At 41.7% G+C, this 144179-nt stretch overlaps 6 protein-coding genes across 7 annotated transcripts in view; 5 read left to right on the forward strand and 1 right to left on the reverse strand.

Moving 5' to 3' along the window:
- onecutl (one cut domain, family member, like) overlaps positions 1-2718 on the forward strand; it is a 7327-nt gene extending 4609 nt beyond the window's left edge. The window contains exon 2 of the mRNA XM_061675719.1: positions 2408-2718. Coding sequence (XP_061531703.1) covers positions 2408-2718 — 311 coding nt within the window. The remainder of the gene's footprint in view (positions 1-2407) is intronic.
- Positions 2719-12514: 9796 nt separating this feature from the next.
- ctsk (cathepsin K) lies at positions 12515-20221 on the reverse strand. The gene is made up of 8 exons (XM_061674706.1): positions 20100-20221; positions 18661-18787; positions 15944-16066; positions 15717-15869; positions 14395-14613; positions 14092-14257; positions 13634-13742; positions 12515-13538 (listed from the first exon to the last, which is right to left on the reverse strand). The coding sequence occupies exons 2-8, from the start codon at positions 18784-18786 to the stop codon at positions 13439-13441; spliced, it is 996 nt and encodes a 331-aa protein (XP_061530690.1). The 5' UTR covers position 18787; positions 20100-20221; the 3' UTR covers positions 12515-13438.
- A 12646-nt stretch (positions 20222-32867) lies between these two features.
- Positions 32868-50240, forward strand: lingo4b (leucine rich repeat and Ig domain containing 4b). The gene is given in 4 exon segments (XM_061674711.1): positions 32868-33031; positions 46926-47025; positions 47103-48317; positions 48319-50240. Coding segments are annotated over 2 exon segments (1812 nt in total). The 5' UTR covers positions 32868-33031; positions 46926-47025; positions 47103-47114; the 3' UTR covers positions 48928-50240.
- Positions 50241-55441: 5201 nt separating this feature from the next.
- Positions 55442-93418, forward strand: si:ch211-113g11.6 (uncharacterized protein LOC559008 homolog). Of its 2 annotated transcripts, XM_061674710.1 has the most exons (15): positions 55442-55766; positions 60988-61127; positions 64834-64896; positions 66168-66263; positions 67559-67664; positions 71955-72062; positions 73836-73975; positions 74319-74497; positions 74583-74691; positions 75253-75460; positions 81983-82098; positions 82334-82506; positions 84354-84409; positions 85792-86158; positions 88980-93418. In XM_061674710.1, the coding sequence occupies exons 1-14, from the start codon at positions 55655-55657 to the stop codon at positions 86136-86138; spliced, it is 1953 nt and encodes a 650-aa protein (XP_061530694.1). In that variant the 5' UTR covers positions 55442-55654; the 3' UTR covers positions 86139-86158; positions 88980-93418. The 2 variants fall into 2 exon arrangements, with proteins under 2 accessions (XP_061530694.1, XP_061530693.1); XM_061674709.1 differs by having other exon boundaries at positions 85792-93418.
- Positions 93419-97417: 3999 nt separating this feature from the next.
- tlr18 (toll-like receptor 18) lies at positions 97418-110375 on the forward strand. Its single transcript, XM_061674707.1, is given in 5 exon segments — positions 97418-97549; positions 105119-106120; positions 106823-107708; positions 107710-108006; positions 108885-110375. Coding segments are annotated over 5 exon segments (2634 nt in total). The 5' UTR covers positions 97418-97511; the 3' UTR covers positions 109296-110375.
- Positions 110376-113903: 3528 nt separating this feature from the next.
- Positions 113904-116270, forward strand: s100a1 (S100 calcium binding protein A1). Its single transcript, XM_061674712.1, has 3 exons — positions 113904-113995; positions 115647-115807; positions 116121-116270. The coding sequence occupies exons 1-3, from the start codon at positions 113965-113967 to the stop codon at positions 116268-116270; spliced, it is 342 nt and encodes a 113-aa protein (XP_061530696.1). The 5' UTR covers positions 113904-113964.
- Positions 116271-144179: the final 27909 nt, after the last annotated feature.

Below are 144179 nucleotides of genomic sequence, written 5' to 3' on the forward strand. Positions count from 1 at the left end.
TAAAATCAAAACTGTACTTAATGATTCAATTCAAATGTATTGCACATAAATGGTAACTAAGAATGTAAGTTAATACATTTCAACAAATAACAAGCGGTTTTTTAAGATTAAATGCAAACGTTTTAACATAAAAGTTCAATATAACTGAACTGTTCATAGGGAGTGATTCTTTCACATACCAGTAAAGGGAGGCTGCGTACCACCAGTAGTACTTGTACCACACTTGGAGAATCACTGTTTTATGGTAAGAATTAAATGGAGTGAATGTGAAATACTTATTGCACTGAATGCGTTATTACAGTAGTATTAGTATTGACGAGGAGCTCTCGTAACGCACGTGGGAAAAAAGTATTGATTCCAAACAAGACAATTGTGACATCTTTGTCCTGTTAATATGATTGTTATCCTGTCATAATATTATGGTAGTGAACATAAGCGAGCATCACATCGTGGAGAGTGCGTCAGATTGTCTCTTCATCGGTAGCGCATCGGATAGTCCCGACGTCGAGACGAGCTTTAAAATGTCCGAAGGTTGTTGTAGTGACGCCGGGGAGGGAGAAAGAATAAAAGTGAAGGAGGAAGATGGAGAACGAGGCTGCGCTGAGGTCACGCTCGTTTCCCGGCTAATGATCAAGAAACCTGGAATGAGACGTTTGGGGATGACGAAATGGGAGCGGATCAATTCAGGGTGTTTCATCTATTTAATGTAGCGCTTGTGTGCTGTGTGTGTGTGTGTGTGTGTGTGTGTGTGTCTGCACGTGTGTGTGTGTGCGAGCAAGTGCGTGTGTTTGTGTGTGTTTGAAGGTCACACTGAGCTGATATCTCCAGCCAATCAGCTGAGGCATGCACTGACATTCCTCAAGAATGAAATATTTTCACTTGTTCATCACCAAGACATGCTGAACATTTTTTTAAACAATACAGTTACGATATTTATTATATTGTTTCAAAGAAGGAAGCACTGTGATGAAAACGTGTCATCAAAGCGAATGTGGATAACTGTTTTATTGTCGTGATTATGATAATGCAGTGAAAGTGGTATAGTAGTGAATGTCAGAGCAGAAAATGTTAACGTAGTGAAAGGGTTACTGTAGTGAGTGAGTTATTATAATTATATCGCTGTGAATGTGTTAGTGACTGTGTTATCATTGTGTTCTTATTGTAAGTCTGTTTTTTTTTTTTTTTGCAGTGAATGTGTAATGGATGTGTTATTGTCGTGAATGAGTATTGAATATGTTAATGTGGTGAACATGCGAATGCACTTATTGTAGCGAATGTATAACTAACATGTTGATGTAGTGAACGTTATTCCAGTGAATGTGTTGCGTGAATATGACAGCTAAGTCTACAGTCTGATGCAAATCAGACTGTCACTCACCAGACCAGGCTCTGCCTTTTAAAGCCACACACATTCAAAGTCACAGATACTACAGTGTACAATGTGAGGATGGTGACGCTAAGTGGACAAAAATAATACCTCCACCTCACATGCACTTTATTATGTTTAAAACTTATGAATACATCTTTAGCCGATTAATCGATGGGATATTTGGTAGAACACTTGATTCTAAAAATATTCGATAGTTGCAGCCAGGTAAATCTTTCATTGCAGTGACTGTGTAATGAATACATTATCATAGGGAAAATGTTAGAGGTCACATATTTTACCAAACAAACTTTTTCTAGTATTCGGGAGTTATATCGGCTCTATGGTACCTCAGTAAACATGTGAAATATGAGTTCAAATCGTCCACGCATTCCTGAGTTTCAGAGGTTTTTCTACCGAGAGGCCTGAAATCACGTCATTCGAATTTCTCGAGCTTTTCTACGTCACTAGCAAAGATCTCTGCCTTCCCTCTCTGCTCCCGAGCTAGCGCTGTCAACAAAGCAAACACGTATGCACTCACAAGTTGGTCTTCTACACGGGGACAACCAATCAGAGGAAAGGGGGCGGTCTTAGCCCAGTATGGACAAAGCAGATACAAAAGTGGGTCAAACAGAAGTAGCTGTCGGAGGGGCCTTTTTCTGTTAGAGAGTCACTCTATTGAGGTTTAAATAGCCAACATAAGAGACCTTTAATGCAGTGAACGTGTTATTGTAGCGAATGTATTATTTAATGTATTATTGCTGTGAAGTTGTTACTGCAATGGAATTTTCTGATCAGTTAACGTGTCCGTGAAGGCATCAGCACGCCCGTCAGAATCTTCTCGAAGCTGCCAGACGTGCACGGCGATGCCTTCACTGATAAGTTGCTGATTCGTCTCTTTCAAGGCGTCCGTTTTGCCGAGCTCAGCGCTTTCACCTTTGGACAAATCCACTTTCCCCGCACTTAATCCATTTGTGCTCGTTAGCTGACTGCACCTTTTGTTTTAATTTGTCTCGCCTTTGTGTTACCCTCCCCCCGTAGCTTGCAAACGAAAGGAGCAGGAGCAGAGCAAACTGGAGCGGAACCAGGGGCCCAAGCGGACCCGGCTGGTGTTCACCGATCTCCAACGCCGCACACTGTTGGCCATCTTCCGGGAGAACCACCGGCCCACCAAGGACCTGCAGGTGACCATCTCGCAGCAGCTGGGCTTGGAGCTCTCCACCGTCAGCAACTTCTTCATGAACGCACGCCGCCGCAACCTCAACAAGTGGAGCGACGAGGGCCGCCCGTCTTCCACCGGGTCTTCGGGATCCAGCGCCTCGTCCTCGGCGGTATCCTGCAGCACGGCGTGAGGGCGACGCCGAGGGGACACGGAGCCGAGTCTGAGCAGAGACCGGCCGGCGTAAAATGTCCTCCTGGAGGCACGGAAGCAGCCGTGAGCCGTGATTTCAAACCAAAGCGTGGGTCGTGTGCCCCGGAGTGGGGTGAAGGGGGCGGCGTGGTGATACGAGCGCGGGGCGGGCGGTCCCGCTTGTACAGTGGCACCTTGACTTACGAGTGACCCAACTTACGAGTAAATTGTGTTACAAGCTTGGTCACGGAATGGAGTCAACTTGTAAGTCAAGGTACCACTGTACTGTCCTTTTCATGACGCCATCTTGTTTGCTTCTAGCTAGATTAGAGAGTGGCGGCGGGAGGTTCCACCAATCAGGAGCAAGCATACTTTTGGTGCACCTCCATGTCCTCACCTGCTCCTGACCAATCAGGAGCTGCCGTTTGCTCACATGTGCTGAGCGCTCTCTCTTGTATGTGACTTTTCCCGAATCACCCCCCCCCTCCCCCTACCAACCACTAATCCCCCCCATTTAGTTTGTTATCTCCTGTTTTTCCTCGAGAATCACGGTGAACGAGGAAGACGACAGTTTGTCTTTTTTGTTTGTTTGTTTTTAATCTTAGCATGCGTTTCCATGGTGATGGCTCCCAGGACTTGCGAGCCTGGAATCATCAGGCCTCGGTAGCGTCTCTGACTCGCAGCTGTCAATCATTCCCAGTAACACGAGCCCCCCCATTCCTCGGCCTTGACTGAATCACAAAGGCCAGGACAGAATCCATCCATTTTGGCTCCAACAGCAAACGAAGACCATCCAAGATCTTCGAGAATAGGGGGCGTCAAGGGGCGTCAGGCACCACCTGAAACTTTCATTTGTGTGCCACACACAACATTTTTATTTTTATTTTTTTTTTACACTGAAAGAATGTGATTCTTTCCTTTTTTTTGTACAGATGTCAAGCACACGCCGGTGGTTTCGGTCTGCGTAGGAAGCGGCTTTTCGCCAACTGACACCATCCACTCTATTTAAATTTTCTCTATTTATTGTTTTTCTCATTTTATTTATTTGCTTATTTATTGACACCAACTATACGATGTACGTGTTTATTTATAATGTCCTGTGTTTTTATCCGATGGGCAATTTTAGCTGTAGAATCCCATCGTAATACCAAAGATGAACTTTGCCTCCCTGAATGTACGGCTTGAACTCCGAACCCCTGAACCCTTGATTCCTAGATCCGTCTCCACAACTCCTGACCCCCGCCCCTCCCGTGATGTACGTACAGTATCTTTACGGCCTGGCCCCCGATTTCTTTGTGCGTGTGCTCAGCTCTTATAGGCCAAAGCTTCTTTGAATGTCGTGATATGAATAATTAATATTGATAATACTGACGATGACAATAATAGCGGTGATGAGGCGGTGGCCCGTCTCTGACTTGGGACCCCACCTTTGACGTGAGTCTTCAAGGTCAAATGCTCATGTCCCCCGGGGGTCCTGCATGCTTGTGATCCGCCCCCACCCCCCAGCAATCCCCTTTTCCAACCCAGGATTCACCTCACTCATGTCCCACGCTTGTCCTTGTCCAAAGCCTCATCCGCATGCTTCTCCCTACTACAGTCTCAGTTCCAAAAGGGTCCCTCGGGGGGCTTGAAAGATCTTTCAAAATGTGTCATCTTTTTTTAGGGTCCTGGTTCCAGGGTGTTTTTATTGCATCTTTGGTTCCTGTTCCAGGTTCTTCCAGGGAAGCAATGTCTCCTCCACGTTTGTTGAGAATTTACTTTAGGTCATGTCCACTCGAACTTGGGATAGTTTTGTGGGGGTATTTCCACAACCAAGCTTTGGTTTTTCAGCTTTTGGAAAACCAAGCTGAAGATGAGCCAAGATCAACGAAATTTCACTTAAAAGCCAACAAATGTTGTTTTACATGTACAGTGAATCCCTGCTATTCGCGAGTAATTGACGCCCGCGTACAAAGGTTTATCCTTTTCCATAGATCCCACATGATGGCGGCAAAGCTCTACCTTTGTCAAAATGAAGCTCAACATAGTTACTTGGCAACATTATTCCACAAGATGGTGCTAAAGCAATACTTTTATCAGAATAGGTGACTTTCTATTCGGATAACAGAGAATAGATCCCGCCCAACCCAAAGAAAATCTGCGAACATGTGAATTTGCAAATATATCGAGGTTTCCTGTACAAAGATTTATTTTAAATCTACATTTCATTTTCAAATATCGAGGTTTTGAGGTTCCTGGTTCACTTCCTGCTTCCAGGATGTTTTTGTTGTTATAACGTTTGTTCTTCTTCCTAGAACAGCAGCAACCAGGGAATCTCTTTCTCCTCCTCTTCTTTTTAAAAAAAATGTTTTAAAGGTTTCTGGAAACTTCTTGAGAGTTTAAGGCCACGTCGACACAAACATGGATAGTTTTTGGCCTTTCATCAACACCTAAACATTGTTTTTATCCTTAAAAACTAGAGCTTTTGGGAGAAATACAAGGTGAAGACGTTCAAAAACTCTGTCTTCAGTTCATCTTTGGACAAAATTAACCTGAGAGCCAACAATTGCATTTTTTGGTAGCATTTTTACCTCACAGCTCGTAAAATCTGCCTTTCCCCCCCAAAAAAATATCAATGTATGTGTGGACATGGTCTTAGTTTTTACCAGATCTCCAAGGGTTTTAAGGGTGGAGGATTCAGGAGATGATGTTCTCCTTTATGGAAATATTCAATATCCTTGTGATCCTTCTTAAGATCCACGTACTACTATGCTCTTCAATAGTAAGACAATTCACCGTCCTAGTAGAACGACTAGGGCACACTACTAGAACGACCATGTCTTCATGTTTTTTTCACTACTGACAACCACTATTGCATGATATTTCTGCACAGTAGTTGGACAACTCCATGTTACTAGTGAGACAAAATTGCATTAATTGACAAATTTGTGCTACTAGCACTACTAGCAAGGTGCTCGATGTTAACTCGTAGAATTTTATAATGTCACTAGTATCACTAGTAGCACGCTCTTGTCAATGTGTACTAGTAAACAACTGCGTGCTACTTGTGCTACTACTGACATAACATTCTACTACTTAGCGTATAGCACTTCACTAGTAGTACTGGTAGTGCACAGATGTCAACTAGTGCCCAGTTTTGCTTCACTAGTGACACACAGTTGTCCGAGTAGAATGCCAAACTTGTCCTACTAAGATTATTGGAAAACATTTGGAGCATTGATTCAATAGCCTTGATTTCCTGCTTAAGGTGCTAGTACGCTCTTTGTCCTCACTAGTAAAGAGGATACTAGTACAGGGACCTGAAGCTGGGTATCAAGGATATTGGATAAATGGAAATCCTCACCAGTAAGACAATTCAGCACACATCACTACATGTTAGTAGTCGGGCCAAAGTAGCGGTGGATATTTTGGTGCTATTAGTCGGGTCCAGGAGCCTACTAGTGCATGACACATGCCTAGTAGTGTTACTCATGCAGCACAGTAGTTGACTAGTAAGGTTTAATTGTATACCAGCAGGCCAAAAGTGACTCTAGTAGTGAAAAAAAAAAGACCCAGTTGTTCTACCAGGGGCTGTAGTTCTACTACTGTGCTGAATTGTCTTTCTAGTGCCAACAAAGAGCATACTAGTACACAGACCTTAACCTGGATATCAAGGAGAAGGAATAAATGCTCAAAAGGCTTTCCTTACTCCTCCTATGGTTGTGTTAGCTTAGCGAAAATACCAAAGATTGCATCCGTTTTCCAGCTCGCTTGCGCGTCCCTGCGGAACGCCGGACCTTCAGAGCGTGCACTTGACAGATGAGGGTGGGTGGGGTGGGGGGTTTGGGGGTTTTGGAGGAGGTCATCGACTTTCCTAGTAGACTTCAAAGGAGTCCTCTGCGGGTATTTGCTGGGGTGTTCGTTCTCGGACACACCGGAGGGCTTTGGAGAGGGTGGGGGTGGTGGTTGGGGGGCGTGGGGGATGGGGGATCAGAGAGGATGATGACTGTGGGAGGGGGCCCTGTTTAAAGTTTAATGTGTAACAATTGTAAGAATGCTCCAAGGTCGGGTGGAATCTTAGCGAGAATAAAGGAGGTAAGGCATTCAATCCAGTGTGCTGCTCATGCACAATTTAGTCCGCCCCCACGGCCCCACCTGGTGGCTGGAGGATGCAACTGAAAGACTCTTTCAGGGTTGAAGTGGGAAAAAGAGTAAAAGAAAAAAAAAAAAAAAAAAAAAAAAAGAAACACCTAATAACCAAAGATCGAAGACTGCTGCTGATGCATGGAGCACTCAGAGGATTGATAAAGCACCACGAGTATTGATTGTTGTGGGAATGCTGAAGAGCGTTTGGTATTCTGCACCAAAATTCTTTATATTTCTTCTTTTTATTATTTCCCCCCACAGTTTTTCGACAGGCTTCTCCTTCCGCATTTCAACAATTTTTCCACATTCCCCAAATTCCATCTCTCCCCACAATTCCACAATTTCCATAAAGATAAATCCCATTTAAAATAATGAGACATTTTGGTAATTTCACTCATCTTTCCACATTTCTCAACCGATTCCAACTATTCCAACTTCGGTATAGTCATGAAATTCAGGACATCTTGGGAACCACTTTCCGCCTTCCCCAAACTCCTACCTTTCCCACAATGCCACACTTTCCATTCAAATTAATCCCATTTAAATAAAAGAGACATTTTACAAATGTAATTTATCCTTCCACATTTCTCCACTGATTCAAACCATTCCAACTTCAAATTATCCCCAAAATTCGGACCATCTTGGGGGACATCCCCCAAATTCTCACATTTTTCAGTCCACTGTTTTCATGACAACATTCCCAAATCAATGCAGACGTTTTACAGATTTTACATCCTCCTGCCACATTTCTCAACCAGTTCAAACCATTCCAAATTCAAAATGTTTTTTTTTTTTTCAGGACATCTTAGGAACTATGTTTACATTCCCAAAATTCCACATTTTCAGAATAAAGATCTCAAATTAAGAGCTACCCTACACAGTAATATTCCATTTTAATTTATATTTAGATTCAAACCATTCCAACTGGAAACCATTAAGCTCATTTAGGACACCTTGAGAACCACTTTTTCCCCCTGTACATTCCCACATTTTCCAGTATTCCGTATTTTTCGGGGCAACATTCCCAAATTAGCGCAGATGTTTTACATATTTATCTCTTCCTTCCACATTTCTCAACCAATTCACACCATTACAGCTTCAAAATAGCCCCCAAATTCAGACCTTTTTTCCAGTATTCCACACTTCCCTGACAACATTCCCAAATCAACACAAAACACTTTACACATTTACCTCTTTTCACATTTCTCAAGCAATTCCAAACAAACATTTTTAAAACTATTCTGCTCATGCAGGGCATCTTGGGAAGTATTTTTCAAATTCCCCAAATTCCTCTATTTGTTTTAATATTTCACATTTTCCATGAAAAAACATCTAGAAATGTATCGATACGTTTGAACAATTCACCACTATCATTTCAATTAAGCATTTTTCTTTTCAGTCTCGCATTCAAAATGTTTGAATGTACGGATTTCAGTTCAGTGTTAGCTCTTCAGCATTCACATGCAATTTCTCTAGAAATTGCAATCTCTAGTATTGAACATGATCTTGATAAGACAGTGTTATTTTGTTCAAGTGGAACTGAGGCATTGACTCTTTTGACTGTGTCCCCCACCAAACACAACCTATTCCCCGACTTCCTTTTGTGTCCATGAAGACTTGACCATCTACCTCAACTCGCGTGAGAAGATATTCCGTAACCAAAGAATTCCATGCCGTCAGGGTGTCTGTCTGTCCGTCCCATCTGTCTCTTCTTCTTGTTCATCCTTTTATGTCCAAAATCCCCCCCGCAAAAAATGAAATAAAAAAATAGCTGGAATCAATCTCAAGCAGGGCCCTAGTGGGCCTGCGTCCAGCCAAAGATTCTGCCCCTTACATCCGTGTTCTGTGTGTAAATAAATTCCCTGTCAAGACCAAAAATAAAGAGAAGGAGGTGACAATCCAAGCAAGGAGGTTCTTGCTGTAATCAACGTTGCCTGTTCCTTGTTTTCCCAAAAAAAGCCGGAATCGCGGGACTTTTCCCCAGAAAGTCATCCGAGAATCAAAGTAGGAGACACAAGCTATTTTTCCACATTTGTAAGAAGAAGCCAGCCCCGCTCCCTCGTTCCCAGTCCAAAGGAAAAGCTTTAATGGGGAAAGGCGCCGCAGGGAACGCTAATATTTGACTGAGTGCGTTTCCTGGGCCCCTAGCCCGAGTCGGACGAACGTGGCGGGAATTATTTTTTTTCCTTCTCTTTTCTTTTCTATCAGCAACTCAAGAGAATCCCTTTGAATACCTCATGTGAAACTTGTTTGTTGTGATGTTGCACTAAAAAAGTAGAAAAAATAAAAACACTCATTTGTAACCCAACACAGTCTCTGTCAAGTAACTTCTTGCTGTAAACAGGAAATAAGTAAGTAGGTGAAAATCTTTGCAAGAGTTGACATTTATCGCAAAATTGACACAACAAAACGTTTAGACATTGCAGCATGGAAATAGGGTCTGAGCCCAATCGCAAATAGCAAAGCAGCGAATAATTGACGCGCCGTTGTAATTGCCATGAAAAAGAAAGCTGAAAAAAAAGTAAACAGGGAAAAACACAAATAATAATAATAATTAATAGGGGATGGTTAAAAAAAAATACTCAAATTGGTGAATTCGTGAATACGTCACAGTGACCATGAGGGGGTCCACTGTAAAGTTAGACCCCAACGTGCTCAACCAAACCATTTAATTGCTTGTCTGACAAACGTCTGCTAGCTTCATGATAACGTCATGTAAAACGACATGGACAGGCAAATGGAAATTAGCATAGATGCTATGGTCATTAAAGACCTAAACATTTTTATTTCAGCACACGTAGCAGAAATGCATACAAACACGGCGCACAGCGAAATAGAATTAAACATTGTATAGATATAAACACCCAATTGGTCAACCAAGCCGTATGGAAGTCTGCCAGCTTAATGATAACATATAATGCTAAACGCCGTAAACGGGCTAACAGACATTAGCATACATGTTCCGATAATTATAAACCTCCAAATACCTGCTACCTTAACACCGATGGAGTAGCAACACATGCACACAAACAGAGCGAACAACCATTCTCCCAGGTTCATATTGGCTCGTCTCTGTGAGAATAACCACGATTACTGGAGCTTAGTTGAAGAGCTTCTCTGCCTCTTCTTCTTCTTGCTGCAAGTGTTCCAGTAGACCTCAGTGCTGCCTGGCGTGTTGTGGCACAACGTGGTACTACACTAAAGATGCAACTCTAAATTTGGACTTGCCCCTCATCTGTGATATAACTGTAGGATTCTTTTTTTTTTACTTCACATCTGTGTTGCATGGAGTCTCCTGGAAACTACTATTCCAGCCAAGGACGATTGGACTACATACACGAGCGTACTACATTCCCCCATTGCTTATGATAGCTTGGCTTCGACTCCATGCAACACAGATGTGACGCAGAAATGCTAGAAAACGGAATGTGTTGGTATGGTCCAAGCAGCTCGAGTCCCACCAGATCTCCTCGGACGTTCATGCTGAGCTGGCAGCTGTGGAGGCCCATGGAAGCTTCCAGGTTGTGCAGTGTGATCACCATCAGGTTCTTTTCCCACAATCCTCTGCGATGAAGCTCTTCCAGCTGGATGATCACAGAGAGAAAACGTTCTGCATCACTAGTGTCAAGACACACGGCGGTCACACAAAAAAACACCACTAACCTGGCTGCCGTAACACTTCCCGTGCGTTTTCTTCCACAGCGTCCAGCGCTCGTCCAGATTGATGTCCAACATGGCCGCCGCGAACGCCGCGTGCAGCGCGACGATTAGCAACCTCGTTAGCGCCGAGCCTGCTAACTTGATTCAGCGATACTTACATATGAGACTTGCAGCTATTAATATGTAGGTTGAAAAAGTTAGTGAATCCTTTGGAATGACTTGCAGCTTTATATGATGGCCACTCCGAGGGAGAGTGGCAAGACTGTTGAACTTTTGCCATTTATAGACAATCGGTCTCATGACCTGGCGTGGCATGATCTGACAAGACATGATGTGGTGTGACATATTGTGACGTGGCATGCCATAATGTGAAGCGGCGTGGCATGACGTGGCGTAATGTGATGTGGAGTACCGTGACCATGTCATGACAAGATGTAACTTGGCCTGACATAAAGTGACATGACATGACATGATTTGGCTTGCCGTGATGTGAAACATGACTTGGAGTGGCATGGTGTGAAGTGGCATGACATGACAATATGGATGTGATTTGGGTCAACTTGGTTTGACGTGGCGTGACAAAATGTAACCTTGCATGACGTGACTTGTCGTGACATGTGGTGTGGTGCGATGTGACATGACATGGCACGACGTGAGGCGTTGCATGCTGTGAATTGGCGTGATTTGACGTGACAAGATATAACTTGGCATGTCGTGAAAATGCATGGATGACGTGAGATAATGCAAAGTGATGTGACATACGTGACGTGGCCAAACATTACATGCCGTGGCGTTACATGGCATGGTGTTACATGACGTGGCGTAACATTATATGGCGTGGCGTTATGTGACGTGGCGTAACATTACATGGCGTGGTATTACGTGACGTGGCGCAACATGACATGGCGTGGCAGGATGTGATTTGGTGTAACTTGGTGTGACATGGCGTGACACGACTAAACTTGGCATGACATGATATTGCATATATGTCGTGACATATGATGTGGCGTAACATGGACATAGCGTGGCATGACGTGACTTGGCGTGAAGTGGCGTGGCATGACGTGACGTGAGCTTTTTTGTGTGAGGCATAGTTAACATTGGGCAATGCTTCTTGAGAATTCCCAAATCAAAACTGCTGCGTGTCTTGTAATAGAGAAGGGCAGCTTTAACCTCATCATATTGATTGACTCTCGTTTCGAGACTGATTAGGACTTCGAGAAGTCATTAGCCGAGGGCTCGACATACTTTTAATTGTTGTGTGGTATTAGGCGAAGCAGACTGAGTTTTGTCGATTGTTGTGATTTAGATCATGCTCAAATCACATTTTAGGATCGGTTTAAGCAGAAATCCAGGTTATTTCAAAGGGTTCACATACTTATTTCTTGTAACATTACAGTTTTGGTTTAAATAATTAAAAACAGACATCAGGTCTGCAACTTAATTATGATAAACATTTCTCCTAATGCATCTGATTAGTGTGTGCCAAAGTTTGTGAATAGTTTCGATTTTCAACTTTTTACCAGAATCTGAACGAAAATATAACTCACAAATTCCATAATGAATTCCAGCTTGAGGACTTGTTAGTCTACAACAGATTAAAACTAATGATATTCATAATAATTAGGAAGTGCGCATGAGGAGTGTGCAAGTGGCAGTCAACTGTCCACACGATGAGGAAATGAAAGTTAACTTCAAGCAACGCTGTGAGAAAAAAAACCCACTACTTGTTACTTGTTAGTTTTTCAAAAATATTAATATTGCTCAACTTCGCATGCAGTCACAAGAGAAATGCAAAATACATCACCAAGACTGTCAAAACAAAATGTTATGTTCATTACTATACTTCAGTACCTAACTCGCCTTAGTGCTATGATCGTTATATTTAAATAACAATACCAATACTAATGACTGATTCAGGTAAAGTTGATGAAACTCGCCTGCATCAAACATCTCAGAAGTGAAGTTTTCCTGACTTGATGAAGAGGACGATGAAGAAAGTGTCGCTCAAGTTCCTCTTCGTCCAACCGTATTTATTCAGCTACAAATTTGATAAAACAATAACAATAATAATAATGCAAAATAACAAATAAAAAAGCCATGATTTAAATCCAGAAAAGCGTGCAGCACGTGAAAGACGTCCTCATGGTCGTTTTTCCTCTTCAGTGTTTCGAAAAGACGATCAACAGCTCCCTCCAGTGGCCCAAATATGTACTACACCCCCCAAGAAGCCAGTTGCGACGTCACAAAAACTGCCTTTCATTTCATTTCAAACAAAACATCGTTTTTACACACGAATAACAATAATGATCAGAATAAAAGTGCTGAATTGTACAGAGCCCCCCAGGCATGAGATTGGAAGGGGGGGGGGGGGGAAGCATCCATCATCCATTTATTTTGTCAAGCAGGCTACCTAAGATCTGTCGTTTATAATTTAATATGAACAATTGATATCAGGGTATTGTGGACCTGTGTCAAAATCGACCAGGAACATACTATGTGGGTATGAATAATGAACATTATATACAGAAGATGCGCTCCATTTGCTTACATAACTGTCCAGGAATAATTTTAATATTAGTTTGTATGTTATGCCAACATTATACCTACTTCATGGGCACAAATTGATATTTTGAGAGCATGTTATACCTAATTCGTGGCCACAATTTAGTATTTCGTGGCCACAAATGAGCATTTTGTGCCCAGGTTATATTGTGAGCACAAATATCACCAGCCCCCCCCCCCCCCGTTATGTCCGGGGTTCCGTAGAACTGCGTCGGCCGGCGACGCCGCAAATGTGCGCGCATTCAAGTCAAAAACATTTCAGCAAACAGCAGCTAACAACCGCAAAGACACACAAAAAAAACCCGAGACTGGTCGCCATGGATACGGCCAAACATCCCCAGGGAATGAGACGAAGAAGAGGCGCGAGGCGCTCACACGACGGGGTAGCTGGCCAGGTTGGCAATGCCGCACAGGTTGCCACGGTTACGCGCCATCTTGATGTAGCCTTTTTTGCCCCAGCTCTCGCTCCAGCTGTCGGAAACATAGATGTGAAAAGAATTTTTTTTTTAAATGTAACCATGGCGACAGCATCCATGCAATGATGTTACACGATGATGATGTCACACCTGTTCTTGATGATCCAGTACTTTTTGCCCCTGGGTGTAACGCCGTAGCCCACCGCCAGCACGGCGTGGTTGACGTCGTCCTTGTTGCAGTTGGGGTCGTAGTAAATGCCTGGTTAGGTGACAGGGAGGAGGCATGACGTGGCATCACTTGGCATGGCATGGCATGGCGTGACATGATGTGATATGGCCTTCTGCGTTTTGGTGTGATGTGGCATGGCATGACATGACGTGGCGTGACGTAGCAAGCTGTAAACGCTGGCATGACGTGCTGTGAGTGGATGTGATGCTCTGGCGACGTGGCATGACTTGGCGTGGTATGGCCTGGCATTGTACAGCATGGCACAACGTGACGTGACATGGCCTGGCATAATACAGCATGGCACGACAAGATATGACATGGCTTGATGTGACTTAGCGTGGCGCGACCAGATGTGAGGTGCCGTGCTGCGTTCACTGACCTCTCTGGTAGAACTGGAAGGTCCCCTGGGAAGCGTCGATGCCGACAGAGATGGGTCCGACCTTGAAGAGCGCCACAGCCAGGGCGTGCTCGTTGCCTTCGGGAATTTCCTTGTAGCTGCGGCACTCGGCCGCCGTGCCTGACGAGTTGTAGCGGCATATCTGCGCCTGCGGGGGAAACAGCGCAATTCAAGATCTCCGGAACCCGAGAACACATCCATCCATTTTCAATACCGCTTGTTCTTACCAGGGTTCGGGTGCAGCTGGAGCCTATCCTAGTGGACTTTTGGCAAAAGAGCGCTCACCTGTCCCACGTAGGGGTAGGCCTCCTCCGAGTCGATGCCTCCGTTGTCCCTCACGTACTTGAAGGCGTTGGTCATGTATCCTCCCCCGCAGCCGCTGTTCTCTGTCACACAGTCCACCAGGTTCTGAGGACTAAGGTCCCGCAGCTCACCCGTGGTCTTGGCCAGTTGACCCTCCAGGGCCCCCGCTGAGCTGAAGGCCCAGCAGGAGCCGCACGAACCCTGAGCAAAGAAACCATACAAACAAACATCTTCGCTTATTTTTATTATTACTGATACATTTCTACCTACTTCATTTCTACGACACGCAAATATATCGAGTCAGTCTGATTCGATATATTTGCATTCTTCTGTTTGTCCATTAGGTGCCAGAGTTTCACCACTTGAAATATATTTGTATCTGTAAGGCTTTCTGGACACAGTACTGTTTATAGACAATGTATACAAATTACTATACTAAACTATATCTAAACAAATTCTTATTTATTATTATTACTATCGTTATAATTATTATATTATTTAAAGAAGCTTTTGCATTTTTATAAAATTGATTTAAAAACTAAGGAAGAAATAGTCACATTTTTTTATTTTACGCGTCGTAAAATAAAAAAATATATAAATCTGGAAGCAAAATTACTACCACTGTCAAACTTTACATCGATTCAGTCTGATTAAGGTTCTTGAGTTTTTCCACTGAACAGCAGCGTTTCACTGCTTGAGATATCATCTTTTCTAATCTTTTTGCATGATCATAAAAATGTATTCTCAAAATGTAGGCATGAAGAAGTCGTATGCATAACCTAATATGCTATTTTATGCATTCTTTTAAAAAAATAAATTATCCAGAGGCATCTACTACCTCCAGCACCGGTGTCAAACTCAAGGCCCGGGGGCCAGATCTGGCCTGCCTTATAATTTTACGTGGCCCACAAAAGTACATTATGTATTAACTTCCATGATTCTGCTAAAATCTGCACCAAAATTTCAAATGGTCATACGTAATGACTAATACGTTGAGATATAGCATTTTTGGTTACTAAACCCCTTTTTACAGTAACTTGAACAATAGTTGAACCAACAATGATTCTTGACTTCTGATTTCAAAACGAGTTATCGATCAATTTGTTGTGTATGTATAATATTATGAGGAGCGAATTCAATATTTATATGGTTTCACAATTACAATGGCCATAATGTAATGTTTAAGAACACAATCGAGCTACCATTTAGAAATCTGCACGTTATTTATCTATTCATGGTATCATGCGTGATGATGACATCATTTGTGATTTTTGCGCTTGCAACTTTGAGAGTCGCAACCTGACCTGGTCTTTGACGGGTGTCACCATGCCCTTCTCGCGGTAGTCCACCAACTTGGGTAACGCGTAGGCCTGCTGCTCCGGACTCACGGTGAAGCCGCGTTCCCTCGTCATGGGGATCTCCAAGCCCGTCATCTTTTCCACCACTTCCTCCGACGTCTGCGCCGACACCAAAATGTCACATCCCACGACTCCGATGTAGACGTCTGTTGACTTGTCGCTTAATTTCTCACCATGTCTCCCAGGTGGTTCATGCCCAGCTCGTACGAGTGTATGCCCAGCGCCGCCTCCTGGTTGTGGGCCTCGATCATCAGCGCGTTCTTCTCCCAGATGGCCCGTCGGATGCCCTCCTCGTCCTGGCCGAAAGTAAGTGGACAGAGAGTGATTGACAGCTGGGATGAGGTGTCCAGCATGATTCGATATTTATTCTATTGTCCAGCAAAAGGTCATACTAGAAGGCCAAAAGTGACACTAATAATGGAAAAAAGGTTACAAATGAGACACAAATGTTCTACTAGTGTGCCGAATTGTCTTACTGGTGAGACAAAATGCATACTGGTGCATGGACCTTTAGCTGAACAACAAGGAGATCGAATAAATACTCAATTTGTTTTTCCATACTATCAAGACACTTCATTAGGTACACCATCTCATCACATTTAATGCAAAAATTCTGCGTTCACTGACGTAAAAATGCTCACTTTTGCTTGACGCCATCGACTAGACTGTATCATACATGAGCCGTTTATAATATCTTGACTGCCTTATTCATTCAAAGAAAGCATTGTTATTTTCATCCTATTGGAATTGCTGTTTTGGGGTCTCAACATGCCTGAAAACTCCTCCATTTTTGCATGTACTGTATGCTGGTGAAAATTGTTTGTTTCAGGGGTTCCCAACAAGAAACCCCAAAACTCACTCAGTTAACCACCGACAGTAATTTCATCGACTGTCAAGAAATTGAGTGGACAAATGTATCATGAAGATTTTTGAAAAGTAAAAAAAAAGAAAGCCCCCGACACCAATTTCACTGATCGAAACAAACAAAAAAAAGTCTCAAGAAGCCATATACCCAAAATTGAACAGAAAGTCATCCATCTTGGCTTGAAGCAGCCATTTTGGGTGAATTCCAGTCATCAAAGTGAGCTCCAAGCAGAAGCAGAGAAGATGGGCAACAGATGGATGACACTAAATTGCCAAGTTCTTTTTTGCCTTTGCATGTAATGTGTGCAGAGCATGGCATCAAAGTCAACATTCGCCATGAAAAAGAGGGTGCAAACGTCCGTTCATTGCGTCTTGGTGCGCTAATTTTGCATCGGATGTCATTCGATTGCGCACCCAATAAGTGACCTCGTCATATTAGTGGGATAAAAAGTCAATGGTGACTTGAGCGAAGCAGGCAAAGTAAGGCAGACAAATTGAAAGTCATCCATCTGGGCAAATGGGTCAAATCGACATTTTAATTAGCCACAAACGGCTCGTTGATGCCGTAGCCTGGTTTCTTTAATCAGGACGATTAAAAGCAGATCAGATCGCAGTCTCGGGACATCCTCCCTCGTTGTTGCCACAAAACATGCCAATTAAAGACTACGCATGTGTGAGACATCGTAACTCTGCTAAACTACGAGCACAGTGAATCTCCGCCGAGTCACCAGTAGACCAACGAGAACATCCATCCATCCATCCATCCATCCATTTTCCGAGCCGCTTCTCCTCACTAGGGTCACGGGCCGTGCTGGAGTCTATCCCAGCTATCGTCGGGCGGGAGGCGGGGTACACCCTGAACTGGTTGCCAGACAATCGCAGGGCACATACAAACAAACAACCATTCGCACTCATAGTCACACCAATTTAGAGTTGTCAATTCACCTACCATGCATGTTTTTGGGAGGAAACCGGAGTGCCCGGAGAAAACCCACGCAGGCACGGGGAGAACATGCAAACTCCACACAGGCGGGGCCGGGGATTGAACCCGAGTCCTCAGAACTGTGAGTCAGGTGCTCTAACCAGTCGTACACCGTGCCGCCCAACTCGAACATAACTACGGTAAAACTACTGGCTGGAAAACTCCCCTATTCACATCATTCCACATATGTTTGTGCTCTTTCTGAATGGCCCGAGATGCCGTCCGGCACGTTCCTTCTAAGGCGCCGTGTTAGCATGACTCGCCTCAGCTTGGCAGCGAACAGCAATGTGATGGAAGATTCCAGAAGCGGTTAGGGCAGGCAGGCAAGGCTATGCCAGAGAAAGCGGAGTGGTAAAACTCTCAAGATGACGCAAAGAAAGGTCTGGATCGCTATTGGCGGTGGTGGAAATGAACAGCTGATTAATTGCTAACAGCTCGCTGCTTAACGTGAGGTGCAGCAAGGTGCCAAATTAAAGTTAGAGTCATTTGTGATATACTGTAGGTATTTAAAAAAATGAGTACCCATGTGTCACCAAGTAAAAAAAAAAAAAAAATCACAAATAAAAATCACTAATAGAATAATAGAAATGTATATTTTGATGACATACACACCAGTGTTCTCCCACTTCTGCCGCATTTTTCCCCCGCCCAAATCTTCTATAAGCTATTTATTTTTCAAGGCTAATGTTGCAGGATGCGTTTGAAATTATATTAGTTTTTTTGCCCACAAAAATAGTATAAAAATAAAAAATAGTATAGTTCGCGGTTGGTTTACAGTTTAAACCAGGGGTGGGCGAACTTTAGGGTTGAAGGGCCACATTTGATTTTTAAAACACACAGATAGGCCATAAAACATATTCAAAACAATGTTCTGTAGGTCTTGAAAGATCCGTCAAATTGCTCTAAAACTGCTGGCTGGAAAAGAATTAATCGAAGCAATTTATCTCGTATTGGCAAATTTTTGAGAGTGGAGCATCGGGATCAATTTGCAGAGCAAAGATGAAGCATGATGAACACACAAAAATAAAAAACAAAAAGACTGACCAAGCCATTGTATTCCCGATCGTGCGTTATCTTCCACTGCTCCCATTGGCTGTCCAGGGTCACCTGATCCAGACGGGCCACAGCCGACACGGCCAGCAGCAACACGCTAACACAACGCTGCCACATCCTGCACACACAAACAATAAACGATATTTATGTTCGATGCTAATTTCTGTTTGCCCTTCTACGTTAGCATTAAGCTAACAGACATTATACGAAATTATATGTTTTGGTTGAACATTTTAGTGTGTGAATACCCAATATTATATATATAATATTCTAGTTTGTTTTATGTGGATGTTTTACAGTAAACTTTAACTGGGCGTGACATAAAGAGTTTATTTGGAGAGCGAGAGTCTTCTTTTCATTTCAAAGTGATGTTATACGATAGCCTGACATTTCTTAACAGCAAGAAAGTGAGAACATACGCTAAGGAATACACTAAATTGTGTTTCAATATGTTTCAGTGTGTGGGGATAAAACTACTAAAATGGTCTGGATATCACAGATTTTCACCTTTCACCGATGGGTCTGGAACGTACCTCCCGCGATAAGCGGGGGTTCACTAAAGTTAGGGGTTAAAACAGGTGAGATAAGTTAAGGGTTAAAGAGCTTAATTAATGTAACATATATGCAAATTTCTGTTAGCCTGTCTATGGCATTTCATATTGTATGTAATGTTTGCCTCTTATTTAAAGAACTGTACAAGCGAGTCTTCTTTTCCTTTCCACAAAGTGATGTTATTTGATAGTCTACCATAACTTGACACCTAAGGCATATTTTAAAAAGTGTGTTTTAATAAGCTCGAGTGTGTTTTAATACGCTTTAAAGGGATAGAACTATACTAAAAAAAAAAAAAAAAGGCAAGATTTTCACCTATCGGAGGTGGGTCTGGAATGAATCCCAAGGCTCAACAGGGTTCACTGCATAGTGTTACCGTAACCATGGTAACCAATGAGGACGAGGTTCTGTGCACTCAGCTAACTAAACACACACTGACTTCTTTCATGTTTAGATGATTCACGCGGTATGAATGTTTGGCACAAATAAGCAATGGTGGGAAACAAAAACAAACAAAAACAAACAAAAACAAACAATCTGTCATAAGATTTGATTATTTTTCGCCTCAGTAGTTGCACTATTAAATTAATAAAGAGTAAAACTATTTTTTGTGCGTGTTTAGAGAAGTTTTTTCCCATTGTGCCAAGTTATCAAAACATGTATTGTACACAATTGATAGCAAAAATTCATTTCTACTTCTGTACTTAAGTACATTTTAGAGTCTGTAGTTTTAAATTATTAAGTATAAGTAAGGTGTGTGAATATTTTTGTCACCTCTTGTGTTAATTAGTCGGTAAACACGGAGAAGGAGACATTTGAAGTCTTCTTAATGTTCCTTGTGTGCAACATCAAAATTTCAAACATAAAAGTTGCCGTACCTTAAAGTCCAGAAGTCCCGTCAGGTTCTGTTCAAGTGGTCTTGTTTTGGAGCCGGGCGGGTCCAATGCACAAGTAGGTCAGCGTCTGGTTTATATGTACTGGATTTTTGGGGAACTACAAGAGCAGTTCGGGGTCCGGGGAGGAGCTGTGCAGAGGAACAAGAAGAAGGAGGAGGAGGAGGAGGAGGAGGAGGAGGACATCTGGTTTCACTCTGAGGGCCAGCGTGATGTCACTTCATTATCCAGGAAGTCTGCTGACACGGCTGGAAAAAAAGCAAGCAGGATTGTAATAGGAGAACATCACGAGTGGTCCTCTTTCAGTTTGTGGATTTAGGACTCATCATAACAACTGCTTAACATTCATTAGTTTACAATGAAAGTTAAAAAAAAAAAAAAAAGACCACTTAAAAATGTTTTGTCTTGTTATTGGAGGAAACTTGCTCAATACACATTCATATTAATATGATTTGCCTTTACTTCAAACACTTACCATACTGTATATATTATATCATCACTGTCGGGCGCAAACCTCCTACGCCCGAATCTGGTCAATTTCGTACTTTTGCACAAATCTTGCTCAGTCCCAACGTGGGTCTGTTATTTGTACAAAATATTGACCAGATAAAATGGCTTGCTCTTTTTGGCAATGCGATTTTAATGGCTGAAAAAACAGGCCTTTTTCTGTTTTTTTTTTCTGAAAAGTAAATGTTTTTTGGGGGCGATACGAGGATTCCTCCTGACGCCAGCACTCACTGGCCACTTCATCAGGACTACACGCACGAGGCAATATGGTTCAATACACGGAAAACGGAAGCTTTTATTCTTTACGTTACCTTTGGTGACTTTTTTCTCGTAAGATTACAACTTTTTTTTCACATTTTTGTTTTGTTTGTTAAAGAAATGCAAATTTCTTCTTGAAATACTACAAGCACAATAATAATCCGTGCTGCAAGCAGCGATTAAAGGTTACCCGCACCCACTTTTTCATGCTGAATCCTCAAAATGGTCAAACTTTGATGCCATGCTCTGCCCAATTGGGTTGGTATAAAAAACAAGAAAAAAATAAACAAATTTCCCATTTGTCTTGGATAGCTACTTCCAATTGGAGTTCATTTAGGAGAATTCCCTGGTTGGAGTTTGCCAAGGTACTGAAATCCGTTGCTTCAAACCAAAATTGCTTACTTCCCGTTAAATTTCGGGGATGGGCGCTTGAGACTTCTCCATGCTTCCTGTTACATGTCCACCAAACGTTGCGTCCATTGGTGAAAGTAGTGTCAGGGGCAGATTTTTCCAAGGGATGCGCTGAGTTTTTTGGGAGGGTTGTGTTGACGACCTGGAAAATACATCCATTTTCACCAGGATTCATTGATAAGGTTTGGGAAATCTCGAGGACTCCAAAATGGACATTCATGCTGCAATGAACGGACCTTGTAGGAGTCTGTCCAAGTGCAAGCCCTTGAAGGAATTTACCAAAAAATGGTTGACTTCCTGGTCAATTTCAGGCATGGCTTCCTAATCTTTTTCATGCATCTTATTAGAATAGGTATGATCGGTGAAATAATATCTTTTTAAAGGCTGACTTTTTGCATTGTATGTCAATGAATGGTGTACCTAATGAAGTGTCCAGTGAGTGTATATTTGGCAATGACTGACCGTTTTATAAACCTTCAAATGACATATCCTCAGGTGCTCATCACATAATGGAAACAAGCACAAGACAATCTGGGGGCCGCACGCTATCGTTAGCGCTTCCTCATAGCGTTAGTCACACGCCTGATTTGTACATGAACAACATGAACATGTCTAAATATACATAAACATTGGTCATGTGTGATCTGACACATCGGCCGACATGCGAAACTGGGGCAGTGGACACTTTATTAGGTACGCCTGCTAATGCAGACATTGCACTGACGTGGCTGTTTTGTGACAATTGAAGGCTTTTAATATCCTAACAGTCCTTTTTTTTCTTCAAAATATCTTGTTTTTGAAAAATACAAGTTAATGTAACATGGCTGCTTTGTGGCTGGCCATTTGAAGGTTTTAGTGCAAAAAAGCGATGACACAGCTTCCTGCCTTTCAAGGTCACAAATGACCTCGGCGGTGTTGCAATGCTAGGACGTGCTAAGTGGCGCCCGCGGGACCGCCGTGCTCGCCTTGGGTCATGATTGATGATGCCCCATCTTCATCTTTTACTCTTCTGGAGAGCGAGAGTGTCCTAAAGCTCCTCCAAGATGGCGACAGCACTTTACATGATGAGATGACGTGCGTCGCCATCGATCGGCCGGCAGAGGTGAGGAGGTCGCAGCCTCGGTGTGAATGTGTGTGCGTTCGATTGAAGGGGGTGTGGCCACAGTGCTGATTTGTTCGCCAATCAGCCACTGAGGTCTTTGCTCCGCTTAGGTCATCTTTGCGTTTGTACAACGGTTTGATAGAGCGAAGATATAAAAAATGAAAATCAATATTATACTATGAGAAAAGAATTAAGATTTTAATTGTAAAAAGTCATTTTTGTGATTATGAAGCCCTTTTCGCCACAATAAGAAAAAAAAAGTGACTTCATGCTCGTAATAATAATAATTTGTCTTGATTTTTTAAAAACTTTATTCTCATAAAAATACAACCCTATTCTAATAATTCAGCGGATTTCTTCTTGAAAAAAGACAACGACTCTTGGAAGAATACCACTTATTTCCCCTATCACACTTTTTTTTCTCCTGAAAAAAATACAACTTTGTTTTGGAGAAGAAAAGTACTTTATTCTCTTAATATTGTGACTATTTACTCAAACAAATAACACTTTATTCTAAAAAAATATATTCTTTGACATTATTCTTGAAAAATATTACTTTTTTCTCTGAATAGTATATCAAGAAATATTACTACTGTTGGAGAAGTCTCTTAAAATTACATTTGTCCCTACTCAAAAAACAATTATTAGCAAAAAAAATATTATTTCTTGATTATATTTGTAACATTTTGCTCACCGCCCCCATAAAAACAACAACAACATTATTCTAAAAATGACTTTTCTAGCCTTTATCAATGAAAATATAGTATTCTTTTCCCAAATAAGATGGTTACATTTCTCAAAAAATATTATTTTTTGAGAAATGTTTTTTTTTTTTTTGCAGAAATACCCATTTCTTAAAAAATACATACACATTTATTATTCTAATATTGCATGTTTTTTCTAGAAAAAATACAGCCTTATTTTAAACTGATTTTCTCATAATATTATGACTTTATTCTTATAGTATGTTTTCTTTTCCTCGTAGCCCAAATACTGCTTCGTCTTGTTCCTGTTCTGACCATCTGACTGTTCTGCCCAGATTGAAGATCAGGTGAAATTTCATCATCTTCTTCACTTTGTCAGGACGCATTTGCTTCCCGTTCCTGAACGACCTGAGCTGGACTCTCGCTCCCTGAGGACCAACAGGTCTCTTACATCACCCAAAAGTCGTCTATATGCTATCCTGATCCATAGGAGCGGTCGCTGGGGACCTTACGTAAGCCGAGCGGCGTTGTTGCTGAGAAGCTTTTCCGACGGCACTTTTCACCGGCTGCTCGCTCGCCAGATTAACGACGGCCGCAGACACCAAAGAGGGGTTTAAGGCTTGTTTGGACTGCAGCGGATTAGAACCGCTTGCCTTTTTCCCCTCCTGACCTCTGATTGTTTGCGACGGTACGTTCCACAAAAACACCAATGGAAAACATCCAATTGACTCTTTGTCCGGAGTACCAGTGATCGGAAAAGTCAGATTACAAATCAAGTCCAATCTCTTTCCAAACATCAGATGGTTGACTTCCAGTCTCGATTTGTCATCAAGACGTGGATTGAAGGATTTGGTGTCGGTCACTGATGGAAAATGTACACAATCATAGATTAATTTCAGTACATTATTACAAAACTAAATTGTGCATATTGCTGGCGTCCAGCGGAATCCTTGTCTCGCCAAAACATAACTTTTGGGGAAATTAAAAAACAAAAAAAACAAAAAAACCTGGCATCTTTGTTGAGCTATGAACGTTCTAGCAAGAAATCTCAACACTTTATCTTGGTAAATAATTTGTAGAAATAACATACCCTCATGGGGACTGACCAAAAGTATACATTTTTTAGATGTTTTTTTTTTTGTTGACATATTAACGTTTCGGCCCGGCGCATACTGACTAATGACTGATTAGACTCTTGAGTATTTTTGAGGTTTTGGGCATAGTTCCTGTTTGATCCAATCGGAGGATGACAAAATCAGACGATACTATTTTCCTGGGATAAGAGAAAACAATGGTAGTCAGATTGAGCACAGTCTATGTTTCGTGAAGAAAGTGGGACATGACTTAAAATTGTATGAAAGAGAGCGCAGCGAAAATATTCTTTGATCAGCCACTGTGTCCGTCGCCTTTGCTGTATGCCTGTTCCGTCTTGCAAGAACATTAAATCATCTTTAATCTTATCCAGGTTTTCTAGACAGGGTTAATCCCCATCAGGAGAGTAGCAAAAGTAGCGGACTTTTTGTGGTTTGTCATAATCATGCAAATCCAAAAACCAAAAGGATTACTTTTACTAAAATCAATGATAAAAGTAGTTGTGAAGCAGCGCCTGCTAGGTGGTAGAGTTAGTAACATACATCAAACAACATATAAACACATTGAGTTGGAAAGGGGGTAACGATGCATCATGGGAAATCCCCACATCAACAGTCTAGGCCTATGGATGCATCACTCGGGGATGATTCAGGAAAAGTCACATCGAAAACTGACAGCTTTAAATACAGAATCAGCTCGTTTGTGACCCGAAACTGGGCAGCATCATGGCCGGCCGCATAAATCTGCTTAATACCGTACGAACTGTACTTTTTTGTTCACTTGTGGACTCGCTGTCCAGATTAAAACGCTAAGAAGATCAAACTGATATTCCAAATGGTTGAAAAGAACATTTTTTTTTTTTTCTCCCACGTAGTCAATACATTTTGTTCTCTTACAAAGGGTCACAAAAACAGTAACAAAAACAAAACATGACAAGACAATCTTCTTATGATTGAGGTCAGTCAAAAAAGAAGCAGACGTCAACACGACACAGAAGCAAGAAGTAAAGTTGAAGGTTCCTTTGAGTCCCAGATCATCATCTTTGAACTGAAATTGTCCTGTGACGTGGAGGAATCCTTAGACTCCAGGAAGAAGTTCTTAGACCTGAAATTGTCCTGTGAAGTTGAGGAATATTTAAAGAGTCCTGGAACATCATCTTAGAACTGAAATTATCCTGGGTAATTGAAGAATCCTTAAGACTCCTGGAAGAACTTCTCCAAAATGAAATTGTCAGAGAGAATTTCATCGAACTGAAACTGCTAAGTTAAAGAATTTGAAGACTCTTGTAAGAATTTCTTCCAACTGAAATCGTTTGGTAAAGTTGAGCAATTCCTCAGACTCTCAGAAACTCCCAACAGGCTGGGATGTTCGTCTTTCACATATTTCACCTTGGAGACAAACGTCCTTGCACTTTATCCTGGACACCGTCATCCTTGACCTTGAGCTTATTCCTGGAGAGAATGTTCCAGATAAAATTGTAGAGACACCACATTTCTACTACTTCAGTGTTTATACAATTTGATACGGCTCGTAACTTTGTGTCTTTAAGACAAAATTCTGACACACGAGGTGGATCTACTTTGTTTTTGACCCGAATGAGATTTGTTGTTTGGAGTGTCATTCTAGTTAGTATTTTTCTTCCAAATTTGGAAGGATTCCAAATCAGGTCAACATGTCTATTCTGTGTATGATTGTTAAAGCAAAATAATGAAAACTGTGGTTGTGTTACAGAGCTTTGAGGGACATCCAAACGTCCCGGAGCAAATTAATCATTCCGCCGTCATTCCCAGTGGAACTGACTTTGTATTATTATTTTTTTAATCATCATCCAAGAGATCCTGTTGAGCCTTTCTAAATGTCTCTTCTGTGTCACGAGAGGAACAAAGCAACTCATTTCCAGAACACTTGGAAAGTTTCATTTCCCAAATGGATTGATCTTTTTAATTGGCGTTTTGCAGCCAGCAGGCAGGCTTTGAGTGAGGTATCACCCCGGAGAATTCATCAGCCAACTTGTTTCAATCATAGGCAGCCTTCCAAATGGACCCGCTGGAACCAAGATGGAGGTTTCGGGAGCGTCTCGGGCCGTTTGTGATCTCGTCACGTGCTGTTATTTTAACCAATAGACCGCTGAGGCTCCGTTTCACCTGCGCCGTAACCGCACGACCTCAGTATATTTTTAGGCTGCGAGACTAAATCGTCTAGCTTTTAGATAAAAAATCACTACACCGACTGTGACGAGCTGCTAGCTTCTATGAAAAGAAGCACCAGACACTGCACCCGAGCATTCCCAATAAATGAGGTAGAGCGTATCACTCAAATCTTTCTATGACATCAGGAAGTGTCCAAACCAGTATTTTAGAGTTTTGGGGGGCCCACGTATCACTCTTTTTGAAATAACTGTAGAAATAATAATAATAATAATAATAATACAAATAATAATAATGCATACTACTTATATAGAGCATTTCAAGGCACTCAAGGATTGCAGACATTAATTCATTCACTCCACAGTCACATCTGGTGGTGGTAAGATACTTGTGTAGCCCGGGGGCATTCTGACGGAAGCGTGGCTGCCATTCTGCGTCTACGGCCCCTTCGACCACCACCAAACATCCAACCACATTCATTCATAGGCAATGTGGGTTAAGTGTCTTGCCCACGGACACAACGATGACATGCGCATGTAGACACAAAGGGATGAAATAAAGTCTTACCCCCACAGCTTTAGCAGTGAGTTTTCCAACAGTAAATGCTGTGTGCTTCTTCAACCTCAGTAAGTATCAGAACCGAGATATAGGGGTTTGTTGGTGGTCCAAAGATTGTTGAAACTTGAAATGACGTTTGATTGAAAGGTCTTACATATATAAATTCAGTTTTACCATCTTTCGTATAGGTGAGCTTTTCAAGGGTACCAACTGTGCCAGTCTACGATGTCAGAAAGTGCTTGGACCGGGATTTGGGTTGTTGGGTGTCTATAGATTAAAGGCAATTCTACTCCTACATTCTTAGCAACACCGTCCTTTCATGAAAATGGAGAGTAGCTAAACAGGAGAGTAGCTAAACAGCGTTTATGTGGGTATTTGTCGATGGATCATCATAGTTCTGTCTGGAAGACGAATGTGCCTATGAGCAAAGCACAAGAAAAAGAAAAAGCAGCAGCATGCATGCAGGGCGGAAGAAAAATAAAGTCATTCACGCACCCTTGCATCTAATCACATCATGTCGGTGTGCACATGTGCCATCATGTTTGCCGGGATTACTTTGGATTCGGAGGCGGCAGAGAAAACCCCCCCAATCACGCACACCCAAGTCACACAACAAGCTGCCGACACACATTCATAATTTTCCTGACGCTTGATCCGCCACATGCTGATCTGCCTCCGACTTGGCTCTGCGGGGGGATTAGCAGTCGGCATGCCCTGGCTACGCTGCACCCCTGGCCTTTAATTCATATTTTTAGATCTGTGAAAGCGCTGATGTGCACGAATTAAACACGTGTGTGAGCGTGAGTGTATGTGTGGTGGTCCATATGATATCAAACCTCATTAGAGAAGACAGCAGCTGTGGCCTGATCATGGATTTAAAACCTAAAAGGTCCAATTCTTCGCGTATTAACGCCATTACTTTCAACATGGACTAGCCTCCATTCATGAAGATGGGATTTCCATGCCTCTCTAAAGGTCTGATGTTTCAACATCAAAGAGGAATGCCACACATTTGGAGGTGATGACCAAGCCCCATTTATTTCACGCTGCCTGCAAGTTCCTACCTACTTCTTGGCTTGCTCAAAGTAGAGCTGGGCAATTAATCAAATTAACACATTTTTCAAAACCTATTTTTTCGGGGGCTTCCGTAGTTCTGCTGATGTGCACTGCCGACACTAACGACATGGCTGTGAAAAGAGTGGCGCTAGTTAACAAAAGCGATTTGATCACTATACCCAGTGACTTTTCCGACCCTCTACAAAGAAGGATGAAGGCCGAGGCAGGGACTAATCCCCACGTATAATTCATCTTTCTTTAAAGAGGCGGAGCCTACGGATGGCAGCAGGATGGCCAGATGTTACTGGCAGCCTTTACCTCCTTGTGCACAACCCCCACCGCCTCACCTCTCCACTCACCCCACCCCCAACAGCATCCAGGACGCGCTGTCGTCTCTCAGCATGCTAGGATGACGCTGATGTCTCAGCACACGCCTACGGAAGCGCTGGATACGTGGGTTTGAAGACATGGCTCATGTCTGTCTGCTGGACAGCCTGCTGGACGGGTGTGGAAGGGGGAGAGTGGGGTGGGTACAATGTGTCTTACATGGTGCTGAGAATTGTAGTATTGAAGTATTGTAAGTGTACTGTACAAAACCATAAAAAAATGACCACTTTAAAAAAAAAAAAGAAAAAAATGAAACACGATACAGTGTATTTCATCGCAGTTCATATAATCTTGATAATGTAACTGCTTGGTGAGCCCGATTAAAGAAAAGAGTGAACCGTATCTGGCCCGCGGGTCATACATTGCCCATCTCTCTATTAGTGTCTACTATGCAGAAAATGAGTCTTTTCTGAGTCTGAGTCTCAAACAACAAAGCACATTTGCTTTCCCAGTTGAGATTTTTCCGTTTTCTTTCATGAAGCACAACGCTGCCGTGTGCACTTTTGTGTGCGAACATTTTGTGTGTGCGTTGCATGTTCACGTTGAGACTAATTGGCTCCCTATTGAGTCGTCGAGTCTTTAGCTGACTGCTAGTTGTTTGAAGATCCCGACAGAAAGGTGAAAGTTCACCATTACGTTTCTAACTCATAATTCCGGCGAGTCTAATTGAGCTCCACTGGATTTGTCGACCGAAAAATGGAAACCCACCAGAGAACATTCGGACTCGACTCGCCCTGAATATGTCGAAATTAAATGCTAATGTTATTAAATGTTCCTTATTACAAGTAGATGGAGGCCATCATCATTTCCTGTAACATTAGTGCTGTATAATCAATAACATTAATAATATGATGTATTTATTTATTATTTTTATGATAAATCAATAACCTTTTTGCATGAAAATGTGTATTTTAGGGGTCTGGATGACGACCACCCAAACCTCACTCAGTAGCGCCCCCTGAAAAGGGAGGGGGGGAAATGACCAGTTTTAACCCATCAACACAAAATGTGGAGGACATGTCTGTCATAACAGGACGCACAGAAAAGTCTCAAGAAATCATGTCCAAAATTAACCAGGAAGTCGAAGCAGCCGATTCATGGTCAATTTGGATATTCACACGAATTTAAAAAAAATTTGGCCCCCCAATTCAGTTTCACCAGTCGACATGAAATTGGGTCAACACGTTTGTCACAACAGGGCACATGAAAAAGTCTCATACTCAAAATAGACCAGGACGTCAGCCATTTTAGTTTGAAGCAGAATTTTAGGATCAACTTGACCATTCATTGGAATTCCAAAATTTAGTCCCCAACATCAGTTTCACCAATTGACACAAAATTGGGTAGACGTGTCTATCACAGCGGGACGCATGCAAAAGTCTCAGACCCATTCCCCAAATTGACATTTTGGTTTGAAGCAGACGATTTATGGTCAATTTGGCTAGTCACACGAATTAAAAGAAATTAGCTCCGACACCAGTTTCACCAATCGACACGAAATTGAATGAACATGTCTTAGCATGTCGCACAAAAAAGTCTCAGGGACACATGCCATTTAGGTTTGAAGCCGCCATTTTTGGTGAATTCCAGGGCTCATGCTTTGACGAACTCCCATTAGCGAAGTTCAAATGATCCATTTTGTGTGCATACACAATAAAAAGGGAGGTCTTCCCTGCCAGGGAGGCCTTCCTGGCAGGACACGCCGCTCTGGACGGGACCGAGGCAGAATCCAACCCCGAGACTTGGCTGTCCGAACTCTCGCCGCGGGCTGAGGAGGTAATGTAGCGTCTGGGCGGCTCGCCAAGGCGCAAATACAAAACATCCACAAATAAAGTCGTAAATCCTCTCAGAGCTGACAGCTTGGGGATATTTCCGCCTATATTCTGATTATCTCTCCCACCATCACGGACGTGTCTGATGCTCAGAGATGCTAGAAACATAAGAGAAAAGGCTCTTTTATGCACAAATACTGCTAAAATACTTGATAGACGAAAGTGGAGGGTTTGGTTGAAAATTTGGGTCTTTAAATATACAATATTTTAATTTAATTCGCTTTGATTTATGTGTTGGTTTTACACTTAACTAAAGCTTGTGTGGGTCGGTGGGTGGGTGTTTGGGGGGGGGGGGGTAATAAAACATGTTTTTTTTTTACATGGTCCCTATATTGCAACTGAGATCATCATATTCAAACTCGTTAAATGCGAATCAGCATACATCTGCCACCATTTAAAGTACCGATGATTTACCCCAAATTAAGTTCAGCTGTTCTAGTATGGACGGCACGGTGGACGACTGGTTAGAGCGTCTGCCTCACAGCTCTGAGGACCAGGGTTCAATCCCCGGCCCCGCCTGTGTGGAGTTTGCATGTTCTCCCCGTGCCTGCGTGGGTTTTCTCCGGCCACTCCGGTTTCCTCCCACATCCCATCCTTAATTGACGACTCTAAATTGCCCGTAGGTGTGACTGTGAGTGCGAATGGTCGTCTGTTTGTATGTGCCCTGCGAGTGGCTGGCAACCAGTTCAGGGTGTACCCCGCCTCCTGCCCGATGATAGCTGGGGTAGGCTCCAGCACGCCCGAGACCCTAGTGAGGACAAGCGGCTCAGAAAATGGATGAATGGATGTTACGTTCTAGTATGCTTTTCTTACAGCATTTCCACAGCATCAGAGGGATCTCATTGTTCAAAGGTATCAGTCAGGAGAAGGGCACAACTAAATTTCCACACTATTACTGTAAATACACCATGGAACACAGTAAACAAAGCCATCATTAAGTGGAGAAAATATGTCACAACCATGACATTACCGAGAAGTGGACGTCCTTTGAAAAGATGACAAGAAAACTGGTCAGATAGCTGCCAAGTAGCCGACAGCAATATTGAAAGATCGCCAGGAATTTCTGGCAAGTACTGGCTTTTTAGCCACTCATCGGCGTCATATACAGTATTAGGGCTATGGGTTAGGGTGGCAAAAAAAAATATCTTGAAATCTCTGAAATGCAATCTAAGGTTGAACTTGGCCGTAAGTCAAAAATGTAAGTTTGTCAAAAACACAACACTAATCATAATCAAAATAACATTGGAACTATTACCTACTGCGAACCATGGTGGTGGCAGCTTCATGCTTTGGGGCTGTTTTTCTTTGGCTGGAACTGGGACCTTAGTCAAGGTGGAGGGAATTATGAACAGTTCCATCAAACATCTGTGGGGCGATCTGAAGAGGGCTGTGCATAGGAGAATCTCTCGCAATCTGAAAGATTTTGAACATTTTTGCAAAGAAGAGTGTGGTAAATACTTCCACATCAAAGGTCCCACACTGGTAGATATTAGTTTGACTGTGTCCATATTTATGCAACCAGGTTATTGTACCATTCCCCCCCCCCCCCCCCCCCCACAATTGAATTGTACAGGTTATAGTTTACATTGCATTTTAATATTCATCACATTCCATTTTTATATTCATCAACTGGAATCCAACCGTCTACTGCCACGACGTTTATATTCGTCAAGTGTTTTTTTTCAATGGGTAGGAATGGAAGAGGGTTTCACACAGCTTGTCTGTGAAACTCAGGTTTGAAAACCACAAAAAGACACCAGCAGATGGGAGCGATACATGACTTTGGATTTCAGATCAGCACAGCTTTTGAATCGGAGATCAAGATTAGGAGGTGAAGCTTGGCTTGTCACGTCAATTATGAGGGGGAGAAATGGCAACACGTTGGAAGCCGGATAAGCTTAGGCACCTGACACTCGAAAAGCATGTGTCACAGTAGGTAGGACAAAGTGCGTGTCTCCACTGTGAGAAAAAATGATGCAATTCATGGAGTGAATGAGGAACAGCATATAAAAAAGCCACTGACATTTAACTTGAGCCATGGGGTGTAGTCTTGTTTTTTTTTTTTTTTTTTTTTTCAAAAAGTATATATTCTTTATGGTCTACGTGCTTTTTTCACAAAATAAATCTTCTTTTCTCCATTTTTGGATGAGAAAGTGGTGTTTTTGGTAAACCCAACCCATGTTCTAATGCTAATTACTAAAGAATGAAAAAAAGATGGGAAGCAACTTTTTTTTCCGGTGAAAGAAGAGAGTCTTTCTTTTGGTTGAATTCGGAGTCTGTGGGTTTTGAAAGATCACTCAAAATTCTCTAAAACAGCTTCAAAAACGGCTTGCAACATGGCGAACTCTGCTTTGAATACGGCTGGCAGTAAATGAGTCAATGTTGGGGAAAACTTTTGAAGAGTTTTATCTTGGTCTCATTTTTTGATATCACAAAAACCTGGCATTTGAACGGGGGTGTGTAGACTTTTTATAACCACTGTAATTGAGTATTCGTAACCAATAAGAGGCTTATCGGGTCTCTATGCTGGTTACGAACTGTGTTGTGTGTGTGCGTGATGCACATTCTTACTGGTGTATCGAGGGGATCACGTGCTTCATGGCTGTAACGGGAGGCGGGGGAGGGATGAAGATGCAGCATCAGCAGCAACAATCTCTCTCTCTCTCTGTCTCTCTCTCTCTCACACAGACGCACACAAAGTCGACCTGAATTCTTGCGGCGGTCCAATCATGAGAACTCTCGGGTTCTGAGAAGTAAAGCAGGACGAGGAGTGCATGTGGACCAGGACGTGAGACGATAGAGACACTAAACCGACGATAAATTTGGAAGTGAATGTAGCTGCAATGGATGCTTGTCTAAACTGGTAAGTTTACTCACTTTTTATGATAGATAATCTATTGTGGTTGTTTGTAACGCAGCTGGTACAGCAGACATCTTTTTGTTTTTACTAAATCAGCTTTGTGCACGGCATGGCCATGTTGCGCTTGATTGAGTCGGAACTGGCACAGCACTCGATCTACTTTGGGGTTTAATCCAAATAGTTTTTCTCAAGATTGATTGAACAATGAAATCATTGGTCGTGTTTACCTGGCGTGAAGTCATTCACTTTAAATTTACGACAGAAAGTACTTTGTTTTGGGGGGGTTTTCAACAGGCAATTTGACATCACATAATATCATAATCTTTTATATGGTGTCTCTACAGAGGTTGACAACTTGTGTTTATGCTGTTCTTTTTTTGAAATTCACAATTGTTAAACCTGAAAGTAAATTATTGCAGCAATTAGTTAACTTTAATGTGGAGACACTTATTTGAGTTTAAAGCAGCCTGATGGTGAGTAAAAGCACCAAACTGAGTATTACAAAAATAATAATAACGCTGATTAATTCACAGGAATTCAATTTCTTTAACAATCCCACCGTGCCAGGCTAATTGTTTTGACATCCCCAAAAAAAGTGCAGAATTACTTCTCTACATCCACGTCCAAATTAGACACTCAGTTCTGAAGTGTTCACGTCCACAATTTGTGATTTGGATCATATACTGTAACCTATGCACGGCGGCATCAACATCACCATTGAAAAGCTTTTTTCTCTTTGACAGGAAGCAATAAATGTAGTGACAAAGCTAAATATTCGTGGAGTTTCACAGCCATTAAGTTGAAATCAGTCAGTAGTGCAGAGACAGATGTGCAAGTTTGAAACGATGCACACGGCACTGTCCTTATACAGTGGTACATTGACCTATGAGTTTACTTCGTTCCGTGATCAAGGTTGCAACGCAATTTACTCACGTATGAAATCGATTTTATCGATTGAAATGCCATTCATCCATTCTAGCCGTCCTAAAACCAGTTTTCAATAAAGAAAAATAACAGTATGAAAACACTATACAAAACATATAGAAATAAACATTTTTTGTTTAAAGTGTAACAATTGTACATACTGTAGTATTTGTGTTTTGCCTTTTAGGGGTGTGGCTTAGTGAGTTTCATCAGGATCTGGAGTCACTCAAGTTGTTTATTTCAGTGTGAGTGTCTGCTCCTTGCAAGTGTGCTCATTTTGCACTCGTGTGTTCGCCCCGTCCGGCTGTAAGTCCATCGGCAGCTGTGGCTCTGCCTGCCCACATGCAAGGGCATTACACTACCTTAATTAATCTGTTCCGTGAATGTAAACACAAGTCATAAGGTATGCGTCATTTGAAAGGGACACGGAAATCGACAGTCATCTAAATTGTCTACAGGCATGACATCGGGACTGTAAATCGAGTTGAGTTCTCACGTTGGCGTGATCCAAAAGAGAGCTTCCGGTGGACGTTCCCGGATAACCACTGAGTTGCTGTCACCTTGTTGCATAGCCACGTTGTGAAGCATGGGAGCTCGGAAAGGAGTCAAAGTTGTCGCCGTTCGTCAGCTGCAGATCGAAGAAAACCGTTAGCACGCAGGAAGCTGTTAGGACGCCCCCGCCACCCATGTACACCTGAATGCTCCAAATGAATCACGCAAACACTTCCTGCTCATAAAAAGCCCTCTGATTAAATTGAACATTTGGCGTGCTCCCAAGTATCACCACAGAGCCTTGGTGCTCAGGAGATGATGATGATGACCAAGTGCTCTCTGCTGTTAGCTTTTTAGAACAAACTACGGACAGAGGTGCTGCTAAATCACTTCAAAAAGACTTCAGACGTCAAAGAGTCTTTCGGGATGGATTTACACTACTGTGCCCTGTTCCAATGGAATGCCAATATCTGATATTTAAACTGTCCATTTTCATGTAGATGTCAAGAGTCACATATCCCCCTATGACGGTGATTACAATCATGGTAGACATCGCACGTACACAATTACACAAGCTTGAACACGGAAATAACTAACAATACATAAATCGAACAAATTTTAAACATTACATAAAGTTTACTTGGTCCGGATAATTCTTCTTTTAAATGAGGCTAACCTACATAGAGTACTACTAAACATTAGATTACTTATTTAAATATGTAGCATATTTAGATCATATGTAGTGTCTATACAACTGTCATGTATCATATTTACGAATTAAATGGTTTACACACCTCTAATGTAACATATTTACATATTTAATGTTCTATACAGTGAACCCACGTATACTGTTGACTGTTATTTTACGTTCGTTTTACAATAAGAGAGAAAACATATATTGTACATAATTTTTAATAAACGTGGTTTTACCCTTGTCACGTGCTTTAACCACAATAACACTTATTGAAACTAGGGCTGTCAATCGATTAAAAAAAAAAAATTAATCACACGTTTGAATTTTGATTCATCGAGATTAAACACAGGTGCCAAATGTACCGCACATAGTACCACATTTTTGCTTTCTGATGGTATTTTAAACTTGTTGTGCAGCACTCAACAGACAGTTGAGCGCTGCACTATATGCAAATTACCTTCGTTTTTGGTTTTTTTAAAGTCCCATCCGGTGACTTTTGAAGCAAAATTTGCAGCCGAGCACACCAGTCGGAGTCTCCACAAATTTTTGCATTGACCTGATCGTAAAGCACCTTATATACCTATATATGGTATTGCTATACCTTACAGCAACCTGCACCGCATTTCAGATATACATCCGCAATTAAGGTAAAGGAGTGTGTGTGGTCAAAATAAATTGTGATTAATATGAGTTAATACATGATTAACGCAATAATTCTTTTGTGATTAGTCATGAGTTAACGCTTTAACTTTGACAGTCCAAATTGAAACACACTTATTAAAGTCTTCCTTAGCACCTTTTCTCACTCTCTCGCTGACTAGAAATGGGAGGCTATAGTATAACATCACTTTGAGGCAAGGAAAAGTTGACTCTCGCCTGCACAGTTCTCCAAATAAGAGAAGTGCTTCAAGCTGTTTTTTCCCCCCCACTCCCAGTTGAAGTTTATTGCAAAACTGACACATAAAACAAAAGAAAATTTTACTATATTTAAACACCAAAATGTTCAACCAAACCACACAATTTCGTCCCCCAAAAATTCCACTAGGTTCTATGTTAACGCTAATATATAATGTGAAATGGTGTAGACAGGCTAACGGACATCAGCATACCTGTACATGTAGACGGTAGCAAAGCAAACCAAATTTATTGATTACCGTATTTTCACGCCTTATGGTCGTGAAAATACGGTAATCAAGTCTCAACGGCATTTGACCTGACCTTTCTCGAGTTACATCTTTTTTAGGTTGTGTCGTCATTTCCGGAGTAACATGTTTATTTTGACAAAGTAAGGAGTAGAAAAGCTCATGTGGGGTTCAGTTGGTCTTTTAATGAGTGAAGGGTGTGGTCTTTGACCTGCTCCATGTGTCAAGTGCGCTGAGACAACTTATGTTGTGATTTGGCGCTATATAAATGAAATTGAATTGAATTGACTCGAAATACAGATATTGATTTCAAAATTTAGGGAGCAAAAGTCAAAAGCTAAAATCTAATTAAGTACTGTATTATAACAACGTTTTTATACTGTAGTACTTCCCACCACTGCAATATGATGATGTCATTGTCCAATGGTGGCGAGCGTGCGCCGAGAAGAGGACATTCTCGCACAGAGGTGCACAAATAATGACGAAGTAAGAGGATTATGAAGGGCTCTCCAAAAAGCAATACGCTGAAATGATTAAACAATAGATTATAAAAGATCCTGGCAAAAGCACGTTAGAGTAATCTGTTTTTAAAAAGGATTGGAGTGACCAGTCAGTTTCATGCATTGCTGTGGTGACACCAAGACGCTTATACTGCGATTGACAGCATCGTGCACACAACAAAACAGCTCCAAACAGCTCTCAGTGTCCATCAACATTTTGCTTTATTCTCTTTTTTGGGGGATCAGACAACTTTGTAACTGGAAAGTGTTATTTTGGTTGTTTGTTTACATGAAATTTGATACTTTTGAAAGAGGAATTGCGAGAAACCGTCAAAGAATATTTCTGAAAAGATGAGGCTCTAGAAGCCTTCCTCAAAAAACCATAAGAAACTTTTCTCCAAGGAGAACTATTAGAAACCGTCCTCAAAGAAAAATACAATTAGAACCTTTCCTCGAGCAAGAAGAACTCTCGCTATTCTAAAATGGCATAAAATTGAATCCGTTTCTTGAAACCTTCCTGAAGGAATAATCACTAGAAACCTTGCACAAGAAACGACACTGCATCAAAGAAGAATCACAAGAAACCTCAAATGAAGAAAAATAAATTCCCCAAATAACTTCTAGAAACATTCCTCAAAGAAGTATGCTCCCTTAAAGATCCATTAGAAACCTTCCTCAAAAACAAGTAAAAATCCTACTCTAAGAAGAATCACTACAAACCTACCTCAGAATCACGAGAAACATTCCTCAAAGAAGTATGCTTCCTTAAAGAAGATCCATTGAAAACTGTACTCAAAAACAAGTAAAAAGCTTACTCAAAGAATCACTACAAACCTACCTCAGAATCACTAGAAACCTTCCTCAAAGAATCACTTGAAACTATCCTCAAAGAACAACTAGAAACCTTCCTCAAAGAAAAGATTCCAGTCTTTTTCTCAAAAAAAAAAACTCCTTGAAATGTTTCTCAAAGAACCACTCAAAACTTTATTCAGAGAATTCTAGAAACCTTCGTCAAAGAACAATCACTAGAAATCTACATGAAGGAAGAACACTGTTCAAAGAAGAACAAGTAGAAACCTTCCTCAAATAAGAAACTTGAGAAACATATCTCAAAAATCCACTAGAAACATTCCTCAAAGAAGAACACTCCCTTAAACAACCAGTAGAAACCTCGCTCAATAAACTAGAAACCTTCCGCAAAGAAGAATCACTAAAAACTTTCTTCAAAAACACGAGTAACTTTTCTCACAGAAAAATCAACAGAGGCCTTCCTGAAAGACAAACTAGAAACCTTCTTAAAAGGACAATTTGTAGAGGTCTTTCCTCAAAGAACCCCCTAGAAATGAAAGAACCATAAGAAATAAAAAAGGAACACTATTCTTCATATCCAACTGGTGTCACCCAAAATTAGCACGATCACTCTTTGAACTCCAACCTCTAAAAGGTTAAGAGCCAGGGTTCTCCTGTCAATCAGTATAATACCGTCTCCACAAGTCACATACGGGCAGCGTCAGTTTGCTGCGTTGACCTAATTTGTGAGGTGGCGCTGTGCTGAGACTAATTCCCTCGCCTCATTTATCGCTGCTATTATTAATGTTGCCGATGAAGCACTTTGTGCTGGTCGCAATGTGGAAGCATGGCGTTGAAATCAGCGGATCTCTCCAAGTCCCACTTCCACTGCGTCCACATCGCTTGCACACATTTGTTTAGTTTTTTTTTTCTTAGTATGTATGAACATAGCCTTAGAACCACTAAAGCAAGAATGTTTCCTTTATTAAGGAGCGCTACAAAACCTCCTTCAAAGAAAAACCTTTGGTAAAGAATTCTGAAATTGCTAAAGTGGAAGAATTGCTTCAAACTTTTCTCAAAGAACCGGTACAAACCTTCTTGAAAGAACATTACCTGAAAGAACCATTAGAAACCTTAATTGAAACAGAACAGCTAGAAACCTTCCTCAAAGAAGAACACTCCCTCAAACAAACACTTCTGGAGAAACCTTGCTCAAAGAAGAACCCTTGCTCAAAGAACATGTACACTGTCTGAAATTGCAAAAAGTGGACAAATTGCTCAAAACATCTCCCTCAAAGAAGAACCATTTAAAAAATGGTCTGCTCGGCTCATTTGCAAATGAGTATGCTAGGATGCTAGGCTACGTCTACAATGACCAAGGTTAAGGCGTTTCATTTGTTGCCATCTCCTGATTTAATTAGCCAGTACCTCAATGATGTCTGGGTTTCACGCCTATTTTATCATCAATGTAGCCACTGAAATGTTAATTGGGTATCCCTTCCAAGCAGTTAACCGCAGGTAACATCTTCTTTTCGACTCACACTGCACACATTGGAACTACAATGAGAAGAAATCGATGTTGTTTTCTCAATGGCCCTGCCTTGATCAAATGACACAGAAGGGTCATTGCAGACAGCTCCAGCTTTTGTCACCTGCAAGAACTTTGAACTTCATGGTGAAAGTCAAATTGTTTTACCCCTTGTCATGTCTGGGGTGCCATAGTCCTGTCGTCAGGCACTTGGCGTGACGTTCAAATTCTTTGAAGCTTTCTTGGGTGGTGGGAATAAAAAGTCTTTGTTGCTGTTTTGTAAACTCAAGCAGCAGGCTGGTAAAAGTCATTCCCCAGGGAATGGACTTTTTGTGGCGCTCATAAAGCAGCTGCTCACTTCTGCAATGCTATGCTTGTGTTCTGCAGGCAAAACTTTTTAAATATTTGCTGCCTGCATGCACCAGGCCTTCGGGGGCCGCCACACTGCGGCAGGTGCCACAAGCTCATAAAAAGAGGCACGCAAAAGCACACACACGCACAGTGTTCCAGCCACTTTAATTGGGGATTTGAGGCTCTTGTCGTTCTCACTGCGATCAGCTAAAAATATCGCAGCGGCGACAAGTGTCACAGAACAGAAACGGGCCGTGTTGGGGCGGCTTGTTCTAGGGGCCGCTTGAGTCGGGACACTGGTCACGGCAATATGTGGTGCACTTGTTGCCAAAAAGGCTTCATTGCACTGCAGGTCAAGCGATGACAGCAGAGGAAGAGCAGGACTTTACTAAATGTTGATGTTGGTTTTGAGCAACATGCCAGTTGACTGGACGTAGAAGTGAGAGGGCATCAAGACCGAAAGAGGCGGTGTGTATACGCCATATCCATGTTTGTGTGTTTTGGTTTCGCAAATGTCGATTTTCGTGCTTGAAAACTGAGCTTTTGGATACTTTTCCACAACTCCATCTTCATTGTTTGGAAAACTGAACTTGTGTCATTTCCCAAAAATATTTTAGACATAATGGAATGATTTTAAAGTCAATCTAAAGGACCAATTACAATCATACTTTAGGACAGTGGTTCTCAAACTTTTTACATGAAGTACCACCTCAAAAAATATTTTGCGTTTATCGTTAGCCACTGTCACATTATGCAAACTCTGAACATTAACACCACAGTTAAGTATAGGAAAATTGGAAAAACTGTCCTTCAATGATTCAATCAAAATGTATTGCAAATAAGTTAAATAAAAATGTTACCTAAATGTTTAAATATGGACAGTTATAGATTAAATGCAAATGTATTGGACTTAAATGTTAAATACAACTGAATTGTAACTGCAGTGTATTTCTCCCTTCATTTTCTTGCCATCGGTTGATATTTTCATTCATTTTAATAGGGTTGACTGTATTTCATGTTTGAAATGTATTTTGAAAATGTTTTTATTCAGTGATCTTTTCACGTATCACTAGAGGAGGCCCGTGTGTCACTAGTAGTACCTTCAACACACTTTGAGAATTACTGCATAAGCAAATTATTTTTAACAAAATGTACATCTAAAACTGACGATAATTAGTCTAGTAATGCTTTAGGGAACCTTTTGAAGTATCAATCCGGTTAGCTTTTGCTCACCTGCGTAATAGCAAATAATTTTCGTCTAATGCAGATGGTAATGCGATATGCACCCGAGGGTAACGTTTATTTCATTCCCTCATTTTCTAATTTGACGGACAGGGTCAGTAGCACGGGCTAGCGTGCCTCGGGTTGCGACACCTGACTGCAGCGTGGCTAGAAGGGGTGTGCGTTTTTTTGGGGGGTGGGGGTAGGGGTAGGGGATCTCTGTTTGGCTTCGCCTGAGATGGCGCACACCTGCCAGTCCCTGTCTCTCACTAGCCTGGATCAGACTGGATCAGAAGTCCAGACTGTGGGAATCCAAGAATGTCCATCACAGAGTTGGACACTCAGGGCAAATCTTTGCGTTTTGCGATGTGTGCTGTAGGGGGCGCTGCTAGAGCTCAAAGGGCTGATACTGGAAGGCTGGGGAGACACTTTTGTGGGTGAATCAGGTTCTGAGCATTGCGTGAATTCCCCTCACGTCTCCCAACTCGCATGCCACTAAATGTATGACAGAACTGAAAAATACTTCATGCGTGGCAAAAAGCAGAACAGGATTTTGAACAACATTTCAGCTCGTGCTATCAAATTGGAAAGGAACCGGGGATGTATTTCAATGCACACGCTGATTTACAAGTACCGCAAATTTCCACCGTAAGGGAGAGAAGATTTTTGTTTCTGCCTGGAAATACCATCATGCCAGAGTGGGCAAACCTTCACCCAGCCCACGTCCATGGTCTCGTTTCCTACATTAGGAAAAATGTAACAGCCGAGCTCCTGCATTTTCTCTCTGTGTGATTTTAACCACTCTTTGATTGTTCAGTGTCCTCGTTTTTTTTTTTTTTTTTTTTGGCGCTTGAAATGAAATGTATTATTATTATTTTTGTTGATGTACTTACTGCTCAGTGTAAATTAGGCATAAGAGCTGTCAGTAGTTAGTGAATACAGATTATAGCAAAGCATTGCCTCCTCCTGGGTCTTTTAATTCGAGTCCTGAAAAAAATATCAATTACAACATCAGCTGCTGGCCGATGTACAGTATTTCAAGTATATTTAAAACTAGAACTAATAATAATAATAATGTGATGTAATGTAGGTAAACCTTATTTAACAACATGTCTAATGGCGTGATGTCATGTATTTACACTTTATCAAACAAGACAAAAATGACATTATCAGTGCATTTAAAGTTTATTTAACAATGCAACATGTCTAATGGCATGACGTATTTAAAGTTTATGTAATATTAGAACACCTCTGTCGACGTTACACTATGTAATTAAAGTTGATTTATGAATAGAAAATATCGCATGGCATTCCGAGTTGAACTTTTATTTAACAATAGAAGATCGAATGATATTACGTCATGTCGTGAAAGTTAATTTAACAATAGAACATATCAAATAACATTATGTGTTTAAAAATGATTTGACAATGACATTATCGCCATGCATGCGATGACAGATGCGAGTGCCACTTACAAGACGCACTGCCTGTTTGCGCGCGTGTGTTACGGTGGCACCTCGAGCCTAAAATTAAACCTGAAATTAAATTTGTGTGAAATTAAGTTGATCTGTCCACGGTTAATGACTCTTTGCAGCAAGAGTCGTTTGAATGTGTATTAGCTGATCTGATGTAAAAACGTTAAAGGCGACATTGTGCAGTGATGTGTGGACATTTAACGATTGATGCCTGCTATGTGTTATCTCAAAGTGAACAGAAGTGAAGTGTTACATACATTTTCCATTAAAGAGACGGCTCTCAACATGCTGCAGTGCAGTTAGACACTCTTCCCTTTTCATTGGTTTTGCATTTTTTTTAAACTAACATTTGGTATTTGTGGGTGCTGTAGAAGCAGTAACATCCTTTGGCTGCTATTGTGCAAATGTTCTGTGATCACTAAGCAAGATTATATGACTTTTGACTTGCTTAACCCAAGTACAGCGGTGCCTCGAGATACCAGTGACCCGATTTACGGGTTTTTCGAGATATGAGCCGTCGTGAAGCACATTTTTTGCGTTGACTTGCAAGCAGAAATTAGGGATAAGAGCGCTGTATGGTGGCAGTGGACTCAACTCGTCTCACTTCAAAACAAACAGCAGTTTGGAAGATAGTAAACAATTCTTTTAAAAAAAGATGCTTCAAGCTGTTTATGGCCACTACGAGTTGAAGTTTACTGTCAAGCTAAACATAAAACAAGCAGAATTACACGTTGCGTATTTAAAACAGCCACATGGCTTTGCCTTACTAATGTCCGTTTAGCTTAATGCTAACAAACAACCCAATATGCCATTAAAAAGGGTTCATGAATAGCATCGGTATCGCTGTGTAGCGGACATGCACGCCCCAACTTTGAGGCGTCACAGAGAGTCGCGACCACCTGAGAACCCCCACTCCTCCACGCTGCCCTGCTGTGAGACGGCGACTGGGACAGGGCCTGGTGTACGTCAAGTGGACCTTAACCTAATTAGCAGCTTCAAGTCAAATCTTGATTCCTGTCTTCAAAAGACCCCTTCCCCGGACCAAATGGTTGGGGAAGACTATGTGGTTAATATCCATAGATGCGCGTGATACTCCACCCACTGGCGTTGAGAGGAACTGCAAGCGCCAGAACTTGTGGACGTGCCTCTGATGTTTGTTAAGCAACCCATCTGCCACGACCAAAGTTTCAACAATGATTCTATGCGTGAGACTACACATGTGGGAGTGTTTGAGATTAATATTATTTTAAAACCTATTTACTCAAATAAGTAGACAAGATTCAGGCTGGTGGGTGTGGTCTTCTCCAAGTCGGCACTCCCTCTTCCTACCCCCCGCCCCTGGGGTATTTAACTCTAAACTCACACCTTTCTTAGAGTTGAGTTGAACTTGAGTTGAGTTGATGCTAGTCTTGTTTTACTTCTACTCGTACCTCGCTATAAGCTCGCCATCTGGGTGGCCTGCGGCCAACCCCCTCCCCCTTCTTTAGTTCCCTTTGTCCTTGGGCGCCTCCGGGGCCACCACGTGTGCGAACGCCCGCCGCAACCAAGGCGGCGGCGATTTCGATCGAAGAAGTCGACCATGCGGCTCCGATCGCTTTCCCTAGCCACGATCGGTCGGCGGGGCCTCGACGAGCAACTGCCGGCATCCCGGACGGATCCCGCAAGTCTCTGAGGGCCAGAGCTCGGCCCGCCACCAGGTCAACCGGTAGGGAAGTTATGAGCGCATTCCAAAGGGGACAACAACTTTCCTATTTCTTTTTATTTTTGTGCATCTGTTTTTTCTTCAACTTCTTTCCCGCCTGAGGTCCGGAGGAACACCGACCCCCAAAGACCGGCTGATCTGTGTCCGTGAGTCGACACTGCAATCCTTACTATGATGTACAACATCAGTGCGTAATAATTGTGGGGAAATTACTAGCTTCATACAAAATCCCAACTTTGCCTTCTCTCGCTCAGACTCAACGCATTAAACGCTCACACGCTCATTTAGTTTAGCCCAGTGACCACACATGATGTCCTCTTTTTCATTTTCGTATGCCTTATTTTCTTTCTTTCGTTTACCCTTAGTGTTATTTGCTTGTTGCAGTCTGTAGTTGTGTGTTTCATTAAATATACCATAAAATCCCACTCATGCTCGTATTTTGTGTGTGTCTCTGTAACCGAGGACTCAAAATGTCGTAGCGTGTAGCAACCTACAGATCATGAGACTGATTTAAAAAGGTTTGTCATTTCGCCTGAAGTTAAACTTTAAAGATTTGACGTGGTGCCCTTTTCGAGACATTAGTTTGATTTTAACAATCAAATTTTACGATAAACCGGAAGTCACGCAAACGTCGCTCCCGGCTTATTACGTTTTCCTAAATTAATTACAATTCTTATTTCATACATAATCGCTCCAGGTGTGTTATAACCCTAGAAGCAACGTATACGCATACTTGATCACAAACCTTGGAGCAATTCATGTAGACAAACAATACAACAATACTCAAAGGCAAATGTTCTTCTTAATCCTCTGCAAAGAGTGACTAACCGGAGCTTTTTGAGGAATGACCGTCTCCTTGTATATTCGTCTATCTGTATTATACTGCCCCCAGGTGACCGTGGTGCGCACTCCAACACAGCCGCACAATGTCCATTAAATTGAAGCAAAAAATGTGGCACATTTGCCACAGTGAATAGTAATTCCTTACATTCCATTTAATTATGTAATTATTGCATGTTTTTAAAAAGTACAATATTACAGAGTGCTATTTTCCTTATTACTGGTAAAAACACATCCCAAATATGTTTGCTGTTTCTTTGGGGAAGCTTGAACGGATGAATGGCATTTCCATTCAATTGATTGGGGAAAGAGGATCTGCAGTATCAGTGTTTTGAGTTACGATCTTGGTCACGGAACTAATTTAAGGCACCACTGTAAAGACTTAACTTATTTGAAACTTGAAGGTGAAGACTTGTACTCATGTGATTTACTCCCACCTCCAGTACATGGACCTTAAGGTAGAATTCAAGGATATCAAATAAATGCTCAAAGGGCTTTCCATAAATGACAAACAACAACAACAACAAACAAGCAAACAAAAGATCAAATAACCTCACGTATACACAGCTTTTAAAAGCCTTTACAAACATAAGTACATGGCACACATACACGCGGGCACTCTCCAGATGCCTGCCTCCAGGGGCCCCATGAAGGCCTCATGTGCGCGAGTCGAGGCGACACTCGCGGCTTTTAGCGGCAGAACGCTTCCGAGGGTGTTAAGTGGTCTTTAATGCCTCTTTTTGGCAGGCTAAAAATATGCTCAATTAAAAAAAATGCGAGATAGAGTCTTTGATCATCAGTGAAGTGGGGATTTTGTTTGTCGACTTGTCCTGGTGTGCAGAATTCTCTCACTCGCTTAACATCTGCTTCACACTCGACCTACATACATGTGCATGTTTTGTTCTTTAATTTCACTGCGATGCGGTGCAATTAAGTAGCCGACTTGACATGTAGACTTGAGACACTTCATACACAGCAATGTTATGCTAAAAGCATATTTGTCCAAGTCATTTTTAACTTACTGTCACAATGAGAATTTAAAAAAAACAAAAAAAAAAACACCAATGTACTTGCTAAAACTTGGGTTTCTTCTTTTTGTCGGTGTAGATTCTCAGTCATCCGGGTCATGGTAATCCGTAAAGGTTGAAAGGCAACTGGAGTCTTCTTGTTTGTTGAATTTGTTGTGTGGTGTTGCTTGTTGTCAAAAATTATGATAACGAGATGGAAATCTGTTTGAGCAATTATTCAATGTCCTTTATGTACAGTATGTCCACAATAATAATAATAATAGTAATGATAATAATAAGTCAGTATGTCCATGTACTAGTATGCTCTTTGTCCTCACAAGTGAGACAAATTCAACACCCTAGAGGTACAACTGTCTTACTAGTACCATTCTTCCACTACTCGTGCCCCTATAGTAGCCAATCAAACCTACTGGTCTGCACTAAAATCACTACTAGGCCCAACTTGTAGGCAAGTGGCACACACACGTAGCCTACTGCACCCTACTCGTAAAAACTCCCAGTGGGCATTTTGTTTTGTTAGTAATATGTAGTTGTCCTACTAGTATGCCAAAGTTGTCCTACTACAATGCAGAATTGTCAAACAGACGTGAAAAAAAACAATACTAGTAAGACAGTCGTTCTACGACTGTGTCCGAGTCGTTCTATTAGTTTGCTGGATTGGCTTAGTAGTGAGGAAAAAGAGCGTACTAGTACATGGAACTTAAGTTGGATATCAAGGATATCGAATAAATTCTCAAACGGCTTTCCAAAGCTACCGGCTCCAGCACTAGGCTGCTAATAAAGGGAATCTTTTACAACCCCTGCCTCCCTGCTGTTTGCTTGTTTGTGCTTCTTTCACCTCTTCTGGTTTGTGACATTTAATCAGCAGGATGCCAGAAATTTGAACAATTAAGCAACTAATGATATGACCACAAACTGAGTGAGACTTTGAAACTGTAAAGGTCACATTTGTCTGCATTCAAAAAGATTTATTCAAGTTTTATTTTTCATCTCGTAGCTGTTTATAGCCATTAAAACTATTCATGAAAGCACGTGAAAAGATGTCAGAGGAAAATGATTTCACGAAGAAGTGGAGTCACTGATAAATTGTCATTCTTGCATGAATCCCCATTTGAAGACTTTGAACTCAGCAATTGTGGTATCGACTTTAGTGTTTTATCCATTTACTGAAAACATTCTTCTCTCTGTGTTTGCTCCATATGATGCTGAAGGGGATGCTAATAAGGGCGCTAACACGAGACCACCAGACCCAAGACTGACTCCTACTTGACTGGCGCTGGTTATGATCCTCTGCGCTCAGGCACTGACAAGGTACTTTGTTTGTAAGACGTCAAAATTGTACTTCTACACCAGCATTCAATTGATGTCCTGTCCGTGTGTCTTTTCAGAAAGGGAGTAAGATGTTTGTGGGGTCTGTGGTTCGATGGGCGGCATGGGGCATCCTGCTTCAGGCGGGACTGTGTCTCTCTGCGGGAAGTTGCCCTCCTCGTTGTTCGTGTCGGCCTGAGGCGAAGGAAGTCATCTGCTCTGGCAAACATTTTAACTCTATCCCAGAGGGCTTTTCCGGCGATGCAAGGCGTGTGGATTTATCGTACAACAAGATTCGGACAGTGGGGCGCCGCCAGTTTTCTGGCCTCCATGAACTTCAAGATCTTGATCTTAGTGAGAATCTGATCTCTATGATTGAGGTGGAAGCCTTCCAGGGACTACAAAATCTCAGGACACTTCGGATTAAGAATAATCGACTCAAGATCCTCCCCGTCGGGGTTTTCTCCGGCCTGTCTGGTCTACGTTTTCTGGATCTGAGCCAGAATGAGATTCTGGTCTTCCTGGACTACACCTTCAGAGAGACGGTGAACCTACAGAAGCTCGACGCCGACGAGAATGACTTGGTGTTCATCTCCCAGCGAGCTTTCTTTGGTTTGCAGAGTTTGCAAGAGCTCAACATCGACCGCAGTAATTTGACATCCATTCCGACTGAGGCGCTGTCTCAGCTCCAGAGCCTCACGTACCTTCGCATGCTCCGCCTCACCATTTCCACGCTGCCTAACAACGCTTTCCGCCGCCTGCACCGTCTGCACACCCTCATCCTGGCCAACTGGCCCTCGCTTGACACTGTGGCCAGCAACAGCCTGATTGGACTCAACCTCACCGCTCTGGTCATCAGCAGCTGCAACCTCAGCGCAGTGCCATACTCGGCTCTGCGTCACCTTGTCTACCTACGCTTCCTGGACCTGTCCTATAACCCCATCACTGTTGTTCAAGGTAATATGTTGCGGGAACTCCTTAGACTCCAAGAGTTACACCTAGCCAGGGGCAACCTGCTGCGAATAGAGCCGGGGGCCTTCAGGGGCCTCGCCTCCCTCCGCATGCTCAACTTGACATCCAATCAGCTCACAACTTTGGAGGAGAGCACCTTACATTCAGTGGGGAACCTTCAGGTGCTGAGATTGGATGGGAATCCCCTGTCCTGCGACTGCCGTCTGCTCTGGGTGGTCCGTCGGCGATTACGCCTGAACTTTGATGGACGTCAGCCCACGTGCTCGTCCCCCGACACCGTGAGGCAGCGGGAATTCAGAGACTTTTCAGAAAAGGAGCTACCGAAGGCTGTTCACCTGCCGGACTGCTCGGATCCTGGACCGGAGGCCGCAGGAGGCCAGGGTGGAGGAAGGCACCACCGTTCTCTTCTCCTGCAAAGCGGATGGGGATCCTGCTCCGTCCATCACCTGGATCTCATCGCACAAGAATGCGGTTTCTCCGGTGGGAAGAATCAGAGTTTTACCCAACGGTACGCTGGAGGTGCGGTTTGCGCAGGTCCACGACAGTGGCACCTATCAGTGCCTCGCGGGCAATGCTGCCGGCAATGACAGCATTACCGTCGGCCTCTATGTGAAGGGGGGCCCACGCAACAGAACCATCCCCTTCTTCACAGAGGAGGACTGGGTGGAGCCCCCGATTCCCCAAGCCACCAACTCTTCAGCCCAACAGGCCAAGCCATACCCCTTTGACGCCAAGACGCTGATCATCGCCACCACCATGGGCTTCCTGTCCTTCCTCAGCTCGGTGGCCATCTGCTTTGTTTTCATGTTCTTCTGGAGCCAAAGCAAAGGCCAGATCAAGCACACTGCCACCATCGACTTTGTTCCTCGCTCCTCCATGGGCGGCGGAGGGGATGGCGGGGACGGCGGCAGGTTCACCATGAAACTTATTTAAAGCCAGCAATGTGTTACCTTTTAGAGGACCGCCCAGATGTGCTTCTAAAACAGTTTATTGGATTTGTCCTAACTTTAGAGCAGGGGTTCTCAAACATTTTGGGTCCAGGGACCCCTTACAAGGAGACATTTTTCAAAGTAATCCTCTCATAATCTTAAGACCAATTAAAGACACCCCTAAAAGCTATAAGAAACAAAGAGCTTCCAATTTCCAAGAAAAAAAGTTGTTATAAAAAGGTTTTTTTCTTGGAAAAATAGGACTTTATTGCTGTAAAACAGATTTATTTGGTAATACGTCATAATCATACCAAACCTTTTAATTGGACCAAAGCTAAGGTTACGGTAATTTGTTTATTATGTAGTTTTATTTGTCCGCCGGTCCCCATACGATAAGACATAATAATGTATTGCAAATAATTTTGCAAATTATGGCTCACGGACCCCAGTTCGAGAACCACTGCTCTCGGGCCATGTTTCATCTTAACTAATGACCATCTCACCATGCTCGCTTTATACAAATGAACTGTTGTTATTGACATCAAAACACTTTCAAAAGCGGCTTCTGGCTCGTCAAAACCTTTCAAGTGCTTGTTTGAACATCCATTTTGTAAAGTTTTCATTGCCAACACGAGTAGACATGCTCACTGTGAACACCAGTCAGATAAAAGCAATAAATACTGTCGGTGGAGTAGATTAGCTATTTAGTAGCAGCTCTGATGCTTAATGTACATAGGAATGTGACCTTTACCATTTGAAGCTCTAGCAGGTCGGTCAGGATCTTTTCTTACTTGATTATGACATGTTTTTGTTTTTATTAAGCAGGAAACCATTTTGCTGTTCTTCTTTTTTTATTTTCTACCTGCGCCACACTGGAGAACATGTGCCTCACTAACTTCTTTTTGGATGACAATACGCTCCTGAGCGCCACCATCTTGTAAATATTAAGGTCAAGGATGTTTGTATGTGTGTGCTGGGTTACTTTGCGTTAGTCTTATAGCATAATTGCCTTAGTATTTTTTTTTATTAACTGGCATAATATCAATAAAGAAATACTTATGTGCTTGCTATTTTTTTCTTCTTTTAGTCTGTAGATTTTCAGTCATTCAGGTCACGGTAATCTGCAAAGGTTGATGGACTCCTGTTTGTTGATTTTGTTGTATTTTATCTTGTTTTCTGATTATGTTAAAAAATGACTTGGGCAATTATGCTATGGGCTAATGTTTCTATCATTAGTCTCACAATTACTTTTGAAGTGTGACAACTATAAAATGCTTTAACAATACACAATTGTTGTTTATTTCTTATTTTGATAACTTGCTCGTAAATGTCTTTCCAAAGAATTGCTAGGTATCGTACAAACGCTGACATTCTTGTGGTCCAAAAAAAATAAAATACAAAAAATGACAAATCATCACTCACTGCCTGAAATCCCTCGGTTTTGGGGAGTCGTTTCTGTCTCATGAAAATACTGATTACGGCTCTCATTAACATGTCGACCATGGGTGGCGCTAGGGTGTTCCGACAAAGCGAGCGGCTACTTAGTGTTGCCAGCTTATCAACTGTTGGTATATTTAGCGACTTTTCTGACCACTTCTAGCAACTTTTTTCTTTTTTTAAAGCAACTAGCAACAAATCTAGCAACGTTTGTGGCGTTATTGGAGAGTTGCGCATACTCTGCAACTACCTCCTGTTAATCCCGAAGCCAGTACTGGCTCATTTACCCATTTCTCCCGCACAAAGCGATCAGATAAACATGATGCTTATCGGGTAAATTAACCACCCAACTATGTCAAATTGGGATCGAAAATGAGAACATTATTACATTATTAAAATAACAATATTATTATTTTCAGAAGCTAATGCCGGTAACGCTGTTGGGTAACGCAAATCTGTGATAACACGGTAGCTCTGATTACTTTTTAGCTTTGACATGATAGAGCTTCGACGGTTGCGTCAAAGTGGTTCTTTCACGCTGGAACTTCAGCCAGGCTAGCTGCCAGGTCATTGAGTGAGACACTTGGTGTGGGGGAGGGATCATGTAAATCAGACAGATTGTGATGTCACAGTGGGCTAGAGGTGCAGAAGGTCTCACTCACAGACACATTTTCAGGATAACAGCAGATGTATTTGCTTGTTTCATTTCACACATGATGCGTGGGCAGGCACTCCGGAGACACAACTATCTGTACACAAGACATTAAAATAACCTTTCTGTAACATGTTCCATTTACGGTGACGAAAGACTGCCGTTTCATTCTCCCACGTGCGTTTCCTGTCTTGGCTTCAATTTTGTTGAGGGACAAAAAAGAAAAAAAAGAATCAGATCTAATCATCTTAAAAGCAAATCTTTTTGCGGTGAGATCGTTCTGTTGTTAGCAACAAATGGAAACACACATGCTTACATAACCAAAGCACTTAATCTGCACTGTGAGGACTTGCAATGGAGGCACAAAGTGGCCTGGTTTATGAAACAATACAACTGTGAGGATTACATGCGCACCTGCACGCACAAATGCAAATCCATTTGTAGACGTTTACGTTTACGTGTCTTATACTTTAAAGGGAACATATTATGTACAATTGAATTTTTAATGTTTAAATACCAAATAGTTGTGTGTTTAGAGTACCTTGCTACCCATCAAGCGTGAGACTACACAACCAAGAAAATATTAAGTTAACTGTGACTATTTTTGAAAAAGTGTCTGTGCTCGAGACCTACAGTTCTACCACTGTGATTTCACAACTCGGTTGATTTACGTAATCCCACTCCCACACCGTGTGTCTCAAGCAAACGTCAACGTCAAAAGGTAAACGGAGCTGCAGTATAAGCACAAAATCAGCATTAGCCAACAGGGTTCCAGCATTAGCTTCTGAATATAATGTTATACTGTGGTGCCATAAGATACATGTGACCTGACTAACCAGTTTTTCAAGATACGAGCTGTCGTTTAGCCGATTTTTTGAACACGAGCGCTGTATGGTGGCAGTGAAGTAAACTCAACTCCCTTCACAACAAGTAGCGGGTTTGTACATTCATCAAAAGAGGCTTGAAGCTATTTATTGCCACCCTAAATTGAAGTTTACTCTCAAACTAAACACAAAGCAAAACTAATTACCCGTGTGTTTAAAACAACAGCATACTGCAGCTTTGCCTTAAATTTTGCTCGCTTAATGCTAACACATAATGGGAAATGTCATAGGTGGGCTAGCGAAAAGCATTGTCATCGCAGTTGTGTAATCCTTTAAGCAATCAATATTCCAACACAAATGATGGAGGAACACATGTAGGCAGACAATATAATGATACTCACATATTCTTTATCCTCTGAGAAGAACAACTAATATTATTGTGGCTTCATCTCCATGTACAGTATATCCGTATGTCTGTGTTATATCAAGGGACACCAGAAGGAGCAGCACAAAGTCCATTGTATTGAAGCAAAAACTGTGTAATTGTTATATATATATATATATATATATATATATATATATATAATTTTATGTATATCTCGTATATTCTCTTCTCTTATTTAATCATGTGACTAATATATGTTTTTATAAAGCGTAGTATTATACAGTACTATTTTTCCTATTAAAAATATTACAATTTTAGGGGGAGGCTGGAATGGATTAATGGCATTTCCATTCATTTCAATGGGGAAAGACGATTTGAGATACAGTACGAATATTTAGATTTACGAGCGTGGTCACGGAACAAATGAAGCCCATATCCGAAGGCATCACTGTCTCCTTTAAGACCACTAAGATGCAGCGGACTGAGAGCACATTCACGCGTTGGGAAGGAATAACCCAGAAAAAAAGAAAAACATCACATGACCACGTGTATGAGTGCAGATACAAAGCCTTTTGGAATACCTCTCACCCCTCTCAATCTGTTATATAGGTCTCTCTCCCGCATATCATCTATTTTAATACGACCGCTCGCTCCCATTGGTCGCTGCGCCTGAGGGCTCGATTAAAGTGGCCTTCGAAGCCTCAGACTGGCTCCGCACATGACGTTACGGCTTGATGGCATCCCTAGCGGGGTTATTCTCTGGTCATGAGGACGACTTATTTACAAAAGATGAGCACACAGACGCGAATTACAGGCAAACAAGAGCACAAACATGAAAGGACACAAGAGGAGAGTGTGAAAAAGTTGTCGTCGTAGAAGCAGTAATAGTTGTAAAGGATCCAGATTGTGTAATAGCAAGACAATTCTGGCATATATATTGTATTACATAAGGGTAGTACAAGTAAATATAATGTATAATTACAAAAAGTGCAGTTGTGATGACTAATGTACATGTCCTGATAGAATTTGTGAACTATTAGACATTTTGGGGAAAATATGAAAACTGATTGAACTGATTTTCTTATATTCATACATAACCCAAGTGATCTAATCATATACTGTATATACGGGGGACCAACCAGTACGCTCTCTCTCTCTCTCTCTCTCTCTCTCTCTCTCTCTCTCTTGCTGATTATGCAGTATTTACATTCAATTATCAAAACCATATATTTTTTTGTCAGCCATCCAATAATCCCATCTGACGGACATAACCAATCAAATATTGTTCGCTGGTCAGACTTGACTCGTCTTGAATTGATTTGTGGTTATACAGAATCAAAATTGCTCTGTCCTAATGAGAACATTCGCAATTCAGAAAAGAACAGTAAAGGCGGGTTGGCGAACTCAAATTTAAAACATTTGCCACTGCTTCTATCTTGTGGTTAAAACAATTCGGTCCAAGTATGAGCCCAAATGTCGTCACTGATGGCAAATAATCTTTGTGTACACGGACACTGGACACATAGGTCAATTCTGCCATCTTGTGGAAGAGCATTTACTACCGGTTGGGAATCACCTGGTTTGAAGTATTGCCATCAATAAATAGTACATTTTCAACATTTCCACTATAACGAAAAATAATTTTGGGGGCTATCCATTCATATGCTGCAATATGACACACCAAACATGTCCTACCTGATAGGAGCTCTTCCTCAGATTTGTTGCAGAGCCTCCAGGACGAGGGCAAGTTTAGTTTTGTCACTACAAGGACAAAAAAGTACACGTGAATTCCCATTCAAAAGCTTTTGATTGGACGAAAAAAAAAAAAAAAGTTTTCATTATGTATCTATATTCATTTCATGTTCAGTATTAAAATAAAATTCAGTGGTCCATTGAGAAACAAGTCACCCGAAGTTTTCAGAGACAAGCTGTCATTTTTTGCTATGACTTGACGAGCAAAAATTCGACATACGAGCGCTTTACGTGCATTGAATGACACTCAACTCACTTCACAACAAGCAGCAATTTAGCTCATGGCTAAAGGTCCCCTTTTAATCACTGTATTAACTTTTAAATTTGTATAATCTTCGATGTCATTTTATTTGGCTTGCATGTAAAATTTTGGTTGGAAATGCCCAGAATGTCCTTTTTGGAGCCATTGTAGTTGGTCGTTTCCACCTGGTATTGGGGACGGACGGACATCTCATTATCATGTGTGTGTATGTAAATGAGCTTTGCTCTGACTGGATCGCTCATCTTCCCAAATTTAAATAAAGAGCTCGGGTCTGATTGGCCCATCCTTCGATGCCTCGTTCAGACACAAATCTCTTGCATGAGTTTAATCGTGTCAGCTATTTATACACACGGAACGCACATGAGCACTCTGAAGAGGACCGAGGTGGCACGTGGGTGTGGCGCGGGTGAGGTGCGTGCCCATTCAGCGTATAAACCACAGTGTCAAACTCGCAACCCGGGGGGCAGATCCGGCCCGCAACATCATTTTATGAGGCCTGCGAAAGCAAATCGTGTGCGTCGACTTCATGTTTCTTACTAAAATACAAAAATTTTAAATTGTCTTCACTTTTAATAACGTTGACATTGCAATAATTTTTATGTTATCAATCTCCCTTAAAAAACAACAACAACTGAATAATAGCTGAACAAACAACGTTTTACTGGCTTCTGATTTCAGAAGTAGTTATCCATCCATTTTTGTGTGTATATGTAATAACATGAGGTGATCATACATTTACAGTATATGGGTTCACAGTCTTAACGGCCCTCGGAGGGAAACCATAACTACGATGTGGCCCGGTACAAAAATGAGTTTGACACCCCTGGACTATAAACCATTGTGAAGCACAATTCACCAAGCGTTGGATTGTTGGCCCACTAATGGCTGAGATTGGACGCTGACATAAGAGAAGGGACTCTTTTCAACGGGAATGATTTGAAATGAACGTGTTTTGAGGCACGAGCGTGGTCATGGCAAGAACTAAACTCGCATCTCAAGCCACCGCTGTGTTATATATTCCTGGTTTCATCCTCCGAGATCCACATGCATGAAAAAAAAACCAACCGGAAAGGACATTTTAAGTGACGTTTTAGCGCACTCGCAGTGTTACCAATGTGTTAAAAGCTCACCAACAGGTGGTGTGTGTCTATAATGTGTGTGTGTGTGTGTGTGTGTGTGTGTTGCAGCCAATTGTTGCCAGGATGCTGCGAGGTGGAGCTTCTTCTTCTTCCTCTCAGCGCGACTCGTCAAGTCATCAGCCGGCCAGCAGAGCGCAAGCATCGGGCACAGAGGAAGAACGCAAACCAACACGACGAAGCATCAAGCATTGGATTCTTTTTTTTTTTTTTTTTTTTAATTAATTGTTTTATTATTCCACTTAATTTCTGGGGGTTCTTTTTACGGTTCATTTTGGCGACGATGAGCATGAAGATGAACGCGCTCCACCACCACCACCTCCCCCTCCTCCTCGTGGGGCTTTTTGCCGCCGCTGTGATGGCAAAGCCGGCCCGGCTGAAATTTGTCGTACACGGTAAGCACAGCTGCAATTGAGTTATTAAAGCTTTAAACCCACTTTTTTAAAGACATCTTAGTGCACGTTGCACGCCGGGTTAACTCAATTGGAAGCTGGGAAAGGGGCACGAATGAATAAATCGTTAAAACGTCCCCTCCCCCCGCCGCTGCTTAAATCAATTACATCTTTTTTAAAAATGCGATTTCGATGCATATAATCCGTCAGATTTGCTTCTAGTAGGAGAGAACCTATTAAGAGTCGGACGTGCAGGTTGCTTCGTGCGCGCATTTCCAATGAGCGCACCGAGGCTCCTGTCGATCACGCGCGCACGCGCGCACACGAACTCCATCCTTCGCGGCGCACGCGCACACGCAAGCGAGGCTGCACCCTTGACGTGAAATATGGCCGCGCAGAGGCGGCGGCGCTGCTCCCCGCGCCCTTGCGGGGGTGCAATGCGGGGACGAGCGAGCTGGCGGCTCCAGCAAGCAACACGGTCGAGCCATCAAATAACACAGAAATTGCGCGTGGACGACGATGTGCGCCTGAATGCGTGTGTGCACGCGCAGAGGAGAGGAGGAGGGGAAGAAGATTGCGATGAAAATAAATGCCCCCCTCTCGTCGTTACTTATTCCACTCACACGTTTTTACCTCACACATCCTGCTAATGTATGCAGGGGTGTGTGTCATGGAGGAGGGGTGGGGATGACGTGTGCGTGCGTGTGTGTGTGTGGGCTGGACCTAGATCATCTGGATCTTTTGGACCCCCGTATAAAAATAAAAATAAAAATGTTCATTGTAATTCAAAGACCGTACACACACGCGCACACATGTCAGACAACAAGGTGAAGCATTCAGAAGCAGGTGTGAGGTCCTCACAGAAGCTTGGTGTCCTCGCATGTCGTCGCTTGACGAGCTGAGGAGGAGGTCACGCAGCATTTCAGGCGTACTTGCATGGCTTTACAATAGGGAGAGAAAAGTCTTAGAAACAGAAAGAAATATTTTCGCCCCCCCCCAATGGGGACATTTCAGCTTTACAGCAGCAGAGCGAACAGGAGCAGAAGCACACAGGAATAAAATATTAAAGAATGAAGGCTATCTATGACAATATTTTACAGCATCAGGAGTGTATGTGGCAAACTGGACATTAATAATGAATACTATATATACCCAGACGTGAATGGCAAACTGACAAACATGAATAATATCGCGGACTGTAGTTGCTTTATGCCAAAGTGAACGTATACACCAGCAATAATAGTCAGCAGGATTGTATATTTAACGTGTATGTATTAGTAAGTAGTTTACACTGTAAGCAGCTGGCAATGAAATGAACAAATCGACTGACAACTGATTAGATACTTCTCACCGCCATATTGAACTTCCAGTAACCAGTATGAGAGTGTGACAGTAACACCAAATTTAAAGGGTCAAACTAACTTTGTCTCGCACTTGGGATGTAATATTGTCCCTATGGTGCCTCAGTAAACGTGAAATATAAATGAAAATCGTCCAAGCATTCCTGATTTCCAGACATTTTTCTGCCGAGGCCTGAAATCAGGTCACTGGAATCCCGCGAGTTTATCTACAATACTTCACAAGCAAAGTTCTCCGCCTTCTCTTTCTGCTCCTGAGCCAGTGCTGTCAACATAACAAACACGTGTGCTCTCACAAGCGGGTCTTCTACACGGAGGCAACCCCTCAGCGGAAAGGGGGCGGTCTTAGCCAAATAAGGACAAGGCGGATACAAAATCGGGTCAAACAGTAGTAGTAGTAGTAGCTGTCGAAGGGGCCTTTTCTGGATACTCGTTTGAGATGAAATTTTAAATGAAATTGCCACTTTTACACTAAGTCAATGTTAGAGACTCACTCTAGGAGGTCTAAATAGCCAAAATATTGGACCATTAACACACTTGCTCCTACCTCTTAACACAAATGAGTCACAAGCCACCGAGGAGGCAAAATGGCTAATTCAACCCAATTTGGACATTTTCACTTAGGGGTGTACTCACTTTTGTTTAGCAGTTTAGACATTGAATTATGTTATTACTGTTTGTACACTAGCGTAGAGTGCTCTTTTTCTTATTAAAAAACATGTTACAAACATATATATATATATATATATATATATATATATATATATATATATATTTTTTTTTTTTTTTTTTTGTGGGGCTGGAACATATTTGCACATCCATGGATTTGAATGGGGAAAGATGATTGAAGATACAATTGTTTTGAGTTAGGAGCACAGTCACTGAACAAATTAAACTTGTAAGCCAAGGCACCACTGTATATAAAATTGTGAGGGGTAGACTCACTGTATAGGGGTATACTATATGTATCAATAAAAAGTCTCTAAAAAAGCAGTTGACAATCAAATAAATACATCAGCAGTGGAGGACAACTGTACATGAATAAATAATGTATACACCAATTATTATACAATATGGGGCGATGTGAACGTGAACAAAAAGCAGCAAAAAACAAACAAACAAACAAACAAAAAAAAGTAAAACGGACTGTACGTGACGACTTCACGTGGATCAACAATACCATGCAAATATACAGTTTGCAATGCAACAGGTAATATTAATTGGCGGTGTCGTAACAAGTATGCACAACAGTTGTGTTCTGGCTATTGAGTGCAGTGTTGGTAAGTCAGAAGGACTTCACACGTTTGGGTCGATGGAATGTGTCACTGAAATATTCACTGAAATATCTCACTAAAATAAAGCTTGTGCTTTTCCTTCACCTTGAAAAATGATCAATATTTGAGCATGTCTCAATATCATATATTACAGTCGGTCTTAAAGCGGCAGATCCCCTCAATGTGCATCTGTAGAAGACACTGTCACTGAATATGTGGCAAAGAAACGACATATTTACAGCTTGACATCACGATGGCGCCTCAGACAAGTTCCTCTTGGGAATAATATTAAACCTACAAATGAGCATTTTGGGCACGCTATATCAAAATTGTGGCTACAGTATTTTTTTTCCGATATATTCCTGCTTCTTGTATTTAAAACAAAATATATTTCTTTTTTTTGCTCTCATTCTAATCTAAGTAAAAGTTTTTTTTCTTGAGAATCTCATTAACACGCTCCTGTGAGGACCAAGTACCATTGTACATTTTTAATGAATAAAAACAACAATCACAGGTCACAAGGCGAACATTCCTTTTCCTGCTTACGTCTGAAGTGTAGGGCATTGTGACTCTACGAGCAGCTTCTACTTCCCGTAGTGCACGTGTGTGTGTGCGTGCGTGTGCATGTGTGTGCGGTTGGGAGAGCAAGCGCCACAAAGACAATAAAATCATTTTCACTGGTGTAGCCAGCACGTCATCTTGATACACTTGTCTATTAGTGTCAGGATCCATGTATGTGGCTGACACTTCGTAAAACACAAATCCGCCCACCACCAACAACACGACAACTTCACCGTACAATCAAGAACGTGATGCTTTTCCGAAGCTAACGCTAACCAGTGCATCCAGCGAAACTAGATGCAGCTCTGCTTACCCTTTGGCCTTGACATGTTACAGTAGGTGTTAGACACAGTGTAGATGCTTGAAAATGGCGGACCTTCCCCCATCCTATTCCCCAGTTCATGCGCGCAGACGTGTGTAATTTTTAAACATCTACGACAACACTGTTTGGTTACCAGATTTTGTGCCCATTTATGGGGGTGGTCTTAATTTCTGTGCCATGAGCTGGATTAAAGGAAGCAGAAAAAACATTGAAATATCCAACAGAAATAGTGAGCAAAAAACAAAGAATTGAAAAAAAAGACTAACAAGAAAACGTAGTACAAAAAAACAACTAATTTACAAGAAATAGCAAACAGAAGCAAGTAAAAGTAGCAAAATATAAGGAAAGACTGAGTTGAAAAAAGATTCGAAAGAGAATTTGGAATGAAGCAAAAAGTGTTTTTAGCAAAAACATCAGTCGAACCAAATGGAGGAAAAACAACGAGTTAACAAGAGTTTCAAATGTGAATAGAAGCAAAAACAATGAAAAAGAAACTGTTGAAAAACAGTAGAATCAAAAATAAAGTTGAAAAAAATACAGTGGTTCCTTAATTCATGAATGCCCCAAATTAAGAGAATCTCAAGGTATAAGCCATGGTTTCGTAGATTTTTGCGAGCCAAAATTTGAGTTACAAGCGTATCTGCCGCCGCTCGAGCGAAGTGGAAAAAATAAATAAATAAGGTACCGTAAAGCCCTGGCATGTGGACAAGGAAAGCTGGAGTTGCCCATGCACTCGAAACCGTTTGTTGAGCGGGACAGTCAAGCGCACAAATACTAAATGAAAACACTTGCAAGGAGCTGCTGTAAGCCACAACTCAGACTCAAAGGCTCACACGCAGATCTCGCTCACTGGGCAAGCCCCTTTCAAAAACACATCCAGTAATTACACTTTATAAAACCAGTTAGTTACTTCACATTGTATTTTATTATCTTTTAAATGTAGTGTGGGTTTTTTTTGGTAGGCTGGAAGATAGATTTTCATAATCTGTCTTTTTGTTGACTTTGTTTTCCATTAGATTTAGTTTTTATGTCATGTCATGTTTTTCAGTGTTAGTTTTGTGTTGCTCGTTAGGTTTTCGTTTCCACCTGTTCTTGTTAACATTGAGCCTTGTGGCTACTAATCACCACCCTGCAGTCACTTGTGTCTTGTCCAGGTGTGCCTCGTTGTCTTGTCAGTTTGCTTGTATTTAGTTCCTTGTTTTTCGGCAGTGTTGGATCATTGTCAGTCACGGTTCCCTGGTCATGCATGCCTTGTTTCCTTTTGTAGTGAGTTTATTTGTTTGTTACTTTGAACTGTGTGTTTTTTTAAACTTCATTATTATTATTCCTGTTTTTTTGTTTTTGTAAATAAAGACTTTTGGGAGATTCTTGCACTACCGCCTTGCCTCTCTGCTTCCCTGCATTTGGGTCCACTACCTCTTGCCTCCAACATCACGAAAAGCTCAATCGTGACATGAATGGAATTTCAACTCTTTTTTTAAAATGAGAAAATGTATTTGATACACCAGTAAATTGAGTTAAGAGCTTGGTCAGGAAATGAATTGTACTAGTAAATCAAGGCACAACTGCATAAGCAATATTTGTTGTGTATTATTTATTGTCAGAAATACTGTGGTTGCTCACATTGGCTGCCTCCTGTTTGACCTTGACTACATTAGTACAATGATACAGAAGCTTTCGTGTGACGTATTGTTTTCCTTACCCTTCAGAACCATCTCGCTTCCACTTTGACAAACCCGAGAACTACATCAGCATGTACCACCAGGAGGGCAGCGAGACGCTCTATGTGGGTGGCCAGGCCGTCATCTACGTGCTCACCTTCAACTACCGAGGCGTACACGACGTGCAGGTAGGAAACTCGCATTTAATGCTCAAACATGATTTATTCGCTCTGACATCAGTGATGACGCCACAATGTTGCATTTATGTTCTGGGGAGATACAGTAAACCCCCGTTAAATCACGGTTCATCGTTCACATGGGGAAAAACTCACTGCGTGTGTGCTACTTGTGCTAATGTACCTGCTGAGGGCAGGAATTCAGGAGTCCAATCAAAATGCATCCTCCGTTCATATGATTTCAAGATGGCTGCCCACAGCAAAGTTGACAGTGACTACATCTTTGAGGATACATTGGTCAACGTGGACAGATCATACCTGCTTATGACGTGATATCTTCAGATTTAAAAAACAGGGATAAACGCCAGCATTCCTTACACCAGAGTTCACTAACTGGCGGACCGCAATCCAGATCCGGATCCAGAAGTAGTCCCATACGGACTTACACCTACACACCTTGAGCCCCCCCAAAAAAGGTTATTATTCAAGACATACGGGGCGCTTCTATTTTAAGTGGCGCAGCATTACAGGAGTGACGAATCATGAGAGGCCAATCACATGCGAGTTACAGTAAACCATCCCATGTGACCTTGCACAGCCAATCAAGTCTTCATCTCAGTGGTAATCACTGACTGCACGCAGACCAGACTGAAACGCAAAGAGAAAGCAGGGCAGAGATAAAAAGACGACAGCTTGGAAGTTTAGTTTAAGATGGAGAAAGTTCAGAAAATGACCGATAAAAGAAATTTTGGAAGAAATGGCGCACTCCCCAAAAATTAAAATAGGCCAGACAGTCATTTTTGTTTTTAATTCTCAGTGGAAAGTTCCCACTGGGAGCATCATTAAAAGTGCATTTACATGGAAGGTCATTATGAGTCAAAACAAAGGTTTTGAACAAACATAACCTCAAAAACTGTTCAATTGTTCAGATTTGATTACAATATGTCAAATTGTTTGAGACGTCACTCTTGCGTTGAGATGCTCAACAGTACATTTATTTTTCTGAAGTTAAGCACTTTATTTGAACATGTATAATTTTCATTTTTTTTAAAAGTTGCCTTTATTTCAAAATCCAGCCCTGTTATTATTTTGTAAACGAGATAACATTAGGCTGCACAGTTGTGCTAATAAGTCTGATTACCTGGGGAGAATTTGTAACGTGTACCATTCTATAAAGAAAACATGGAGGATCAGGTGAAACGCATTCCATTTTATTTTTGTGATTCAAATGAAAAGTGTGAGAAAATACGCCAAGGAGTACTTTAAAGTGTGTTCTAATAAGTTTAAATGTGTTTAAAGCATGTTACAGGGGTAAAACAATTAAAACGATGTTTTACATGGTCTCTTTATATTGTGGATTTTCACCTATTGTGGGTTAGGGTCTGGAACGTATCCATGCCAGAAACAGGCCTTCACTTCATATTTGTCAAGGCAGAATTTTGTTGTAGTATCAGATTAGACCGTGTACCTAATGAAGTAGCCATTGTATGGACATTGTTTTCTTCTGAGCCTTGTAGAGGAATATTTCAGCAAGATATTGGAGAGAGAAAAAGTGCCGCCTACGTCTTTAACGAGCGTTCATGTCCAAGCGCAGTGGAGGATGTAGAAAGCTACTCCAAGTACAAAGAACTTGTGCGAGGAGGAAGAGCAGCACAGCAACAAACTGGTCAAATGTGATGGGTCACCGGGTTCGAGCTCAACTAAACTCTATGGAAAGCCGTTTGAACCTGGATTCCATGTCCTTCATATCCAGCTTAAGGTCCATGGACTAGTACACTCTTTGTCCCCACTGGTAAGACAAATCAGCACCCGTAGAATGACTGTGTCTTACTATCAATGTTTTTTTCACTGCTACTGCCGCTTTTGGCCTACTAGTACAACCGTAAGATGGATATCAAGGCCATCCAATAAATGTTCAAACAGCTTTCCACATGCTACTAGTATGTAATTACACATTACTAATGCATGACGACAAGCAACTAGATTTCTGTTACATGCATGATACCTCTGCACACTAGTACAACAGCTATGTGTTACTAGTGAGATGAAATGAGCACGACTTGACAAGTGCATGCCACTAGTGCTACTAGTGACATTATGAAGTTATACTTGTGAACATCTAGCGTTTCATTCATAGTACATGTAGCACACAGCTGTCAACTACTGCACAGTTTTGCCTCACTAGTGACAAGAAGTTGTCCACTAGTATGCCGAAGTTGTCCTATTAGTGTACAGAAATGTCATATAGTAATGGAAAAACATTACTAGTAAGACACAGTTGTTTTAGTTTTGTTGAATTGTCTTACTAGTGAGGACAAACTAGTACTGTTTGATGGACCTTAAGATGGATATCCTTGATATTCACTAAATGCCTCAAAAGTTGACAACTGTGTGCGACAAGTACTCTTTGTGAAGCGCTAAATGTTCAAGTGGAGCTTGATAATGTCACTCGTAGTACTAGTAGCATTCATTTGTTGCCAACTAGTGTACAGTTTTGACTCACTACCAACATGTAGACTTCATACTACTGTGGTACTAGTGTCATATGTTACAGAAATGTCTTAGTTTGTGTGTCGTCGCACACTACGAGTGTGAAATTGCACACTTACGAGTGAGTACAAAAAGCACTTTTCAGTAAGCCGTTTGAACATTTAGTCGATATTCTTGACATCCAGCTGAAGGTCCATGTACTAGTGCGTTCTTTGTCCTCACTAGTAAGACAATTCAGAGCACTAGTAGAATGACTGTGTCTTACTAGCAACATTTTTTTCCCACTACTTGTGCCACTTTCTGGCCAACTAGTATGATCTCAAGGTGGACATCAAGGATATCAAATTAATGCTCAAAAGGCTTAAAAAAAAAAAAGGCTTTAGTAGTACCAGGGGCCATTCTGGGATCAGAGGTTTAGGGGTGCTGAGCTGCCTGGCCAGACAAAATCCATTTCACGGTTTTCTACATTTTAACGCACTTTCATCGCCACATTTGTGAAAGAAAAGTGCATAACTGAAGGAACCATCAAATCTGATAAAGGTAATTTAAATGTTGACACAGCAAAAGAGGAATGTATTGGAATTGTAAACACACCGTAACCCTAATTTTGGGGGGAAGATAACTCAATTGATACAGCAGCTCCTCAAGATCCATATTAACAGTATGCATGTTTCTGGAGCAAACCAGGCCCCGATAGTGAGGACCAAAAATAGTCCCTGGATTTATTTTTGGGTCCTTTATTGCTGCTCCTGCTGTACTTTGTTGTTAAAATATGTCGCAACCAAGTTGTGAATGATTTTTATTATTTTCTTTTAACTTTTCTTACTTCTTAAAAAAGGATACAGTCAAAAAGAAAGCAATCAAATCTCTCAAATGTTCAGGTTGGGCCAAAATGGGCTAGTACTATCGTGACATTATAACATTCTACTAGTTAACATCTAGCACTAGTACCTCACAAATGTCAACTCGTGCACAGTTTTGCTTCCCTAGTAACATAGTTGTTCTACTCGTATGGCAAAGATGTCCTACTATCATGCACCAAGTAATGAAAGGCAGTAGTGGAAAAAGAAAAAAACACTACTGAGACACAGTAACACTGTACTGACTTGTCTTACTAGTGAAGACCAAGAGCTTACTAGTACATGGACATTAGGCTAGATAGAAGATATGGAATAAATGCTCAAATGGCTTTCCAAACAGTTCTCTGACTCCAGCACTCTTCCCACAGATCTCGGCACCGTCGGACCAGACTGCCATCGACACCTGCAAGGCCAAGGGGGCGCCGCTCGAGGTAGAAGCTCTCTCTCTCTCTCGTGCCCGTCTGTCCTCCGGCCTTAAAAGTGCATCTTCATCTCCAATCATCTTCACCATCATCATCATGGTTGTCGGTTGGTGCCTCATTTCGTTCACATGCTTTTACTACCGCCAAGATGGAAATTGATAAAGATCTCAAATGATGTCATCTGCCACATTTGGAATCGGATGATCTCCGCCAAGGAGATGATATCAGCACGATTTTCTCCCTTTTTGTGCAACCTCCCGTCTACAGAGTTTTCATCCAGAATCCATCCATCGTGACACGGTGAACCACTGGTTAGAGCATCTGCCTCACAGTTCTGAGGACCGGGACCAATTGAGGGTTGTGTGTGAGCTTTTTGAACCACTTCAGATTTTTTTTATAGTCGACATTTAGGTGATGATAATAGAGTCGATGTCGACTAATCGATGACGTTATTTATAATTTTTATGCAGTCAACTTGCTGTGCGCGCAAGTCTTCTGCCTCCAAGTACAAGCTTACTCTCTCCGCCATAGACATATGCTCACCGTCGTCCCTGACTCATCCAATCAATCAGTCAGATACTCATTCATCCAATACGTTCAGACACCTTCAGTGTCTTGCAGACAGTTAAAAATGGTAAAGGTCAAGTGTAATTCACTTAAAAAAACTGCAGGGTCGCTACTCACACCAGCACTATGATTAAAAAAAACACATCACAGGAGGATGGAATGCTTTGCAATGTGTTGTCGTGAACCTGCGACTGACCATGTTACATGGATTCTTGCTAGAGTTATATAAATTCCACCTGTGAGGCAGTGAAGGTGTCGGAGTGTGATTTGTGATTTTGTGATTGGATGAGTAAGTTGGGGGGTGGGTCGACAGGAAGGTGGAAGAAAAGCGTGCTGATGTGTATCTGCGGGATGAAGGCTTCAGTGTAACACAAGCTGGATGTTTTGTGCATGGCGTCGTTCCAGCCGGCATTCACCGTTCATTTTCACTGTAAATAGGTTGGTCATTGAACACCGCTCATCCTAGTTTCATGGTCTAAGATAACGCTACAGTAAATTATACCTTGAAGCACCGCTGCTAGTTTGTTGCGCTGACAGACAACCTGTTGAGTTGAGTTAGGCGTCCATGTTATTAATGCCAAAACATGATTGCTGATGAATCGGCTTCCAGCTCTAACCGTCATTGCGGAGTGGGAAGAAATATCATTTCAAGTAAAAACGTATCCTCAGTCGTGGGTTCCTGGTCTCACTCGCGTCGTCTCTTTGCTGTGCAGCTGGAGTGCGACAACTTCATCACGGTCATTGAGAAAGTCAACGACACTTTCATCGTGTGCGGGACAAATGCCGGGAGTCCTCGCTGCTGGACGCTGGTAAGAGTGGCACACAAAACACAGACGACAACTTTTGTTGTTGAAATGGCACTTTTCTTCTTCTTCATTTGAAATACACCATTCACAAAATGTTAGGGATATCAGGCTGCCGGGTTAAATTTCAGGATTAACCTAAAATGCACTATAACCTTTCGAGGTCAACTTAATTTTGAGATCAACTTAATTAACTTGCTGTTCTATAACAAGGAGCTGAACAGCAAAATTCACAATACATTGCCAAGGTTTCCACAGCTATGCCTTTCTGACTCTTCCAGTCTCTGTATCGCTGTTGCAACATGGTGATGAAACTCTGTGACACTAACTCAGTGACTACATTATTGTTTGAAGCCTCGCAATGGAGAGGTACTGTTGATCAATTGTTAGTTGTCATCTTGGTCTCATGATGTCAAAAATGTGAACAGCATGATAAAGAGGACTGTTTAAATACCAATTCGAATTGAACCAGGAAATCTATCGGTCCATACATGGATTAAACACCTGTTGTTAATTTTGCTGTTCAACTCCTTTACCGTTCCAAGCCTGGATTAGAGTTTCACAGTGTTGTTTCAAGTTTCAAATCGGGCTATTGTTTCAAATAAGGTTTACAAGCCTGGGTTAGGGTTCAATGTATGGTTTCCAGTCTGGGTTAGTGTTCCAAAAAAGGGTTAGGGTTTAAAATTTGGGTTTAAAGCCAAGTTTGGGGTTTGAAGATAGGGTTTAAAATTACAGTTTAAAGCCTTGGTTAGGTTAGTCTTTAAAACAAGGATTACTGCTTCAAATTAGAGTTTAAAGCCGGGGTTAGGGTTTGAAGTTAAGGTTTCAAATTAGGGTTTAAAGCCTGGGTATGGCTTTCAAATAAGGATGGTGTTCCAAATTGGGGGTTCAAGTTTGGATCAAGCCTGTATTAGGTTTCAAACAAGGGTTAGTGTTCCAAATTAAGGTTTCAATTTAGGTTTTAAAGCCTATGTTAGGGTTTCAAACCTGGGTTTATAAAGGATTAGTGTTTAAAATGCGGGTTTCAAGCTTGTGTTAGGGTTTTCGGGTTTCAACTCTGTGTTAGGGTTTTAAATTGGGGTTTTGAAATTAGGGTTTAAAACCTGAGTTAGTGTTTCAAACAAGGGTAAGTGTTTCAATTTAGGTTTTCAAGTCTGCACTCGGGGTTCAAGTTAGGGTTTAAAAACCTGTTTTAGGGTTTCAAGCCTGGGATCAAGTTTTATCTTAGGGTTTCTATCCTGTCTTAGGGTTTCAAGTGTGAAAGTGGCTCCTGACCGAGTGGCAAATGTGTGTACATGCAGGTTAACGACACGGTGCTGACCGACGTCCAGGGTGTTGGGCAGATCGCGTCACCCTCCGACATCTCCCCGCCATATCCCTCGCAGAAGTCCATCAGCCTTCCCGCAGGTAAACCAGTGGACAAAAACGTTTATGTTCCTCTACTGGAGCGAATAAAGAACAGTTGTCCCTCACCAGTCTCACAAGGTGAACACACTGGTGCTCCAGGCAGTCATTTCCCACACATTAGCTGAACAATATCATGGAACAAGGTTTAAACTGCTCTTTTTTGAAGGATACTATTAAGGTTTTTTCTATGTATAAAAGAATAGAATACATTTTGCTGGGCCAAAACATGTCAGGTAAATTATAATTATATTGATTATAATAGAGTGAACGTTTGGAAAAGAGAGCCACCTTCTGGACTCCACAATTATTGACGGTATTTGTTTTTATCTTATGACAACCATTAATCGTGGCAACCAGTTCATGGTGGACTCAGCTCGGATAGGCACCGCTCTCGTGCAGTAACCTTTTTGTCAGGCAGAAACCTCGTATGTCCAAATATGGTCAATTTCACATTTATTCACAAATCGATACTACTGGTCAGTCCCTATGTTGTATGTTATTTTTATGTTTATTTGGACGTTTATTGTTTCCTTTTCTAAATGATTATCAGCCCCTGTAGCATTTTAAAATGTCCTGGCACAGCTCGGGAACTTACGTTGTTTGCAATGGCCTAATGGATAAAATTCTTTTTAGCACACTGTTATCTGTGCATTATTAGACTTAACGTTTTAGCAATGGTGATGAGTTCGACATGGCACCGCTGCCCTTGTTTCTCGGCAAAAGTCCCGAGGTACTGCTGGTATGAATATTTTAAGACTAGCGGCGATTGGAATAACTAAAGCTAGCGAGGCTAAGCTCTAGGGTTGGGCATGGTTTGAATTTGAGCGATTCCGGTTCCTCATTTCGATTCTGGTTCCAAACGATTCTCAATTCCGATTCTTTTAGTGGGGCTGGGTCAAAAAAGTTAAGCAAGGTTTAAATAAAGGGTGTCCAAATGAGGAACATCCATTTCTTAGCAGCCCGCAGTATAGACTAAAATGAACATTTGACTCAAGGTTCTTTATAACCAGTATCAATATCAAACCTATAAACTAAAAGGCAATGTGTGTTGAACTAGCCCAATTGACATTAATTAATTAATAACTATTAATTCATTTTTCAGCTAAAAGATAAGTAGCATTGTTAAAATAGTTCAAATCTGAGACCATGGTCCTCAGTCGGAAAAGGGTGGCGTGCCCTCTCCAGGTCGGGGATGAGATCCTGCCCCAAGTGGAGGAGTTCAAGTATCTTGGGGTCTTGTTCACAAGTGAGGGAAAAATGGAACGGGAGATCGACAGGCGGATCGGTGCAGCGTCTGCAGTGATGCGGACTTTGTATCGGTCCGTTGTGGTAAAGAAGGCGCTAAACCGAAAGGCGAAGCTCTCAATTTACCGGTCGATCTACGTTCCTACCCTCACGAGCTGTGGGTCATGACCGGAACGAACAAGAGCCCGGATACAAGCGGCCGAAATGCGTTTCCTCCGCACGGTGTCCCGGCTCTCCCTTAGAAATAAGGTAAGAAGCTTGGTCATCCGGGAGGATCTCAGCGTAGAGTCGCTGCTCCTCTGCATCGAGAGGAGCCAGATGAGGTAGCTGGGGCATCTGATTCGGATGCCTCCCGGACGCCTCCCTGGTGAGGTGTTCCGGGCATGTCCCACCGGGAGGAGACCCCGGGGACGACCCAGGACACGCTGGAGAGACTATGTCTTTCGGCTGGCCTGGGAATGCCTCGGGATCTGGATGAAGAGCTGGATGAAGTGGCTGGGGAGAGGGAAGTCTGGGTGTCCCTGCTAAAGCTACTGCCCCCGCGACCCGACCTCGGGTTCAGTGGTAGAAAATGGATGGATGGATGGAAAATAGTTCGTTGGGACTGTTTTATCACGTTAAATGATTTATATGTGCAGGTTTTAACTTGACTTCCTGTTTTAAGCTTGTAGCCTTTTATTTTAAAGGGTACGCAACAGAACTCAACATTTTGGCATGAAAACTAACTTCACACGACATCGGTGAATTTTGAAAACAAAAGTAAACCTACACGGCAAGAAAAAGCGTAATGTATGGAACCAAAACTGGGAACCGCAATTTTTAAATTTGAACGATTCTTGGAGAACCGTAACGTTAGTCCCGGTTCCAATCTGTTCTTGATTCTCGATGCCCAACCCTACTAACCTTTTTTCTCATTCACCACCAACTTATTTTTGTACTTTCTGGGTCGCCTTCTTGGCCGAACATTTCGCTACTCCACAGAGCATAATAGTCTGTTGACGGCAGCATACAATTGGCCGACTGGAAGACAAGATGCCAAAAATTTGATTTTAGCGATTAGTCGACTTAAAAAGAGTTAAACAACGGTATTTAAATTTTTTTTATTCAAAACGTAACAAAAAAATTTTAGCTTCTTTTTTTTTTTTTTTTAGGGGGGGGGGGGGCGGCAGCTGCCGTTAATGGCGTTTCAATTCATTTCAATTGGCTAAATACATTTGATGTACATTTGGGTACGAGCTTGTTAAGTCAAGGTACCACTGCATAGTGATTGGGGAGTAGGGAATGAGTGAATAAGTTCAAACACAGCAATTAGTGTGTAAAGTGTTGGCATTTCCGCTAACTGTATTTCTCATTTTAATTTTTTTTTGCTGATTTGGACCCAATCTCTGGTCCATTTCCTGTTTGGTGAATGAAACGTAGCCCTGTGATTGGGTGGCGACCTCAGCAATCCAGGCCAAGTCATTTTACAGATATTCAGTGAACAATATCACGTTTTCAAAAAGAAAACCACACAAGAGATTGTTCAACCTTCTGAATCAGAGGGACATTTTTCCCCTCTCTCATGCAGGAGAAACAAGTTAGTTTGCACTGCAGGACACTCGGCAAATAAGAGATTGATGTGTGAAGTGTGTGCCCGAGCTAAAACCCGCAATAATCTGCTGATTAGGACGTTACGGTGGTGAATATAGACGTCTTCATTGAGCAGTGTGAAGTGGACTGAACAACAAAGTGGAACTTACGGAAAACTGTTTAAGCATTTATTCGAGATCCTTGATACTTGTAAGGCAAAACTGTGTACTAGTTGACAAGTTAGTGCTACTCGTACAAGTGACATCAAATTCTACTACTTAAAATCTAGCTCTTCTCTACTAGTACTTGTAATGCACTGACGTCAACTAGTGTAAAGGTTTGCCTCACAAGTAAAATGTAAAAGTTGTCCTACGAGTGAGGGGAAAGAGTGTCCAGCGGTGCCTTAAAGTAAGAGTTGAATTTGTTCCTTGACCATGCTCATGTCACTAAACACTTATCGCAAATCATATTTTCTATTGAAATATATAAATATATATAAAAGCACAGAGTCATAACATAATAAAATAGAATGTAATTAAGATACAGTTTTTCACTTAGAAAGTTTTAAATTTTCTTAATGGGTTTGTTAGCACATCTGCCTCACAGTTCTGAAAACCCGGACCTGGGTTAAAATCCGGCCTCGCCTGTGTGGAGTTTGCATGTTCTCCCTGTCCCTGTGTTGGTTTTCTCCGGGTATTCAGTTTCCTCCCACATTCCAAAAACATGTATGGTAGGTTAATTGGTTAATTACAGCCACCAACTGATAATGTCATTTCACTGCAAAGAAACCAATGTGACCTGATGGTGGCTGGATGTTGTCAAGTTTGCTGCTGCCATCACGTGGTGACGTGTCTGAAATTTTTGCTCGTAACTAAAGAAAGCATCAGCCAAAAATCAGCCAAGTGACAACTTGTATCCTGAAAAACTTGTAAGTCAAGGCACTTGTATCTAAAGGCACCACTGTACTCGTATATGTTTTTCTGTCGGGTGTAAACCTACGTAAAAATTTGGTCAATTGCATTTTTTTCATAAATCTATACTATTGGTCAGTCCTCACATTGGTCTGTTATTTATTTATTGAATTTTTTAAAATGATTGCCAAATATAAAGTGTTGAAAATGGATTGCTCTCTTTAACGATGCAATACTTGGCAAATAAAGATGATTCTGATGATTCTGATTCTGATGTTAATGGCTCAATGTAACATACGCTCCTTGACAACCATTTTGGTCACATTCAATAGGATTTAAACAAGGGCACGTTTCAGACACGAGAATATGAAGAGGGGGCTGATGTGTGTTGGTGGCTGTCAGCATCCTGCCTTCATCCTTGTTCCTCCTTATTGCGTTATGGCCCCCAGGGCTTCTGCCTAGGTTCTGTGCTTAATGTTCACTCTCTGCATCCTAATCTTTCCTCAACCATCCATCAGGTTCCATATTGGCCTTTTCTTACTCGCTGCTGTCATTCTCCTTTCAGGTGGTAGTCTGTATTCAGCCATTTCGGCAGTGGGCGGTTACGCTGGCTCCATCCGCCGCACCTTTGGGTCCCAGAAGCTCCTGAAGATGGAGAAGATTTGGCTGCTGAGTAAGTGGGGCAAGTCGTGCAGAAACAATGGTGTCGAACATGTCATAGTGGTTGGGGTAAAAAAAAAAACTCAACAGTAAAGAAATATGTTTATATATATCTAAACTACTATGACATCATTAAATCACATCACAAGTTGCCCCAAGAGAAAGTGAAAATTTTGAAATGAAGGTTCAAATTTCACAGTGTCATTGTGGTAAGTTTTACTCACCAGTCATGTTTTGTTTCCATTTTTGGTTTATTCAAGTGTTTCTTTGTTACTTTGGTTATCTGTTGTGGTTATCTACCTTTTCCATGACCCTTGTTTAGCTTTGATTTGGAATTAAATATTTTTGAGACTCCTGCACTCCTGCTCTGCTTCCCTGCACTTGGGTCCTCCACGTTTTTGCCTTTCCTTGCTCGCCTTCGAAAACCCCACCGTGACCGAATGAACCTACCAAAACAGGACCCAGCGGGAAGAACACGCAGTCATTCTGCATGCCACCAGTCTGCCTCCCAGCGCCCTCAGCCTGCCAACCATACCTACCCTCCTCCAGTAAGCCCTTTCGTTCCATCTTCTTCTCCCCTACTTTTCCTAGTTATTCCCCGTGCCCTACAATTTTACATCCACATTGTTTTTTAGATAAAGATTTTTCTGATTTTGACTCCGACACCGATTTAGATTTTTCCAATTCCTTCCCTAGTTTTTCCCGTCCTAGTCAGTTTTTGTCACGTCTCCCCTTTTCCAACCCCTGCAAGTCCAAGCCCGAGTCCTTTTCTTATGACCCTTACTTGGGCACCCGTTTAGCCATTTATCCGGGACCGCCGCGTGGTTGCCAACAGAAGTGCCCAAGTAAAGGGTCATATTTCGTCCTGTTTTTTTCTCCGTTCCCAAGTCACTTGATTTTTCACCAGTTCCTATACCTTGTTCCGCGCCTCCAATTAAGTCACGCCCATCCAAGTGCACTCTGCCCCTCTCGTATCCTCTACTCCCAAACCTCAATGGTGGCAGGTTGAGGAAGCGACTCAAGACCCCGTTCCTGCTCCTCGGCAGCTGCGGCAGGCTCCTGTTCCTGCTCCTCGGGCAGCTGCGGCAGGCTCCCGTTCCTGCTCCTCGGTAGCTGCGGCAGGCTCCCGTTCCTGCTCCTCGGTAGCTGCGGCAGGCTCCCGTTCCGGCTCCTCGGCGGCTGCGGCAGGCTCCCTTTCCGGCTCCTCGGCGGCTGCGGCAGGCTGCCCTTCCGCCTACTCGGCGGCTGCGGCAGGCTGCCCTTCCGGCTCCTCGGCGGCTGTGGCAGGCTGCCCTTCCGGCTTCGGCGGCGCTCGTCCAGCGGCTGCCACCCGGCCCGGCTCCGGTGGCGCTCATCCAGCGGCGCTCGTCCAGCGGCCGCCTCCCGACCAGGCTCCGGCGGCGCTCGTCCAGCGGCCGCCTCTCGTCCCTGCTCTGGCGGCGCTCGTGCAGCGGCCGCCTCCCGACCCTATTGCCTGGCCCCTGCATTACCATTGGGTTCGGCACCGTGGCCGTCCGCCTGAATGGCCCTGTAAAAAGACCCTGGTGCTTGGCGTCCTGGATGAACTCTGGACTGGAGTTTCAAGTTAGGGTTTCAAACAACAGTATATGGTTACAAATTGGGGTTTCAAAGATGGGGTTAAGGTTTGAAATTAGGATTTCACAGTATGTTTTCAAGCCAGTCTTTCAGTTTCAAACAAGTGTTTCAAGTTTAGGGTAGGGTTACAAACCCAACGATTTTTCCTTTGGTTCCAGTCAGCATCTCATGTTTACGTCTCGCCACTCAGACCCTCAATTTGCTGGAGCTGCCGTCATCCCATCATCCCTCAAGTACAAGGAGGAGATCTACTTCTTCTTCAGTGAGATTAACAAAACGGCTCGGGAAGACGAGGAGCCGTACCGGGCTCGCATCGGCCGGATCTGCACGGTAACAACACTCTGAACCCAGCACCCAGTCAGAACCTCTATTCCATGATTTAATTGGAAAATTCTAGAATGGGGTTCTTTAACTTTTTTCTTTAAAAAAGTAATATTAATATGAGAATAAAGTATTTTTTTCAAGAAAAAAAATGAATCTTTACAAGAACAAAAGACAGTTTGCCGGGATAATACATTAAGTTGAACTCTGAAGTCGTAATACAGTGAACCCTACGTTTTCAAGGTTCGGCATTCGCAAATTCACATATTAGCAGTTTGAGAACCACAGTTCGAGATCTTTGTTGCTTCTAGAATGTAGTGTTAGTCATATGTCAATCATTCTTGGTCTACAGGTTGACGAGGGTGGGATCGAACCCCTGGTTCCTGACTCGTGGACCACCTTCATGAAGGTGCGGGTCATGTGCGGTGCCGGAAACACTCAGCAACAGTACAACAACATGAAGCAGGCGGTGGTTCTGACCGCGCAGGACAAGCGAGCCGGTGTCATGTACGGCCTCTTTTCCAATGCCTGGTGAGCTGGAACACAACCTGGACTTTTTTCATGTATGATCATCCCTCAGTCAGATGGTCAATTAGTCTTGTGGACCTTTTTTCAGGGGTAGAACCGTGATCTGTGCCTATTCCATAGAGGATATCGACCAGGCCTTCTCGACGTCCAAGCTGAAGGGCTACAGTAACGCCTTCATCGGAAATCGACCTGGGATGGTGAGGCTATGCAGTAGAACTCCGTGTCCAAGTCCAGTTTTCTTCCATTCTGACTTGTTCTGATTCAGTCACTTTTCCTCGCAGTGCGGTTGAGAGAACTCCTTGACGGGACGACATGGCCTGGGCAAGGTTTTCAAATTAGGGTTTTAAGACAGGTCTAGGGTTTCAAAGTAGGATTGGAACCCTGGGTAAGAGTTTCAATCTTGGATTAGGATTTCAATTTAGGGTTTAAATCCTAGATTAAGGTTTGAACAAGGATTTAGGTTTCAAACCAGAACTTGGTTTCTAAAGTATGATTTAAAGCCTTGGTAAATTCCAATCCAGGGTTAAGGTTTCAAAGAAGGATTTAGTATTTCAAATTAGGTTTTAAAACCTGGGCTAGGGTTTCTAAGTAGGATTTAAAGCCTGGGTTGGGTTTTGAAACAACGGTTTCAAGGCAACATTAGGATTTAGAATTATGTTTTCACGGTATATATACAGTACACATCCTTGTTCCAAATAGGGTTGTAATTGGTATCCTTCCATTCTGGCTAGTTCCAATTTCTTAACTTTTCCTCACAGTGTGGTCGAAAGAATTCCTCGGCGGGAGGTCACAATTACATGAAAAACCTGGGCGTGATCCGATTCCACCCGGAAATCGAGGATGTGATCCGGCCGGTGGGCGTAGCCCCACTGGACCTGCCGACGGATGACCAGATCACACACACGGTTGCAGACATCGTCCTGGCCGTCAACGATGAGCATTACAGCGTCCTTTACCTCGGAACAGGTAACATCACCATTCTGAAAGTCATGCCCTTTTCACACTGAGCTGGGACTGGTTCAGAGCTTGAGTCAAAACTAGCACCACATCTTTTGTTTTATGGCAAAAGCAGCCTACATGGAGCTGGTGGAACTGGCAAAAAACTCTTTGAGGGTCCAGAAGGGAAGGTTCTTTTTCCATCAACAGCTGGGGGCGGTGACCACAGGTCCCTGGCAACCATCTTTAGGCACCATTTAAGGAATTCTAGTCGTCATGAGGTAGTTCTCAGCTGAATCTTTCCCAGCGTAAAGTTAAAATTTAATCAAAGTAGTTCTGTTTTGGAGAATGATACTCCCTTTATACTGAGCTGGTCCTGAATTGGAGCGAAAACCAAAATTAGGAGCGGTTCTTAGATCTGCCAAAACTGGTGTGAGACTTCAACTCACTCTTAACAGGTCCAGAGGGAAGGTGTCCAGAGGTACCTGGCACCAACATTTAACTCAGATTTTATGGAAAGAAGCCAGCAAACTCTTGTCCCTCCATTGTCATTATTCCAGTGTGAAGCCAAACAGAACTAAACTGAGCCCTGGAGCAAACAATAGTACCCAACCACCATTGCCACCAGCTCAGTGTGAAACGGATATACCTGGAACTGATTCAAGAGTTCTTTATTTTGTGTGCAACGAAGAACAAAAATCACACTAAGATTCATGAATTGACAACAGCACAGACTAAAGGCTCTATTTTCATAGATGGTGCATCTGCAGCGGGCTGCAAATGCTGGTGTACGCTGATTTTCGTCCAAGCGCTTGCCTTGTTTTTTGCATTTTTGCCAATTTGGCAGACCGGTCTGCAACAAGATGGACGTTCGGGCGCAATGAGGGTGTGTCCCTTTACATGCTGCAATTTGGTGGCAGAAAGTCGGTCTAAACTTACGGCTGCTCAGGCCACGTCTAACTCTTGACACAGCTGGTCAATGGCTGATCAGGGCACAGGCAGACCGTGGGCGTGTGGTGGATGTCAGATGTAGAGTATTTAATTCTTAAATATATGAACAGCGGGCCGCAAACCCTCTGAATCATTGTAGAGATAAATTAATTGAATGCGTTATTATTATTATTATATTTATAATTTTTTTTTTAAATCACACTGGGCGAAACAGTTATGTGTTGACACATGAAAGGCTGGGGATGGGTGGTCTCCAAGTGCCCACTTCACAGTATGATCGCCTCCCAAGCCAACACTACCTGTACATCATTAACCCGTGGAGGTCTGCTTGCAGTCTTGTATAAACTTATTTTGTGTGCTCAGACCTCCCGGAATTTTCTACTTGGAAATTTTTTTTATTGTCTGCTCTCTGTCTGCCATGTCGAGACTGTCAGTGCGCAATTGGTGCACCGCATTTAAATGGAATGAGGGGAGCCGCTGTGACAGCCGTGCAGACCTCCCTCTTTTAGATGTGCTGGTCCACGAAATTACCAACACTGGTCAAACCTGCCTGTGGCCCACAGTTGCGACGCCCGCCACACCGAATTTAGGGCGATCACGAAAATAGGGACCTACAGTATATGTTGGAGTGCAGTGAAGTGCAGTTCGTCTAATTAAGAAGTCATCTTGTGTTCATGACAGTATTAATAATCCCTCCACACATGAATTAAGCACTCAGATATTTAATTTCTATTTGAGCAAACATCCACGCCACGCAGCTGCCATCTCTCTGAGGTCTTCCAAAAATTGCCTTGTGCCTGAGGGAGATCACCATGGCAACCATCACAAGTCGTATGTGCACACAACTCTCTCACCGCTCTCATGTTCACAGGAGATGTCACATCTATCGGCTTAGAGTGAACACATTCACAGTGCAGTCAGTCCAATATAAGCGACTTGGGTGAAGCTAAAAAAATAGTGAAAGAGAAAGCAATTGAGAGCTAGAGTCAACAATGCGATGGCCTCTCGCTGTTGGCAGAATCAAGTGCGGCACCAACAGGACACATGTTGGCCTAAAAAAAAAGTGGAGCACAATGACGTCTGACGGAGGACGAAAGGGCTCATTGGTCGTCTTCTCGACTCTCGGCATGGATAGCATCGCTACGTCTTTCACAGCAGCTCTAGAATGTTCACGTCTACGGGGACTGCTGTGTAGCAAGAAAGTGAATAAAGATGCAAGCGGTCACACTGTCAGAAACAAGGAAACAGTGGGAGACCATTTGTGTCCCTCAAAATTAAATCAAAGCTGATGGGACCCATCATCGGACTCCAAGGCAACTGGTTATACCTTTTTCTGTTCAAAAACAGCACAGTTGCACTGCAAAGATTTAACGTTTTTGCCATCCTCAAATTTATTACCCTTCGGACAGCTTTTCCGACAAAAATGTGCACACACAACAAACAGCTATAAAATAATCGGCACAGCTCAATAATATAATGTAACTGGCAAAAATATAAACATTTCATGAGTCGGCCTACACTGGGAAAATGCTTAAATCTTGTGGAAAACCCCCCAAAATGTCAAATATCACTGCTATACTTTGCTTCGAATTGGAGTGCTTACAGTACAGACTGCATATGGTTTTATACTATATTGACCTGTGTCCAGGCAAGGGAAACTGAGGTCTATTGAAAGTAATCCCCATAGGAAAGGGGTGTCAAACTCATTTTTGTCACCAGGCACATTGTAGTCATGACTTCCCTGGGGGGGCCATTATGACGGTGTACCCATATAAAGGAATTATCACATCATATAATTACATATACACAACAAATTGATGAACAACTAGTTTTAAAATCAGAAGCCAATAAAAACTAAATTTCTTTTCAAAGGGGGATTGTTAACAAAAATGCTTGCAATATCTCAACGTTATTACAATAAAACACAATTATCAATTTTGATTTGCTTTTGCAGGCCACATAAAATTATGTGGCAGGCCGGATCTGGAATCTGGGCCACCATTTTGACACCAGTGTCACAAGAGGTCTTTTGCACCTTGCTTTGTCTGGTACCTCACTTCGGAGGGGTTTGCCCCAGACAACTTAGCTCCTATGATCATTGGGACACACAAACTCTTACATCACGATAAGGTAACAGTTCAGGGAGGGGTTTAGAATATATATGATTTATTAATATAATAAATACATTTGTCAGAGTAAGCTGTCCTTGTGTTTCATTCTGTGCCTTACTGAAATACATTTTCAGAATGGTGTCTTTGAAGGTGCATTAACATGGTCGATGTGAATTGGGAAAATCTTTTAAATCACTTAGGGCAAATAGTCTGGGTCTTGTTAACTACACCATTTCCATCTCTTTACTCAGCCATGTAGCCGAAATGGTCTCATACTGCTGACCTAAATGAGTTTGGAGGCTTCTGCAGTTTCGGGGTTATTAGTTGTACAAGTACTAGTCGTTTCTCCTCACGTAGTTGAACAGAACTAGCCACAGGTTTTCTCACTCCGGTCAGATAAAAACGTAGTCGCTTGACACCCAGTTGGAGAAGGCTTGCTGAGGAAATGTATCTTCAATCTAGGCCTATGTTTTTTGTTTTTTTTATTAACTTAAAATAATAATAATTCAAGGAGTTTACTTGTCAAACCAACACACATTACATGTGATATGGCACCAAATTTGATACACAGGGTTCCAGATAAGCCCAATTTGTCTTAAAACAGGATAAAAAAGATAAAAATACTTGTGATATGTGTGCAAAGGTGCAAATGCGGCAAGGATTTGGATGCACCGAAAATACAAATGCACAAAGTGCTGGGCCTGTTTCCCCCTCCTCCTCTTGGTTTGGGTTTTGTCCGTGTTACCGTCCGGTATCGGATCAGCTCTCGGTCCCTGGATGCCGGGGAGGTGCCCGCTGGCCCCATTCCTGGGGGGCCTCGTCCTGGTATTCGGGTGGGGGGCCTACTGCTGACGTACTGCTGCTCCCCGGGAATGTGCTCTGTCCTTCTCTTCCCTTTCTGCCGTGGTCATCGCCCCTTTCTCGCTCGAGCTATGTGGCGTCCCTGGCTGACTTTGGGGCCTATGGTGAGGTGTTGGTACCGCCCACTTTGAACAGGCCCGCCTCCTGTGCCCTGATCTGGTTGCTGGGTGGTGCTCGTGGTGGTGGGGAGGGGGCTGGGGCGGTTAGCTGTAGGACAGGGAGGGGCTCCCCCTTTTCTTTGGGGTCTTCCAGCCGGTCGGGCCGGAGTCGCAAGAGTCTAACTTCTTACTTCACGCACTCTGCACATTTCTATTACTCATTTCTATTACTATTACTGTAGCTATTTCTCACATTGATAACATTCACATCTCATTCAGGGTTCTCTAGTGGGCTGGTGCGAGACATGATGATGTGGACACTGGGCTGGGTCCTAGCACATCTGTGCTGGTCTCCGGTCAGGTCGCTCCCCTTGTCTGCCTGGCCAGTCCTCCAGTTTTCATGCATCATACACCCATCGGTGGAGGGAGGGCAGTGTTGGGCTGGGGAGGACACTTGGCCAGGCCTGTTCCCTTGCCCGCCTTGCCTTTCTCCCGCTGATTGTTAAGGCACCACATACATTCACAGATCCTTTGGGGATCTGGTTGGTCCGGGTGGGGGTGACAGAATGTGTCCGTCTCGCTTCACCCCCACTTGTCTCCCCAATTGTAATGCACGACACCCTTACACAGATCCCAGTTCAGGGACCTGGTAACTATAGTAATAGGAGGGGAGGTGGCCCTTCTGAAGTCCACCACCATCTCCTTGATCAGTCCATCAGATGTTGTACCTCCTCTCTGTACTCAGACTCATTGTTGTTGGTGATGCGTCTCAAAACTGCTGTGTCGTCCACAAACTTCACTATATGACAGCTTGGCAATTTCGCTAAGCAGTCATTGGTCAGTAGTGTGAACAGGAGGGGGCTCAGCACGCAGCCCTGGGGAGGAGGAGACTGTGTTTTAGAGCCTGACAGCGTGTGATCTGTTGGTCAGGAAGTTGAGGACCCAGTTCCCCAGCGATGGATATTTTACTGAAAACTATATTACATTTAGTGCAAAATTTCATGACACTAGCTGACCACCAAATTGAGAAAAAAAAAAAAAAGAAAAACATACAAAAATGCCCGAAAACAGCACAGATGTAAAAGTTCAAGCATTAAGGGGGACAAAAGAACCTTTGAAGGTACCACCCTAGTGACAAGACATTGTACCTTAAATTTCCCAAATAAGTAACATGTAAGATGGAGGAGCTTTAAAGGAGACATATTATGAAAAAGTGTTATTATGAAAATAGCTGTGTGTCTAAAGTGCCTGCCGCAGCTAAACCACAGCACCACTATTTGGTCTATTCTCCAAGAGCGCAAGCTTTCAAATAAAGAGTGTTGTTAGACTAAAACGAATTTGCCCACTCAGCAGCTGAAGTTCTGCACCCTCACCCCTTTTCACCTCGCTGCACCGCCTGCTGCTACTGCCATCTTGGGGCTGATCCATTGTCTTGATAGAGGAACTGAAAATAATCTCATAGAATAAATCAGATGATATGAGTCACGTTATCTTTGATAAAAGAGGGTTTGAAGTTTGACGAAAAATGTTAGAAGAGCAAGTAAGAGGAACCATGCTGCGGATGTGATGAAAGGCCTCGTTAAAAAAAAAAAAAAAGAAACAAATCAAAAAGACAATACACAAATATTCCCTCTGGGATTATTTGCCAGCCTGCTAAAAATCAGCAAGAGGAAAATCCACTGCTATATAATGTTTCAGCACTAATCTTTATTTTCGCTATCAGTGCCATGAGAAACTGGGTGGGTTTCAGGCAGGTTTAACCCAAACTGACTACTCTTCACCTGCTACATCATGGTAAATCATTCGCACCTCCTCTATAATCATATATTTTTAACTGATCGTTTTTTTGCGTGTGATGGTGGGAATTACAGTGTAGAGACAAGTCTGAATTTAGAATTGTGCACCTTCAGTGTATTACTGTTGAAGATTGATACAGTAATTACCAAAATGTCGATGCTAGTTAGCCCATCTATAGCATTTCACAATATACAGTATGTTAGCATTAAGCGAGTGGACCTTCATTAAGAAAAAATTTAATGGTTTGGCTTGTTTGGTGTTTAAATATGCATTATTTTATTCTCTTTGGTTGTAAGCTCTGTATGTGTTGTTGCTTTGTGTGTGTTGAAGTAAGCAGTTGTTTGAATCAATCATATATAATCATCATAATAATTTGTCAAATTTGGGAAAATGACCATATTACTCAAAATGCAGGTATGCGATTATTTCCATACAGTGTATGGGTACTGCAATTTTTTTCCAGATACTTTTGCACGGTTCTTGTTCATTATATTGCACTTACATGTAAAAAGTAGTGTGTGTGTGTGTGTGTGTGTGTGTGTGTGTGCTTGCGTCTGGGCGGGGGGTAGTTAATGGTTCTTACTGTGTTTTCCTATGATGTAAAACCACAGGTTCAATTTGCATTAACCAAAGCCCAGATTCTACCTTTTTGTTGTTTACTCCTTTTGACCCAGCAGCCCAATTACAAGTTGAAGCAGTCCAAACACTTAAGTCTGCATTGTCTTTGCCAACAGAACAAGGAAAAGTCCTCAAAGTTCTTCACAGCAGCGAAGGGGTCTTCATCGTCTCCCAGTACTCCATGTTCCGCAACGAAGGGCCCGTCCTCAACATGGCCATCAACCCCCAAAAGGTAATCAGAACACTTAGGTACTCTTGTGTTTTGTGAATCAATACTTCAAGCTCTTCTAGAGATGGATGAGGCTACTTGGTATTCCATTATAGATTTCACGACGCACCCGTTATAAACCAGGCTAAGAACTGAGACAGAATTCCCACATGAAAACAAGACAGCTCTTGATTGAAAATCCAATGACTTCCATAGCGATGGATGCTTGTTGTAAAAGGAGGCTGCCATTATGCCCTAGGGTCACTTGTACGTTGCCACGGCGATGGAGGTCCAGCGGCTGCCGCTGGCCGACTGCGGTCGCTATGGCGATACGTGCCGGGAGTGCATTTTATCCCGGGACCCGTACTGCGGCTGGGACAAGGCCAGGAGGAGGTGCATTGCCATCCCGCCAGGATACAACGTCACATCTGGGTATGTTGGCACATGCTTCAATCACTATCTAAGCAAGAGATCAGTCATGATGAATGAAAAGAAGCTGTACTCCATGGAAATTATCAAGGGTCCTTGACAGTCCAGATATACAATGTTTCAATGTTATGAACAGCACGCAATGAACTAGAGTAAAAATACAATAAGGCACTCTCAGTTATTGGCATACTTTTTTTAAAATATTGTTTTATTTATGGCCGTGTTATTCATCCATATATTTACTGTAATTACAGTATGAATTTTGTACTGTTTTAGCTAGGGCTGGGTGATATGGCCTTAAAATAAAATCCCAGATTTGTTTTCACAAAAATCCATCCATTTTCCATACCGCTTCTCCTGATAGTCACGGGCGTGCCGGAGTCTATCCCAGCTATCTATAGGCAAGAGGCGGGGTACACCCTGAACTGGTCACCACCCAATTGCAGGGCACATATAAACAAACAGCCATTCGCACTCACATTCACATCAACTGGCAATTTGGAGTCTTCAATTAAACTCCCATGCATGTCTTTGGGATGTAGGAGGAAACCGGAGTAGCCGGAGAAAACCTACACAGGTACGGGGAGAACATGCAAACTCTACACAGGCGAAGCCAGATTTGAACCTGGGTCCTCAGAACTGTAAAGCAGATATGCTAACAAGTCGTGCAACGTGCCGCTGCAAAAATCCAATTTATAATTTGAATTGATTTTTTTTTACCCTTGTTTGTTTATAGCAAAAGAAAATGACGATGACATTATTCAAACAAGCTTTTCTTTTTATTTCTCTTCTCTAATTTGCTTAATTTCTATTTGAAAGATTTTTTTTTCTCCAGCATTAACTTTCATTAACATACACATCTTTACAGATAATGTGAAAATAAGTGCTTCCTCTTACAAAAATGTCTCTTTTGTAAAACAAACATGATCCATATTGAATTAACAATTTAACTGTTGAACAATTTTAAATCATAGCATGAGCAAACTGCATGGCTCGGCTCAATTTGAATTAATCGATAGAGTGAGTGTAGCTAACTACAGAGTATTCCGATTTATTTATAAACTTGGGCTACGTCACTGTCATAGGAATGGAACTCAAAAGACGAGGACTTCCTGTATATCGTGGTGCTACTATACCACAAAAACAAAACAAAAAAATTTAAATGTGAAAGTCTTTCCGTGTACGTTTTGGCACCTTTTTGATTCATTGTTATTTACTAAATTGAATCACACAATTTGGGAGAAATGGGTTTCAATCTAGATTCAACAATTGAAATTTCTAGTTTTTTTGTTTCCCACCAGATTACATCATTTATAATTTTTTGGACAAGGAAGCAATTTCATGTTATATTCTTAGTTTGCAAAAATGGCGTTTAATGGCTTACTACACTCTACTGGAGCAAATGAAATATGCCATTTTGATTCAAGAAGTGGATCTACCCCCTGCTGACCATGGAGAAGAATTACATTTTAATTTAAGAGGTGGAACCTCCCTACGCTGGCTGTAGAAAGACTAACAATTACTGGCTGTACAAAGACTATACAATTACACAAATTAAAATTTTTAGGTTGTTATAAAAACTGGAATTTAAAGGTATGAAAAATAAAATTGAATGCTTCACTCAATTCTAGCTACCATTTCTTCTGCTTTTCTCATTACAGTCTATATTTAAAATGTACATGCAGTACTTCAAGTGTTTTCCTGCAATGAAAGACAGTAATAAGCACATTTTTGACACAGTGGTATCATTTGCATGTTTCATTGTACATCTAAAGTACACTTGCAGGTTCCTAATTGCTTGCTGAGCATGTTTAAGAGGAATCTGTCCTCTGTGTGTTCTCTCCTAACAGGATCCTCATTCAGAATCTGGACCAATCCAATTCATCGGTTTGCGGGGAGGCTGCTGGTGAGCCTTTTATTTGCTCTCTGCTGCTGTCTGTAACTTAATTAAACCAGCAGTCCAAAGATGACTATCACTTAATTGACCCGAGTCCTAAAAACCCAAAGGCGGGATTATTTCCTACATGGAAGCCAACTTCAGGGTCCAGAAAGCAACTATAACCTCCAAAGGTGGTGACAAGCATCACCCGGCTTGTATCAATATTTTCTCATCTATAAAAGAGACTGTGGACTCTTTTACAGTATAGATGTCTGGTGTCACTTCTGAGAAATCAGCCTTTTATCTGACCGCAAAGTTGTCGCAAAAACAGTGTTATTCTTATTTTATGGTTTAACAACACATTTTATTGACAGTGTTCAGTCCTCCTGTTGTATATTGATGCACTGCAGCCCCGGTGACTGGCAGAGTCAATGTATTTTTGTGGCAATGCCGCTTTAATTGCCTTACTGCCTTTTCCTCAACTCAATGACTTTATTACCCCCGTAAAGCCTGTTCGGAGCAGGCAAAGCAATTAATGAGCTGTCTTTACAAATAGTAGACTATTGTTCAAGATAAAGGGAAATATATTGCCTCTGTTTTTAGGTGATAATACAGAGGGGTTTAGTTGAAGCTCCGTTTATCTGTCCGTCATACAAAATACTGTAAGTAGGTGGAGTGAACATTCATTAAGGGTGGACATGTATAGCTAACATCCATCCATCCATTTTCTGAGCCGCTTCTCCTCACTAGGGTCGCAGGCGTGCTGGAGCCTATCCCAGCTATCATCGGGCAGGAGGCGGGGTACACCCTGAACTGGTTCCCAGCCTATCACAGTATAGCTAACATACTTTGCATTTTTTAACAGTTCAAAACAGTTCCCAGGTGTCTTAACATGTCTTTGATGCGTCGAAATACCCCGAGGATCAATATTTACAGCCTTTAATGCCTTATTTTTTTAGCCTGGTGAAAATGAACAACAGTATTGTCCAGCCCACAATGGCTTTTGTTACCATGACCACCAGCGGGTGGAGCTAGGGGGTTGCTTCGCATTTTTGGCTTTTGACTTGACATTGTTCTTTCTGACTGCAGCTTGAAAATACTGTAGCTTCAAACGACAAGGGGCACGTGACCCCCAGGCCTCCCTGGTTCCGCCACCTTAGTTTGCCCTAGTAACTGGGGACTTGCTTGCAACTTGACAGTCAAGATTTTAAACTTATGACTTATTCCCACCTTTGGTAATTTCACAATTGTTGAGTCACAAATCTAACTATTTGTATATGATTAAATTAAAAGTCAATATTGCATAATGTCCCCTTCAAAACATGAGCAGTATCACAACACGTGAGCAGACAAGATGTGTAGAAGCAAAAAAACTGGTGGATCGTTTATCTCCACCTGTCCTTCAACAGCCCTCAAGCAGCGTCGCACCTCCCCCAGGGAAGTGCTGGTGCCATCCAACACCTCCATCTTTTTGCCTTGCCCGGTGCGCTCCTTCCACGCCACCTACCGCTGGGAGAAGGACAACTGCATCAAGAACTACCCCTGCCTCTTCTCCGGCGACTTCTGTGTCTTGGGGCCGGCGGTGGACATGCCCCTGAGGGAGGGCGTCTTCCGCTGCATGGCCACCGAGGACGGGTTCAAGGTGGAGGTCATCTCCTTCAAGCTGGTCAACCACGGTCGGCTGCTGGCCGCCTCGCTTGCCTCCACCGTGGCGCCATCGCTGATGCTCGCCATGGCCGCCTTCTGGCTTCATTAACTGCAGCTATCGCTAACCACGTATCCTTAATAACTCCCAGTAACAGGAAATACGCGGGAGGGTTGGTTCACAGAGCATTGGATAATGAGGTATCGTTTAAAACAGCGGTTCTCAAACTGGGGTGACTAGATGGAATAATTTGCAATAAATAATATATTGTATTTTAGAGCTTACATGTGGGGACCGGCATGCCAATAAAATAAACAATCAACCAATTACTCCTCCCTACCTTAGCTTTGGGCCAATTAAAAGCTCTGACATCCCTGCAAGGATATATATTATTTTTTTTTACAAGAACAAAAGATTTTTCTTAAATTGAATACAGTTTTTTTTTTGGGGAGAATAAAGGCATCATCTCCATATTAAAAGTTGTAATATTGCTAAAATAAAGTTGTATTTTTTAAGTTCACTTGTTAAGATTGGACTTTCTGCCCTCGTAAAACTTTAAGCTATTATATATCATGTTACGACTATCTTGAATAAATACTATTAATATATAATAATAATTCTCATGAGAGTCAAAATTTTACCCTTGACAAAATGTCACTTTTTCTTATAAAGATTAAAACTATCTTTGTGAAAAAAATACAACTATTCTCATACCACGACTACTGTTTCTTTCTACTTCACTTTTACAAAAAAAATTGAAATTTATAAGATTACAATTTTTATATTTAAAATAAACAACCCTATTAATTTGTCAGTAGGCATTTAGGGGTATGCATGGTAGCTATTTTTAACTGGATTATGGGGGTCCCTGGACCAAAAATGTTTGAGAAACCCCGTCTTAAAACCTTCTGGTCAGAACAAAATTAGCACCAAACAATCCAAAATTAAATTATTTTAAGTTTTCATCTTCAAACTACAGTGAACCCCTGCCTATTCACAGTTCATCATTCACAAATTCATCTACAGCATACCCCAGTTATTCATGGGGGATAGGGACCGAGCCCTGCCGCGAGTAATTGATGCCTGCCCCCCACAAAATATAAAAAATTGCCTATAGGTATTAATAGTTTAAACAATAAATATACCCCAAACTATAATCCTAAAACATTTACATCATTTCCAACTTATCTTACATTACTCAGCAGAGCAGAAACATACGCATGCGACAAAGACTCTCGTAACTTCTGCTAACATTTAGCTGACCCCTGACATACAAAGATCTTCTCATTCGAGATATAGCACTTCAAGATACTTCTTTAAGACCAATTGCTACTATGAAATAATAAAGTCCTTTCAGACCATAGTTTGTGGTATATTTACGGTTTAATCAATTAATATAGGCAAATAAAATATTTTGGTTCAATTACTCGCAGATTTTTGCTATTCTAAGATTGAACGGTACATAAGTACCACGAGGCTTCTTTGTGACCCATCCCTCTCGCACTGTAAGCTAAACATATCCTATGGGTTGAAAACAAACCAATACCAGGCCGATTCTTTATGACCATTTCTTTCGATATTTTGACTAGATTGTGCTTGTTTGTGGATATGTGAAGCTTTACTACTGCTCTCACATCAGACATCTTCTTACATCTCATTGGTAGTTTTTGAAAAAGAAAAAAAAAGTCTGGTATTGAGATTTTCAAAGCCTTAATACTTCTGGAACATCAACTCCTAAGCACAATTTTGCAGTCCATGCAGAATACCGCGCGTTTGCTGGGACTCGGGCAACATTGCTGGGAGGAAAAGTAATCTCTATTTTGACAGGAAGAAACGAGGATGAGCAAGTGCTAGTTGCCGACCATCACTGTGTCTCAGCACCTCCTCCTTAGACAAGGATGTTTTTTTCTTGCATCTTTTTAACAAGACTCCATCAGTAAAGACACCTTGTTCACATCTTTGCAGTCGCTCCTCGGCCTTCGAGAGATCAAATTTGTCAAGCACAGCACCTTTGAAAGTTAGCAGGACCAGAGAAACTCAAATTAAGACTGCCCTTATATTGGCCTTACTTTGCAGTCTTTGGTAAAGGTCAACTTGTTTGGTGCGGACAAAACTCAGTTAAGTGGTCCAAGTAAAACTGTGGATGATGCAGACTGAAAGTCTTTTTTTTTTTTGCTTTTACTAACGGTTGCTAATCGTTTCCTCGCATAAGGCTGGCTGATAGGATCTGATAATAAATAAATATTTTTTTTCCACAAAACTGAATACTGATTTTAAACGATTTTTACTCCTTCGTGTATAGAATATCAAATAACAGAGAGGTTTGGTTTAAATATTTGCAGCTTGGAAAGACTACTTACAATGAGTCAAAAGTTTCCAACGTCAATAAATCATTACTTTTGCAACAAGGCGAAAATGATTCAGCCTTTGTTTTCTGTTTCTTAAAAGGACAAAGTTGATAGTTGCTTTTGTCATTAGAGGGGTTGGAAAAGTCATTAACTTGGGTATGCTTTTGTAAACTAGCTTTGCTCTGTTTGCAGCCATGTTGTTTTGCTGTACAGAAGCTGCCAAAGAAAATATTTTTTCCCGACAAATAAACTCAAATCAATACAATCTATTAATCGCCCAGCCCTATCTTGGCAACAAACGAAGCTGAAGGGAGTTGCTTAATAATATCACGCAAATGGTGTCCAACGGAGCGTAAAGACGGGAACAAGGTGTCACAATAGTAATTTTACGCAGACCTCGTCATAAGGGCAAACATTTTTACCAGGAGAAAAAAATGCTTGTATTTAGATTTGTGATGCTCTTTAATTTATTGCTGCCGTGCTGATTTCTACCATTGCTGCCTCTTTACGTGAACATTTGTCTTGATGCTTTGTTTTTTTGTTTTTAACTGCCATAGTTGGAATGTGATATGTAACCGTTTGTTTTTCTTACCAAGTCTCAAAGCTGTGATATAAACAAACTTGCAGTCCCTGGACGGGTGCTTCACGTACGTTCGGCAGTAACCGCCTGAAGAAGAAATGCTCTAGTTTCACATTTAGCTTGAAATAACAAAGTCTCTGGCTGGAGAGTCATGCAGCGGATTAAAATGTTCTCCAGAGCGCCAACAAATGATCATTTAGTCGTGTCGGGCCATCCGCTGCGTCCCGTCTGTCATTAATAGCTCATTAAGAACGAGCTCGCTGCGCTCTACATTTATTTGAGTTTACAAGCAGTGGGGATTGAGACGGCGATGTTGCCTCTCTCACTCGCTGCTTGCAGATCCGCTAGCTCGTGGCATGGCGACAACACCTAAATTGTCCAAAAAGAATCCAAATACCAAAAATGTGTAAAAACAAAAGCTGCGCTGAGCCAACATCACCTTTCCCGCATATCAGGCATGTACACGAGAACTACATAAATCCAATTAACAGGCAGCAGGCTTCAGAGGTGGGGGACTTGAGTCACATAACTTGACTGGAGTCAGACTTTAAAACCCTGTACAGTCAATTGAGAGATCTGTATCTAAATACGTTATATATGTTTGAAGATAATTGTTGCAAAGGTGCTGAGAACTTTGTAGTACTGAATTGTGGAGCTATAGCGTCAAAGCTGTTTTTCACCAATTCAGTTCATAAGGAAGTGTGGTTTCGCACATTCAGCAGACACGTCCAAAGTTTTTGACAGCAGAAAAAATGGCTTCATTCATGATTTTGGATCCTTTTATATATACGCGGAGATTTTTTTAAATCATTCAAATCTGACAAGGTTGTTAATTCTATGTGGTGTGTCAAATTTTAGAAGACATTATCCATCCATCCATTTTCTTTACCACTTATCCTCACTAGGGTCGCGGGCTGCTGGAGTCCATCGCAGCTATCTTTGGGCAGGAGGCGGGGTACACCCTGAACCGGTCGGCAGCCAATCGCAGGACACATAGAAACAAACAACCATTCACACTTACATTCACACCTACGGGCAATTTAGAGTCTTCAATCAACCTACGACACACGTTTTTGTGATGTGGAAGGAAACCCACCCAGGCGCGGGGAGAACATGCAAACTCCACACAAGTGGGGCCAGGATTTGAACCCCGATCCCCAGAACTGCGAGGCAGATGTGCTAACCAGTCATGCACCGTGCCGACAGAAGACATTATTAAAGGCGACAATTTAAGGACTTGGAACTTGCTTTGCTAAAACTTACTATGAAAGACTATTTTGACTAGGTATTATGAAACTCTACTGGCTTGAACTACATTACTTCTTGCCTGTTCAAGTAAAAAAAAAGAAAATCTGAATTTTCAAGATAGTGTGCCATTTGTTTTTTTAAAGGAAAGTTATTTTTGTGTGTTCATGCAAACCCGGCAACCAACTAATATGCTCTGGGTGCAGTGTGACCACCTCATGAAACAAGTAGTATGGAGGGAGAGCCAAAGATTATTACATTTGGTTCAAGGATTACGTTGTGGATAAAATCAGGAAAAAGGGAATGGCAACATGCAACGTTTGCAACTCACATAGACTCAAAAACTACATCTAATTTCATCTGTAACTATAGAATCCACAAAGACAGGGGAGCTAAGTTAACTTCACAGTTTAGCTAACTGATAGCTAGTCAAACATTAATTAAGCTTGATGCCGGTTATGCATTAGACAATACGGAGACTGGCTGGGGACGATTGAAAAAATTATTGATGTGATTGTGTTAGTACAGACAAGTAACAAGTACAGATACTAAGCGTTGCTCATGTGCGAACATATGTACTGTATTAACTTATTACATACTTAACCCAAGTCATGGCTTAACTCAACTTGCTTGAAATTTAGTCGGAACTCAACTTGACTTGATTTTTGCAACAGTAATTTGAGACTTGAAAAAGACTTGAGACATAAACTTCCACATTCTGTAGAGTATTTGACTTAGCTACTCCCACCTCTGGCAGGCTTCATATGGACCTCCATGTTGTTATGTTTCTGCCTGTCGACTGACTCCATGTACAAAAACTAAGCTTGTTGATACAAGCTCCTTTATAGCTACGATGCCCCAGGGCTCCTTTCTGGCATATCGCAACTAAGCAACCAGGAAGTAGTCCCATCAGAACCTGCATGTTGTTTAAATACAAACACAGATCAGACCAACCACATTTTCCACCTGTTGATTTTGTTACTGCTAGCGCCGTGTCAGAATCAGATTCCAAGCTTCCAAGTGAAGTGTGTCTTTAAACGGCCGTCTGATTGGAACTTTATTGCTTGCTGCTGGCCCGCCGTCTTTGTCACGTTGCCTTCAGGGACGTGTTTAGGTGGGGCAAGTGGCTTGTGTTGCTCTGAAGTCTTGAGTGATGTACATGATGTGTGCCCGCCAAAAGTGTATCTTGCTTTTTGTGTCAAACTCTTATTACGGTACTCATATTATTCATGATATATTAATAATGCCATTATTTTTAAAAAGGTCATAGCTGGTACAATAGACATTCATGTAACAAATCCTTATTGACGTGTTAACTTGACGTGAGGTGAAAACCAATAAAACATGACTAGAAACAAAAGTACACTCTTTATTTGGCATTACCTTGCTACCTGTACAAAATAGTGAATTACAGTCCCCAAAAATACAAATTAGTAAACTTATCACCGTTAGTATATTCTTGTTTCCATCTTTACCATGTGTACAGTATGTATATATTTATTGCACATACACACAAAGTGGATACATGGGTTAATTACTTTCTGCCATCTAGTGGAAGAACATTTAAGTGTTCTGGCTATCACTATACGTCACTGACATAGATAGTTGAACAAAAAGATACATTTCTTGTCTGAAATATATTCATGTTCAGACCAATTAACCTGATGAGCTCTCATGGGAGACTGGTTGTGAATCACTGTTATAGACAGTATTTAAGATTAATTTCACATCTTTATGAAAAACAAAGTGCTTTCCTTTAAAAAAAAAAAATTTGTATGTGACCCTTAAGTTTTTAACATTAGCGTACATATACTTTTTATAATAAAACATTTGGAACAGACATTTGCCCCATTTCTTCCCCATTCTTAACCAATATTAAAGAATTTTGAATATTTAAAAGGGTGCAGTATTTCTTTTTGTTTCTTTTGCAGTAAGCAGTAACTTAAACTCTAGTCTTGAAAGGTTAAGCGTCAATGTTTTCTTAAGATAAGATAGGCTGCCACAGTGAACATTACAGGATGCAGGACCGTGTGACAACGTGTAAGGTCACAAAATGGTCGAAGCCTTTTAGTAGCTGCCTGTCAGGATGACTGAATGTTCCATCGCCATCTAATGGCAAGAATCAGGTCAATTAATCCGAATTACACTGGATTGAAGTTCAGGCCTGTCAAGGCAAGTGAGTCCTCAACACTTCCTGCTATGAGTTGAATCTGAATCTTGGTAATGAGACTCCAACCAGCTTCAGTAAGTGAGGATATAAATCTTTTACATTGCATACCTGTATATACCACACTTAGACAGACACAAGCCTTCTGTAATCAATAATTGAGGCGATTGGACGCTTCTTATTTATAAAATTGTTTGATCTTTAATCAAAAATGGTTCTTTAGTCCTAAATTGTAGAAGTGGAGTCTTCCTATTTATGTCTCTGTTGGGTGTGTCGCCTGGGGGTGGTCACAATAGGGCTATTGTTGTGCGTCTGCATACCAACCGGTTGTTCACCTGCTTGGTGGCAAAAAAAAATCCCATTTGTGGCCACTATTCCCGTGGAATGAGACAATCTTTGGGGGAGAAATGTCAGGGTATTGTTAAAGTGAACGATAAGAGATGGCGTAAACATCCTCTGTTTAGAGAGGTCCAACCGTGTTGGACAAGATGATGAATGTCACTCCGTTTTGAGATGTGAATGAACCTCCTATCTTGCGCCGTGGGCTTTTGTAGGGGTTACGTGGTCTCATGTAGAGGTCACTGCAGTTCTGAGTACACTCCACTGCATATATGACATTGCTTAGTTTGCCTCTAGGTATTTTGTCCTCGCGGTGAACCAGATTTTGTCTGAGTGCATCAGAATGTAATGTTGAGAGAAAATCCGTCTCCCCCACCCGACAAACCAGCCACATAAGGGACCACCACATTCTGGCTCCTGTTTCTACCCTCAGGCCCGAGTGTAGTGGCCATTCTCCTGGTGGATTTAACATACTGTTGGGCCAGTTAGGATATCCACAGTTAGCTAGAGCCTTTTGTCACCACCCTGAAAGCACACACCCACCCGAGAGACTCCACACCTAAAATTCAAAACTGAAGAAGCTGTTTGGATTAAAGGTGAGATGCAATCAACAAACATGAATAATCCAGTTTCCTCGCTTCAACCTTTTTTTTGCCATGATGATTTTGTTCTTTCAAAAATAATTAGAGACATCCTCTGAAATGTCTTTGTCATCTGCTTTTTTTTTTTTTTTTTTTTTTGCAAGCAAAGTGGCATAAATAAATTGATTAAAATTGGAAATTAGATTTTTGTCCAAAACATTACATGAGAGATTTAATTTTAAAGGCCATATTGCTCAGATCTTATTTCTAATACTTTTTAAAAATCTTATCACAAGAGCTTGTCTAAATTGAACAAGCTTGGAAGAAAAGGCCAATGAAGGTCAGACATCTCAGACCAGAGAACACGTTGCCCTTTAGCGCTGCTTGTTAATGGTTCACACCCAACTTTTCACTCCATACCTGCCACCAAATATTTGATTCCTGAACAGGGTAGAGTACATTAATTAAGAAATGTAACAAGTGTTCATGTTAACACCATTGACCACTTGTCTTTAAGTTAGGCTTTACACGATCAGGATTTTTGGGGCCAATCACTGATCCTATCACATGATGGAGGAATGTGTCTATTTAAATGACCTGTTCATTTACTGTATATACTTGTGTACTTAATTGTGCAAAAAAATTGATTTACAATAAATAATGTATCTTTGTTCCTCTATTTATGCCAGTGAGACATAGTGACAGACAGAACAAATTAATGGTCTTCTATTGGATGGCAGGAAGTAAATACAGTAATTAATGTATCCACTTTTTGTGACATTTTTGTTTGTTGGTGTGGCCGTGAGATTTTCAATTGTAAAATATGTTCCTTGGCTCCATAAAGGTTGGAAATCACTGCTCTAGTCAGATCGTGTATTCTAATCAGTCAAGTCAAACCAACATTTCAACGTGACAGAAATAATGGGTGCTAACTTACTGTAATTCAATTATTTTATTTTAAATTAAATTACTTCACCCTACACCGAAACTTTAGAGCAGGATTCGACAGAACGGGGGCATGTTTACGCGCAACCGTTAGCGATAGCACGAGCTTGCTAGGCTACATAACGTTTTTGTTGCCTGCTTACGAGCCATATCGTATTAAAAGTGCGTGTACATACCTCAAGCAAGGCTTAAACGAACGTCCTCTCCTGTCCTGAGCACTGGTGACCACCAACAAACGTTTTTTCCCCTTTTTTTCTTACAAACACACGGCGCGATCCATTATTGTTGTCGTCGCCATGGTAACGAGTGTATCCGCCATACACTCGTTACCATGGTAACAAGTGTATCCGGTCGCGTTTGCATTGACACGATGAAACCCAGTGATCGGAAAAAACAGGATGTGGTGGTATCGGAATACAAGATTTTATTGCAGTAGTCTGACATAGTGCACTCGTGAAAGAGCAAATTTGTCTTGTAGTCTGATCCGGCCAGGCATTACGTGTTGTCTGTCCCACACCACCGGCATGTTTTTTTTTTTTTTTTTTTAAATAGCTTTATTGGCCATCAGATATTTACAGGACTCCACCAAAAGACACGCGAAGAGGCTAAAAATAAACTAGCTTTGGATTCAAATATACTGTTGACGATGGCGACGCGAAGTAAATGTCTTTTGCGGAGCCGATCAATGATCGGCGAATTATGACATTAAAGCCGATCAGCCAATTAGCATAAAATGCTAGTTATCGGCCGATACCGATAAGGCTGATAAGATCGGTATAAAGTCTACTTTAAATCTAAATGTTTCTTGTCAAATATGAGGCTAGTGACCATATTGACGATGCGAATGCTGCTTTGAATGTCACGTGTTTGCCACGTATTCACAAACAACAATGTTATTGTCTCCACATGTAATCTGGCAAAGGATAAATTATTAATGGAAAAAAAAGGTGAGGGCAAGAGCTCACACAAATCCATGTCACGATTCAAGATCGATGAAGATAAGACGAGCTGTATGTCAAAACAAGTGGTCAGACACTTTTGTCACTACAGGGGGAAAAAAAAAAATAATAATCAGAGGCCACCATGGAAAACTAACGTCTAGTCATCAAAACAGGACGCCTACGTCATCAATGTTGGATTAACACTCCATGGTTCACGTATTTCCCCCCCAGTTTGGCTATGAATCAGTGTAAAGAAAAATAAAGCAGAAGACAACATAAGATTAGGCCACAACACAAGAAGGAGGGAAGAACACAAAGCTGCTTTACAGTACTTCCAAATATTCCTTTTTTTTTTTTTTTTTTTGTCCCGTTCGGCTGTTAGGTCAAGCAGAATGGAAAATCTGTATCCCTTTTATGCCGAAACAGTTTTACTGTGTCACTACTGTGGTATTATAATTGAGGTTTATTGAGAATTAGACTTGATCAGTCGAACAAAACAAAGTTTTGCAAGACCAGGGTCGTGAACCCGGCTGTACAACTGAAGTGTGGTGGCATTAATTATGTAATTTATAGAAGTGTACAGGACGAGAGTATAAGTGAGGGGATACACAAGCATTTGCATATTCATGAGTTATTTGTTGCAGTAAGGGGTGTGTGCCTGGAGATACATAGATGTGAATTGATACGTTTTACATGGACAAAGACTGACAGAAGTGTCCTGTAATTGCTGTGGCCGCACCGCGGCGGCTGAGGACCCCACCCATTCAATCGAGGGGCGGGATCAGGCCCAGGGGTTCACCCGAGAGCAGCCCGGCGGGCGGGATACGTCCCACACCGAGGGACTCAGGGCGGTCCGCTGGCCCCACCGAGGCGCCGCGATAACCGGCCACCCAGCGGGGGCCACAGGGACCCAACGCCACCCCCCCCAGCCAACCAACCCACCCCACCCACCGCCCCACAAACAAAGCCAACCCGGGGGGGTTGGCTTTGTTTGCAAGCAAGTGAGACCCATATCCCCCCATGTTACTATGACTGGCAGATCCCTGACTAGCAGTCATTGGCCCTACCCCGTATATCAGTGCCCCCCACCCCGAGTGGTGTGGTGCATTAAAATCTGGAGAGGTCAGTGAGCCAAGGGGGTGGGGGCAGGGCTGCCAGGCACTACTACCCAAGAGCCAACCCCATGTTTTAATGTATGTGGTACATTAAAACATGGGGAGTGTGTGTGATGCATTTAAAATGCAGGCAGGGCGAAGGGGCAGGGCGCACGGACCAGGAAACAGCACAGATGTACAGAAACCCCATCCGACACCCACACCCTCCCAATCCCATACCAGTCCCCCAGGAACCCTTTGATATGTGTATATGCCCATTTGTGATTAGTGAGAAATATATACGGTGAATGGTGTGAGTGTGTGCGCTAAGTGAGTGATTAAGATGCATGGCTCGCGCAAGTCGGGCCCATTAGGCCGGACAATCACCGACGAAGAGGGCCATCCCACCCAGACCCGCAGCACCAACCAGTACTTCCAAATATTAACATTGCTGTTTTTCAATGCCAATTGCATTTCCAATAAGTACAGTGTTATTGAGCCATGTATACTGTAGTCAGTATAGACAATGTTGCTGACTATTCTTGCTGATTCTTGTTTACATGTGCTTATCGATCACATTTAGTGTATTACTCTGTGTATATTTTTCATGTATAGTATAGTTGTCACTTTACTGTTGATGTTTGTACTCATAATTGATATATGTATAATGTTTTCTGCTGCATACAATGCAGCTGACTGTTATTGCCTTGCACGTTCACATCTGCACATATGCTGTAGTAATTATTTATGTATCACTGCCTGATGTTGAAACTATGTGTATATATATTTTTTAATATTATTCTTACATGCTGCTACTGTCCACTGTGCTGATGTAAAAACAGGAATTTACCTAATGTGGAGCCGATAAAGGTTTATTCGAGCCTTTTCTGTGCTGTCAAGTGATCTATCACATTTCCTCACCAAACTAAAAGTTTCATTTGGAACGCTGTCAAGAAGACATGGTTTTGTGATTACTACAGTCAAAAATAAAATCAATAGATAAGCCTGAAAATAAAGCAAATGTTTGTGCTACAAGGAGATAGTTTCACTTTCAAGAGATCTGTGCAATGTCAGCAGATATGGGAAAAAAAACAAGTCAAGTTCTGGAAGCCGTTCCACATTCCTGAACAGCTCACACACACAATGTAGAGGCACGCATAGAGGAGGGAGAAAGTGAGCAAGCTTGGTCAATAGACACAAACAGGTCTGACACACTGTCCGAGTTCAAACGTGCGGCCACGCTGATGAAGACGAGGAATCACCTGACCACCCTTCCGACGAGGTGAGTTTAAAATACTAAATATCAGACCACAATTACTGTTAGCTGATCGACAACAAACATGATAATTTGTGTTATTTTTGGATGGCTACTCCTTTGGTTCAAAGTAGTGTTGCTCAACTGCTGGGAAGTAGTTCAAAATAATGACAAGAGTTGTAATACACATTCCGGTGACTTTTTACATGTTGTGCAGTATTTCTTTGATTAACTTAAACTGCTTTTAAAATACATTTTGTTATTGGTACAAAACGATGCATTTACAAAACAATATATGCATATGACAGTCAGAAAATACATTATTTCAGACCAAAATGCTGCCGATTAAGCTTAAAGTAAAAAAAAAAAAAAAAAGGAATTGTCTTCAGTGTCAGTGTTATCTTTTTCTAAAAAGGCAAAATGTCATGGCAGTGTTCTGGCTCAATACTGTACTGGTCTCCTTGCCAGTTTGTATGTAGTTTTATAAAGGAATTAAAAGTTGCGACGAATTCAGATCTATTCATCAATAATTCTCTCTCTCACATGGCCAAACATGGGTTGAGCCACAAGCATGACTAACACACTGCAGATCCAAAATAAAAGCAGAGATAAATGTTGAGAGAAGACAAGTGCACACGGGTGGCTTTGACTCTACTCTCTGCTACGTGATTGACAATGTTAATCAGCAGCTATCATAACAGCGTTCAATGACGCTGTGTTGCAAGCCTGCATCTGCTAATAGATGGTGCTAAAGATGTTAGCAGCCAAAAATCAACAGGATGCCGTCACTTCCTAAGTTCTGGTTTGGCACAGTTAGCTCGTGACTCAATGCTGCTTGTGAAAGAGTACAATGACAACGCATTACATGTTCTTTCGCATTATTGCAGATTTTGAAGCGATCATTTTTTTTATGGCATTACATTTTACATTATACAAGCAAGTCTGAATTTAGAGTTTCCGCAACCTCAGTGTGCTACCACGTTGTGCCACAACATGCTGGGCAGCACAGATCTACTGGAAGAGATGCTGTGTATTTAAAAAGCAAGAAAAACAGGAAGAGAAGGTCCCCAACTAATTTATAGTAATGGTCATTGTTGCCACAGAGCAGCATGAGGGCACATATGGCAGTAAGTATTTGTTGAATGTGCCGTTAATATGTGGTGCTGCTTCGTGGATGCTAAAGTAGCAGTTTTTGAAGGTTTCAAACTACCATAAAATTTATGCTAATTTACTTTAGCCACTCTATGTTGTTTTGCATTACAGGTATTTGCAGCATGTTATAACATTATAAAGTTTGGTTGAACATTTAAATTTTGTTTAAAAACAAAAATTTTTTATGTGTTAGTTTTACAGTAGAGTTCTACTGGGAGTGATAAACGGCTTGAAGCAACCACATTTTGCCTCGTATTTGGAGAATTGTGCGAGCGAGAGTGACAACAGGCACTAAGGAATAAGAAAAAGTGACTTTTAATAAGTTTAAAAGTGTGTGGGAGGGGTAAAACTTAATTTTAAAAAAAGTTATATGGACTCCACAATGCAGATTCCCACCAATTCTTTCCACTTTTTGCTTAATTTTTCTTTATACCAAACAAGCTTAGGAAAACCTAATTTCTCTCGCGTTAACTTGCATGAACTTCCACAGAAAATAAAATATTTTCTTTCTTTATACATAAGGAAATAAGTGATTCCTCTTCCCTTTAGTCAAAACATGTATGTATAGCTAATCCTTAACAAAAAACAAAACAAAAGTTTCGCTGCATCATCTTGAGAAGTTTACCACCCTGCTTTTACCGGCGTCAATTCTACAAGGATTGTAGGATTGACGCCTTCATTAGAAGGAGCAGGGTGTTTTGGCGGCATCTTGGTTTTTCTTTTTTTTTTTTTTTTTTAAAGATCAGGTACAAAAAGATGGATTTTTCAATGAACACTTTTTGTTTTGTGGGTAGGTGAGTTCAGAAATGCACATTCATGATGGACAAGGGTTCAATGTTAATAATCTGCACAGGAGAATTTTCCAGCTATTTGAACTTCATGACCTGGGATCTGGCAGCGGTGCACGTGAGCGGACGGACGGGAGAAAAAAATAACACCAGACAACATGACCTAGTTTCTTACAAGCTGCCGGTCCATTGATTGAGGTGCAGCAATATGTCACTCAGCAAAATCATGACCATTCCTTCTACTGATAAGCTGCGAAGGAAGGTGTGCAGGGATAAAAACTTCCTCCATATGACTCAGTCTTCCCGCCACTGCCGTGCAGGTTAATAGTAAACCAGCCCCAAGACACAATATACAGATTCTTCTCCGGACAGGAATTAGTTTTTCCCGTCGGAAGTACCAATATAATCATAAAATCAGCAGTGGAACATCACTACACTGACTGTATGTTCCATTCCAGATGACTTTACATTTCTCCAGTTGATCAACAACAAACAAATTTCAAGCAAAGGATCAACAAAGACTTTGAATCATCTGATGAGCCTGGTAGGTAATTTAGCAACAGCTCTGAAGATTCTTTAGTAGTTTAAACATGAATATTATAAAAACTCTTTCACAACATGAAGAACCTTTAACATCATGTATTTAGCTATAACTGGCTAACCTGAGGGAAGTACCAAGTCTCACAGGAAATACTAGGTCTCACATAATCTAATGCTATCAAGTACCTTTAAACTTGCTAATACGGTATATAAAGTACCTTTAAGCTTACAAACTAAATTTCATCGAGTACTTCAAAGGTTACTAATAACTACAACATAGCAAGTAGTTTTAAGGTTGGTAACAGTATGTGGCGTTTTAATAATAATAATACATTTTATTTATAATGCACTTTACAGCAAACAAATGATCTGAATGTGCCCAGTTTTAAACTTAATAACTTCAGTATATCAAGTTTAGTTTTAAGCTTCGTCTTAAGGTTGTTGTTAACTCTGGTGCGCTGTTTCCTTTAAAAGAAAAATCAACAACAACAAAAAACCCTGCAAACCTCTCCTTTAAGGATACCAATAACTACACTACATCAAGTTGTTTTAATCTTACTAAAAGTAAAGTACTTTTAAGCCTTCTAACTACATTATATCAAGCAGTTTACCATCTGCAGTATATGAAGTAATTTGAAGCTTATTGACCAGAATATGCCAAGTGGCTTTAAGCTTAATTTCTACACCATATCAAGTACTTCTAACCTTCCTAACTACAGTACATCAAGTGCTTTTATGCTTGATAACTACAGTACATTAAGTACAGTGGTTGGATGCCGGTTGACCAAAGATTTGTTCAGATTTCGAAAACAAAAATATTCCATTAAGATGAATTCTATTTGAAATGATGGCAAACAAACTACTCATAAAACCCACAGACATTGTTTTGAGTAACAGTTTAGCATTCTTGACGACCATAAAAGGATCAGCAGAAGTTAAAAACATTTGAGCAACAAGCTGCTAGATAAATATGTGCAAACTGGCAAACTGTTGTCCAAACACGCTTGAGATAAAAATGGACAGTGGTTGGATAGAAATGTACAAGAACTCAGCAACAGACTGTGTGCATGGGGCAAGTTACCATGGCAACTAAAAATGGCTCAAAATCAACAGAGAACATTAATTCTTAATTAATAATTAGTTAATAATAATTAACATAAAACTTAGGCTCGGCCTTTTCCTCGCTACAATAACCACAGTCATGGTTACGCACAGCAATGCCAATTTAGCTTGCCTTTCAGATGCAGTATTTAAACATGCCAATTCAGCCAGGTTTGATCAATCACACTGCGTGTGTTAAATGAATTATTCGTATTTACTCCATCCTAGTATTTTGTGCATTCAAGCAGAAATGCACAACATGAATTGCATGGCTATTTTTCCCGTTTGGCAGACGCAGTAGACAGGCTTCCACATTTTTTGCACACACAAACATTTAGTAAATCAGGCCCTTAGCATGCAAGCTGTGCAGAAATAATGAAATAATAAAATCAATGACATGTCTAACCGGCTGATATTTAACCACAGCGACTTTCAATTTATATTGGTGACAGGAACAAGCAGTAAGCATGCAGCTATTTGTCACATTGTACATTTCCTGACATCGTCATTCTGAGAAAACAAATCTATACGACTCGGACATTGAATCCATATGTGCACTGATGCGCGCACAAACACCAATACCCGTGGTGGGGAAGCTGTAAAACTTTTTGCATATGAGTTCCGCCGATGCGGCACGGTGGACGACTGGTTAGAGCGTCAGCCTCACAGGGGGGCAGGGCCGGGGTTCAATCCCCGGCCCTGCCTGTGTGGAGTTTGCATGTTCTCCCCGTGCCTGCGTGGGTTTTCTCCCACATCCCAAAAACATGCATGAATTGGAGACTCTAAATTGCCTGTAGGTGTGAATGTGAGTGCGAATGGTTGTTTGTTTGTATGTGCCCTGCGATTGGCTGGCAACCAGTTCAGGGTGTACCCCGCCTCCTGCCCGATGATAGCTGGGATAGGCTCCAGCACGCCCGTGACCCTCGTGAGGAGAAGCGGCTCAGAAAATGGATGGATGGATGGATGGAGTTCCGCCGACGTGCAGATGAGCAATATAAAGAAATTATGAGGAAACGTTAGACTTGGTTTCCAGTCTAGAGCAGGAAACTAGAAGGTATGTGTGCATGTGTTGCTCAATGGAACTGTCCTAGTCTGGTAGTGTTGAGGTTTTTTTCCTGCAGAAAACATGAAGGGAAAATATGGAATTAAATTATTTTCTTCTTTTGTCTGACTGCTAGATTGGCTACCTATGTGTTAGAATATTTTTTACTAATATGACAATAACCTGACTACTACTTACTATAGAAAGCATTCTTATATGATAATATATATTTAGTCTAAATAAAATAAAAATAAATTAAAAAATACAAATAAAACAAAAGAAGGGTGGGGGGGGCTTCACTACTACATATTGTGCATGTTTTTGGGAGGTTTAAATTGATGGTGGATGTGAGAATGAATGAAAACAAAAATAGTGGGGGGAAAGACCAAAAGGAAAAGTGAAATGAAGCAAACTAGAGGGAAAAAAAAAAAAAAAAAAGCAAAGCTCAATGGACGATAAGGCACGGTGATTCATTAGTGTGGGCTGAACAAACATTAAGGAAAAAAATAAAAGGAGTTTCTTATACTCATAAACAGCATGACCAAACAAGACATAAACATAAAGATAATTAGTTGTTAATTTAATGGATGATTGAAAATGCTCAGTGTGGCAATAATATTTAGTGATGACTACATAAGTGCAGAGTTTAAACAGCAACAAAGTAAAATAATTCTTGACTCAACCTATAAACATAGTTATCAGGCCATGATTTCCTATACTGTATGTTGCACTTGTAAGTTGTAACGTTATAATAACAGTAGTTTCGAACCTGCATTACACGTTTTAAATCATTTTCACAGTACTGAAGAACAAATCACATTTCATGTAAATGTAATGTGCAATAACGTAAATAATTTATTTTCTGTTCTGTTCTATTGTATTATTTATCAATTGTGCTGATAGTCCACCAGGTGACGCTGTATGGAAAGCAGTTTGAGGATTTATTCAATATCCTTGATACTTAACTTAAGATCCAAAAACTCATAAGCTCTTTGTTGTCACCAAGACAATTCAGCACACTGGTTAAACAACTAGGGCACACTCGTAGAACGAAATGATCAAACTGCTTCAATCTAAAACCCATTTGACCATTTATTTGATGTTCGTGATATCCAGCTTTAGGTTGTGCTAGTAGCCCTAAAGCCACACTAGTAGTAGGAAAAAAAACATTATCAGTAAGACACATTTGTTCAACTAGTGCACTTCAGTCTCTCTACTACTCAAGACAAAGAGCGTACTAGTACATGGACTACAACTAGTGCACAATTTTGCCCCACTAGTAACATGCAGTTGTCCTGCTAGTATACCAAAGCTGTTCTGCTAATGGGGACAAAAAGTACTAGTACACGGACCTTAAACTTCATATCAAGGATATCAAAACCTTTGTAGTATTTATTTGATATCAACGACATCAAATAAATGCTCATACGACTTTCCATAATGCTGATATGGAACTTAAAGTTGTACTAGTCGACCAAATGTTATACTAGTAGTGGAAAAAACATGACTGGTAGGAGAGTGTGCTGAATTCTCTTACTAGTGACAACAAATCCGTACTAGTACATGGACCTTAAGCTAGATATCAAGGATATCAAATGAAAGCTCAAACGGCTTTCTATCATGCTGAGTTATTGAACCAACCATAAATGGCTCTATTCAAAACAATTACATTTTATGGTGTTACAGTTATGACTCAAGCATCATCAAATGTTGCACAATGGGCCAACCTGCCCCAGCCTTCATATCAAGTTCTTAAAATATGTATACTTAGGGCCCGAGCACCAGGCACAGGCCGTCTTAGAATTGCTGTTATAATTATTCAGATGAATGAGTAGCCTTTTTGGGACCCTCAACATGCCAGAAAACTAAAAAAATTTTGCATGCGCATGTATTTTATTGAAAATGTATGTATTTTAAAGCTCACAAACATAGCGCCCCAAAATGCATTCAGTAGCGCCCCTTAGAAAGTTAAGCCCTCGATACCAGTTTTCCGGAAGAGATTGTGTGGAGATGTCTATCATAATAGGATTCACACAAAAAAACATCTCAAGAACCCATGCACGAAATTGAACAGGAAGTCAGCCATTTCTGAAGCTGCCCTTTTAAACAAATTCCAGCGCTTGTACTTTAACAAATACCTACTAGGACATTCGACTAAATGAGCCCCAATCGGAAGCAGGTGTACGAGGCAGACGGGTGACGCTAAATTCCGAAGCTATTTTGGCCACGGCATCTATTGTGGGGGGAATATGGAGTCAAATTTGACAACTATGTTAAGGTTCTGGAACATTCGAAAAACAATTCCCCCCGACACCAGTTCCACAATTTGACAAAAGATTTGCTGGGGCACAATGATGGACTTCGGTCACATTTCAGCCATCCCTTTAAAAAAATAAAAATAAAATAAAATAGAAAAAATAAAAAAAATTTAAAAAATAAAAATAAAAAATAAAATATATATATATATATATATATATATATATATATATATATATATATATATCCATTATTAATTAATAATAATAAAAAAGATCTAAAAATGGTGAAAAAACGTTTAACGCTATAATATATCCCCGCAATTGATTACTACATACTTGGTCTTTGCTTGTGTTTTCTGCATTTATCTCCAAAAATGTATAATGTATTTAGAAACTATCTCTGAATTAACTTTTCAGGATCTTTCAAGACCCATGCCTGAAACTGAACAGAAAGTTTGCCATTTTTTGCTTAAAGCAGCCATTTTGGGGTCTACACATGGTTGTGTACAATAATGAACTCCGACTAGGGAATTTCTCCAAATGAGCCCCAACTGGAAGCACTTATCCGAAACAGATGGGTGACGCTAAATTCTAAAGACCAGCGTGTTCAAAGTTTGACAATCATTTTGAAAATTTACCATTAAAATTGGGGTTTGAGGGTCCTATAATCACTGATGCACGCGTTAATATTTGTTGCTTTTTTTCCCCCCCTCAGCAGACAAGTCACAATGTTGTTGACCTTGATCGTCTTCAATGCCATCTTCAGTGGAGGGTGCACGTCACTAACCCAGAGTACATCACCCTCAACCGACGCTATGGAAGAAGTACCCTGTTACATCTCCAACGCAGGCCGCAAGGCAGACTGCCTGGGCAGGCAGCTGGAGAGCGTCCCATGGAGACACTTTCCATCCACGCTGGAGGACATCGACCTGTCCTTCAATAAACTCCAAGCAGTCCGTTCGGAGGACTTCCTGCACCTCCCTCGCCTCCGCGTGCTTAACCTGCACTTCAACAACATCTCACACATTGACAGTGACGCCTTCAGGAACAACAGCCTGCTGGAGCATCTCAACATCTTCAACAACTCCCTACGGGAGATTCCTGCCTCGGTGCTAACGTCTATGTTGAACTTGAAATATCTGTACATGTCCAACAACCTTTACAAGCATGCTACATTATCCAAGCGGTTTTCCAGGCTGGCCAAGCTGCAGGTTCTCTCCATGGGCGGCGATCTCGTGGAGGGTCTGAAGAAGGAAGACTTTCACCCACTAAAGAACATCAAGTTACAAGGTTTTGCTATCAAATGCTCCTCCAATTTAAGTTACTACGAGCCAGGAAGTCTACGGATTATCCAAACTGAGCAGATGGGTTTCGACATGGCCATCGACCAGCGGCCAGGCACTCTTCTTCAAATGCTGAAAGACCTCGCCAACAAGACCTTCACCGCCATCCAGTTCCGCAACCTCTTTGGGTTCACATACTACATGGGAGACGAGGACATCTTCCAGGGTTTAGAGGAAATCACAGCCCACCAGTTAGTCTTCCACAGAGGAAAGTTCAACGAGAACCTCCTGAGGATGGCGCTGACCAACTTGCAAGTCGCCCCCATCAAGAGGGTCCGATTCCAGTACATAGACTTTGCGCGCTCGCCAACATTCATAGACAGTGGCGCCAAATCCAGTATCACGGACCTGAAGCTGGAAAAGCTGGATCTCTGGTAAGGCGTGCTGTTTAGTGTTTAACTTATGAGCACAACTGTACAGGGGGCGGTGGCAGATTGGAATGAAAGTGTACAGCTTTATGATAACCTCTAGATGGCGTCATACATTTATAAAATGTGAAAAAATAATTCAGAGAGGGGGGGGGGGGGGCACATTATACAAGAGAAATTACAGTATTCTTATTTTTGTTAATGCCCTAGGATGTGGGCAGGGTGAGCCACACTTTAAACTGTTATTGAATGGGACAAACAGTCAAACACAAAAAAAACACCCAACTCACCCAAAGTTGGGCCAACCTGACATCACTCACTAGGCCACTCCCCATCAAGGCACACATCCAACACCTATAACTATACAGTCCCTACAATAATGACACTTTATAAAACCAGTGTATTTATTTACATTCTGTTAATTTGTTTGGATACAATGCTGTGCTATTTTTCTTTTCTAAAAAGGTATTTGATATGAGTAACTTCAGTTACTGTATGAGCTTGTTCACGGAACAAATTTAACTCAGTCAAGGTACCACTGTAGTTGCAGAATCACATATATTGAGTAGTTCAGTTGCATTCTGGTCTGGGCTTTATGAGTAGGAAATATTCTGGGCTTTATGAGCAGGAAATATTCACTTGTGTAGCACATTTGATGAATTGTTTGTTTTAAAAAATGGTAATCGTGTAGCTCCTCATGTCTTTCAGGTACATCAGCAATCCTGACATTCTACGCTTTGACTGGCGCTTTACCTGGTTCAACAAGATCAAACAGTTGTCCATCGGCTTTGTTTACTTCAACTCAGTCCCTTGCGATGCCTGGGTGGAGATGGGCGGCGTGGAGATCCTGGATGTCTCCAACAACCGCCTGCAGGACGAATACATTTTCAACCAGATCTGCGACAATAGGGGCTCCATGTTCAGCCTTCACACCTTCAACTTGAGCACCAACGAGTTGACCAGCTTGAGAGACTTGTCAGCGTTGACCAGGCAGTTCCGCCAGCTGCAAGTGTTGGACCTCAGTTACAACAAGTTGGGATCCACCGAAAGCAGCCGCGGTTGCGTCTGGCAAGAAAACATAATCAGGATCATCGCTCACCACAATCAATTCACCACAGAAGCCCTCGCTTGTCTGCCCACCACAGTGCACTTCTTGGACCTATCCTCATGCAACCTGGACCAGCTAAACGTCACATATTTTGAGAAGGCTACCAATCTGAGGGAGCTGATTCTGAGCGACAACAAAATCAAATTCATCCCATCCAAATGGGAGAGTCCATCACTGCACAGACTGGCTTTGGATGGGAATTCCTTTGGTCTCATCAGTAAGGAATCATTCCAGCACATGCCTGGACTCTCTCACTTAAGGGCCGGGAACAACCCATACCACTGTACCTGTGAGCTTCACGCCTTCATTGAGGACACCAAGACCAAAAAGCAGATCAACCTGACAGACTGGCCTGCGAACTACAAGTGCTACCACCCAGAGCCCTTTCTTAACACTGTCATATCCCAGTACTTCCCGAGCGAGGTGGCGTGCGATGTCAGATTGGTCATCATCATCAGTGTCGTGACAACTGCGGCAGTCATCCTCATTCCTGATGCTTATCTGCTACATTTTCGACTTGCCGTGGTACACCAAGGCCACCTATCAGATCATCAGGGCGAAATACAGAGCGCACAAGGAGCTAGCCACCGGAGAGGCTGGACCTTTCGCCTATCACGCCTTCATTTCCTACAGCCACTGGGACGCCGACTGGGTGAGGGAACAGCTCCTGCCATGTCTGGAGAACAATCGGAACCCCTACCGACTGTGCATACACGAGAGGGACTTCATGCCAGGACGCTGGATCATCGACAACATCATCGAGAACATCGAGAGCAGTCACAAGGTACCACGGTGTTGTTGTACAAGCCAACCAACGGATGTGGTGCCCCTCACTGTGAGGGAAATTGCTGATAGCTAAGCCATTTTGGGGGAAGTGGCCTTTCCTGTGCTCAAAGCAGTGCCAGCTGGGAAGTTTGAGATGATAAAAGATGTGGTGCTCTAAATATGAAACCATGGTTGTTGGTGTTGAGAAGGTTAGGTAGCAGATTAGGTTCTTCATCCTAATACAAACTCTTGAATTGGCATAAAAAGTCACACATCTCCAAGTATTTCAGGCATCAAGTTGTAATTTGTGCTTTGTCAAGTCCATACTATAGTGGTTTTGATAAACAATGATTAGGCCTGCGCGTAAGGGTGCCAACTCAAAGAGAGACAAACCAGAAAGGTGCAGAAAGAACTTGACCAAAGTACAGGATAGTACATTTAGGTCTTGATACATGGTCTCACGTGCTGTAGTGACGTCACAGAAAATGAATAAGAAGGTGGCACTCTGGGCAGTTTCTCTTTCTGATTTGAGACATTGTTAAAAAGAAAAAAACATTTGAAAAATATATAGCTTGTGTCCCTCACCAATGGCCAACTTCCATACACCAGAAGAAGGAGCAATCAATTAATCATGATGCACAAATTATTTAATATTCTATTTAATTGTGTTCTTACTGTATGTTTTTATAAAGTGCCATTTTCTTCACTGAATAATCCATTACCATTTGAGCAAAAGATGATTTGAGAAATGTTTTGAGATACAAATTAAACTCATATCTCAAGGCACCACTGTATTTTTATGTGCAACTTTCAATAATAAGTCTGCTTTAAATAACAGCAAACAAATCTTTCATGGATTATAAACAGTTTTTTTCCCCCACTTTTTTCCTTGCTCAGATCATATTTGTGCTCTCCCGGCACTTTGTCAACAGCGAGTGGTGCAACTACGAGCTGTACTTTGCTCAGCAGCGAGCCATGGGCAAGACGTTCAGCGACGTCATCCTGGTGGTGAAGGAGCCCATTGACCCGGGTACCCTGCCCAGCAAGTACTGCAAGTTGAAGAAGATGCTGAGCACCAAAACGTACCTGGAGTGGCCTCAGCAGGCCAACCAGCAGGCCTTCTTCTGGGCGCAGCTGAGGAGTGTTCTGGGCAAGCCCACCAGGCACAGCATCCGGAGAAGGAACTCATCCGTGGGGGACAGCTCGCTGAAGGGGGCCGAAGGTCCAGAAGTGTCAGATCTTGATGGAGAAGCGGAGAACGTTAATGACGGAGTGTTCAATGGAAGACAAATCCCTGCTGTGGCGTGAGGCCCTTGGTAAACCTAAACGTCTGGACACAAAAGGGCCCACGTGAACACGATACCTGAACGCTGAAAGCACCCGACCCCCGCAGTGCACTTGGTTTTAAGGCACCAGTATGGAAAGTCATTTGAGCATTCATTCGATATCATTAATTTTCAGCTCAAGGTCTATGTACTAGTACACTCTTTGTTCTCACAGGGTAACAGCAGAACCACTGTCTTACTAATAATGCTGTTGTTTTTTCCCCCCACTACTGCAGGGGTGTCAATCTTATTTTTGTCACAACAGGTTATGGTTTCCCTCAGAGGGCCCTTATGACTATGAAAACCACATACAGTAAATGTATTATCACCTCACCATATTATTTCATATACACACAATTACTCCGGCAATAGAGTGGTACATACTGTTAACAACTAATTTGAAATCAGAAGTCATGGAAAATGATGGAACACAAACAATAAGTACACAACTGTTGTTCACTTTATGGCAATAAAAAAAATGTAAAGTGAAGAAAAATTGCATGAAAATAATGAACCCAAGAAAGATGAAGTAATTGCTTAGGAGGGCCACATAGTGGTGTGGCGGGCCAGATCAGACCCCCGGGCCTTGAGTTTGATAGCATTCTCTGCTGCCTTCCACTGCTGTAATACGTTTCTGCACAGTACTAAGACAACTACATGTTACTAGTGAGCCAAAACTGTGCACTACTTGGCATCTCCGCACTACTAGTACTACTACTGAAGCGCTGGACGTTAACTCGTTAACATGAAGCTGTCCTACTCATATGCCAACGCTGTATTACGAATGAGGGCAAAGACTGAAATAGTACATGGACCTTAAGCTGGATATCAAGGATATTGAATAAATATATCCTTGACAGCCAGTAAGGATATCAAATAAATGCTCTAACAGCCTACTAATTAAGATCAAACTGATGAATCCCCCTGTTCTAGTTGAAGTATTGTGCACAGAATATTATACGTTTATGCTTGTCAATCACTTAAGAATTACAAGAGAATAACAATATGCACCCCATGATTTATTCATATTTGTAAAATGCTGGACATTTGTTATTTTTATACTACTGTCTTTTTGAATAAAACTTTGTAATTTAATAAACAAATCTATTATATTATGTAAGACGTTGAAACAGACTCACAACAGAAAAGATGCAACCCATTGACTTTTTAACAACACTTTTACACGAATGCAGTTTCAAGGACCCCGCCCCACCACCACCACCACCACCATTTTACATAATTTCATATTGAGAAATATTTGTCCCCTGCGAGGCAGTTATTTCATTGTCTCAAAACATAGCCCATTCCCGTTCAAATGATCTCCAATTGTCAACAAGATTTGTAAAAACGAACTAAGAACACTTTGCTAACACTTAGCATGGTTCTCCTAGCCTCGTGGTGGAGCTAAATTACTCAATCAGAACTGGTCATATTTATGTTCACATATGCTGGTCGAAAATGTTCTCACTTTTAACGCGGGTCTGTCGCCACTCTCCGCTACCATAGTATTCATCAACACGGTCGGACAACAGCAGTAAACATGACCAAAAAAAAAACAAAAAAAAAACTATAAAAGACTCCAGCGGGAGCCGTCAAATGAATATTCTCCTTCACCGACGCCGCTTTGCTGCTGTGTACCACCAGTGGCCAAAGAGGTCGCCGTTGTCACTCAAGATAAATCAGGATCAGGTGAGGGGGCAGCTCACAAGAGACGAGATGCCAGCTGGGCACACTTGAGTTTGTTAATTTCGTGGTCAGGTGAGTTTGTGTCTTTTTCTTATTTGAAACGTCCATAACAAAATAGGCTTTCTCATGAATTTTATGATATTTACAGAGCGTGCATTATAATGTGTTTTATTGGAAAGGTTTGTGCTCCTTGGCAGTTGTTGTCAAACGTTTGGGGGCTAGGATCACGTAATAATCTTCAAAAATGTGAAAACATTTATAGGCCTAAACTCCATGGGAATTATTTACATGTTCAACTTTTATACCTGTAAGTGTTGACAAATATCATTTAAGGTGTATGGTGTACAGGATGACCTCTTTTGTTATAAGTGGAAAATGTCTGCGCTCCAAGTCGGTTCTAAATCTTTTGGAAGAACTAGTCACCCTTTCGTCAGGGAGACCATTTGCCCACGAGTCTGTTAAAACCTGCCATTTATATGCCTTAATGTCATAGGAATGATTTACATTAAAAATGTTCTATTTGTAAGTGTCTTGTTTATGTAATTTGAGCTGGTTTGTGCAGGAGGACAACTTGAAGTGTGTGGAAAATATTTGTGCTCAAAGTCAGTCCTCATACTTTTTGGGGACCTCTGACCAGTTTTAACGCAGAAAACCTTTACCCGTGACCCCTATTATAGTTGTCATAAGTGTGAAAACCAGCCATTTATTCATGAAATTTTACAGGGATTACTTTTCTACCTATTATATATATATATTTTACAACACAAGCTTATTTTTAATTGAAACTCAAGCATGTTTCACAGAAAGCCCACAAAATGGCCACATTAGCACAGTGACAGATAATTCTGCATCTATCAAACCTGCGCTTTCACACATACAGATGGCAAATTGGATAACTAGATGACGTCAACACCAGAGTCTGGTGTGCGTCCGAATTTCTGTCAATGCAACAGGGCGGGAGAAATGAGTGTCGGCTGTTACACTTTGTAGTCGTTTCGCTTTTGTTTACAGACAACAGCGACAGGCAGTGTGAAAGGGGTTTGTATTTAGACATCAAAACATTTCAAGTATCAAAACTTTAAAGTTTTGTCAGACTGTGTAGTTAACTAGAAGCACACATACTCAGTGCAAAACAATATACTGGTAAAAGTAGTACTACTGCTTCAACTCCTGCATTTAGAAGGGGAGTTTGCTTTGCTTTCTGATGGTTATTTTTCCTCAGCCACGGTTGTTTCTTGTACATCAAATCAGAAGCACAAGATGGGGCCAGAGATTGCTGACTTGTTTCACAGATCCTATTCTCCATGTGTGACAACCGTCAAGTAATAATGACAAATGTAACAAAAATTAAAACAAGTTCAATGAAAATGTTAAACTTTCCTTTGTGTAAATTAGTACAGACTGAAATGTATGGGGAGAGATATGTCTCAAAATTATTTGCACTTTTTTTTCAAACCCACGAATATATATTCACACTTTTCAAAACTCCAAATATCTCCGATTTACACGTTTTTCAAATTCACAAATTTGCACGTTTTTCAAATTCACATCTGCGATTTACCTGTTTTTTTGTGTGCATTTATCATGACTTATCATTTGTAAATATTCAATTTTGCTTCTAAATTGTTGGGAGTGCGTTTGTGAATCAACAGGCACGCGCTTTTATTTTTGAGACAAACGTAACGCAGTTTCAAGTTGAAGAAAAAAAACGCGTGTGGAAAGTCCTCCTTTCATCCGCTAGTCGGCAGTGTTGCTGTCTCCTTTGAGAGCATTGTGTGTGTGTGTGTGTGTGTGTGTATACACACACATGTACTGGTTGAAAATTAACAAGCCTATTTTGACAAAGTAGAAAGTAAGGATATATTTTCAAAAGGGTGTAAAATTATAGTCATTCGAAAACTACTCAAGTACAGTAAATTCCTAATTCCCACCACTGCTGTGCATGTCATGAAATATGTAAGGAGCTGAAAGTGGTTTCAAATCTTTTGAGGGCGGGCGGATGTGTCGAGGCAATCAGCATGGGTGTCACTTTGCTGTTTTTTTTTTTTTTCCATTGTCTTATTCTGAGGTGATACGACTCCTGACAACCGCCCCCCCACGTTGCAACTTCTCTGGTGTCCCTCAGTACCAATGGGTGGAGAAAATGTCTCGTAGGAAACCTGTTGCTATTGCTGTGAGGAGTACAATGCATCGATACCACTTCTTTTTTTTCCTGACAGTTTGAGTACAAGCACTTACATTTTACTGATTAAATGTTTTTATTTTAATCAAATATTGTTCAAAAACACAACTTCAATTTGGGGTAAGTTTAACTCTAATGTAACACATTTTAGTGGCAACCTGTCATTACTGACATTTTAACATCAATCTGCATATATTTCTAACAGTCTTGCTACACATTTTACTTGAATGTAGCCTGTAGCACAAGGTGTTTCCGTTAGAGAATATAACTGTCCCAGGACAACTGAAGTGATACTTTATCGTACTATTCATTGCTTGCTTCTATTCACTCAATGTACTGCATTGCCTGCAGGTCCGACCTTGTAGTCCTAGTATCAGAGCTTTTTTTCTTTTCCTTTGGTACGAGTACAGATGTACAGTATCTGCACAGATGCTGGTATCCACTTTGACACTGCCACTCGGTCTCTTTTTTTTTTCCTCCCCCCCTCCTCCCCCTCTTCTTCTTGTGCTGCTTTCCTATACAATGGTCGCTGAGGTAGTATGGCACCTGTATGAAAGCGAGTGGCGGAAAGTCAGGCCTGGGTTTTGATGTTTTAACGCCTGACATTCACCGGGAAACAACAGTCGCTGTTCGACAATTGTATGTGGCATCAGATGCTGGCGCTGATGTCATGTAATTATCTGATTGCAGGATGCTGTGTTGCTGTGTGAAAGCATGCAGTCGCGGTAATATTCCACTTCACTGGATTCTGTGTGAAAGGTACCGACACGGAATGGGGGAGTGAATGGCGACCTGGCAAATTCCCGGCTTCAGAGGTAGTTTCAGAGGATGGATGGCGCCTGTGTGAAAGGGAATACAGTGAACCCACGTTTGTCGCAGGTTGTACGTTCCAGATCCACCCACGATAGGTGAAAATCTGCGATAGAGAGAGAATGATCACATTTTTTATATACAGCAATTTCTTGTTTATCCTGGTGGTGATGTTCCAGACCACCCCCACAATAGACCAAATCCATAAAGTAGTGACCACATATTTATTGTATTTATATTTGAAAGCTTCATGCATAAAATGTATTGCCAACAATCAGTACAGGTACATGCAAGTGAGGCGCAGGTAATATTTTTGTCTACTTGCGTCGCCATCCACACATTCTACACTACAGGTATAGTAACTGTACCTGTGAATGTGTGCCTTTTTTAAAAGGCAAGCCTGGCCTATGAGGACTTACTAAGGGCTGGCTGGCCTTTGTGTGTGCAGCGTGACTGTGTCAGTTGAGGCCGCCAGCAAGAGTATGCTTGTGCCTTCTGTATTTCGTTACCGTTTGTTCAATAAAGCGATTGAAAGAGCACCAGCGGCAGTTTGCATCCTCCCTCTACACCACTTGTGCATGACATATTGCTAGCGGTGATATGCTATCTTCAATTAGCTAACAATGTTTACTTCACCTCAGACATGCAGTTGCCTAACTTAAGACAGTTGGACTTGCAGATTGCACTTTGGCTTCTTTTATTAACTGAGAAATCATCACGGACTTTAGACACTGTTTTTAAAGCACTCTTTCCTTCTGGCTCGCAGTTATTGCTACAAAGGTTTGGAGTAAGTTTGTGTGGAAAAATCACTGCAAATAATCACCGCAAAATCCCACTATAGCAAATAATCTGCAATATAAGTACAATAAATTCAATTAAAACAAACTTATGAAAACACTTGGCTATTACTTTGTGCCTGTTCTCACTCTGTCAGAGAATGGGAGGTTATGATATAGCATCACTTTGAGAAAATGAAAAGGCTCTCTTGCCTGCACAGTTAGGCAAATAAGAGGGAAGGTGTGCTTGCTTCAGCCGTTTGTCACGCTCAGTTGAAGTTTACTGTAAAACTGACACACAACTAAAGAATAAAATGTTTTGTTTAAATGGCAAAATGTTCAACCAAACCATTAAATTTTGTCTAACGAAAGTCCACAAGCTTAATGCTAACCTAAGAAATTCAATAGAGGGGCGAATGGATAGATGTATCATAGATGTAATCTTTTAATTATAAACCTATAAGCTGCTATTTTTACAAACATGGAGTAGCAACATATACAAATCATACAGCAATACTCACAGGTATATATTCTCTGAACTCTGTGGGAACCTGGCAATTTCCCAGTTTTGGAAGGTGGGTCGGAGACAGAAGGGCACCTGTGTGAAAGGGAATGGCAGACAGCTGGGACATGGGTGTGAAATGTATACCTGACACTCACTTGGAAACAATTTTGTGTGACACCGCATGCTGGCATTAATGTCCCCTGAATGCATGATATCACTGTGTGGCAAAGGCGCACTGGATTTGCAGTACCCATGTTTTAATGTGTAAAGCTTAAAGGAGACAGTTTGGGATGCAGTTCATAGAAATGGCATCAGCAGCTTCAAGATTGCAGTTAGTTTCTTTATCATCCTCCTCGTTGTTAAATTGTGTTGCAGGCAACGAGCACGTTGACAAAATGAATCGTCAGCTGGAAAAGGCAATCGAGGGCCTCATCACCGTCTTCCACTCGTACTCGGCCAAAGAGGGCGACAAACACAAGCTGAGCAAAGCCGAGCTCAAGACGCTTCTGCAGGAGGAGCTCACTGACTTCATGGCCGTAAGTGGGAACACATTTTTCAACCAGACTCTCCATGATGCAGCAATCAGTAGCAGTTGATTATGTTCAGCAGTGGATATGAAGTAAAAATATTTCATTACTGTACTTAAGTAGATTTTTCAGGTATCTGCCACATTATCTTAAACGGGTATTGTATCAAAATTTAATTTTGTACTTCAGCACATTCAGTCTGTACTTTAACTTAAGTACAAGAGTTTAAAAGTACATTTTGCCAAAGGGTTTTATTTCCAGAAGTGTCTGTACTTGTACTGAAGTGCATCAAGCGAGTACTTTTGCCACCTCTATTGTTCAGGGCTGCAGCGACGCGGCCGCCATCGACAAGATCATGACTGACTTGGATGAGAACGGCGACCAGCAGCTGGACTTTCAGGAGTTTGTTGTTCTAGTGGCGGCGCTCACCGTGGCTTGTAACGAGTTCTTCGAAGGCTCCTGCAAGAACTAAACTAAATGATGATGTGAGATTATCATGTATGTCAGTGGTTTTTGCGTCTTAATAAAAATGCTTGAACTACTTAAAGTATTAGTTTTGTCATGCTTCTCCTGAACTTTAAAGTGTGTCTGCTGGACCTTATGGGTGAAAGTGGATAACATGAGAAGTACATGATGGGAGCATAAGGCCTGTAGTAGAACAGCATGACGAGAATAACATGAAACTAGAATGACATAAACTCAAATGAGAAAGTCAGCCCAAAATGACAACAAAACAAACCTAACCGCTTCAGAACAATGTGAGAATAATGGTGAGAACATGAAAAGAAAAGCATAATTTGAGTTATGAATAAGAGCATGGCAACAATATAAGAACAAATGAACCTAAGAATTGCATGAGAAAAATCCAAAGCCCTTCAGAAGGAACGGATGAGTAGAATGAGAACTTGAGTAGAAGGATAACCAGAAAATAAAACTGACTAGCATGAAGAACAAAAAGAATATAAAAAAAGGAATGTGAAAACAACAAAATGATTAAGTAGAACATAAGAATATGACAATATACTAAAATGAATACAGAGCCATACAGCGGTGTCGCTAGACCTATTTTAGGCGGGGTCCCCTAAAATGTTCATAAGCCCACCCTCCAAAATGATTTGGTTGTTTGTGGTTTGATGGGTCATAGCCCCCCTAAAATTGTTCTTAACCAACACCCTAAAAAAATGTTTGCTTTTAAAAATAGATTTATTTCTTCCCCTAAACCCCCCCCCCCAATACCACCACCAATCCATAAAACCTAGTGACGCCCCTGGAACTATATAAATCTTATGTGAATGAATGTCTCTGCTTTGAAGAAGGATTCTGGAACCCTTTAAGCAGTACACCAACTGGCCAGTAGATGACAACAAAGATTTCAAGATGACCAAGTAGGGTTTTGTGCAACCACACACACACACACACGCGGACACACTCTGACACCAAAAAGAATGAAGTTCCTTCCACAGCAGCACTATGCATTTCCCAAGCAAGCTTAGCAGCCTGGCGTCTCAGATGATGTCCCACGTGTCCCTCAGCCTCACACTAACATGGCGGCACGCTCTGTCTCACATGGCAAAAATACGACGGTACCGTGACCACACGGACAGGAAACTGGATCGCGGGTTCAATATCCTGATGCCACTGCAAAGTGTGTGCACAGTCACGGAATAAATAAATTTAATGACGTGTTTTATGGCACATTTAAAACTACTTTATTAAAAAAAAAAATTTTTCCAGAGACTTATTCAACAGATTTAGTAGTACAAATGGAGCGGTCTTTGTCCGCTAATTTAGATAATACCTGCCCCCCACACTGAATTTCTCTGCCCATGACTTGGAAGCTAGGCTGGGTGAAGATCCTGATTTACTTTCAAGCAACGGCCACGCTACACTGAGTGAAACGGTGATAGCAAGTTGCAGTGAGTTTTGTTGATTGCATGGATTATTATTAGCTATTAGAATTAGCTTCTGATTAGGGACATACTGTATACTTATATATTTGTATTTTTGATATGTGTCCACATAAACAGAACTGATACACTTATTGAAAAGTGTATGAAGTGCTGCTTCCACCAGTGAAAATGCTTTTATTGTCATTACGATTGCTAATTTCCCCCCCCCCCCCCCCCCAATCTGGGATGATCTGATTCCGTAAGTAGAAGCCGCTCAAGTCGCAATAGTCAGGTGCTGCCCCGCGTCGTCATGGTAGCAAAATCGAGACTCGCCATTGGGTATATGGGGCGACGGTAGCTCAGGTAAACTTAAAAAAAAAAAAAGGACAGGACTGGTCCCGACGATCCCCAATGCCAGACACATAGACAAACAAGCCTTCAAAAAAAGTCTCCTTCAAACGTTTTGCTTTGTGCATTGATGTAGATCCCATGTTTTTTTAGTTTGATCCCAACAATTTTTTTTGTGTGTGTGTATGTGTTTGTGTTTTTTTTTTTTTTAAATGTCTCGGCTGTGTAAGAAAAACGGTGTGGAAAATGGTCAAACTTGACGGGTCTGGAGGGTTTTGGCCATTATCAGACGAAACGCTGCGTGAAAGAGCGCTATCAGTGCATCTGAGCTGTTTGCACAATTTTCATCTGGCCGTGAAAGATGGGACGCGGACAAGCTAGCGATAGCGTTCAGGTCAATGTTTACCTCGCGCCTTCCTTATCCGAGGGTCCCGTTTGCTCTGCGCCCAAACGCAAATCCCCCTCACAGGACGGCAAAAAACCGCACCAACTCCAAACACAGGTGAGGCTGCGTCAAAGTCCACCTCAGAGGAATGTGGACCGCTGGTGTGGACCATTAACCTTCTCCTGAGGGGTGAACGCTAATCCCAAATGTAAGACAACATTGACTTCTTATCACAGATTTCAACCTCCTTCCTGTTTCCTCAGCCGGCAGCTGGAGTCCTTCACCAGGAGAACCTAAATCAGTCCATCATTATCATTAACATGAGAACCTCTTAGGCACTGCCTTCACAGTAAAGTTGGCATTTATCCGCCTGAGACATCAAAATCTTCGCGATATCGTGATTCAGCCTTCACACCTCTGCTATTCATTTACTTCACACTTATAAAATGTATTCTATGTTCAGTACGACCTCATATGATCTTTTGTTTAAGTGTGAGGATCAGAAACGAGACCTTATTCCTGTTTGTCACTCTGTTATTGTGTTATCACTTTGCTATAAGGTGAAGCAAAATGTCTGTGGTCGGGGAGGGATTTTCCTAAATAGTCAACGCAAATGACAGTCAGCATAATTTTCAAGTTATCGACTATTAGAGCACAATTGGAATATTTTTTAACAAAGCTCCCAATGCTATTTTCTTAAAGGGGAAGTAAACACAATTTTTTTTTTGCCAATGCTGATAAAAAAACAGTATTCTGGTAAAAACTGTCTCGTGGAATAAGAATTAAACTCTAATTTCTCTGTAAATTGGCTCACCAGAGGGGATTCCTGCCTCTGCCCGCTTAAAGCTGTTGTGGCTTCCCGCAATCAGATAATTAGATCTGCTCCCTGCTATTACCTTATACGCAGGCGCCGTGACCAGTGCCAGACCCATTTCTTGTCTATACCTTTCACACACATGACACAAAAGGACACCACAATGGGTTAACAACGTGAATCTTCATCCCGTAAAAATCATGCAACTTTTACGACTTCCACTCTTAGCAAATCTTTGACGTCAAGAGAATGACAGTACGATTCCGCCGATGTGTCATGTTGGGGCACAGCCAGCACATGAGCGTCGTGACCCGGGCGCCCATAAAGTATGTAAACAACTGGTCATAGTGTCATGCTTCATCGCTGCAAGGTTTGTTTGAAACAAACTTTGGGAGACTTTAGACGAAGATGAGCCATGGTCGGAAACTTCTCTGAACCACAAAAGACACAACAGGTAAGAATAAGATGAGCAACAACAAAAATCACAAGGGGAAAACAGCAACATGAAAAGAGAAGAATTGGAAGAACATGAGAAAAACATGACATGACAAAAACATGAAAACGACAGCATGAAAAGAACATGGTAAGAACACCGTAGGAGCACAAAAGCTGCCTGACAACACGCATTAAGAACAAAATGAAAACATAAGTCATGGGAAGAACACTACAACAATGAGATGAGAACAACAACAATATGAGAGCATGAGAGCAACGGCATGAGAATACAAAGAGCATAAGAACAACAAAAACGTCAACATGAGGACAACATGATCACGTGAGAAGAACAGCAGCAGAATTACAGCATGAGAAGAACACGAGAAAAAGTGAAAAACAACAAGGAGATGGTGAAAAGAACAGAATGGGAAGAACAAGAGAAGAAAAACATGAACGTGAGAACAGCTTGAGAAGAATGTCAATAACAGGACAAATACAACAATATGAGAACAACAGCATGAGAACATTGACTGAGTAGATGAAATTATTTTTATTGACTGAGTAGGTGGAACTTATTTATATTGAGTCAATGAAATGATTGATTGTGAGTTTGATGGAAGCTGAGCTGCCTCACTTCGCTGTCATCAGCGTAAGCGCTCGCTGGACGGGCCAACGCGAGGACAACCAAACCCCTGAGGCTCCACTAAGTGTGCGTGTGTGTGTGTGACTGATGGTGGCTGTCAGGCCTCTCAACCCCTGCTGGCAGTGCATCGGTTCGAACCCTCACACACACACACGCACACGAGTGTGTACATTATCAGGCACCGAGGGGCATCCTAATGCGTGAACTGTGACCCCCAGAAAGGGGATCCGGGCAGGGGAAGTTGAGGAGGGGACACGAAGGCTAAGCGGACGCCACATTACGCCCCCTGTCACTCAAAATCACACCCGCTTAGGCCCTGCCCTCCGACCTCATATCCTCCAGAAGTGTAAAACCGACTAACATCTCATTTGAGTGTAAAATAAATAAAAATCAAGTGCTGAAAAAAGAACACAAACAGTTTGGTGGCTTGTTGGGGCCTAAAATGTCTGAATTTACTTTTCTAAAAAGTTGTTTTACGACATGGTGGAGACTGCTTAGCACATCTGCCTCACAGTTCTGAGGACCCGGGTTCAAATCAAATGTGAATGCGAATGGTTGGTTGTTTCTATGTTCCCTGCAATTGGCTGGCAACCAGTTTAGGGTGTGCCCCGCCTCTCGCTCAGTCAGCTGGGATAGGCTCCAGCACGCCCGCGACCCTAGTGAGGATAAGCGGTGTAGAAAATGTACGGATGGAACTTTAGGCACACACACGCAATCACTAACACATGCACTCAAACATACACAAGCACATGAAATTACGAAACATGCACACACACACACCTCTGCACATGCACTCATACACACACTAACACATACATGGACAGACACACACATGCGCTAAGGGAGGAAACGGGCACACATGTACACACACAGACACACTAACATGCATGCACACTGACACACGAACACAATGACGAAATACACACACACACACACACACACACAGACATAGACATACACACACAAAAGGAGACTTGTACACGCGTGCGCACACAAATGTTTTAGAGGAGGAAACACACATGAACACGATGACGAAATACAAACACACACTCATGCACTCACAGTTTGACACACAAACACACACTAAAGGAGGAGACATGCACCCATGTGCACACAGACACATCCACAGACGAGCGCACACACACACACGACGGTTGTAAATTAAAGTCCAGCTGCTGAGTGACCTTCCTCTTTTAATTAAAGACATGTTGGCGTATATCTCACACATGACAACTTATCAACTTCATCCTCTTCCTCATTTTTTTCCTCATCTTTATTTCGTCGTTAACGTGTAAAGTTAAAAATGTCATTGTGAGATCATGTGACTTTCTGAGGCTCTGCTGTCGTCGGCCATGCTTGTACTCACTTGGTCTATGTGGTGTTTTGGCATGGGTGGTAGTCGAGGTTACCTGGTGGTCTTCTGCAGGTCTAACATCACCTCTCTCATTCAAATTTGGCGATACCTGCTTTTTTGGGGATTTAAAAAAATTTATAATTAAATGTTGGTAATATATGCCTTTTTCCCTCATACAACATATAAAACAGTTGGAGTTACATGCTTTATTTCTGGTATTAACAGAAAATATTTTAAAAACAATTGTAGATATGTTTTTTCCTGATCAAAATGAAAAACAATAAGAATAATATGAGATAAATGCTTTTTTATATATATATAAAAACAGTCAAAATATTGAAACAAATGATTAAAACAATAAATTGTTGAAAAAAATGTCATTCATACATTTTGGGATAAAATGAATACATAAACATTTGGAGATACATGTTTTTTTATTTAAAAAATATTTGAAAAGGTTGTGACAAATGCATTTTTTATATAAAAATGAAAACTCTTGAAAGATTTTGATACATGCTTTTCAGATAAAAATGTTATATAAACAAATCGGCAATACATATACATGCTTTTTCAGACAAAAACAAATAAAAATGGTGATACATGTTTTTTTAGATAAAAAAAATATTCAAACCGTTGGAGTTGCATGGTTATTTCTGATAATAATATACTTAATAATAATAAGTAATAATAATACTTATAATCTTTTTTTGGAATGTTTTCTTAAAATGTTATCAACAATTGCAGATACAAGCTGTTTTTTGGGATAAAAATGAAAAACCTTAAAATTGGGAGTCTTGCGCTTTCGTCATCTTGATCGTGGTCCTCGTGTTTCCCGTGTTCGGGGTTACCTGCTGGTCATCACGGATGGCGCCGTCCTCATACATCACGACACATCACAACACATCTCGTCTTTATTGGGATGGGAGGAAGACATTAAGGCTTGTGAGGCGACCCAGCCGTGACCCTGCCATGGCGCCGTTAAAAAACCCTGATAGAGGTCAGCGATAAACTGGGCGGGGCCTCCTGCCGGCTCCGGCCAATCGTTGGTGACCTCCACACGTGCCATGCTTGCTCTTTAGGCTGCCTTCCAAGGTTTACAACGCTTGTGTGGAAAGTCTTTTTTCCCGCTTCGCCAACACAGAATACGGGCTTGAAGGCAATTTGTGAATTTAGGAGGGCAGTGCCTGTGAAAAAGGGGGTCCCATTTTGCTTTTGTCCATCTAAAAATGAAAAATTGTCCAAATTTAGCGATACATGCTTTTTTTCAGTTAAAAATTAAAAAATACATAAAAATTTGCTGATACATGCTTTTTTGCCTAAAAATGAAACATTTTTCCAAATTTGGGAATGCATGTTTTTTCCTGCTAAGAATGAAAAATTCACCACATTTGCTGATAACAGCTTTTGGCATCAAGACATACTTAGCTTTTCAGAACTTACAAAAAAATTTAAAAATTTGGGGATACATTTTTTTTTACATGAAAATATCCCATTTTCCCTTGACGTACATCTTTTTTATTAAAAAGGGAAAATTATCAAAATATATTGCATACTTCGCCCTCCCCCCCTAAAAACCAAAATATTATCCAAAGTTGGGATACTTAAGCGGCACGATGGACGACTGGGTAGCACATCTGCCAAGCACATCTGCCTCAAAGTTCAAATCCCGGCCCCGCCTGTGTGGAGTTTGCATGTTCTCACCACGCCAGGGTGGGTTTTTTTTTTTTGCACTCCGGTTTCCTCCCACATCCCAAAAACATGCAAGTAGGTTGATTGGAAACTCTGAATTGCTCTTTGGTGTGAAAGTGTGCGCGAATGGTTGTTTGTTTATATGTGCCCTGCGATTGGCTGGCGTCCAGTTCAGGGTGTACCCCGCCTCTCGCCCGAAGATAGCTGGGATAGGCTCCAGCATGCTCGCGACCCTTATGAAGATAAAGTGGTACAGAAAATAGATGGATGGTGATACTTTTTTTTTTTTTGCTGAAAACAAAAATATTGGTGGTACATGCTTTTTTCCATCTGAGAATGAAAAATTCTTAAAATTTAATGATATGCGCATTTCCGTCATATTTATAATCTTAAAAAAATATGTATTTTGCTGAAAATTTTGGCAAAACATGCTTTTTTCAGACATAATATCTTTAAAAATTGGCATGAGAATGCTTTTTTTTCAAATTAAAAACAAAAAATTATCCCAATTTTTGAATAATTGCTCTGTCTCAAAATGAAAAATAAAATCAAAATTCAAACCAAATTTAGTGGGCATTCATTCATTCATCTTCCATTCCGCTTATCCTCACTAGGGTCCTGTGTATGCTGGAGCCTGTCCCGGCTAATTGCAGGCGAGAGGCGGGGTACACCCTGAACTGGTCGCCAGCTAATCGCAGGGCACATATAAACAAACAACAATTCGCACTCACATTCACAACTACGGGCAATTTAGCCTCTTCAATTAACCTACCCTGCATGTTTTTGGGATGTGGGAGGAAACCGGAGTACCCGGAGAAAACCCACGCAGGCACAGGGAGAACATGCAAACTCCACACAGGTGATTTGAACCCCGGTCCTCAGAACTGTGAGTCGGATGTGCTAACCAGTTGTCCACCGTGCCCAATGTTGAACATACAAATGTTGAAAAAAAAATGTTTAAAATGTTTGAATGTTTATGTGAATGTTTTAAAACATTGCCATTTGGAAAAAAAACGAAAAGTTACCTAAATTTGGTGAGATATGCTCATTTTTTGCCTGAAAACTAATAATTATCCAAATTTGGAAATAGACACCTGAAACGTTCTTGAAATTTGGTGATACATGCATTTTTTTCAGTTAAACAAAAAAAAAAAACATCCAAGTTTGGCAAAACATGCTTCTGTTATGTTACACAACCTTTTTTTCATATACATTAAAATACAATTTGGGGATATGTGCTTTTTCAGAGAAATCTTTTTTTTTTTTTTTTAAATAGGCTTTTCAGTTCCAAATGAGAAAGAAAAAAAATAAAAATTTGGGGATAAATGTTTTTCGTCTAAAAACAAACAAAAAATAGAACATTCAGGTGTTGCATGCTTTTTTTTTTCACCTAAAAACAAAACATTACCCAAATTCGTTGATGCATGTTTTTTCCGGCAAAAATATTTGGTAAATTATACCACTTTGTGAATACATCCTTTTTTCCTGTTAAAAAAAAATCTAAATTTGGAAATATGCTTTTCTTGGACTAAAAACTAAAAATTATCCAAATTAGGCGTATACATGCTTTTCTGTTATGTTATTACATACTTTGTTTCTATGTTGAATTTACACAAATTTCAAATTCCATCAATCCATTTTCTGAGCCGCTTCTCCTCACTAGGGTCGCAGAAAATTTCAAATTATTAAAAAAAAAAAGAAAAATGACTAGCAGGAGGATTGCTGATTATAACTAATATTAAAATGTAAACTATTTTTGCACAAAAATTTATATAATAAGTAAGAGAACAGTCATCAATACTGTATTATGTGACGCAGGAGCAATCACGACCGCGAGGTGGCGACACACTCTGTTAACCAAATGGTTTACGGTCTTACATTGACAACATGGATTTTATTCCATTCATTGACACCCTGGTCCCATGTTCTTTCTCCTCACTTACGCACTTCCATCCAAAGACCATAGGAAGAAGAGGAGAAAAGAAAGATGACAGAAAGAGAAGAGAAATGGAAGTTTTGTCTTCCAATGGAGAAGGAGAAAGACTGAGAGAAAAGGAGGAAGTGGCGAGAATGAAGAGGGGAAAGAGAAATGGAAGAAAGACGCTGTGAGCATCTGTTTCCTGTCTGCTCAGCAGCTGTGCGCCCTTGGAACAAATGACAAAAGAAGAACAAGATGAAGAACAAAAAGAAGAAGAGAAGGAAGTACCAGTCACCCTGAGAACCTGCTGCCTCACACACGCACTCACACACACACACCGATTCATTGAGGATGAGGAAGTAGGATTCGATTTTTCCCTGAGGAAGTGTGTCAGTGTGTGTTTGCGTCCTGATTGCTTTATGTCAAACAGTTATCCATCCATCCATTTTCTGAGTCGCTTCTCCTCACTAGGGTCGCGGGCGTGCTGGAGCCTATCCCAGCTGTCATCGGGCAGGAGGCGGGGTACACCCTGAACTGGTTGCCAGCCAATCGCAGGGCACATAGAAACAAACAACCATTCGCACTCACAGTCATGCCTACGGGCAATTTAGTCTCTCCAATTAATGCATGTTTTTTTTGGGGATGTAGGAGGAAACCGGAGTGCCCAGAGAAAACCCACGCAGGCACGGGGAGAACATGCAAACTCCACACAGGCGGGGCCGGGGATTGAACCTGGGTCCTGAGAACTGCGAGGCTGACGCTCTAACCAGTCGTCCACCGTGCCGCCCAAACAGTTATTATACGTATAAATTACTCTTCTCATGTCATAGCGTCGGCACGGTGGACGACTGGTTAGCACATCAGCCTCACAGTTCTGAGGACTGGGGTTTCAAATCCCGGCCTCACCTGTGTGGGGTTTGCATGTTCTCCCCGTGCCTGCGTGGGTTTTCTCCGGGCACTCCGGTTTCCTCCCACATCCCAAAAACATGCATGGTAGGTTGATTGAAGACTCTAAATTGCCCTTAGGTGTGAATGTGTGCGCGAATGGTTGTTTATTTATATGTGCCCTGCGATTGGCTGGCGACCAGTTCAGGGTGCACCCCGCCTCTCACCCGGAGTCAGCTGGGTTAGGCTCCAGCATGCCCGCGACCCTTGTGAGGATAAAGCGGTACAGGAAATGGATAGATGAATGTCATAGCATTTCTCCTAGCTGCACTGTTTTCAGTACATGTACAGACCCTTTCCAAAAAAATTTAATATCATGAAAAAGTTTATTTATTTCCATAATTCTATTCAAAAAGTTAAACTTTCATGGATTATAGATTCAGGGCCCACAGTTTAAACAATTTCAAGTATTTATTTGTTTACTTTTACATAATTTGGGCTTCCAGCTCATAAAAGCCACAAAATCAGGAATTCAAAAAATTTGAATACTGTGAAGAAATCAGCCCAAATTTTGCAGGCCATAAATGTTTTTAACTGAGTGTCACACAATAATCATCTGCTAAACTCAAAGCACCTGCACAGGTATCCCCAAGTGTCATTAAATTGCTTCAGTTTAGTTCAATAGTCTCAGTTGGGTTCAATATGGAGAAGACTGCAGACTTGACACCTGGCCAGAAGACCATCATTGATACCCTGCATAGGATGGGTAAGCCACAAAAGTTCATAGCTAAGGAGGCTGGCTGATCGCAGAGTGCTGTGTCCAAGCATATAAATGGAAAGTCTAGTGGAAGGACAAAATGTGGCAGGAGAAGCTGCACCAGCAAAAGAGATGACTGTGGGCTTCAGTGGATTATCAAACAGAGAAGTTTCAAGAATCTATCAGAGATCCAGAAAGAGAGGCGGGAATCACAGCTTCAAAAACCACCACATTCAGACGCATCCGGAAGATGAGCTACAACTATCAGGTTCCTCGGGTCAAGCCACTTCTGAGTCTGAGCCAACGTAGGAAGCATCTCAACTGGGCCAAGGAGAAGGACTGGACTGTTTCCCATCGTCCAAGTTTCTTTTCAACTCGAGGTGCAGCGCCGTAATGGTAAACGCCCACCTTGATGCATTGCGTTTTGAACGGCATGAACACGAGGCTTTTACGGATACATGCATGCACGCACACTCGTGTGTGTCGAGTCCTCTGTTGAACCCCAGCGACTGGCTCATCGAACACAGGTTAAGAACCACTGATTTAATGTGACCCCAATCTTTCTTTCCCTGCAAAAACTGAGAAGTAAATGATTTCCTCACAGTATTCTAATTTTTGAATTCCTGATTTCACGGGTTTTATGAGCTGGAAGCCCAAATTATATACAAATAAACAAATAAATACCTGAAATTGTTTAAACTGTGGTCCTTGAATCTATAATTTATGATTAACTTTTTGAATTGTATTATGGAAATAAACTTTTCCCTGATATTACTTTTTTTTTAAAGCGTCTGGATGTGAATGTTAGATTTATTTTGTTTTTATTTATTTATTTATTTTTGTCCAATCAGATTTCAACTTCATTGTGTTGCCATGTCAATCTAAACTGCCTGGTGCCTTCAAAATCAGTAGTGCTGGTTGACGTAATTGAATCTAGATTAGCAATGGGACTGTTTCTTTAACCAATCAGTCCAGAGCGAAAGACCCTTTCACACTCCCGATAATCATCGGGAAATTTCCGTCTTTTTTCCATGTTGCCAACTGTGAATATTGAGAGTGTAGTCCTACTGTGTAACAAAGAAATACAACAATTAGATGATGTCTCAATCAAGACTCAGTAAAAGTGCGTGGAAACAGACTGACAGCCCATCTATCTGCATTTCCTCGTATGGATTTTTTTTTAGGGGGTGTTGGATGGAGGATTTCCTGATTTGTTTGTTCCTCTCACACACTTTTCTTCCTGGTGTTGGCTAGATTTAGACTTCCTGTTCCAGAGTTATTCTCAGAGCACTGACACACTAAAAGACACACACACGCACATAGGCGCACACACAAACAAACACAAAGACAAACAACATACACTCAAACAACATGCATACAAACACGAAAAAACACCCACACAAACCGAGATAACACACACTCTTGAACAACACTCTTGTACACAACACTCAAAAACAAAGACACAACACACGCTCACACAACAGACGAAACACGGTAACAACACAAACACACACAAAAAACACACACACTAACAAAAACAAAAAAACACAACACTTACTGTATATATTCAAACACAACTGAACTATACAAACACACACACATAACAACACACACGTGCCAACACACACAAACATACAAACCGCACATACACACAAGCAGCTCACAAAAACAAAACAACACACACACAAACATACAAGTGAACACACACACAACACACATGCACACAATGGCGCACACACGGACAACACGCATGAGCAACACCCACTTACATGCAAACAGACACACAAACAACATACACACTCACAAACAGCACACATATACACAGGAACAATTCACACACACACACATGCACACACACGCTCACACACTCACAGACAATACAAACACAGGAATAACACACACACACACATTTGTTTACAAATTACTAAAAACAGTCACATGCTGTGTGCGTTACTGAAGGTCATTAGTTGCTCCTCGTCAAGTCTTCCATTACTTCATATTTCATGTTTCTCTGATCATCTCTTGCATTTTTAAATATGGACACACACACACACACTGCAGCTTTAAACTTCATTTTCTGGCAGCATTGACCATCAAAGCCATGAATCCTTTTCATTGTGCATATTTCCTGTTCATAAACAACAAGGTCAGTAAACGCAACGCGGCTCCCTGATCGCCAAGGCGACACTTGCCCCGCCTTCCCTGCCTGCCTCGGCCCAGATGGCCGTCTGGGTTAACTTCCCAAACAGCTCCTGATGTCGTGTCGATGTCAAGAGGAAAGTGGAACAAAATAGACTTTGGTGATGCCTTAAGGAACAAAAAGAAAAAATAGAAAGAAAAAAAGCAGACGGTGAAAAAATAAGCTTGTCAGTCATTGAGGAGCACGTAGGCGGTAATTTGCGTGAGGATGTTTGTGTGTCTGCAGGATCTTCCAACGACAAAACATGAAAAACCACAACAGAAACGCTAAGTGACTGTCTCCTCTCCTGTTATTTATAGGACTGTTTATTAGATACACACACACGATGCATGAGTGTGCGTCTGCGTATGTGTGTGTGTCTGCAGTGCACGTTCTACAATGGGACTGCCAGATGTGAAAGTGCTTTTCTCTTTTAAAAAAATGTATATTCCAAAATGACGTCAAAACCCATCCGTCCATTAGCTATAGCGCCCGTCCTCATTAGGGTAAGCTCAAGCCTATGCCAGCTGACTACACCATGCACAGGTCGCCAGCCGATGTCATGGCACATATAGTGAAATAGAAAGTGTGGCTGCAACTAACGATTATTTTAACACTCGATTAATCTGTTGATTGTTTTTTCAATTATTCGATGAATAATTTTTAATTTTCATCCCTTTATTCAAAAAACAGGACAATATTTTAAATTAACAGTGAATAAAATGCACGAACATAAATTGATGATGATTCGCTTTCTGGTTTGGTCCCTAACAACCATCAGAAAATAAGTAAAAACCTTGATAATTGTTATCCAAAGTAAAAGCAGATGTTTGCAAATGTCTTACTTTGATAACGAAGATAACACTGGTCAACAACGAATGTATTGTCTAAGATTTGGTAGCTAATGTAGAATAATTTTGATGTGCTGAATTCAAATATCACATTTGTTTTGCTCAGTCAGGTAAACCTTTTGAACTATGGCCCCATGATTTTATTTACATGTACAGGTATTTTCCCTTGAGAGCACACGTGTCAAACTGGTGACCCGGGGGCCAGATCCGGCCCACCACATCATTTTATGTGGCCCGCGAAAGCCAATCAAAATTTCTAATTATCTTCTGGTGTAATAACGTTGAGATATTTGCAAGACATTTTTTTGTTACCAATCCCCCTTTGAAAACATGTAATAGTGGAAAAACATGTTTTTATAGGCTTCTGATTTCAAAACTGGTTATTCATCAATGTGTTTGTGTATACTGTATGTAATTATAGGTGGTAATCTTTTGTTTATTTGGGTTCACAGTCATAGCGGCCCTATGAGGGAAGTCATAACTATGATGTGGCACGTACAAAAATGAGTTGTTTTGTTTTTTTACTACTCATATGCATTGTATTCTTATTTCTGACAGCTGGACTTCTATCCTTAAACTGTATGTGTTGGTACTGATTGTATGGTATAAACTGTACAGAATTTGAGACAACAAAATATGGTAACCTAAACAGTTAGCATTCGCGATTAGCATTAGCACGCTAGCGATTACCATTTTAGGTAAAAAAAACAAAACAAAAAAACACTACCATTCAGCCCACACATACATCATGTTATATGTACATTACACATCTACTATTGTCTTAAAAATCACTTAGCTTCCTCTGTCGTTTTTTGGCAATGTTTTTCACTTGTCCAACAGTGCGTCCGTCTGCAATAAATGTCCATGTGAAACATTAGTTCCGGCGGGGCAAACATTAGATCCGGGAAAAACCTTTATCTTCTTTTTGTATTTTTTCTCTTTTTTGGGGGGGGGGGCGGAGCTTGAGGGCGGAGCTTTTTTTTCCCGGCGGAGGTTGGAGGCAGAAATTCTCAGTCGACCTATTTTTTAAGTTGACTTAACCTATTTATTCGGACCCCCCCCCCCCCCCCCCCCCCCAGCCCGACTACTATTCAGTGTACAGTAAACAAAGTTTTTAACGTTGATTGAAAAACTAGTAACGATTTGACACAAAAACCTGACATGAACAAAAGAAGAGGATGTCATTTTCATATTCAGCGATTCAAAATTGTCCTAAATCAGTTGAAAAACATACAGACGACTTACAATTTTTTTTTTTGGTAACCCAGCGTAATCAGTCTGCTTTCATGGAGGACAACAGAAATCTGAGAATATTTACTGTTGAGAGGCTAAAATTCAGAAGATTTGGACAATTTTAAGTTAAACAATGTCTCCAAACAATTTATCAATTTATCAAAATAGTTGTTGATTAATTTCATATTCGATTAGTGGTTGATTAATCAATTACTTATTGAACATCAAATAAAAACAATGGACTGGTCACCAGTAAATATCAGGGCACATATACAGCATATTGCCAAAGAATGTCCTGGTCCGATTTTCTCATGTTGTTTTCCTCACGCTCTTCTCATGCTCACACCGACTTCTTTTCATCATACAGGTGTCCCAATAATTTTGTCCATACATTGTGTTTTCACTGCGCTTGTGTTGTATGTCATACATGTTGTCCAACGTGTGAGCAAACACAAGCTCCTCTGTGTGTGTGTGTGTGTGTGTGTGTGTGTGTGTGTGTGTGTGTGTGTGTTTCTGCCGTGGAAATGAGGCAACCAATCATTTCCCAACATTGTGAGCATTTGACTTTCTCGTGCCGAGTGTGAGAACTGCGCAACACATGCGCAACACGACACAACACAATGCGTCCGTTCTTTTGTGCGCACAAGTGCAACATCCTTCCTTGGGTTTTTTCCCCACAGCGGCTTGTTTTCATCAATGAATCCAACACCTGCGCTACTGCACAATGACAAACACACACACACACACAGGAAGAAGTGAATGAGTAAAAACATATTATCGCTTGACAATGGTGTAGTTCTTCATATTACAGATGGTGCTCAAGTGAAAATATTGTAGCATGTGACATAACAGACGTCAGTCGTGAAAATATTGTAGAGTATCAACAAGCAGACATCAAGCAAGTGAAAATGTAACGTTTCACATAACAGATGTTAGTAACGTTTGTAAATTAGGGGGGGGGGGGATTCAGTGTTCCTAACACCATGTCAGTCTGGTGAAAATCTTGCAGTCTGACATGACAGACATCAGTCAGACAAAAATGTGGTCTTTTACATATCACTTGCCAGTCAGGTGAAAATGTTGTTGTGTGTGACCTAACAGACATCTGTCACAAGAAAATGTTTGTCACATAGCAGACATCAATCAGGTGACATCGTTGCCGTGATTGCCATAAACAATGTCAGTAGAGTGAAAAAACAGTGTTTCACAGATCAAATAGTCATGTACATATGTTGTAGTGTGTCACATATCAGACATCAATCAGGTGAAAAAGTCATAGTGTTTCACATAACAGGTGTCACTCATTTAAAAATGTAGTGTTTCACATATCAGGCTTCATTCAGGTGAAAATTAAGTGTCTCATATCTCACGTCAGTAAGTGGGAAAATGTTTTGTGTCACATCAGACATCAGTCAGGTGAAAATGTAGTTTGTCACAAATCACATGTGAGTCAGGTGAAAATGTAGTGGGTCATGTGCAACCCTTTCATGCCGTACACCGCTGACAAACACCACAAAGGCACAACATGTTCTCCCACGTTGTGAAGTTTACATTCTGGGGTCTGCTCACTTGCCGTGACTCACGAAATGTGTGTGTGCGCGTGTGTGTGTGTGGGTTGTCTTGTGATGACATCAGGTCTGTATATTAATGACTAATATATACACACAAATACACACTCACACAATCACAAACATGCACACCCACACACACACACACACACACACACACACACACACACACTGCATGCGTATGTATGTGTGCGTGTGCGTGCGTGTGTGTGTGTGTGTGTCTATTTATACCCATTACATAAACGACAGTGGTACCTTCCAATCAATACTCCCCATTGAAATCAATTGAAATGCCATTAATCTCTTCCATCCATGAAAAAACAAACAAATTGTTTGGGCTACATTTTAAATAAACAAAAAAAAAATATATATATATATATATATATATATATAAACATGCACTGAAATATTCATATTTTAGAATCTGGTCCATGCTTCTTGCAAGTGTTTTCATTTTGTATTTGTGTGTTCAATCAACGACCGCACATGAGTGAATTTTGTTTATGACTTCACTCATCTTTGTGCATTAAAGTGTACCTTTACGGGGTGTGGCCTACTTAGTGACGTCAGCAGCCTGGAGTCAGCTAGGCATTTAAGAGAAGGTTAGCTTCTCCTTCATACTCCTTTCCAGTGCGTTAATTTTTTATTTCTGTGTTCAACTGTTTGCCTTGTTCAACAAAAACTGTTTGCCCTGTTTGCTCTGTGGATCGGTTTTCTTTTTTTTTTTTTTTCATTTCACTTGAGCAAAGTGTCTAAAGCTCGCTCATAACACGTTTTAGCTCGCTCGTAACTCGGAAAAGTCATAAATTGTAGCACTCGAAAGCGGGGGAAATGTTTCATGTATAATTTATGGGAGTCACAAGTAAACTAAACGCTCAGCAGGCGGCTCACATGTCCAACGGGCCGACACGGTAACACCGGTTTGGTTTTACACTCGCGATTATCATTTAGCATGGTCACTAAGGAGAAAGTGCACTTGCACTTTGAAGTCAGTGTAGTCACGGTAACCGTGACTAACGATCTCATGGAAGTCCAAATTGTGCATTCTGTATATTTTATTGGACTGTATTTATTTGAATGTACATAAGATGACTGGATGGCTGGATGGTTGGATAGATAGATAGATAGACAGATCGATAGATAGATCAGAATCAGAATCAGAATAATCTTTATTTGCCAAGTGTGTCCAAAACACACAAGGAATTTGTCTCCGGTAGTTGGAGCCGCTCTAGTACAACAGACAGTCAATTTACAGAACACTAGATAGATAGATAGAGTTGCTATGCTATGGTAACAATGGCACTGGCACTATTTGAACAATTGCAGTAACAGTTGTTGGTCAACTTCCTGTGTGTGCGTGTGTCTTTGTGTGTATGTGTGTGTGTGTGTGTGTGTGCATCATGTGGCGTCACGCAGCATCTTGTGGTCACATGACCAAGGTGCTACTGCCACTTGTTTTCTTTCCTGACTTCCTGTCTCAATTTCATGTCTGCCTTACTTCCTGTTTGCTTTGACTTTCTCTCTTCATCATGAGGATGACGATGGTGAAGCATCTTCCGAGTTCAGAATTTCATTTTCAAAAACAAAACAAATGTTTATGGGGCTGATCCATGATTCTTGCCCAAATTCTCATAAAATAATAACAATAAATAGTATCGTTGAGACATTGCAAGCATTTTCTGTTTACAGTAACTTGAACAATTGTTGAACACACTATTATCCTTGACTTCTGATTTCAAAACTAGGTATCCATCAATTTGTTGTGTGTATGTAATAATATTATGAGGTGACTAAACGTTTATATGGTTTCACAGTCAGCGGCCTTCTGAGGGAAACCGTGACTACATTGTGGCCCTGCGACAAAAATGAGTTTGAAACACCTGCCTTCCATCATCTTGGGAAGATAATGACAACACGATAACAACACTTTAGAGGAAGCGAACATTTTACCTTCATTTGACCGTCGCTGACATTTTTAGGCGTTAGGCCTCACGTTCATTTCAGAGTCACATCACTTGTGAGGCTGTTTGGCGGTGCATTGGGTGTGTGTGTGTGTGTGTGTGTGTGTGTGTGCGTGTGCGTGTGTGTGTTTCCGGTGGCGTGAGTGCAAAGGAAGCTGATCAGTCAGTGGTGTTGAAGGTAAACTGTATTTAAAGTCTCCCTGAGCCCTGCAGTCAGGATGCTTTGATGATTGTGTGTGTGTGTGTGTGTGTGTGTCACAAGACAACAGGGTCAATTTGACCCGCCAGGTGTGTCCACCGCTTCAGTATAGATGCCAACATCAAACGTCCAGCGACAGACCAAAGGACCGGAGGAGTAGAGACGGGTGTTGTCGCAATTTTTGGAGTTGGAATCGGAGTAAAACCTAGGCTATAAGTTATCATGGTGTGATGTCATAGTGATGTCATTAAAGTCTTGTTCGTGTCCGAACGGTGCCAAGGCCATCTTGGAATTGAAGCTTGAATTTTTGATGTTTTGAAAATTCAGTCCCCGAAGCCAGTTTCACATAGGAAAATGAAATTTGGTAGACATGTCTATCATGAGTAGACCCACAAAAAAGTCTTAAGAACCCATGACCAAAAAGACACAAGATGTCAGCTATTTTGGTTTGAAGCGGCCTTTTTAGTCTCAATTGGCTCGATTGCCCAAACGCACCTTTAAAACAATTTAGCTCCCGAAGCCAGTTCCACTTAGCAAGATCAAATTTGGTAGACAAGTCTATCATGAGTAGACCCACAGAACGAAAGCCATAAGAGAAAAGAAAATAAGCCATATCTTAAAAGACACAGAAAGTCTGCCAATTTGCTTTGAAGCGTCCAGTTTAAGATCAATTTGACCAATTCCAGGAGTGCATAAACTCATCCTATAGACTTTGTATGGTTACTGCCAAATTTGAAGCATGTATACTACACAAATGGAAAATGTTAAAAATGGGGGGGAAAAAAGTGTGTACCCCGCCTCCTGCCCGATGATAGCTGGGATAGGCTCCAGCACTCCCTTGTGAGGATAAGCGGCTCAGAAAATGGATGGATGGATGTGATGAGTCACCTTGAAAAGTATGTAACAAGTTATGTAATACCTGGCATTGAATCCTCTGTCTGACACACCGCCCAACTTTAGTGCACAAGGCCCTGTTAAATAATCCCTGCAGTTTTGATTTGTTTGTTGTCGTATAGATGCTGCAATACACCACGCCAATAAAAAAAAAAAAGGTTAATGGTCTCATGCCCCAACGCCACACCTTTCATGCATTGTCTGGTTAATCAATTTCCCACTATTGGAAAAAAGGAAACAAAGCAAGCATTATGAAAATGTTGTTAAATATTTTAATAGTAAAACCATACCAACACTGGTACGACTATTGGTGATACATTTTTTCATCCATCCATCCATCCATTTTCTGAGCCGCTTCTCCTCACTAGGGTCGCGGGCCCCCTGGAGCCTATCCCAGCTATAACCAGTCGACCACCGTGCCGCCTGATAATTTCCCCACCCCCCCACTGATTTAAATTAGATGATGCAGAGGCCCTTTCTCCCGTAAAGCAAGTTCTTGTTTACACCAGTAGGAGTCAGTAAAGGGGAGTAGTTCATCTCTACTCATTTACAGTACACTGTCATTGAGCCAAGTCAGATAAGGCTAAAACGCGCTTCTTCAGGTTGGCAACCACCCCGTCTGGAACCCTGCCCCACCTTTGACCACCAAAGTTGCCACCGCCGCCTGTTAGCCAACAGGGTGCTAATCACACTTAATTCGGCCTCCATTAGTCAAGCATGGCACCGCAGGTTGAGTCACCCTCAGGCAGACACAATCGAAAGCGGCCTCGCCCCACTCAGGGCGTACGTACCTGCAGGAGAATGACAACATCAAAAACGACCAAATTAGAGTTTGTGTGACAGGGGTGTGAAATTTCAAATGTGACACTCATTTTCTCTCGGCCTATTGTATTGAAAAAAAATTGTGACCGCCCAAAAACACACGTAAACTTAAAGTATGCTGTAGTGCCTGTTTTCACTCTCTCGCTGTCAAGAATTGGGAGACTATCGTATAAAATCACTTTGAGGAAATGAAAAGAAGACTTCATAGACTCCAAATAAGGGGCAAAGCGTTATTGCTTCAAGCTGTTTATTTGTAGTATGAGGTAGAGTTGTGAGTTACTATATAGTACGATACTCCTATATAGTTGATACATAAAACAAAAGAGAATTAAACATTGTTTTTTTAGAACGCCAGAATCAAAACATAGTCGAATCTACAAAAAGTATGTTATCTTTAATGCTATCATATAAGGCTTTATGAAAATACGCTTGAGCAGTTTCCTTGATATCCGTCTTAAGATCCAAGTACTAGTACGCTCTTTGTCCTCACAGCTTTGGCATACTAGTAGGACAAGTACATGTTACAAGTGAGGAAAAATTGTGCAGTAGTGGACCACTGGCAGCTACTGGTACTACTAGTGACATTATAAAATCCTTAAGGTAACATCTAGCACTTCACAAGTAGTTAATAGTAGTACGCATGAATATCAACTCGTCCAACATGTAGTTGTCTTACTAGTAATCCAAAGTTGTCCTACAAGTGTGGAGAAATGTCAAACAGTAGCGGAAGGCATTACTGTAAAAAAATATCACTAATAAGACAAAGTCGTTCCACGAGTGCGGCCTACTCGTTCTACAAGTGCGTTGAATTGTCTTACTAGTGAGTACAAATAGCATACGTGGGCCTCAAGCTTGTATCAAGAATCTCAAATAAATGCTAGTACTACTAGTAAAATTCTACTAGTTCTACATCTACTGCTTCACTAGTAATGCGGAGATGTCAATCAGTGACACTATTAACATGTACTGTAGTTGTTCTATTGGTATGGCAACGTTGTCCAACAAGTGTGCAAAAATTGTCACATTGTCAAAAAGAACTTTACCATTTAAACACAGTCATTCTACTAGGGTGCTGAGCTGTCTTAATCCTGGGGGCAAAGCAAGTACCAGTCCATGGCGCTTAAGCTTTATATCAAGGATATCAAATACATGCTCAAACTACGGAAGACAGTGGTGGAAAAATGTTACTAATAAGACACAGTAGTACTACTACTGCACTCTAGTCGATCTACTAGTGGGCTGAATTGTCTTAGTAGTGAGGACAAAGAGCGTACTAGTACATGTGCCATAAAGTGGATATCAAGGATGTCGGATAAAACTGCTGGGTCAGGACTCAAAAGAGGGTCGCAGACCCATTTTGGGTGGGTTGCGGACAGCTACTAAATAATTAAATTAGTCATATTGGTATTCAGATTTTTGTTCGTTACAGTAGAGCGGCGTACCAGGTTCCCACAGTGGAACATACAAGATAAGCCACAGGAAATGTTACTCACTTGTGCACTAGTCACTACTTTATTCCATAAAGAAATAAAGTGCTAACCTATGGCTAGCGGGCGTCATGGCGTTATGTAATTTTTTTTTAATGTAAATAATGTACTTTACATGTGTTTTCAGAGGCTATTTTTAAACCACAAAAATGGTTTATTGCTCTTAACTTTTCTAAAAATGGGTCATGGCTTTGTAACAAGGGTGACAACAGGTGAGAATCAGTGCTGTAGAGAGCCTGACCAGTGAGTGGTGTGCACTCCTGATATGTCCCTGGTGCACATGTGGGAGAACGTGAAAAGGGATTTGACTGGAACGGGTGATCAAAGAGCAAATGGCAGGACAAAGGCACATCCGGAAGAAATGAGCTCAGCTGGCGTCTGTGCTGCGACTTTGGTGTCAAAAAACAAAACCTCAGTGATGCTGTCTTTCATTTTGGGAACAATGGCGGTTTTTGTGCCTGTTTTCACTCTCGGACGTTTTGTCTTGACGCTCTCATTTGGGAGGCAGCTCGCACGAGACAAACATTCCTCGTGTCGTCGTCTTAATGCGAACAAGACATTTTAAATGTCAGCGTGACACGCGCCCGCCGCGACCGCTCATAAACTTCAAAATGTCTTTTTTGGCTCGTCAGGGGGTGACGCGACAAGCGTTCCCGCCTGACAGTCGACTCAGGGAGTTTCTCGCCTGCATAATCGTGTCCACAGAAACAATGCATGAAAACATCAAGCCATCAGCATTCATGCGCTTTCATAGGCTTTGCACTTTTTGTAAGCACATCATTCCCTTGCCCATAGCTCACCAACTGATTTTAGAGCACTGTTGGCCATCACGCTGCTTCAACACGTAGTACAATTTACACTATCCGATGGCAAGTTTCTCGAAACAGCATTTGTTCTTGACAAATCACGCGGCGGAATGCCTGCTACTATCACCACAGATGAAAATACCAGACTCTTAGAGCAGGCATTTGCGGGAGAAGGACCCAGGGAAAGTTTTGCTCTTTGTCACCCTCCGAAGCGTCCGCAGAATTCAGCTTGTGTTGATGCTGAGTTTCAGTGCAGCTCTCCGGACAGACTTTCTGGCTTTGCACAAATGCCTGCTCTAGAAGCTTGGTGTTTTTAGTAGCAGGCCTTCCGCTGCACGGTTTTTTTCAGTGGTCGCTTCAGAAAGTGATAGAAATAAAGGTTTCAAGCTGAAGAATATGATGCTCAACAACCTGAAGTCGGTATGGGTAAATCTTTGTCACTCTCCAAAGCATCAACTGAACTGAGATTTTGTTGATTCTTCTGACAGACTTTCCCTGACTTTGCGCAAACGCCTGCTCTAAGAGTTTGGTGTTGCCAGTAGCAGGCTTGCTGCTGCGTGGTTGGTCAAGAACAGATGCTGTTTCTAGAAGCTTGCCTTGGAGCATTTGTAAAATGTGTTGGAGCAATGTGACGGTGCTGAACTGCAGTTGGGGACAGAAAAACAAATTTGCAATGCTGCTCTTGTGTCAATCGACGAGCCAAAGGAAAGGGAATGGTATCCTAACATCAATCCATCCATTTTCTGAGCCGCTTATCCTCACTTATTACGTTGGGCAGCCGTGGCCCAATGGTTCAGATCATCGCCTGCCACCGTGGGGGACCTAGGTTCAAGACCCCGACTGGACCATCCTCCGGACTCACGGCTGTGGTGTCCTTGAGCAAGACACTGATACCCCAAAATGCTCCCTGGGCAGCTTCAGCTGCCCCCTGCTCCAGTGTGTTCAACTAACATGTGTTCACTGTGATGGGTTAAATGCAGAGAACAAATTTCGTGTGCATGCATGCATGTTCATGACAATAAAAGGTGATTCTTCTTCTTCTTCTTCTCACAAGGGTCGCGGGAGTGCTGGAGCCTATCCCAGCTATCATCGGGCAGGAGGCGGGGTACACCCTGAAATGGTTGCCAGCCAATCGCAGGGCACACATAAACAAACAAGCATTCACACTCACACCTACGGGCAATTTAGAGTCTTCAATTAACCTACCGTGCATGTTTTTGGGATGTGGGAGGAAACCGGAGTGGCCAGAGTAAACCCACGCAGGCACGATGAGAACATGCAAACTCCACACAGGCGGGGTCGGGGATAGAACCCCGGTCCTCAGAACTGTGAGGCAGACGCTCTAACCAGTCGTCCACCATGCCGCCGGTATCCTAACAAAAACTGCAAAGACTAAGATGGCAAATGCTGATGGCCTCATCTGTCCGAATGATACCTGAAACGAAATTTTAAAAAGTGTAGCGTGACTTTTGGGACAAACTTTATTTATATTTCACAACACAGTACTATTTCACATTAGAAACCAAAACTCACACACACAGAAACACTTACTGTAATATTCATGTGTTGACATTTGCCTTAAAGGGCCGGGACCTAGTGAGTGATGTCAGTAGCTGGAATCACTCAGGTTGGCCGTTTTCCACGTGGTTAGTTCAATGTGAGCGCTTACTCCATGCTCTCTGCGAGTCTCTTCATTTTGTATTTGTGCATTTGACTGTTGGTCCCAATCAATAAACTAAATGAAAGGAATGATAGAAATTAAAATAATGAAATGTAAATGAAATGATATTACAGAACTCTTGATAATATAAATGCTCACTACCATTTAAGGAGGCCGGTGTGTTTGCTGCGTTCACGTGGGGCTGTCTCAACAACCGCAAGCTGCTGACTCAGCTGACTGGTCTCCTTATTTGGGGAGAGGAGCGATTCGTGGAAATTCCCCATATCTGTCCACACCGTTATTTCCACATGTCCATCTATCCGTCTGTCTGCGGCTCTGATTCAAAATGTTATATCATGCCTCAAAGAGAACAGTACAGCGTCAGAGACCTGAGGAAAAATTACCTTTGTACCCTTAGTCCCCTTTTTCATTCCCTTAATTTCCATTGGTGGAAATAAATTAAGAAACAAATGTGCAGGAAATTATCCAGTTTCACTTAATTGGTCAGGAAATTATTAATTTTGTTCCCATAAGTTCATTCTCTTCAGTATCCATCACATTTCAAATTCGTCCTCACAGGGACCAGAGCGCTGGCCCTTGATGATGTCAGCGTTTCTCCGTCCTCTGATTGGTTGGTCGGAGCCAAACTGTTTGACGAGCAAAACATGTCAATTAATACATTTAATAAACAGCCACTTTGCTGAGTATGATGCATTTGGTTTTTGTTGTTGTTGTTGTCATGTTAATAAGTAAATATTGATCGCAAACTGCTCCAGGTGATGTTTGTAGCACAGTTGTGTGCTGTTATATTGCATTTTTGTATCGTATTGATGGTTCCTAGAAATCGTGACGTGATAGCGGTGGTTTTAAGAGATGCATTAAGTCGGGATTACTTGGTGGAAACGCACCGATTGAAGCCTATATGGACTATTTTATGTCAAGTGTATCAAAAGTCCTATTGATCTTTGATGAAAATGACATCTGATATTTGTGTGTCACATTGGATCAACAAAAATAAATAGTGACACATGAGGTTTCATGTGTGTGTGTGTGTGTGTGTGTGTGTGGTTTTCTTCACTGGTGTGAGTGATGGTCACATGACATGAGTGTGGTCTCTGTCTGCCGCCGTCTGTCATGAAACAAGCGTTCGGTTCCGCTCTTGCTCTCTAATTTGGGTCGCGCTGATTCTTTCCAGCTCCAATCAGTTTTCCCTGCCGCCTGTGATCCAAGCACTCAGTTCTGTGTTCAAGACCCCCAGCACACCAGTTGTGGAAAGTCCAAACAAAATGGAAGACTGCAGAGTTGTTTTTCAAAAGGGGTCATGTGACGTTGTGTCACTCTAGCTGAGTCACCAATGAGGAAGATATTTAAAAGCAAATGAGGTTCTTGATGTCAAAAATCCAAACATCTATCTTCATTAGTACTTTTCCTCATTGCAGTCATAGGTGAGCTGGAGCCTGTCCGAGCGGGATGCGCCCGGAGACAACCAAACGTGCACTCACATTCAGTGGGCAAATTAGGGATGCGGGTGAGCTGGAATCGATCCCTTCTGACTTTCGGCGAGAATTGCCAGCCACTCACAAACAATCATTCACATTCACGCCTATGAACAATTTAGAGGCTTCGGTAAAGCTAAGATGCACCTCTGTGCTGTGATGGAGACGTGCTAACCACAAGACCACCGTGGTGGCTGAAACCAAAAAAACATTACCTCGAAGAGAACAAATCTTGACCATTTTAACATGATTATCCGACTTTGTTATGTCAAAATGTTCACGGTTTTTGATGTGACACAAGCCTACAATTTAGCGGGACCGGGACAGTTTGTCTGCCTCCGTGTTGGCGTCTCTCTGGGTGGTCCTGCAGCCCCCTCTTCACCTTCCAGTGGTGTGAGGGCGCTATCAGGGGAGGAGGGGGTGGTGGGTGAAGTTGGTGATGGGCGAGTGTCAAGGGGGAAAGGGGGGTAGCTCTCTTAACTCCCACTACTCACACTTCCTGCCGGCTAGTTCCGGGCCTGTGAGGCACACACTACCCACACATCAGATGCCCACAGTGAAGACCCCTGCCGGGCTACCTGCATTAAAGTCACACATATATTCACTTCAAGACTCGCACACATGTACATCCATACACACACTCACACAGACACCAACACATACACACTCATATGTACACACAGACACACTCATCAACACTGACACATTAACACTCGCACAGAAATACATGCACATTAATAAACACACAAACACACACATACACACTATGCACACACATCAACACGCTCACGCAGACGCATATACAGAAACAAACACACACAGTGCGTGCGTACTGTGGCGAGGTAGTCGGACATGACCAATGAGACTTCCTGTCCTCCATCAGGCGTCTTATCCTTGGGCTGTCTGGCAGCCATTTGACATCAATGGTGGCCTTCAAAGTGCTGCTTACCCTCAAATGTGCCCACCGCAATAGTCTGGGAGGGCTGCATTGTGTGTGTGTGGTGATGGTGCCGGGGGGCGACGAGAGAAAGCGGCGGCTCATTGGTGTCCAGCATGTGCTATGTGGTCTACTTCCTGTCCTTGTGACTTCTAAAACACGAGGCAGGCAAGAATTATAAGATGTCTGTTAATGGTAGATTACGTGATGCATTTGTTTACACAACAGTCTGTGTATATAATTACAGTAAAAGTTTCATCTTGACAAGAGCGATGCTAACGAGTTTAGCAATCTGTTGACTGAAGGGCCTTTTAAGATTTTACTGGCTTGCGTCCAAATAAACCCTTGGAAAGTCCTGTCGTGTTTCGTCATGTCGCTGCTGACGAGCGTTAAGAACGCGGATTAACTCTGAAAATGACTCAGATGATTCACGCTAACCAAACGTACGTCGTTAATCTGCGCGCTGATTATTTACCAATCCGCCCCTCCACATGTACACACACACACACGCCAACATACAGACAGCAGACATTAGCACACACATACGCACGAACACACACACACACACACACACACACACACAGCAGCTGCAGAAACATTTCGTAATTTGTTTGCCACAGATTAGCCGAAGCTAACGTAGCGCAGTGACTCACCCCGCGGGGATTATGACATTAGCGTTCAGCTCAATTAGCAGCTAGCGGGGTTTGAGCTGCACCATTGACTCACAATGTGAGGATTAATAAAATGCCACATACTGTTTACTGTGTGCCCTGTTATTGACTCGCGACCAGTCCAGGGGTTTTCCCCACTTCTCTCACCAAAGGTCAGATGGGATCTACGCTTTTTTTCTCACAAGCTAGCTGCGTGTTTAGTGTTGACAAGGAAGAAGGAGAAGAAGAAGAAGATCACCACGCCGACGTGACTCGCAAACGTCTTCTGCCGCACACTTCTGCTTTTCTCCTGCGAGAGAAAACGTCAGAAATACAAACTGCAGGTTATTTCAGTTTGTCTGTGTGACAAATAACGTCACCCCCCAAAAAAACTTCCTCCTTTATTCGCACGCGAAAGGCACTTCCCGACGGCACTCACGTCGTTTTCGTAAGACGTGTCTGTGTCAACGCCACCCAAAAAATAAAAAATAAACATGAAAAAACATTTGTTTTGAAGTGGT

This window comes from Phycodurus eques, chromosome 4, assembly GCF_024500275.1.
Source record: "Phycodurus eques isolate BA_2022a chromosome 4, UOR_Pequ_1.1, whole genome shotgun sequence".
NCBI classification, from domain to species: Eukaryota; Metazoa; Chordata; class Actinopteri; order Syngnathiformes; family Syngnathidae; genus Phycodurus; species Phycodurus eques.

What these genes read in the sequence shown, in the direction of transcription:
- ctsk (XM_061674706.1), bottom strand. Translation starts at nt 18,786, where the DNA reads ATGTGGCAGCGTTGTGTTAGCGTGTTGCTGCTGGCCGTGTCGGCTGTG. An exon ending in TGACACCCGTCAAAGACCAG is followed by an intron (nt 14,614 to 15,716) that starts GTCAGGTTGCGA and finishes TTCTTTGCTCAG; the next exon opens with GGTTCGTGCGGCTCCTGCTG. An exon ending in TACTGGATCATCAAGAACAG is followed by an intron (nt 13,539 to 13,633) that starts GTGTGACATCAT and finishes TGTTTCCGACAG; the next exon opens with CTGGAGCGAGAGCTGGGGCA.
- si:ch211-113g11.6 (XM_061674709.1), top strand. Translation starts at nt 55,655, where the DNA reads ATGAGCATGAAGATGAACGCGCTCCACCACCACCACCTCCCCCTCCTC. An exon ending in TCGGAAATCGACCTGGGATG is followed by an intron (nt 74,692 to 75,252) that starts GTGAGGCTATGC and finishes TTTTCCTCACAG; the next exon opens with TGTGGTCGAAAGAATTCCTC. An exon ending in TGGCCATCAACCCCCAAAAG is followed by an intron (nt 82,099 to 82,333) that starts GTAATCAGAACA and finishes ATTATGCCCTAG; the next exon opens with GGTCACTTGTACGTTGCCAC.
- s100a1 (XM_061674712.1), top strand. Translation starts at nt 113,965, where the DNA reads ATGGCGACCTGGCAAATTCCCGGCTTCAGAG. An exon ending in GCAAATTCCCGGCTTCAGAG is followed by an intron (nt 113,996 to 115,646) that starts GTAGTTTCAGAG and finishes ATTGTGTTGCAG; the next exon opens with GCAACGAGCACGTTGACAAA. An exon ending in AGCTCACTGACTTCATGGCC is followed by an intron (nt 115,808 to 116,120) that starts GTAAGTGGGAAC and finishes TCTATTGTTCAG; the next exon opens with GGCTGCAGCGACGCGGCCGC.